At 42.5% G+C, this 144179-nt stretch overlaps 2 protein-coding genes across 4 annotated transcripts; one reads left to right on the top strand and one right to left on the bottom strand.

Annotated features, from left to right (window-relative positions):
* Nucleotides 1-25529: 25529 nt before the first annotated feature.
* On the bottom strand, nt 25530-108304 carry LOC119655802 (transformer-2 protein homolog beta). 3 transcript variants are annotated; one of them, XM_038061899.1, is made up of 9 exons: nt 108118-108301; nt 107892-107968; nt 73407-73529; nt 72944-73037; nt 72751-72879; nt 26111-26286; nt 26012-26053; nt 25826-25944; nt 25530-25773 (listed from the first exon to the last, which is right to left on the bottom strand). In XM_038061899.1, exons 1-9 carry the CDS (start codon nt 108130-108132, stop codon nt 25760-25762), a joined length of 789 nt encoding a protein of 262 aa, XP_037917827.1. In that variant the 5' UTR covers nt 108133-108301; the 3' UTR covers nt 25530-25759. The 3 variants fall into 3 exon arrangements, with proteins under 3 accessions (XP_037917827.1, XP_037917826.1, XP_037917828.1); XM_038061898.1 differs by lacking the exon at nt 25530-25773 and having other exon boundaries at nt 25780-25944; nt 108118-108304; XM_038061900.1 differs by lacking the exon at nt 25530-25773 and having other exon boundaries at nt 25780-25944; nt 72956-73037; nt 108118-108302.
* Nucleotides 108305-109662: 1358 nt separating this feature from the next.
* On the top strand, nt 109663-129696 carry LOC119654442 (26S proteasome non-ATPase regulatory subunit 11). Its single transcript, XM_038059842.1, has 3 exons — nt 109663-110613; nt 110672-110884; nt 129234-129696. Exons 1-3 carry the CDS (start codon nt 109792-109794, stop codon nt 129462-129464), a joined length of 1266 nt encoding a protein of 421 aa, XP_037915770.1. The 5' UTR covers nt 109663-109791; the 3' UTR covers nt 129465-129696.
* The last annotated feature ends 14483 nt before the right edge of the window (nt 129697-144179 follow it).

Raw genomic sequence — 144179 nt, 5'->3', positions numbered from 1 at the left:
CCCGGCTTTGGGAGCCTTCAAATCAAGGAATTCCTTTCACCAACGGGAGGAGAGGGGAGGAAGGGAGTGGTTGTTAGTTCAGGGAACCGCTGACCGTCCGATCCCTCCGCCGGTCGAGTTCAATCTTCTTCGCAATAAGAAGAGCCCGAACATAATACGCAATACGATTCCAGCTACCAGCGCTCTTTAGCATCTCTCTGACAATGTTGTCTGGCGAGAGCTTCCCTGTGTCTGCATAAAGCTGCTGAAGAAAGCCGTCCCACGTCCCGCAAAAGAAAAAGGTGTGTTCAGCGTCGTCCGCCACTCCATTGCCGAACACACAGTCAGGAGATCGCGCCTTCCCAATCCTGTGCAGGTAGGACTGAAAACCTCCATGCCCACTTAGAATTTGGGTAAGGAAGTAATCAATCTCACCGTGCGTTTTGTTCAACCACGGGTCTAATTTGCCGATAAGCCGCGCAGTCCACCTGCCCCTTGGCTCACTTTGCCAATTAAGTTGCCACTCGGTAAGGGTGCGATGACGTTCTTCACGGGCAACCACCTCTCTTAAATTTGTCGCCCTTATGGCGGTAGATAGCTTTGTGCTTCTTGTCAAAGAGGGCAACGGGGATCACTCCTGCAATCACCATCACAGCCGGTTCGGAGACGGTGCGATAAGCAGACGCAACCCGCAAAGCTCCTCGTCTCTCCACTTGAGCGAGGCGTTTACGATGCACCCCCTTGTCAAGGGCATCAGCCCATACCTCCGCACCATAGAGAAGAACGGACTGCGTTGCTCCCATGAGGAGACGTCTCCTAGTTTATATAGGGCCCCCGACATTCGCCATTAGCCGACTTATGGCCGCGACTCCTGCTGCAGCCCTGTCCGCGGCTGCTTTGATTTGCTCGAAGAAGCTCATCTTCGAGTCGAGCATTAAACCAAGGTATTTAATCGCTGGTTTTGACTCTATATTCAACTCACCGATCGATATGGGACGCAGAGTCGGGATTCTCCTTCTGGTCAGGATGACTACTTCGGTTTTTTCCAGCGCAAGGTTGAAACCGTGAGCAGTCATCCATCCGCTTACCCGTCGCATCAATATGCCAAGTCTGCTTTGCGCCTGTTCAACAATGCGTCCGGCAACAAGTGCCGCAACATCGTCTGCATAACCGACCAGGCGCGACTCTTCGGGCATATCGAGTCTCAGCAGACTATCGTAGGAAGCGTTCTAGAGGTCCGGCCCTAGGATGGATCCCTGCGCAACTCCCGACGTGGTTTCCATCTTCCTCTGGCGTCTCATAGAGCAGGGAGCGGTCTTTCAGATAATCCTTCAATATCCGCAAGAGATAGCTTGGCAGATAAAAGGGGTTCTCTAGTGTGCCTAGCATATCTGTCCATCTTACGGAATTAAAGGCATTTCTGACATCAAACGTTATGAGGAGCACTATCCGTCGAGATCGGCGGCTGTGTGCCTCGGCTCGATTAGCCACATCTACGACCTCCATAACAGCATCCACTGTAGATTTCCCTGTTCTAAACCCGAACTACCTTGCGAATAAGTCCCCGGCAGCACGGATCACTTCAACGAGTCTACCCCTGATGAGCTTCTCGAGCACTTTTCCGGCCGTGTCAAGCATACACAGCGGTCGGTATGCAGACGGGAGTTCCGGGTCTCCTTTACCCTTACTGATCAACGCGAGTCTGTCCACTTTCCAGCGACAAGGAAAAATGCCCTCCTTCAAGCACGCGTTGAAAACTTCAAGCAGCAATTCTGGCCGTTGGCAGAACACCAGTGTGTAAACTTCCGCCGGGATGCCATCAGGACCTGGCGCCTTCCTGTTTTTCATAGTGAGAACCACTTCTTCGAGCTCTCTCTTTGTGAAAAGGGGGCAATAGTCGACGCTTCCCGCGCTATTTACATCAACCCGTACAGAATGTCTGGGGAACAATGCCCGCACAATGCGGTCCATCTGGTCGGTGCTCAGTATGCAGGGCGATTTTCCGGGTGACAAGCTTATAGCCAAGTCCCCACGGGTACTCACTCACCTCGTTAACAAGTTTCTGCCAGCCGCGAGCTTTGCTGTTATTTATAGCGCTGCGAAGTCTCCTTTTTGCTGATCTATATTGTGCCTTTATGGCACATGCCTCCTCGTTGGCGTGCAAACGTTGTGCCAAACGGCGGAGCTTATGACACTCCGTAGGTCGGCAATTTCTGCCGTCCATCAGTCCATAAAAGACTTGTCGCGCCTGGGGCATCTCCGGGGGATGGAAGTCACACTTGCCGAGAAGTCTTCTCGGACTCGCCACCCGTCCACCGATGATGCCAGAGATACCGACGTTGGCGTGGATCCGGTCTTTAAAACTACGAGCCCGGTTCTCGCCGCCATTTCCAGAATCCGTTTCCCTCTGGAGTCTGACGGAGGCATGCCCCATTCAAGAGCCCTGGCATTAAAATCACCGCCAACCAGAATTCGTCCCTCCGTGCTCGAAACAGCGTCCTCCAGAGCATCAAGTCGGCGCCGAAAGTCCGGCGTCGTCTCATTCGTCGTCAGGTAAACGCTAAAAAAACGTTATCCCTAAACACCGGATCCAGACAAACCCGTTCCCCCGGCGTTCGGCAAGAACACGGGCCCTTGTTTTGGTATTGCTCGCTAATCAGCACTTGATCAGCATTTACTTCCGCGGCGAACTGTGCTAGCAACTGGTGGGCGGTTGCACTCCGGTGCATGATCCACTTCTACATTTTCGGAGGTTGCTACCCTGCCAGTGATGACTCATCTGGATAGCATCTTTTGAAGCACCAGCAAATTGCCCATTAGGAGATCTATCTGAGCCGACTGGTAAAACGTTGGATCAGCCATGCGAATATTTATTATATATTGGCCAGCTGATTGAGTCAAAAGGCCAGGATGCTATCGATCACAATAGCGTCCATCGACATTTTATGACCAGTGACAGCTTGATCTTATGTGACTTCACTGATGCTTACCCTTCCTCCATTGAGAATCGGAACCTAGGAAAGGCCGACAAAGGGCAACTTCTCCATTGAGCGTGTGGATGTGGACAATTGCTGTCGCTAGTAACACGTAATAGTCAGTCGGATAAGTCGCGTGGGCTGCAGTACCTGGACTCAGTTCTGGTTGGAGAGTTGATAAACAGAAACTTGCAGTCGAAACGATAGAACTGGGTGCAGGTGACTCTGAGAGCGTGGTTGTCGGAAAGCAATCGTGGAATAGCGTATAGTGCCTTTTAGCACACTCGGATCACTATTTCGTTGGCATGGCGCTTCGAGCACGAGTAACAACACCGCCCAGCATCCCCTCTCACAATCAGATGAGAGTGAATACTGAAGTCACTTACAACACAGCCCTCCGTAACACCTATAAGGGGGAAATGGATACCGCAATAGCCATAGCTCACAGATGTCCTGGACACGAAGCATCAATAAATGATCTTCACAACCACCTGAAGAGTGTTATCATTGATAAGACCATAAATATAATTGGCCCTAGCCGCAAGAAAAGTCGGAACGGCTGGTTTGACGATGAATATAAGCTAGCAACGGGACGGACGAATGCTGCATACCGAGTAATGTTGCATTCTCAAAAAACGCGGGCACGCGCAAAAACACAATTCCACATTATTCCGTGCACAAAAGCATACGTATATATGTGATGTAATATGTATTGTAAATTAAAGACCGTCGGGAAACCGGAAGCTCGGCGCTTCAGGTTTGGAAGGTGTTCTTTGCTTCTTGTGTGAGTATATTTGAGTGCAGAACTATTCCATTCGCATGTAGCCTGTAATGTATTATATGTATATGCATTTGGCATGTCAGACTACCCACTTTAGTGTGATATTGATATTGAGTACTTTGGGTTGCAGTAAATTTCCACGGTAGAGACAATTTTGAGCTACTGTACCTTTGTTAGTAATAGTACGATTTTGATCAAAATTGGGGATAACATGCTTCATACTATAGTCTATATTGCTGCAATTTTATAACCCTAAGCTAAATATAAGGGGGGTTGCTGGTCAATTTCCCCAAAAATATAGTAATATATTATTACTAACTTCATTTGAGCAGATATCGATACGGGGAGTATTTCTAGGCATTGACACTGTATAGAGACAGCTTCGTGATTTTTTCAGATTTTTCGGTTGGGTAGTTTCTGAGGATGGGTCCGTTAAAGAAATCATCACACCACACAGCACAGCACTGCCCGCGTTTCCAAGGAATATCAAAACTAATACTGGCATCGAAAAGTACTAATTGAGACCTTTCGTTTGATACCCAACATGACTATTGTTGGGTACTTGTAGTATAAGTTGCCATTTCAATAAGCGAATGTCAGCGAATTGCAACAACACGCGCCAACAACCCCATCAATAGGTCAGCAATATTAACCCGCGCTACCTGGTAAGCAGGCAACAACACGCGCCAACAACCCCATCAATAGGTCAGCAATATTAACACGCGCTACCTGATAAGCAGAATCCTACCGGATGCACCGGAACGTATTGCTGAAGCTGCAGTAATTACACAGGTGTAATTTATTATTAAGTAAATCATGTGAGTTAGTCGATAAGTAGATTTGATCAAATAAAGTTATAATTTTTAAACAAACCGTGCGTTTAAAAAGTTAACTGGCCGTCCGTATTTACGCCAAATACGAGGAATAGTGTTTTTTTAGGAAAACGAGGCCCTCGAGTAGCAGCAGCAAAAAGCAGTTAATTTTTAATTAACAGCGGTCCAGAACCAACAAACTACAGATCTACACCAAATAATCAGCAAGGATAAAAAGATGCAGATAACAGCAACAATATTATTAATGTAAGTCAGTTTTTGTAAAATATATTGTTTGTAAATCCAGGATTTGTCTAGCAAGTTTGCACTTGCCTATTTTATATTACATATTTTTGCTCATTGCTTAAACCCAGAGAAAACAGAAAAGATTCAGTGCATTAAGTGTCGTTCTCGTGAGAAAAAATTAAAAGTGAAGTATCCTTGTAAAAGGAATAATAACAAGTGCTTGTTAATCTAACAATTTTGTCTATTATTGCCTTGAGATAAAGAATAGTGAACAGTTTATTACTAGTGAATAGTTTTTTACTACTTGAGTTGATAGTTTCATAGTTATCGCAAAATAAAAACGCAACTTTGTTGGTGCATTGTGTAGCTCGTTTTATTGACGAGATAGTACCTTTATCATAACCATCGGATTTATTTTTTTAAAAGAGAATAGTAAAAAACCTGCAAACTGTTCAAAAGAACTTTTCTTGGTGACCGCCGTGAAAGAAAAATGGCGAACCGAAATATTATTCATCCACCTCGGACACAAATTGAAAATGAAAATGCCGACCCAATCGTTCCCTCCAAATGAGGCTAATGTAACAATTAGTTACGAACAATTAACACAATTAGTGTGAAGTTTGGTACTTCAAAACCTTGAATCCGAGGGTAGAAAGATCGTTAATTCAATCATAAATCCTCCCCCGGATACCAGTAATGAGCGTGATATACCAGTGAACGCCAATGCCGGCATTAACTTATCCGAAATGGATAAGATCCCTGACGTTGTAAAGAGCCTCAGGTATTTTTCTGGTAAACCTGGTGAATTTAGTTCATGGAAAAAGAGTGTATATCGCATTCTTAAAATTTACGAACACCTTAGGGGAACTCCAAAATATTATAGGATCCTTTCAGTGGTGCGAAATAAAATAGTCGGAGATGCAGACATCGCGTTGGAGTCATATAACACTCCTTTAAATTGGGAAAAAATAGCGAAGTGTCTGACATTACATTATGCGGACAAGAGAGATTTAGGTACACTTGAGTACCAAATGACAGCGATTTGCCAAGGCTGTTGAGCATTCGTGAACCAGTCAACTTGCCCCATGCATTAAACCTCTGCCACAAATTACAAAACGTTAACTACCGAACTAATCATGCTCATAATTCTCAAAATTATATGCGGAAGCATAATCATTAAAATTCGCGACCAGTGCCTCCAAAGAAAAATATGCATAAACCAAACCAGATTCTAAAAAAAGATTTCTACCCCACGTTACTTCATAACCCGCAGTTACCTCAACCACCAAGATTTGTAGGGCAAACCCAGCATCCGATCAACTTTCAGCAACAATTACAAACACCACATTTTTACGCACAACCCCATTACGGGCAACTGCCGCCAAAACCCTGTAGGTACGAACCTATGGAGGTTGATCATTCTATAAGAAGTCGCGCCATAAATTATCAGAACAGATCAGCTGTTGGTCGCCAATTTCCAGCTAAAAGAGAATCATCTCAATTACCCGACTTCAGAAATAAACAACAAAGAAACTTCTTTACCCAAAGTCATAATATAATACCTGAAATCCGCAACGAAACTATGTACCACAAAGCCATTAGGATCGACAACGACCTTCGTGAATACTTAGCACAGGACGACACCGAACCGTTTCCTCCTGAGCAAATGGCTCAAGAGTCATCTCCTACAGAACAACATGAACCTGAACAAGACATCCATTTTTTAGATTAAATAGCTCTTCGCTGCCATACATTGAATACGTAGCGAAGAGTGGAGATATTTTAAAATTCCTTGTTGACACCCAAAATATTAGATTGCATGCAATTTCCAACAAATATCGAAATATTCTCACAGAACCTGACGAGGAATTAAGTTATACTACGGTAGTGAAAGGAGAAATCCGTACCACGTCAAATGATCCGGTCTACTGCAAATCGTATCCGTATCCAATGTCCCTTAAAAAAGAGGTTGAAAAAGAAATTTCGAAACTCCTAGCTGATGGAATTATTAGACCATCAAGATCACCATACAATTCTCCAGTATGGATCGTCCCAAAAAAACAGGACGCCTCTGGTGAAAAAAAGTTCCGCCTAGTCATTGACTACAGGAAACTGAATTTTATTACCATACCCGACAAATATCCTATACCAGAAATCGATGAAGTTCTAGCAAATTTAGGGAAAAATCAGTTCTTTACGATTATCGACTTAAAAAGCGGTTTTCACCAAATCCCGCTGAAGGAAAAAGACATCGAGAAAACTGCTTTCTCGATTAATAACGGGAAATTTGAATTTCTACGTCTTCCATTCGGATTAAAAAATTCAACCGCTATTTTCCAAAGAGCTCTGGGCGATATTCTTAGAGTTTGGTGGTGTACTTTGTCATATCGACATAGATGATATCATGATCTTCGGTAGAAACGAAGACGAGCATTTTAGAAACCTAGAACTAGTTTTGCAAACCCTCGAAAAGGCAAATATGAAACTTCATCTCGACAAATGCGAATTTCTAAAAAAGGAAATTGAATTCTTAGGGTCCATTGTCAGCGTTGATGGTATTAAAACTAATCCAAAAAAAGTTGAAGCGATTGCAGCATTTCCTCCACCGAATACATTGAAAGACCGTCGTTCCTTTTTAGGCATGTCAGGATACTATCGACGATTTATCAAAGACTATGCTAAACTCGCGAAGCCCCTGACATCCCTTTTAAGAGGGGAAAATGGACGAGTGTCCAAAAATTGCTCTAAAAATAAACTTATCTCTCTCGACAGTAACGCAATAGCAGCTTTCAACAAATTCAAAAACTCTTATGTCAGAAGAAGTTGTGCTTTCTCATCCAAACTTTGAAAAAGAGTTTGAATTGACGACAGATGCATCTAATTATGCTATTGGCGCAGTCTTTTCCCAGGACAATAAACCAATCTCATTCTTATCAAGAACTCTTGATAAGACTGAAGAGAACTATGCTACAAATGAAAAAGAGATGCTTGCCATAATATGGTCGATAAAATCCCTCCGTAATTTTCTATATGGTTCACGAAAAGTAAAAATTTACACAGATCATCAACCTTTAATTATGCCTTAAGTAACAAAAATACCAACAGCAAACTGAAGCGTTGGAAATCAATATTAGAAGAATATAATTATGAATTACAATACAAACCCGGTAAGGCCAACATTGTTGCTGATTCCCTATCAAGGCCTCCAAGAACACCCGAAATCAATTCGTTGACACCCACCGAGCATAGCGATGAGAGCTCCTCACATAATCTAATTCCTTGTGTAGAGACCCCCGTTAATGCATTCAGAAACCAGCTTATTCTAAAGATTTGTGATGAAAATAGCTACCAAATCAGTAACCCATTCGACAAATACACAAGACATACAATTATACAACAAAATTTTACAGAACAGGACCTGATTAGCATTTTCAAAAGATACCTCAATCCCAACACCATAAATGTATTCCTTTACGATGAGCGGACCTCAGGACTTATACAAGAATTCTACCCAAGACACTTCAACGGTTTCAAAATTAGATCCACACACAAAATTGTAGAAGATATCCCTAATGAAATTGAGCAGGACGAAAAGATAATTAAAACACACCGTAGGACTCATCGTAACGCGGAGGAAAACCGTCTCCAACTATTACAAAACTTCTACTTCCCTAGGATGTCAGCGAAGATTAAAAGGTTGGTCAATCAATGCACAACCTGTAAAGAAAATAAATACGACCGCCACCCAAACAACCCCTTTATCAACGAAACTCCAATACCTAATTACCCAGGACACACAGTCCACATCGATATCTTTTCCACTGAAAAACATCTTATCTTGACAGCAATAGATAAAATCACCAAATTTCTCAAAGTTCAGACTTTACAGTCAAAATCAGCTCAAGATGTTAGGCAGCCTCTCAGAGACATCCTCTTCTCTTTTTGTATCCCCGAAAATGTTGTTATCGACAATGAAGGCGCTTTGAGGTCAATTTTACTAACCTCCATGATGGAGGATGAGCTGCAAATAAAAGTTTACAAAACACCTCCATATAAAAGTCAAGTGAATGGACAAATCCACATTCCACCTTAACCGAAATCATGCGGTGCTTAAAAAAGGAACATCCTTCGCTGTCTTTCCAAGAACTATTAGAGAGAGCGGTACACGAATACAATCTTACAATCCACTCCACCACAGGCAGAAAGCCAGCAGAATTATTCATGGGTCGAATACCTGGAGCTAGTCCAGAAGATCTTGAGAACATCCGCACAGAAACCATTAAGAAGCTTAAAGTAAAGCAAAAGAAAGACCTTGAGAATCACAATAAAAAACGACAACCCCTGAAAACTTATGAAGTAGGCGACGTTATTTACATAAAAATCAATAAAAGTTTAGGTTCTAAACTCACTCCTAGATATAAGCAAGAGGTCGTAAAAGAAAATAATTATACTACCGTTACTACAGAATCAGGAAAAGTTATTCACAAAAGTCATATAAAAAATTAACCTATTTTCCAGAACCATGATATACATAACGTCTTGCAAGGTACAAGTACTGGACTACACGAATTCGCAAATAATTACGACAAGAGAAGGATTCGCAAAAATCTCGACTGGCAACTTTAAAATCATACATGACATTGACCTAGAACAATACCAAAACGTTACTACAGACATATTCAGATCCTTGGAATACGACATACCAAGAAATAATTATTTATATCCATATCTCTCCCACAAACTAAAGCAAACACAGGAACTCCTAGAAAACCTAAAACCAAAAATAGCAAAACGATCCCTCGACTTTATTGGGTCAGCATGGAAATGGATTGCGGGGAATCCTGACCATGAAGACTTTTGAACCATTAACGACAAAATGAATAGTGTATTAAAAAATAACAACAACCAAGTAGTAATAAACAAGCCCTTAACTGACAGGCTGAATAATTTGACGAAAATATCAAACAAAATTGAAAAATTTGTGTAAACTAGTGAAAACTATAAATAGCTTGCAGTATAAATTAAAGTTGATCAAAGAAGAATTAGTTAGTATTAAATATGCTATCAGCTTTGCTAAAATTGGAGCAGTAAATACGTTGATGCTTTCACAAAAGGAAATAAAATAGCCACTCAAATCCTGGATAAAGAAAAACTTCCCTATGCAACGCCAGAAGAGGCAATAGAATTCTCAAATGTTAAAATTATAACAAATCACACTTCATTATTGTATATTGTTAATATCCCAATGATACAAGAAGAAACTTTGGAACAATTTCTGATAAAACCTGTAAAAACTGGAAATGCAATTGTAGAAATTCCACAAACAATATTAAAAAACATAAACAAAATCTATAGTGTATCGGGAAATTGCAAATCTTCTAACAACCTTTCAATTTGTGAACAGAGTATTTCATTGGACATAACTAATTCATCCTGTGTACCTAATATTTTACGAAGCTTAGATTCCATTTGTAATAAGATGAGCAGCCAGCACATACCAACCGTCGAACAAATCACTCCAGGTATGATCCTTGTGAACGATTTCAATGGGACAATCAACATTGAAGGCGCAGCTCAGAAGCTAAAGGGAACATTCGTAATCAAATTCAATAACGCAACAATCGAAGTCAATAGCCAAACATTCATCTCACGAGAAGTCACGAGCTTCGCTCTTCCTGCCATCAACCAACACCAAGGGAAAAGCAGTATCGAGAGCTATTATCCCTCGAAATGATGAAAGAGCTAAATATTAACAACACGAAACAGATCGAATTATTGCGGGCAGAAAAAGAAAATGAGAAATGGATCAGCTATGGACTCATAACCACATTATTTGTCATCCTGGTCATCATAGTCCTCTTAAAAATATGTTTTCAACCAAACATCATATACGAAATTAATGCCCCTGCAAAGGACGAGCAAACCACCACACATCGTTTGATTGAGATAAATCCGCCCTCATCAGTTAATATTTCACCAAACATATTCCAACATCTACAAAAACAACCCTTAAGAATCCAAATACCCCCCAATATTCCACAGTTGTAAACAGACGAGAACATCTGCATCTAAGAGGGGAAGAGTTACCATTTCAATAAGCGAATGTCAGCGAATTGCAACAACACGCGCCAACAACCCCATGGTAAGCAGAATCCTACCGGATGCACCGGAACGTATTGCTGAAGCTGCAGTAATTACACAGGTGTAATTTATTATTAAGTAAATCATGTGAGTTAGTCGATAAGTAGATTTGATCAAATAAAGTTATAATTTTTAAACAAACCGTGTGTTTAAAAAGTTAACTTATATAGCAAAAATCCTTAAGATAATTGCTGAAGCGCTTAGGCTGATAATACGCTTACCGATCCTTGAGATGGGTAAGTTGGCTTCTCAACAAACGAAAACAAGTGTGGTCTGTCTTATTATCGAGCTGACTAGCAGCCTTTATTCTTTTCAGTTTCGTTTATATACAATTTACCTATAATGCTACATCAACAAACTACTTAACAAACGCTGAATTGCATATTTTACAAAAATTCTTATTTGTAATGCGGTCGTCTCAATCTTGACCGTGACGAACTTCCGTCAGCGTTTTGTTCGCAGTTAATATGAGTCGATGTTCGTTGTATTGTTGATTTTGCCGTGGAATGGAAAATGTTTGGTGTTTTGTTTCTCGAACATACCGCCCACCAAGAACCGCTGGGTTCCTAGATACTTGTTTTGTTGGATCGTACCAATTTAGTTCTTTGGTTTGATATCATTGCTGCGGGTTGCAGAATGAATGGATGTTCTTTCTTATAAGTAGGAGGGTAACGATAGCTAGGCCTATTGGAACATTGAATGCGTGGGAGTGAAATTCGTTCCATGCCATGTTCTTGCTTAATCCTTGGTTTTTATATGCTTCTTGCACTATCATGGAGAATGACCCTGTTGCTTCAAGGAGAGTTGATCCATTGAGTTTCGCACTGTTCCGATTGCCACTGATGAGTTGATATTGGCCGCAAAAGGCTTAAAACATGCCTTCAGATTTGCTGATAAGTCTCTTTGTTCGGAAAGAAGAATTATCTCTTTCGTGGTTAGGGAACAATCTGAAGTCAATCGGATGATCCCTTCTTCCTTGAGGGCGATTTCGCTTCTTTGTCCGTTACACAGAGCGCACGCAACCATCGGTGACGGTGTTGCACATATCCAGGTGTTTGGGGTGTACAATTTTTTCAAAATTATAGAGTGCTTTTGAAATTGTTGCGTCGAACATTTTTTTCCTTCATAACTATTGTACACTTGACTGATGAGGCAATTCGGATGCATTTGTATATTGTAAAGTGCCCGTAATTGAATCATATAACTTGTCGTATTTAAGGCGAAGCTATTGTCAAGTTCTTCCCGGCTGATTTCGAAGTACAATTGTTCGTCACAATTTAGTCCAAGGATACCTTCATACCTCCACTTTCACTGTTCACTTCTTTTTAACACTCAAACTCTTTAGTTATTCATTACACTTAATTTACACTTACATTTACGTTACTGTACACTACTTAAACTTTCCCTACCTTTCGGGTTCGCTTTTTAAAAATCGGCTCCCTCTTATATTTCCTTATGCTTATTCTAGACCTACCTTAACCTACTTTCTTATTCTCATTTGCCGACTCACGATTACCTCAAAACATGATTAAGAGGTCAGTGCTGTTATGCAAACACTCAGCATTTTACAACACAATACTGACCGACAAGTATGTTCCGCATATTGTAATACAAAGCTTGCACTTTCTACCACAATATCGGTTACACACTTCTAGGTCGCGCCCAATGAGTCACCTCACAGATCGTTGTTGAGTCGTTGTGGAATTGCAGATGCCTGTATCGTGATTTTCTGCTGGTCTGTGTTGCTGCGTTGGGTTGATGATGAATCTGTAGCGATGGCGGTAGCAGCCTCATAGTGCGGTTCAATGTTGTAAATAATTCAGTTATTTATGAACATTCCCAAATGGACGCTTGGTTTGATACAATTCGCCACAAGCAATCGTACTTAGCCAATGCTTCATTCAAAAAATTCAAAGCCTGTTGGCATATGTTCAAAAGATGAACATGGATTTTATTTATACCATTTTATGAACTCATTGATTCGCTGTATGCACTCATTGAGATGTATGTTGAAATGCTGAAGTTGAATGGTGATTCGGTTATTTAACATTTGAGTTGCTTTTAGAATGACCTTCCCTTGATGTTTTACTGTGTTCAATAGGTTGATTTGGTACGACAAGATCATCTATCTCCCGATACACTTGATCGTTCACTCCAAAGACAGCAGTGAGTATTTTTCCCAGTATACCTCTCCTTTGTCGTGATCTCAGAAACTGAATTGGTCTTGATCGATGTTGAATGTTAGCATTCATGGTCACCAAATGCTGGTTAAGTCTCTCGCAACTTATATCATAGCTCATTTGCGAGGTTGTGTGAATATAGTAATATTAACACAACCTCGTCATGTTTTGAATTACATCTTAAATTTTTATGTTGTCTGTGTGAATTTCACTCCAAGTATATGGATGTTAAATTGGAATGTTCCCCTATTTATGTATTCTGAGAGCCTTGGCCTATTAGCGCACGGACTTTGATGAAGTCGCCGTTGATATTGCGCAGCTCAATTATTGCGGTTACCAATAGCACCGTCCACATGTGTTCTCAATTCACGAGGTTGCTCTTAGACTGGTCAGAATGGTTCAGGTTTGATTTTTTCAGACATATCCGTAGTCGTAGGATGCAGCAGACAATGGTGTTTCTTGCCGCAAATATTACACGCTGCCTTTGATGTGCGTTCGATGCGCACGCATGCAGTGGAAGTACAAGTTGCTTGCTTTAACGACCTCTCTCCGCTTGTCTATGGTGTAGCCTTGGAACGTTGGGCACTTGTATAGACTGTGGCCTGATTTACACAATGTGCACTTTTCGTATTCGTTATGAGTAACAGAAGGGATCCCCACTTTGCTGGTCTTCTTAGAGGAGGAGCACTTGTACACTTCTTCAATGATAACTTCAATGATATAGTACTGGGTTTCCAGGAATTCTAGGAACGCCTCTAATTTAGGTACGTCCGCTGTGGCGCCAATTTTCCGTTGCCATTCTGCTCTCGACTCTGAATCAAGCTTGCTCTGCAGAATGAGTGACAGATGAATGACCTCCAAAGCTTGGAAATTCGTGTATCAATCATTCTTTGGATGCCTTCGGCATTTACCACAGTTTACATGTTTCAAAAGTGGGCCAAAAGTGACTGGACAATAATGCGTTTGTTGACGTATCTCTTCGCCAAGAGATCCCAAGCTGCGAAATAGTTGGCATCCGACATATTAAGATGCTTAATTTGGTGAGACGCTTGTCCCTTTACTGATGCCCGAAGATACTGTAGCTTCTGCACCCCGGACAGTCTCCCGTTTTCGTGAAGAGAGATTTGAAGAGGTCTCTGAACGAAATTCAAGCTGAGCAAGTTCCATCGAACGTTGGAACCTTAGTCCGCTCTAGTCTGACCGCATCTGGTTCTACTGATTGTAAGGTTCCATCTGCTGAGTCGTTGGTGTCTCCCGCTCGCTTCCTGAACTTTGACAGCCTTTCTGCAAATTTGATGCTATACACTCCTCGGCTTCGTCGGATTCCGTCAGATACTTTTGCAAAAGTTCCCTGATTTGGCCCAAGTTCTGTTTGACTGAAAGATGGTTGTCTTCGCATGTCTTCCATTTTCGATGGAATACTTCCAATTTCTTTTGGAAGTAATGCTCGCTATGTCGAGTCTTAGCATCCTTCTTGAAATTCCGTATGACCTTGAGGAACTCCTTCAGATTGTGCTTCTGGAATACGGTGATGGTCACATCCATTCCGCGGCTGGTTGGCATCATGCTGCTCTCCCGGTAAACAAATGGTTGCAAAATGATGTGTTTGCTGAACCTACAAGCGCGTTGTTAGAGTTTGTTTGGATGTGTTGCAGAAGTTCCTGCTTCACGAAGTGCCGATATCACCTTCGAGATGGTTCCAATTGTCAATGAAGTAGTGTGTTGAAAATCCAAAGTCGGTTTTAGAACTTCTTTCGCAGTTGCAATGATCCACTTAATTGCGTCGACTCTAATACAGATGTTTGCAACGTAGCGTAAAAATATGTTGAATACTTGTAGCATATTGCAAAAATCCTTAAGACAATTGCTAAAGCGCTTTGACTGATAATACGCTTACCGATCCTTGAGATGGGTAAGTCTTATTATCGAGCTGACTAGCAAACTTTATTCTTTTCAGCTTCGTTTATATACAATTTACCTATAATGCTACCTCGACAAACTACTTTACAAAACTCCGCCATGCTATTAACATAGTATGCTGGGCCCAGGTAAAGGAGGGTTTGAGGCAACTATCCTCAGTAAAACAAAAATAAAATGCTGAGATCAGGGAAAGAGTTAAATAAGAGTATAGTTGGAGTTATTCTACTATGCTAAATCCTACTTGATCTCTCTTGGTGACAGGCCCCGCGACAGGTCGACCAAGAAAATGCATACAATGTCGTTACAAACATGATGATCGGATTGAGTCACAAGCCTCGGAGAAATGCTAGGGCGTCCACCTCAGTCGCAGGACGTGGCAGGACGGGCCCCGGTCCTGTCGAGAAATGGGCAAGGGCTCTTGACGCATGGACGGCGTCAAGACGTAAGCAAGTTAGTCCGAACAAAACGAACAAAACAAATACGTGTCTGCACGCTAAATGTTGGTACCCTAACTGGAAAAACCGAGGAACTCGCAAGAGCCCTTCGGAAAAGGCGCATTGATATCTGCGCTCTACAAGAAACCCGATGGTCTGGTGCCAAAAGCTGCGACATTGAACGCGAACGCGGTAAAAATAACTACAAACTTCTCTATTTTGGTAACCCACACACTCAATATGATGTTGGCATTGCCATCTCAGAGGGTTTCCGTGACGCCATTAAAGAAGTCAAACGATTTGATGATCGGCTGATGAAGCTTACAATTATATCAGCTGATCGCACTATTCACTTCTTCATCGCGTATGCACCGCAGACAGGTCGACCTGATGCCGAGAAAAATGCCTTCTGGCAACTTCTCGATGAAAAGACTTGTCATGTGCCTGCTGACGATTATAAAATCATTACCGGCGACCTTAATGGTCATGTGGGTGAAAAGGCAAACGGTAGCAGGTGCCATGGGGGAAAGGAGTTCGTAGCGCGCAATGAGGGTGGCGAGGGTATAATCGATTTTGTGGACACCCATGACCTTGTACTTATGAATACATGGTTCATCAAACGATTGTCTCATCTTCCTACATTTTATGTTAGGAATAGTAAAACGTAAATCGACTATATTCTCAAAAGACGCCAACATTTTACCACTAAAAATAAATTTTGTTTTGGGATGAGCTTGTCCACCATTAACTTGATGGCGGACTGCACATATTTGAGAAGCAACTTACTTCTGCTATTCAGTGCGCGGACTAATTTTTCGTGGGCGAGCGCCCAGTACTTTTAAAAATTTTAAATATTGGCTATACGGTTTCGATCGCAGGGCAGAGGCGATCTCATCAGACGCTGCCTCAGCGCCTCTACCCTGCGGAGCAGCGTGACCGAAAGCGGCAACAGGTGGGCAAACGAGCATTGAATCGATTCTAATCGGACTTTGTTACTCGCAAAGCCTTCAAAACAAACTTCGCGGAGAAACCTGAACTCGATTCCGACAAATTCGTTTGGAAAATTTTTTAATGATTGGATTATTTGAAGGCGACAAAATAAATTGAAATGAATAATAAATAGTTGTGATTTATTGGCAAACACCCGACCCGATACTCCCCCCCCCCCCCCCACCCATTTTTCAAGAAATCGTAAAATAGTAAAACTAATTCAAGAAGCTGTATATGTATCTGAAGTGATCGCACCACATTACATTCTTCTGGGTAGTTTACTGATCCTTTCCGGTGCATTCATTCGCGGATTTCATCGTCGTAGATGTTATTGGTTGTGATTTTCGACCCTAGATAGGAGAAATTATCAACGGTCTCAAAGTTGTAGTTTCTTCATTCTTCCCGTTTGACCAGTGGGGTTTGATGTTGATGGTTGGTTGGTTTTTGGTGCTGACGTTGCCACCATTTATTTTGTCTTGCCTCCAGTTATGTGCAGCTCAAGATCTCGCCCCAATGGCCACCTGCTCCATCTGGATGAAGGCAGTTTGTATGTCTCGGGTCGTTCTTCCCATGATGTCCCCCATGATGTCGATATCGTCAACATAGGCCAGTAGTTGGTTGGACGTAAAGAGCGCCGCACCCCTCGCATTTACCTCAACAGCATGGATCACTTTTTCCAGGGCCAGATTAAAGAGGACGCATGATAGGGTATCCCCTTGTCGTAGACCGTGGTTGATGTCGAATGGTCAGCCTAGTCGGTCTTATTAATTTCGTCGGTATACCGAATTCTCTCATGGCCGTGTGCAGTTTTACCCTGGCTTGGTTCAAAGTGATCCCGTCTGGAGAGGCCCACGTTTGTTTGTGGACCACTTTCCGCGCAAACCAGGTACTTCCAACAACTGACCTGTTAATTGAATAATCCGCAGGCCGTTATCATTTGTATTTTGATGTCAGTTATGGGAGCCAACGTATCCCCTGAATACGGGCTCCGTCCATACTTGGCTGTTAAAATCCCCAAGTATGGTTTTGATAGCATATCTGGGACAGACTGCGAGGGTTCCTTTTACTGCCTCGGAGAAGATATGAGGCTTATATTTCTAATTTGCCTCTCAAGCGTAGAGTGCATAGCCGTTCGCTTAAGTTTTCAACGCCGATAACGGCAGGTTTCATTTTTTCGCTGACTAAGAAACCTACTCCAAGCACATGGTTTACTGGATGGCCGCTATAATATATTGGTGTAGTGGCTCTTTCCCAGCAAACCGGTGCCTGTCCAACGCATTTCCTGCAACGTTGTTACATCAATCCTATATTGGAACAGGGTATCGGCTAGCTGTACAGATGGCACACGTTCTATGAAAAAGTGCGCAAATTGTTATTCTGTTGTCGTTGTAAATTCTATCCTGTTCGAGGCTCCTACTGTCACTTTGTTTTTCCGTGTAGGGTTGCCAGCTCTAGCCAACCCTCAACCTGGAGGACCAGTTGGTACAATTTCTCCCGTTTTTAGGTGCGGGAGACTCGCCTTCATCCTTCTCCGTCTGCAGCTTTTCGTTAAGAAAGAGCTCACAGCGGTCACCACGTGGAGGTGGAGATAGGGTTTGGTAGTAGAGCTGTTGATGTTGGGTCAGCAGGCGTTTCCCACGTTTCATGCTCCATCGTGGATACCAATCCACGTTTTGCCCTGGGACCTATACTACACTTGTATTGCAGCGAGTAGTTAAAAAAAGTGGAATTTCAGAGCTAAGTAGAAATGATAACCACACTAAGAAAACCGTTCTCTGGCCCGGATGTGAATATTTGTCCTGTAAACAAATTGGGATACCGGTAGCTGGGCGCTTGCTGTATAAACTTTTTGTGTTCATCTTATGTGAGAAGGGGTCAAGCAGTGTACTGCAGGATAGACTGATGCGGAACATAGCTCCCTGAGGCCAACCTATCTTTCTCTAAGGATGAGTTGTCTCTCCTCTGGGACGGTGTGTGCCTTTTCAGGGGCCAAGCCTCTCGTCTACCAAGACCGTTAGTGAGTGGTGATAGCCACACCCTGTACGAGGTGACCCTACTATTAACAAAACGCTACGGATCTAGACTGGGGAGTCGAAAAACACCTCCCCCAATCCAGGGTGTCATGCGAACCGTGCCCATTGGATAGTTTGCAGTCGGGGGTAACTGACTGTATTCGAACGGAGCCTCACTGATACCTGGTCGCCTCAGTGAGTAAGTTAGATCTTACCGTGCTACGAGGGGCTATGGCACGGCGGACCTCTTAACCCCCATACTCGTGGGAATCAAATGAGTACAAAACTGAAAAAAAAAACAAAAACCAAAAAAGCGGGGCCCCGTACCGCACCAAAACTGGTTAATCAGGCGGAGGCACGTCTCCGAATTACTGAAAGCCAGGTGACTACACCCAAGAAGGGAGAAATTGGGACGTCAAGCAGTGGATCCAAGGTGAGTATTGGTATACTGCGTGGACTACAGCCTAACGAACACCACTGCTCAAAGAGCAGGGACCAGCAAAAGCACGTCTGAGATAAATATAACAGACGTCAGGAAGGAGACAGGTCTCAGTGGTGCCGGGGTTAAATGGTACCTGCGCTATCTGAAGGAAGGCCTGAAACCAGAAGAGGCCCTTAAGAAGGCTCAGGACAGACCTAAGCCATCTCTACCGGAGCCGAGAAAGCGGGGAGCAGCAGAGATCAGCCCGCATGAAGGGAATGCTCCCAAAAAAACCAGACCTGAACCCACGGGAGGAGAAAACCCGGGCAGGTCAGGAGTGAAGGCAGGACCCAGGAAGCCCGGCATTAGCTATGCTAGTGCGGTCAAGGGCATTCGACTGGCCATACTGCCAAAAAGGTTTCCCGAGCAAATACTCACTCGGGAGGAACAGGAAATCATTGAAGAACTTGTCGTCAAGCAGATGATCAAGGGTTGGACGTCGAAACTGGTGTTCACCGGGATACGCTTTCGACCAGGCCTTATACTGGTGGACTGCGCGACGGAAGGTACCGCAGAATGGGTCAGAACCATAATTCCTAGATTGCCAGGCTGGGAAGGGGTGGAACTGTCAACATGTGCTGGAGATGATATACCAGGAGCCCACATGGTGACAGTTTTTCTCCCAAAGGCCACGGCAAGTAGTAACAGAAGACCTTATGAGACTCCTAATTGCTCAGAACGAAGATCTCCATACTCGACTATGGAGAGTCTTCAGAAGCAAGGTGGAGGGAAAGGGTAAACTCCTCACGATCAGGGTAGATGACCGATCCCTAGAGGCAATTAAACGTCGGAGTTTTCATATCAACTACCGATTTGGCAACATACCCGTGCATGTGCACAAGGAAAAGCCAAGGAAAGAGACCTCGGAGGAGGCATCGGGTGGAAAACTTACCGAGGTCCCTGAAGAAGTCGCGGAAGCCATAGAGGCGGAAAGAGCGGGATCAACCAGGGAAATAGACCTGCTGCCCAGTGAAGAGCAGAAGCTGGACGACCTAGACCTAGGACTGCTAGGGCTCGGGGTGGACAGCGACGCGCAGGAAAGCGCCATGTCGGAGGAGGAGGGTGACACTCCGACAGTGGAGAAGAGCTCCAAACAATAACGGAGCCAATGGCCAGCACTAGGATAGCCCAGATAAACCTCCACCATGCGAGAGCTGCATCTGCAGTGATTGCAAGGGCAAATTCTAAGGAGAACATTGGAATAGTGCTGGCTCAGGAGCCCTGGGTGTACCGGGGGCAGATTCGCGGTCTGCAAGGAGGAGACATGCAGGTAATTTGGGACTCCTCTTGTGAAAAACCAAGAGCTTGCATAATTCTCAAACGTAATCTAAAATACATATGTCTTTCAGAGTTCTTAACCGGGGACCTTGTGGCTATCCAAGTCTCATTGGAAGCCGGGAGGAGCACTCGAGAGGTAGTTGTAGCATCGGGATACTTCCCAGGAGACGAGAGCCGGGCTCCGCCGGAACAAGTCACAAAGCTGACGGAGTATTGCGAGGAGAGGGCGTTACCACTTCTTCGCTGCGATGCCAACGCCCACCACGAAGTGTGGGGAAGCAGTGACACTAATCGTAGAGGTGAGTACCTTCTCGAATTTATTCTTAGTAATAAGTTAGAAATATACAACGTAGGGAACACTCCAACATTTGTGACCAGCACCAGACAAGAGGTACTAGATATAACTCTAGGAAATACCCTAATGAACGGGATGGTCAGGAATTGGAGGGTGTCGGATGAACCCTCAATGTCTGATCACAGGATAATCAGATTCGACATTGAGGGTAACTCCGAAATAAAAAGAATCCCAAGAGAACGGATTGGGAATCCTACACAATGCACCTGAGCAACAACATTGCCCACCTTCAAGGGAGCGGTGACATCAGGAGCGAATTAGAATTAGAAACGGTGGTGGAAGACCTCAACACAATCGTCATTGACGCATATGAGGCCAGCTGTCCGGCCAAGACAGTCAAGTCATCAAGGGATGTACCATGGTGGAACAGGAACTTAACCAGAATGAGAACGGAGGTACGAAAACTCTTTAACCGGGCAAAACGAACCGGGGACTGGCGGAGGTATAAAAATGCACTGACTGCGTATAGCAACGCCATCAGAGAAGCGAAACGGAACAGCTTTAGGGAATTCTGTGAAGGGATTCAACAGATCACAGAAGCAACCAGGCTGTACAAGGCTGTAGCCAAAGACGGGGTAATATCCTCTGTCTGCTTGAAAAAGGAAGATGGGACATTCACCGAGAATGAGGAGGACAGAGTACACCTGCTTCTCAGAACTCATTTCCCGGGGTCTTACCCCTCGGCGGCAGGCGACAATAATCTTCCTGACACCCCAACAACGAATAAAAGGGGAAGGAAAGAGAGCTGGAAACTAGCAAAAGAGGTATGCTCAGAAGCTAGGCTAAGATGGGCAGTGGGAACCTTTCAACCAATGAAATCTCCCGGAGCAGATGGCATTTTCCCAGCACTTATCCAGAGAGGCCTAGGAATTATCTTAGAGTCTCTTCTGAGGGTGGTAAGGGGGAGCATAGCACTGGGTTACATACCAAGGGCATGGAGACGGGCAAAAGTGGTCTTTATTCCGAAGGCGGGTAAAAAGGATCCTTTTCACCCTAAATTTTTCAGACCAATTTGCCTAACATCGTTCGTACTCAAAACAGTGGAGAAGGTCATAGACAACTATATTAGAACTAACGTTCTAAAGCGTAATCCCTTACATCACTGTTAACACGCTTACCGGGCAGGAAGGTCAACTGAAAGTGCTCTGTATCAGCTGACAGAGGTACTACGGGACGCCATAGAAACAAAAGAAATTGCACTGTGCGCGTTTTTGGATATCGAAGGAGCATTCGACAACACATCGCACACAGAGATACAGGATGCCCTGAGCCGCAAAGGAGTGGGAAACACCCTGGCACTCTGGATGGGCAAAATGCTAGAAAGCAGACAAATAGAGGTGCAAACAGGTACAAATTCTATTATCATGAACACCACTCAAGACTGTCCACAGGGCGGAGTACTATCGCCGCTGATGTGGAGTATGGTAGTGGATGAACTCCTGGACGTGTTAACTAATACTGGAATACAAGTCCAGGGCTACGCGGATGACATGGTTCTAATCTGTAGGGGCAAATATGAAGATACCCTATGTGATAGAATCCAAACTGGATTAAGGGTTACTAGTGCCTGGTGCAGGAAGGTGGGACTTTGGATCAACCCAACCAAAACCACCATAGTACCATTCACTAGGAGGCGTAAGCTGGATCATCTGAAAGCCATAACATTACATGATATGGAGGTGAAACGAGAAACAGAGGTCAAATATTTGGGAATCACGCTAGACCAAAAATTACTCTGGAAGACACATGTCGGAAATACTTGTCGGAAAGCCACGAGGGCTCTGATGACTTGCAGATCCATAGCAGGAAAAAAATGGGGTTGCAGCCTGAAGATACTACTTTGGATATATACTGCAATAGTAAGACCAATGATTACCTATGGAGCGGTAATCTGGGCAGAAAGAACCCAACTCAGCACACAAGCCAGGGAATTACATAAGCTCCAAAGGCTGGCTTGCGTGTGTATCAGTGGGGCAATGAGGACATGCCCAACGGCATCCCTGGAGGTCCTTCTGGGATTAACCCCTCTCCATCTGCACATACAGATGCAGGCAAGGAGATCAATATTCAGGATGGCCGGTAGCATGAGTGAGGCGGAGTGCTGCCTAAATCGAAGGAAGATTGATATCCTTTCTAGGCGGTATCCCGAATTACTGATACCGAGAGACAACATGACAACGAGGTTTCACTTCGATAAGAAGTTTGAAACACGTTGGAGTAACAAGGCAAACTGGGAGAGCGTGGCTGCGACATACGGCTTAAACCAGCAACTGATTACTTGGTACACTGACGGATCCCTCACAGCAGAGGGAGCGGGTGCCGGTGTCATTGGTCCAAGGAAAATGTACTTTGAGCCAATGGGCAGGTACACTAGCATATTCCAGGCGGAAATTTACGTCATAGACAAATGTGCCTCCTTTAATCTGCAAAGGAACTACAGGGGGCAGAACATAGTTATTCTCATCGATAGCCAAGCAGCGATCAAGGCACTTAGGTCCAACCAGGTGAACTCTAAACTGGTATGGCAATGCCTTGAGAGACTGAATACACTCGGCTCGTCCAACAAGGTCTGGATACTTTGGGTTCCAGGCCATGCAGGGCTGGAAGGCAATGAGGCAGCGGACGAAATAGCCAAGAAGGGAGCAGGGACGCCTTTACACGGGCCAGAACCTTTCTGTGGAATCGGAAACGGTTTCATGGCTATGAATCTAAGAAACGAAGAGAAACGGTTGAGGGAACTATATTGGGCGGGCCTACCAGGGATGGAGCAGTCCAGGGTGCTTATTGGGGGATACGAACCCATGCGCACAAAGGATTGCTTAAACCTCACCAAAAAGAACCTCCGAATCATAGTGGGAATTCTCACTGGTCATTGTCGGCTGAACTACCACCTAGGGAAGCTAGGGATATCTACGGACACTGCCTGCAGGTTTTGTGAGGAGAAGGACGAAACCTCTATACACGTCCTGGGACAGTGTCCGGCACTTGTGCAAAGTAGGTCGATACATCTGGGAGAACACTTAATACCAGATGCAAAGCTGAAACTTCTGGAAGTAGGGAACATACTAAAGTTCCTAACGGTTACTGGCCTGCTTGAGATACTATGATCAACAGGTACACTATAACCAGTAAAAGGGGCACAATAGTTCTTCAAAGACGCGGTGCGACTTTCCCTTAACAGAATAATAATAATGTGAGAAACTCGCTATGCACAATTTTCCATTTGTACATAGCTAAGAACACAAACTATTCCATCATATTTTCCCAAAATCCATACATACACATATGTTCATACAAATCAACGATATCAACTGTGTTCATCCTAAATAAATAAACATTGTCTATTACCGCATGGCGATGCATATATATATATATGTGTGCGCAACTAAATTGATCTAACGCATCCTCACACAATTCCACATTATTCCGTGCACAAAAGTATAAGTATATATGTGATGTAATATGTATGTAAATTAAAGACCGTGTTTGTTGTGCGAGTATATTTGAGTGCAGAACTATTCCATTCGAACGTACCCTGTAATGTATGTATATGCATTTGGCATGTCATACTACCCACTTTAGTGTGATATTGATATTGAGTACTTTGGGTTGCAGTAAATTTACACGGTAAAGACAATTTTGAGCTACTGTAACTTTGTTAGTAATAGTACAATTTTGATCAAAATTGGGGATAACATGCTTCATACCATCATTTGTCAGGCATTGACACTGTATAGAGGCAGCTTCGTGATTTTTTTCAGATTTTTCGGTTGGATAGTTGCTGAGGATGGATTCGTTAAAGAAATCACCATTTTCGACCACTCGCACTCCCCGCGTTTCAAAGTAATGTCAATGCTAATACTGGCATCGAAAAATAGTAATCGAGACCTTTCATTTGATACCCAACATGACTATATTCGATGAAAAAAAAATGTTACACTCTCCTTTTGCATGTATGGGGACGAAAGATGTAACACAGTGCGTGTCTGGGCGTTCACATTTTTCACTTTTTTACCAAAATTCGTTCCTGAGAAAAATGCGTGTGACAGACGGACAGACATTAAGCCGATTTTAATAAGCTGTTGCAAACAAAACCTTAAGAAACCAAAAAAGGAAAACTAAACAGTGTAAAAAAAAATAACGTTAGAAGTAAAAGTTAAATATACAATTAACAATGAACAATCAATTAAGTAATGACAGATAAATAATGAAATTAAAATTGAATTAATTCAATAATTAATATACAAATACAGTTTATAGTGAAAAATTTAATTTCTTAAACTGATTTACTTATTAATGTAATGAAGATAATATACCGCATACCGCAACAACAACATCCCATATTTCTACATGATTTTGCCTATAAGAGCAAATCAAGCTTTTTTCACTAAATATAATTTTTAATAGGGGGCTGTGTGGGCAATTCCGGTGGGCGTGGTGCGATCAATTTGAAATATTGTCTTGTCCTTATATGTGGCATTACTATTTAATGTGGCAGGTTAAAACTCTGTAATTACATCCGTCTAATTCGTTCCAAAATTTTCGCAATTCCGACCACTGCGCAATGACAAAAATATAGTGTCTTATCTTTTTTACCCACCCAATATTTTAATTTTTTTAATTAACAACTTTAGTTAATTACCAGCAAAATGTAATGGGATGCCATCACCTTATTTTTTCCGGCACTGTATGTAAACACTTTTTTTTTTATTAATCGAACATATCCGGTTTGCACGGTTTTATAAGCGATACTTTTGTCTAACAGTGCTCTGTAGCATCCAACAGTTTAATAGTTGGTGTATATGCATATTGTACTATATACTAACTAATTTTAAACTCTTCTTTTCTTATGAAGAAACTGGAAATACAATGAATACGTATTCCCAGTATTTAATAATGAAATCCCCGTGGAAACAATTTGTTGACCAAACGTAATTCCATTCAATAGTTTGTTACCAATCCTTTTATTACAGACTTTGCAATTTTATTCATAAAAACATCATTATTTTCTAATAAAGACACTTCAGTTGATAAATTAAACCCTTTTTTTTAGTGGAGACAAAGGAAAACATCAAACAAACAAAAATAATATGTACAAAGCAAAAGATCGGATCTCCGAAAATTTCAAAGGGGAGCATTATTAAAAGAAGTCCGTTGTATTGAGCTTTTGCGTAATCAGCGGTCTCGACCTGAAAAAATGGCTACATTAAACGGCTGATTACATCTAGCTATTATATTTACGATCACGGGAACGTGAGCGACTATAGCTGTGGCGGTAATATCTCCTACTTCTATCGCGTTTGTAATATTGAGGTGATGATCTTTCTCTGTATTTGCCATATTTCTCTTTTCGATATTCCCTGAAACATACATATATGGACATATACTTGAAAAACATACTCAATTATCGAAATGTGGATAACATACTCATCGCGATATCGATCGTGGTATTCTCTTTCTTTATAAAGTCTGAAATAATAGTGTACTTTGAGTGAAAACGGCATGGAATTTAAGACAATTACTTACCTTGTAGGTTTTCCCATATATACCCCAGGAGTTGGAGTGTGTGCTCTTTGAGTTATTGAGTAATCCACCCGTATAAGCCGATCATCAACTTCCATTCCGCAGCATTGCTGTTTGGCAACTTTCGCATCATCTGCGCTCTCGAAATATACGAAACAAAATCCTCGGGATCTATTAGTCTATTTCACAAATTTAAAGAATCCTTAATTAGTTAAATATGGATAAATAATTAAATCTAACGAAATATAAGAGACAATTCCAAATGATATTTTAACACTATCGAAATGTATCATCAGTAACTCTATGCTGCACCCGGAGTTCAGCTACACATACAACGAAAGCTTTCGTTGTTTCAGTGCTCCTCAGGGCACCATAGGTTAACATTTCGCTAACAGAATAGGTTGCGCACTATATATAAAAGATATGGTAAAAGATTGGCCGCCAATAGACACTCGGTACTGAAGAAGGGAACAAGTTGTTCCCGAAATATCGATATTTGTCAAATAAAAACCACCACTAGCGATGGAGACGATGTTGCTTAATCTTTTCGCTAGACAAACTGCGAACACACATCTATAGAAAGATATAGTAGCTATATTTGTTAATTTTATTCAACTTACAAAAAGTCATTTTTCTGGAAAATTTTTTATATAATAATAATCATCCTTGAAGCAAAAAACCAATTTGGATCAGGCAGCTTGAAGTGTGTTAGAGCACTTCATTCAAGACCGACCCGGTACACTACAGTACACTGTAGGAAGCAATGTGTACCCTGATTGGACTTAGCTACTCATTCACAGCTCAGTCGACTGGTATTCGACACCCAGTCAAGATAGTAAATCCTTCTGCCATCAATGAGATTTTAACCGCGACCTTCTGCTACGACAGCCCAGTGCTCCAACCACTTGAGCCATCCGGGCACGGAAAATTCTTTGGTACGACATAAACCACGCACCGAAGTCGATTTACCCGATTTAGACGATCACAATTATTTTAAAGTGTTTCGGCTTTATAAACTTACTATGGTATAATTGGTCGGTATCTAAAATATCGGATTCGGTATTTGGATCGAAATTTTGCTTGTTTCAGGGCAAACTAACATTAATTTGATCCTTTTCATTGTTTGCTTCATGTTACTTAAAAGAGAATCTGAACTCAATAATAATGTATTGTAGTATATATGAAGATTGCATTCCTCCTTCGTAAACTTTCTTGCGTAATGTTCGAAGTAAAAATGAAAGTATTTATTTCTAGCTTCTGCTACCTCTTGTGACAATTGTCTTATGGGCAATAAGGCATTTTCAATTATAATCGAACCATTAAATTTTATTTTTTTTATTGGGTGCCATCTATATAGATCAACATGTTAATTATATCAATCGCCATGACACATATATGGAAATGTTGTACGTCTATTTTATGACTTCAGATGGTTTTCAATCTAGCCGCCTATCTATATTTTAAATCAAAATCTATTTTTGTTTTGGCTTGCAATTAATTGACATTTTTCGAAGAATATCGACTAACTATTCACTTTCTTTTCAAAATCTTTCCTGGATATTCAAGCAAATCATAGCTTCACTTTTTCTTTGCTAGTTCTTTTTCGCTCTAATTTTTTACTGATAACTTATACGCCCATTGCACAATGCTTTCAAAAACTCAATTCCTAGCTTTAAGTGCAAATAATCCAATTTCAATAGTCGCAGAACTATATTCCGCGCTTTAGTCAAATTAGTAAAGCCTTTAAATGTTGACCCGCACATAGGTATAGCAATGGCTTGTTGATTTCATATCGGTTGCAGCGTTGCATACCTTTCTACCGACCATCACCATCTTAAAAGCATGTTCAACGAGTCCGGTCACCGGAAGCTAGAGGCTTCAGGTATGAAAAGTTTTGTGTTTCCATATGTGAGGAACTTTCCACTTGTAAAGTAATTTAAAATTCAAGTGCGCACATTTTTCAATCACCACTTACACAAATAATTTGATTTGGAAAGAATTCTATCGACAATACACAGTTAATTTCATATGCTTCACACTAAAAGAGCAGTAAGTGTGAAGAAGTTCACCTAAGCCAAATACAAACAAGTCAGGAAACCGGAAGCTAGACGCTTTAGGTATGAAAGGTTTTGTATATTTCTTTTATAAAGCCATTTGAGTGTGCATTTGCCCCATTAGTACCTAGCATATAATATATGCATATATTATGTGAGAATATCCACTTTCGCGTGACACTGACATTTAAAGTCTAGAATTTGCAAAGAAGCGACAATTTTGACCTATTATAACTTTGTTAGCAATAGTGCGATTTCCACCAAATTTGTTATATTATGTATACATTGCCGTAAAATATCGTGATTCCAGGATGAACTTAAGGGAGTCAACTACTAAAATTTATAGTATTATATAAATTCAAATTTTCCGATTGGATAGTTCCTTGAGAATGGGAGAATGACAAAATACTAGTGAAATCTTCCCTTATGTTTTAGTCGTCACCTTGATTGCCGAGTGAAGTCTGTGGTAGTGCGTAGTAACCGGTTCTCGGTACGATTCCGTAAACGGAATTTTTGCCGGCTGAATTCGCATGTGATTGCAAAATACCTGTAAGTTTCTAAAGCTTTCTTTCTTGCTTGCTTTGGCTGCTTCCTGAGTGCATAAGAGAATTTGTTCCTTAGTAGGTGTGCCTCCTATTTTGTGTTTGCCTCTCTGTGCGCTTAGCGCAGGTGAAAGCTATATGGAAAGGGATATAACGGTACCCCCTGATAAGTTTTTGATAGGTGGGGACAACTCAGAAATGTCTGGTGCAGGCATGGATCTGTCGGATCCTGCACTTGGCGATATCGACAATTTCAACTGGTTGTAAGAAAAGAGAAGAGATCACTTGTAAATGCGCATGTGTCTTCGGCTCGTCGTCCTCAAAACAAAGTGCCCCAAAATGTGTACCTCCATGAGGGTAGCCAAAGCTTCTTTTCCTGTGGTTAACTCGGCTAAAACAATTTCAATCCCCATCAGCGGAGACACGCCTGCAAAGGCCCCGGAAATGAATTTTAACGATAAAAACACCAAATACAGACAATATTCGGTTTTAATTTATCGAATCCAAACAAATCAGGACAAAAGAGAGCGCATGGATATGTTAGACTTATACACACAAGCAGAAGCCTTGAACTACAGCAAAAATATTGTCAACATCAAACGTGAGAGTTTCTTGGGAGTGTCGACATTTTTCAAAACAGCGCAAATTGCTAACCGTTTTATAAGTGTCAAAGAACGCGGCGTTAAGCCATTCATAGCCGTTTAGTGCGACGTGTCTCTATGGCATCATTAAGGGTGTATCACTCAATTGGACGTAAGAGAGAATCATTCAAGCCTCAGAGACTAACGTAAAAGTCATCAAGTCTAGAGATTCATAAGAACTAACAGTGAAAACAAGAAGGTCAAAATACCCACGGATACTGCAATATTAACCTTCCTGGGAGAATTGCTGCCGGTGTCCATTATAATTGGGAAAACTTATTTCAAAGTTGATCCCTTTGAAATGAGGGAAAGACAGTGCAGAACTGTGGGCACCTAGTACATATTGCTAAGATGCGTAAAGCATGTAAAAGTAAATGCTTAAACTGTGGCTCGTCCGAAGATTGCAATGGTGCAGCCTGCACAAAAAATGTGTCTAACTCCAAACTACGAGAATTTTCTCAAGACCAAACAGGCAACTAGAAGATGGAAGGAGGGAATCAGGAGGGGAAAAAGAAACTTCTGGGAAGAAATGTTGAACCAGACCGACACCAAACAGTTCTGGCTAAAGATAAAAAATTCAAAAATTTTCAGGAAGAGTCCAGACAACTTACATGACGGGATAAAGAAAAGAAACAAACATTTCTCATAAAAATAGTAGGTAACTATGGCATTGCTCTGCGTACAGAAAAAAAAAACGACCACGACGTACTTAAACGAGATGTTGTTGAACATATCTGCAACCAAGAGTAAGGACAGAGTCATCAAAGCGGTGTCTTTTGACATTAGCAAAACGTAGGAAAGAGCGGATCTTCTCTTCGAAACTATAAGAGAGAAAAACGTGTCATCTGACATATACCCTTGGACCCTGCTTTTTCTGGAATACAGGGAGTTGAAGGTGGATGAATGGTCGTACTCGGTACTTTTCAATTTGTAGAAAACCTCGCTTCGCAGATGACTTTATCATCCTTGCTATGGGAACAGGAGATGATAGGCTACTAAAAAAACAGGTTGACCTTTTTGTGAATAAATGTAAATCCCTAGAACTCTCAGTGAACAGAGATAAGAGAGATAAGTCTTGCGTTATTTCTTTTAGGAAAAATAATGGCAAACCATGTAAAATTTTGGTACAGCAGTCCTCTCTAAAACAAATACCGGAGATAACGTTTCTGGGCAGGACAATTATGAAATCTCTATCCCTGAAAGATCACGTCAATAATACAATCATAAAGGCGAAACAGCCTTCGAGGGTAGTAAACTTTGCCACAGGTTTCTCGTGGGGATTAAGACCTGAGAGAGCCGTAAAACTGTTTAGGACCATTGTGACACCAGTGACTATGCTGCTGCCTCCACACTTTGAATGCCCCAATACCTCAACAACAGAATAGCCACAATTTTGGTGCCTCAGGTGAAAAGATGCTTAGGTTTAACTAAGTCTACACCGCATCATTTTCAGTAAGCTTTTAATAACTTCAAGACCTATAGAGAGGAAAGAAGACTGAGATACCTTCTGGTATGGAGTGGGTTAGGACAGGGAAGGAAAGGGAACAGAAACGGTTGGGTAGTTAAACTCCCAAATGTCCTATATGGAACTGATGCAGCAACATCGGCTGTGGTCTTCAGCTGTGCGGTGGTCTCTGACAACCCTTGAGTCAAAGCTGGCTGCAGGATGCAAGCAACCACGATCCTCTCTGCTGAATTGAATGGGATAAAAGATGCCCACGCAAATGGCAAAGGAAAGATAAAAAAGAAGATAGCAACAATAACAGTCCCAAACAAGTCGGGAAACCGGAAGCTGAACGCTTCAGGTACGAAAGGTTTTGTGTATTTCTTAGTACGTAGCAGGTGATATATGCATATATTATGTAAGAATATCCACTTTCGGATGATATTGACATTCATAGTCTTGAATTTGCGAAGAAGCGACAACTTTGACGTATTATAACTTTGTTAGTAATAGTACGATTTCCACCAAACTTGGTAAGATCATGCTCTATATTATACTCTATACTGTTGTGAAATTTCGTCGTGCTAGCATGAACTTAAGGGGGGTTTTGCAGTCAATTACTAAAAATTCTAGTAATATACTATTATTAACTTTATTTGTACAGATATTACTATGAAAGGTATTTCGGAGCCCAGGCACCATATAGTGGCAGCCTCCTGATTTTTTTCAGATTTTTCGGTTGGGTAGTTTCTGAGAATGGCCCCCTTAAAGGAATGATCACTTTCAACCCCCCGCACTCCCCACCTTTCTAACAAATGCCGAAACTAAGGCCAGCTTCGAAAAGTACTAACCGAGACCTTTAATTTGATACCCCACATGACTATATTTGATAAAAAAAAATTTACACCCCCCTTTTGCATGTATGGGGACCCCCCCTTAAATTCGCCGTAAAAGGATGTAACTCACTGTATGCGTGAGCGTTCACAGTTCCCACCTCTCCACCAAATTTAGTCTCAATCGCTACAACCATCTCCGAGAAAAATGCGTGTGACGGACAGACAGACAGACAGACAGACAGACAGACAGACAGACAGACAGACAGACAGACAGACAGACAGACAGACAGACAGACAGACAGACAGACAGACAGACAGACAGACAGACAGACAGACAGACAGACAGACAGACAGACAGACAGACAGACAGACAGACAGACAGACAGACAGACAGACAGACAGACAGACAGACAGACAGACAGACAGACAGACAGACAGACAGACAGACAGACAGACAGACAGACAGACAGACAGACAGACAGACAGACAGACAGACAGACAGACAGACAGACAGACAGACAGACAGACAGACAGACAGACAGACAGACAGACAGACAGACAGACAGACAGACAGACAGACAGACAGACAGACAGACAGACAGACAGACAGACAGACAGACAGACAGACAGACAGACAGACAGACAGACAGACAGACAGACAGACAGACAGACAGACAGACAGACAGACAGACAGACAGACAGACAGACAGACAGACAGACAGACAGACAGACAGACAGACAGACAGACAGACAGACAGACAGACAGACAGACAGACAGACAGACAGACAGACAGACAGACAGACAGACAGACAGACAGACAGACAGACAGACAGACAGACAGACAGACAGACAGACAGACAGACAGACAGACAGACAGACAGACAGACAGACAGACAGACAGACAGACAGACAGACAGACAATCGGTGCAATCGGTGGTAGACCTCACCTTCGTCAGTGATACCTTAATCAGAGACTTGGAGTGGCGTGTCAGCGAGGAGTACACACACAGCGATCATCAGGCTATCATCTTTCAAACCTCGCAAAGGAAGAATTTGAAGCCATTAACACGAATAACGATGAGCTGGGTAACTAAGAAATTCGACGTAGAAATGTTCAAGGAGGTACTTCTGGAAGATACATCGCTATCGGGAAGCGCACAAAACAAAGTTTCACAGGTCGTGGAAAAATTGCAGCGGGCATGCGATGCCGCTATGCCTCGACGTAGCACTTTCCGAAGACGAAATCCTAATTTTTGGTGGAATTCCGAAATTGAGGAATGCCGGAAAAAGTGTCTCAAAGCTAGGAGACGCTCCCAGCGCAGAAGAAACCGACCTGAGTTCGAGGAGCTACACGTGCAATATAAAGATGCGAGGAAAAAATTGCAAGTAGCTATCGCAAGGAGCAAATCCGAACATTTCAAGCGGATGTGTACTGAAGCTGATTCTGACCCATGGGGTGGCGCATATAGGTCAGTGATGTCATCACTAAAAGGCGAGTGCTCCCCACCGATTACTTGCCCAGAGTTGTTGCAGAATATAGTGGACACTCTATTCCCAGTGGATCTGAATGGTACAAGTTTGCCTGCAGTACAGTTAAATCCCGACGAAGTTCCGATAGTGGAAAATGAGGAGGTTCTAGACGCAGCAAAAAGATTGATTGAAAAAAAGACTCCAGGACCGGATGGAATCCCTAGCATTGCCCTGAAGGTAGCCGCCAGGACAGCACCAGGTATGTTTGCCCAAGTTTTCACGGCATGCCTTAGGGAAGGAGAATTCCCCGAGCAATGGAAGGTACAGAAGCTAATACTCATTCCGAAGGCAGGTAAACCATTGGGTGACCCCTCCTCATATAGGCCGATATGTCTGGTCAATACCATTGGCAAACTTTTTGAACGAGTAATATATAACAGACTGCTCGCTGTTGCGGAAAAGGAAGGAGGCCTTTCCGACAAACAACTCGGATTTCGTAAGGCAAAATCAACTGTCGACGCAATCAGCATGCTGACTGGCTTGGCTCAGGCTGCAATAGAAGAAGGAAAATGCTGTGCAGTAATAACCCTCGACGTAAAAAATGCGTTCAATAGTGCAAAATGGAATAAAATCATCGAGGCACTCGAAAAGATACAAGCCCCGAAGTACATTGTACGCATTGTGGTCGAGTTTCTCCTTGGGAGAAGACTTTACTGCGACTCGGACGATGGGCTAAAAATATTCCCGACAACTTGCGGAGTGCCACAGGGTTCTGTCCTGGGTCCCTTGCTGTGGCTAGTTATGTACGATGGAGTGTTGACGCTACGCCTACCGGACAACGTGACAACTATTGGCTTCGCCGATGATATCGGAATAACGGTGGTCGCAAAGCACCAAGACGAGATCGAGATCTATGCAAATGAAGCGATATGGGAGATCAATTCCTGGTTGAGAAATTCTGGCCTTTCACTTGCCGAGCATAAAACAGAAGTAGTTCTCATTAGCAAGAGAAGAAAGAACACAACTGTGAAAATCAAAGTTGGCGGAAAAACAATTTACTCCCAACCATCGCTCAAATACTTGGGAGTAATTATTGACAGAAGACTCAACTTCAAAAGACACATTGAGTACGCCGCAACTAAAGCGTCTTCCATCGCTACAACGATCTCGAGGATACTACCGAACATTGGTGGGCCAAGACAAAGTCGACGTCTTCTGCTCTCCAGGGTAGTCAGCTCCGTGCTACTCTACGCAGCTCCAGTTTGGGCAACTGCTCTGAATAACAAAGTGAACTGCCGAAAATTGGGAATGGCATATCGATTAAGTGCACTCCGGGTATGCAGTGCATATCGGACAACATCAGGAGAAGCGGCATATGTACTAGCAGGGATGCTCCCCATAGACATCTTGGCGAAGGAAAGTCGGCGACTCTACGACAAAACGTATGCAGCTGGAGAGTCTAGCGCATTTCGACGGCAGCTGGCACGGTGGGAATCTATCGAACGGTGGCAACAGCGATGGGACGAGTCCCAAACTGGTCGTTGGACATACCGCATCATTCCGGATATTCGGAGATGGTTTGAACGAAACCATGGGGAACTAAGCCACGAGTTAACACAATTCTTGAGTGGACATGGAGGTTATCGTGCCTATTTACATCGATTTGGTCACGACGAATCACCATGCTGCCCAAGATGTGGTAACGTGGCTGAGAATGCGGAGCATGTCATATTTGATTGCCCCAGGTTCACCGCGCACCGAGCAAGAATGGAAGCGGTCGCAGACAGGCGTCTAACACCCGAAAACATTGTGGAGTTTATGCTGGAGTCAACGGATGCCTGGAACCAGGTTGTAAGGGAACTGCAAGCTATTCACCAACAGCTTAGGCAGGAAGAACTACGACGAAAACAAGGAAGGGAGAGAACCATAATGAGCCGCAGTTAAAAGCTGATCCAGCCCCGCGATGCAATACTTGATAGGAGTTCCGTGGGGAGAGTGGAATGAGAAGGAGGTGGTTTTAGTGAGTAGAAGTCTCACATAACTGCGTGGCAGGAGCCAGCAGTAGGTTTTGAACCTTTCCACCTTCCAACGCCGAAAAAAAAAAAAAAAAAAAAAAAAAAAAAGACAGACAGACAGACAGACAGACAGACAGACAGACAGACAGACAGACAGACAGACAGACAGACAGACAGACAGACAGACAGACAGACAGACAGACAGACAGACAGACAGACAGACAGACAGACAGACAGACAGACAGACAGACAGACAGACAGACAGACAGACAGACAGACAGACAGACAGACAGACAGACAGACAGACAGACAGACAGACAGACAGACAGACAGACAGACAGACAGACAGACAGACAGACAGACAGACAGACAGACAGACAGACAGACAGACAGACAGACAGACAGACAGACAGACAGACAGACAGACAGACAGACAGACAGACAGACAGACAGACAGACAGACAGACAGACAGACAGACAGACAGACAGACAGACCTGTGAGGAGTGGCCAGATCTCCCATCAGGCGCGACCCCAGGTGGCGGATAGGGGCATACCTATTGATGTGTAAATATGTGTCCATGCACTTTTCTTTTCTGACTGTGCATGGGCTAGTGTTTGCTCATCTCTGGTGCGCGGACCAAAATGGCTATGGGAAGGATACCCAGAACATAAAACCACCATGGAAGACGAGAGAAGGAGTAAACTTACGGTGCAGGGGCTCGGAACCCCAGTACCGGCGGCTTTTGGGAGTGAGCAAGCGGGCTCCCGGTCGTCGATATCCCTCGACCGCAGTGCCTCGGTGGTGGACAACTTGGCCACCTTGGCATATAATGTTACAAGTAATTTGGATCTAGAGAAGGAAGTGTTCAAGCGAAGTACGACCTTACCGAGAACACCAGTAGCAAGAACAACCAAGGATGAACTGAAGATGGATCGTTGGACGACAAAAACTGTAACAACACCCACCGCATATGTTCAAGATGCGCGACAGCAAGAGGTGCTCCAGGAACAAGATAAGGATCCATTCAAAAGAAGCTCATCAACTTTGAGATCTCCACCAATGCCAAAGACGATGAAGGACAAAGTACAGGCAAGGTCAACAAACGCCAAAAGTGAAGGACCGTGTAAAAGGGGTAACCCTGCCGGGACTCATAGGGAACAGAGTCCTGATCTGGAGGAATTACCCTTCACCCAGCTTGGGGCAAAAATAGTTGAGCTGTCCGAGTTTATCAAGGACAAGCACAACGTGCACCAAGCCATAAAGAATATGGTGAGGGCTATTAGAGTGCTCTACAATAGATCACAGGAGGAAAAGAATAATAAGGACACGCCGAACCCCGCTGTGCCAACAGTATCACAAGCGACCCAAGTGACGCCTAACCGTACTACCATCCAATTCCAGCGAAATAAGCGAGTACGTGAAAAAGAGGGGGATCCTGTAAATAATCAGCAGGCGCCTAAGAGAAAAAAAGGAGGACAGGACATCCTGAAAACCAACACCAACAGGCCAGAAGGAGGAAACCGTACAGCGAATCTAGGAAACTCGACCAGCGTTGCGAAGCCCAAGACCAGCGAAAACGATGGATGGACTAAAGTTACCAACAAAAAAGCGGAACGAAAAGCAAAAGTGCGAACTCGTCCAGATGTAATTGTTATCTCCAGTAAGGGCAATCTGTCCTACGCGGAGATACTCAAAAAGGTCAAAGCGGATCCCGACCTGACAGATCTGAGCGGAAATGTAAACCGAATCCGGAGAACCCAGAAAGGGGATCTCATGTTCGAGCTGAAAAGATCCAGCGTGGGCAAAACTGATGACTTTCGCACTCAAGTGAAAAACTCACTTGGGGAGAATGCCGCAGTGCGTGCCCAAAAACATGAGATCTATATTCAGTGCAAGGATCTCGATGAGGTAACATCGAAAGAAGAAATTTGTACTGCTCTGAAGGAGCAATTCAAGTTGAAAGAACTCACCGAGGAGTCAGTTGTGGGCTTGCGAAAAGCCTATGGTGGTACTCAAACGGCCACAATACGAGTACCAGCGGAGGCGGCACAGATGTTGTTGGCTGCCGGAAGGGTTCGGATTGGATGGGTTGTTTGCCGTTTAAGGGAACAAATTTCACTGAAGAGGTGCTTTAAATGCCTTATGTTTGGGCACTTCGCGAAGGCATGCACCAGCAGCATTGATCGATCCGATCGATGCAGAAGGTGTGGGGAGAAAGGTCATATTGCCAGAGAGTGCAATAGGGACCCCAAATGCCTATTGTGCGAAGTAAAAGAGGGACAAGATAACCGGCATATTGCCGGAAGTGGTAAATGTCCGGAATTTAGGAAGGCGCTCACTGCAATGAGAAAATGAGGTTTATCCAAATAAACCTCAATCATTGCAGGGTCGCTCAGGATTTACTTGAGCAGGCCACGTTCGAATCTGAGATGGAAATCGCCATCATAAGCGAACCGTATAGACACCGTCACGGTGGCATATGGGTCAAAGATTCGACTGGGGGAGCGGCGATATGGGCTTGCGGTCGACAGGCCATACAATGTACTGCAAGTCAAGCAGGCAGTGGCTTCGTGTGGGCGAAAATAAGTGGTGTATATGTATACAGCTGCTACGCCCCGCCAAGTTTGACACTGTCTGAATTCGAGCAAATGCTTGATAATCTTGTTCTCGACGCGAGGGGACGTAGTCCAAAGGTGATTGCTGGTGATTTCAATGCTTGGGCCCTAGAGTGGGGTAGTAGGGAATCAAATGCTAGGGGGCGCAGTTTATTAGAAGCTTTTGCGCAGATGGACATGGTTCTGGCCAACGAAGGTGCTGTAAACACCTTCCAGAAAGGGGGGTCAGGCTCGGTTGTAGACCTGACCTTTGTCAGCCCTTCGCTGGCGCGTGGTATGTCCTGGTGCGTCAGTGAACGCTACACCCACAGCGATCACCAGGCAATCTTCTTTGAGACATGTGTCGAGCCACAGGCCAAAGAGCTATCATGCCCGAAACCGAGAAAGATTTCAGGCTGGTCTGCAAAATCTTTGGATGAGGAGACCTTCATAGAGGTGTGGTTAGATCAGCCTGATAAAGCAGGCACCTCTACGGAAAGAGCCGTCCATCTGGCTCAATGCATTGCCAAAGCGTGTGACGCGTCCATGCCTAGAAGGTGTTCATTCCCCAGTAGAAGACCAAACTACTGGTGGAATGATGAACTGACCGGCCTTCGATCAGCCTGCCACCGAGCCAGAAGAGTGGCTCAGAGGGCGGTAGGTAGAGTCGAACAGGGACAAAAGGAGCGCGCCTATAAGGCAGCCCGCAAAAACCTCAAGCTCGCCATCCAGCGAAGCAAGAGGGAGTGCTTTAAGGAGCTCTGCTCAGAAGCGAACATAAACCCGTGGGGGAATGCCTACAGAATCGTGATGGGACGATTCAGAGGCCGTTCATCTCCGCAGATCACGTGCCCCACCCTCTTGCTAAAAATCATCCAGGGGTTATTCCCCCAGCAAGAGGAGAGCACCGACACATTCCAACCACCTCTGAATGTGGCGGCAATTCCGCCAGTCACCAGAGACGAGCTGTTGGATATCTGCGGTAGAATAGGAGACAACAAAGCGCCGGGCCTGGACGGAGTACCGAATAAGGCCCTTAAGCTTGCCGTGAAATCCAGACCGGACATGTTCGCTGAGTTGTTCGAAGCGTGCATGTCCGAGGGGATATTTCCAATGGCATGGAAGCGGCAGAAGTTGGTACTTCTGCCTAAACCAGGTAAACCTCCAGGTGAACCGTCGTCATATCGTCCCGTATGTCTCCTGGACACGGTGGGGAAAATGCTAGAGCGGGTAATCTACAATAGATTACTCCCGGTTGTTGAGAGCCAAAGCGGCCTTTCGGATCGGCAGTATGGGTTCCGTAAAGCCAGATCAACCATTGATGCCATCAAATTGGTTACTGGCTTGGCCGAAGATGCAATTCACGGAAAGGGTAGTACCAGCAAATATTGCGTGGTAGTAACCCTGGATGTGAAAAATGCATTCAATTCGGCCAATTGGAATCTAATACGGAAATCTTTAGCGAAGGTTGGTATTCCCGCCTATCTCGCTGCTATCGTCGATAGTTATTTAACTGAAAGGAGGCTCTGGTATGACACCGATGACGGACCCCAGGAGTACGTTGTTTCCGCGGGTGTCCCGCAGGGCTCCGTATTGGGCCCACTACTGTGGAACATCATGTATAACGATGTATTTAATCTTCCCCTTCCGGGGGAAGCCACAGTGGTGGGTTACGCTGACGACATAGCGCTGGTTGTTGTCGCAAAGCATCTTGAAGATGCTGAGTTATACTCAAGTGAGGCAATCGGTGCTGTTAAAAGTTGGCTAAAGAGCTCTGGTCTGACACTTGCGGAGGAAAAAACGGAAGCGGTCCTCATCACTAAGCGCCGGAAGAGAGATTACGCCTGTATTAGAATCGGGAATCATATCGTCACTTCCAAGCCGACCATCAAATACTTGGGAGTGGTGATAGACAGGAAGCTTAGCTATAAGCAACATGTGCGGTATGTTTGCGACAAATCATCCACTGCAAGTATGGCCCTGGCAAGGATGATGCCGAACATTGGAGGGCCACGGCATACCTCTAGGTTGCTTATAGCCAGGGTGGTGACCTCGATCATGCTCTATGCGACCCCAGTTTGGAGGGAGGCGTTGTGGATGTCAGGGAACGCTACCAAACTGAGTTCAGTCTACAGGAGGACAGCCCTGAGGGTATGCTCTGCCTTCAGGACTGTCTCAGATGATGCAGCATTCGTCATCTCTGGAATGATGCCGATTGACATCTTGGCAGATGAGATGGCGAACATATACAATGCAAAGCCAACCTCTTCCTCATCGCGGACGAGGAAGACTGAAAGGGAGAGATCCATAAATAGATGGCAAGAGCGGTGGGAACGCTCGGGAAAGGGCCGGTGGACGCACAGGCTCATTCCTGCCATCAAGGAGTGGTTGGAGAGACGACACGGTGAGATTAATTATAATCTCACCCAGTTTCTCACGGGGCACGGAGGATATCTCCAATACCTTCACAGGTTTAAATTGGAGACCTCACCCGATTGTCCAAATTGCAATGGAGTCCCAGAGGACCCAGAGCATGTATTCTTCCACTGTCCGAGATTTGTGGAAGAAAGGAGGAATCTAGAGGAGACTCTAGGGGAGGTGCTGGTACCAGAAAATCTGGTGCCGAAAATGCTAGCACATCAAGAGAATTGGGATGCGGTAAACTCCATGATCGCATCTATTCAAAATAAACTGCGAAAAGCAGAGGAGAGGAGAAAAACGCGGTCACGTGCGCCGTGTATAGAAGAAAGGTGACAAAGCTAGAGTGAGCTGACTCCGCCCCGTGATGTAATACCTTATGGTGGTTCCGCGGGGCAGGGAGGGAGTCGGGGGTGGTTTTAGTGGGTAAAAATCCCACACGCTGGTGTGTCCAGACCAGTGTCTTTTTGAAGATTTCCACCTCCTCAACAAAAAAAAAAAAAAAAAAAAAAAAAGACAGACAGACAGACAGACAGACAGACAGACAGACAGACAGACAGACAGACAGACAGACAGACAGACAGACAGACAGACAGACAGACAGACAGACAGACAGGCAGACAGACAGACAGACAGACAGACAGACAGACAGACAGACAGACAGACAGTAAACCGATTTTAATAAGGTTTTGTGTTTACACAAAACCTTAAAAACCTGCATTCTTCATTGTCTGGGAAATAACTGACACAATAGCGAATTCTGGCTTTAAGAAGATAAAAATACTGTGGTGCTCAGCTAAAATTGAAATCATGTTGAACAAAATGGCGTACTTGGCAGCAAAGCCAGCCCTATCTGCGGAAGGACCATGGTTTCATTCTTTGCAGCTGAGGATATATTATGGGTGGTGCAGGATAACATCAAGAAGGACTGGCAAGATGAATCCCAGGCAATGTCGAGATTAAAAGACAAAAATTTCCCGGCATCTTTCTGGAACTGCAAAGCTTTCATCTCAACAAATAGAGTAGCAATTGTAAAAACTTTCAATAGAGTTTACTCAAACCATGTCTACAGCAAACCTTTCCTTCGGAAGATTGGCAAAATCAACAATAATTATTGTCTAAAGTGTGGCGTGCAGGAAGGAATGGACCGACTTATTTTTGAATGTAAGAGGCACCGTGTGACCAGGAACAAATTCACTTGGAAAGTCTTTCAACGCCCTAAAAGTTTTTCATATTTATTTTACCTTTCTTTTTGTGAGAAAATATGAATATCACAAACCACAAGGCATTTCCTACCCCAAAGCACCCTTCCTAGTGTTTTTCACCCATCCCATTAACTCTGCGTCTTATTATCGCAAAAACTAATAACAAAACATGAAGTCGCAAATAATACAAAATCTAGAACAAGTAATATACAACATAACTTAACCACAGTCATAACAAGTCGGGAAACCGGAAGCTGGGCGCTTCAGGTATGAAAGGTTTTGTTTGCTTCTTCTACGAGTATATTTGAGTGTAGAACTATCCCATTTGTGTGTAGCCCGTTATGGATATGCATTTGGCATGTCCGATTTAGTACTTCGGGTTGTAAATTTACACGGTAAAAACAACTTTGAGCTACTGTTATTTTGTTGCTAATAGTATGATTTTGATAATATGCTTCATATTATATTTTATACTACTGCCAGCTTTTATAACTCTGGGATAAACTTAAGGGGGGTTTTACTCAATTTTCCTAAAAATATGGCAATATACTATTATTAACTTAATTTGAGCAGATATCTATATGAAGATATTTTGAGACCTGGGCACCATATGGAGGCAGCTTCGTGATTTTTTTCAGATTTTTCGTTAGTTTCTGAGAATGGGTCCGTTAAAGAAATCATCACTTTCCACCCCGCCCACTCTCCGCCTTTCTAACAAATCTCAAAACTAAGACTTACTTCGAAAAGTACTAATCCAAGACCTTTTATTTGATATGAAAAAAAATTGTAAACCCCCCTTTTACATGTATGAGGACCCCTCTGAATCTCAACAAAGAAGGATGTCACTCACTGCATGTCTGGGCGTTCACAATTTCCACCTTCTCACCAAATTTCCTGTCAAAATGTATTGAAACATACTTGGGTTATCTAACTAGCAAGGATTCTGGCAACACAGGGGCCAGTGCCCAAAAACCGAGTGACAGCTGTCACACATAGGCCCCACGTACAATCATCGTGGGCCGTACCAGAGAACAGCTCTCTCTGTGTTAGCTGAGGTGACTCATTGGACGCGACCGGGAAGTGTATAACCGATATTGTGATGGAAAGTGAAGCTTTGTATTACAATATGCGGAACATACTTGTCGGTCAGTATTTGTGTTGTAGAATGCTGAGCGTTTGCATAACGGCACTGACCTCTTAAACATGTTTTGAGGTAATCGCGGGTCGGCAAATAAGAATAGGAAAGTAGGTTAAGAATAAGCATAAAGAAATGTTAGAGTTAGTCGATTTTTAAAAGCGAACCCGCAAGGTAGGAAAAGTGCAAGTAAAGTAAGTGAGAAGATATGTGTAATAAAGTTAATTAAGAAACGAAAATAAGAGTTTTGGTGATTACAAAAAGTGAATAGTGAAAGTGGAGGTCACGGCATTTGGCGCAGCCGGTATAAGTGTTTTCATGTTACTTATTTTAAATAAATTATATGTTAGAATAATTAAGTGAATCCTGCGTGGGGAAGTTAGTTTGCCGTTCAATTTATTGTGGCGATGAATTGTTCCACGCCGTGCCGTTGTGAAGTCCTGACGGTGGGACTAAATGGCTAACGTATTGACAAAAGAGGAACTTGCTCTTTTTCAATTGCTGCAAGTTGAGAAAGGTTTGTGGGACACTATTGTTCAGCTGAAAAAGGATTAGGCAGACACAATCCAAAGTCTTTTCCATTTTGCGGAGCAAATAGAAACTGAAATAAGGGCTCGGGGGGAGCAAGTAAATATAAAGAGTGATACTCTTAGTAAGGTGGAGGTTGTGGATACTCTACTATCTAGCCTCCTAGAAAGTGTACAGCATAGGGAGGAAGGATTGGAGGGGAAATTAGCACAAAGGGATAAAGACGTGGAACAGTTAAGCAAGATAGGGAGTGAACTAAAGTGGCAATTAAGGGAAGCAGAAGAGTGCAACGTAGAATTGGAAAAGCAACTAGACGGAAAAAGCGTAAATATTGAACAAGGTGTTCGCGGAAGTAAGGAATTGAATAAATACGAAAGGAGGAAGTGTCAGTGTCTTGAGTGGAATAGGAAGTGCTGGTATTACTTCATCGAAAACGCGCGCAAGTGAAGTACAGGCTAGGTCCAGAAGCGAAATTACCAAAATGGCGCCGGTAGGGAATGATATCTAGGATAGGGTCATGGATACGGTGATAAAGGAAAGATCACCCTTCCTCGTTTCGGAGCTATCTAAATTTTGATGAACTTAGAATTTGCAGGCAGCGTCCCGGAGAGGAACTGGAAGAATATGCGCAGCGGGTTAGCTTATTGGTAAAACGGACGCAGGATGCCATTAGCGTGAAGTATCCTGGAGGTGACGAAGGTCTTAAAAAAGAATTTGAGCGCGATTGTATCGATGCTTTTAAGGTAGGTGTGCTTTTAAAGGAGTAGTTTTAGATATAACCGAACAAATTAGGATTCGTAGACTGTTTGGGGAAGAAAAGAAAACTCTTGACAGATGCAAAGCTCGGCTGAAACTGGGTTCGGAATGGCACAATTGTGATTTTAATGTGATGGAGAACCAGGAGTCCCTCTTATATGATGAAATTTTGGGAGGGACTTCTTGCAGGGGCGCGCCATCATTGATTGAATTTCAGGAATTTTAGCGGTATCAAGGAAGGCTTGCGGACAGGTTAATATACACCGTGCAGTACGTGATTCTTCTCAGAGGATGGAGAAAGATACTGAGGAAACTGACGAGGACGAACTGGAGGGGAGAGTATTTCGGTCATTGTTGGGTGAATACTGTGAAAGGAATTTTGCGTCGGTACAAAGTGGCGAAATAAGGAATGAGGACGTTCGAGTAGGCTCGAAGCAGCTGCACGGTAGGAGTGCGGAAGCTGTGACGGAAGATACAGGAATAACAATGGAAGAGCTGCAGAGGGCGGGAAAAAACAGCAACAGCGTAGCGTCGGAGCTTGAAAACTGGGAAGGGTCCACACGAGGGGAAGCAGAGCTAGGGAATATTATTAGGGTAGGTCTTAGAGAGGGAAGAATCGTTGAGTTACCCGTAGAGTTTGAAAAGACCCGAATCTGTCTTCGTCAGGAAATAGTACCGAGCGTATTTATAAGTAATGCCGTAGTGAAACCTCGAAATAGGACGATTTTCGTTGGGCTCATCAACGTGAATGAGAAGGAAGTGAAGCTTAGGAACCTTATGCCTGAATTCGGGTATTTGTCTAACTATAAACTCTGGCGGTCGGAAGCACGGAGCCGACATCTGATTACCGATAGACTTAAGCAGTTAAAGGAGATACTGGAGTTACCGGACAATATTAATCAGGAAGAGAGGGATAGTATTACTCAGTTGCGCCTAGAATATGGGGATATATTCCTACTCCCCGGGGATAAGTTGCCGTGCACGGAAGTAAAGACTTTTTCGATACCCCTGTTGCCAGGCGCGGTGCCTGCAAAGCCACAGTATCGGATACCGCATATGTGTAGATTTCCGTGATCTTAACTCTAAAGTGGTACCTATGTCAAATCCATTGCCACGGATTGAGGATATCTTGGATGAACTTGGGAACTCAAGATATTTCTCTACCCTTGATTTGGCGCAAGGGTACTACCAAGTGCTTATCGATCAGGAGGATAGGTGTATAAGTGCATTCAGTTTCTTATACCAGCACCTGCAGTTTACGAGGGTACATTTGGTATTAAAACTGCTCCTGCATTTTTCTAGTCTTTGCTGAACCATGTTTTGTCAGGCTTACAGGGTATAAAATGCTTTGTATATCTGGATGATGTAGTCGTGTTTGCTAGAAACCTGGACGAGCACAACCGAAAATTGAGGGAGATATTTCAACGATTCCGTAAAGCCAGGCTGAGGTTGCAGCCAGTGAAGTGTCAGTTCCTGCGAAAGGAGGTAACTTACTTGGGGCACGTTTGCTCAGAGGATGCAATTAGACGCGATCCCAAACTAACATAGAAAGTCAGGGATTTACCGCGGCCGAAAACCCCCAAGCAGATAAAATCATTCCTTGGGTTGGCCAATTACTATAGAAGATTTGTACCCGGTTTTGCGAATATTGCGGCCCCTATTAATCGCCTCGTGAGGCAAAATGTGAAGTTCGAATCGGATGAAGGATGCGAGAAGGCTTTTGAGAGGTTGAAGAAAGAACTAGTCTCGTCGCCCGTCTTGGTGTATCCACAATTGTATAAGGAATTTACATTGGTGACAGATGCTAGTGGAGAAGCTCTGGGTGCGGTACTGGAACAGGAGGGACGGCCAGCGGGGTATGCGAGTCGTATGCTGAACCCAGCGGAGAGAAATTACTCAACTCCTGAGCGAGAACTTTTGGCATTAACATGGGCCACAAAAAATTTCCGTTGTTACCTTCTGGGGAGGCCATTTAAAATGTTCACGGATCACAAGCCGTTGAAGGGAATGTTAAAGGCTAGAGACATCACTAGCTGGATGCTTCGGCTTCAACAGAAGTTGTCTGAGTATGATTACGAACTGGTATATAGGCCGCGCTGTAAGATGGGGAATGCAGATGCTTTGAGTAGGGTGGTACAGCGAGAAGCCTCAGCAGAGCCGCGGTCTGATTGCTTAGTGGTAACGCGATCAAAAGGACAGGTCCAAATAGAAGGTGAAAGGCTCACTGATAAGGAGGAGTTGCGGCGACCTAAGTTCCGAGGAATTACGGCTAGTCCTTAGAGTATATCATGACTCACGGTTCGGAAGCCATTTTGGGGAAGCAAAACTTTCGCTAGAGTTAGAAGGTTTTTCAGGTGAAAGGGGATGAAAAAAGACGTCCATGAGGCCAAGTGTCTCAAATGCCTGAGACCCCGAGGGGTCACAAGTACATTCTGTCGATGGTGGACGACTTGACAAGGTTTGTAGATTTCGCAGCACTGCCTGATCAGTAAGCTAATACAGTGGCTAAGGCGTTGTTTAATGAAATAATTAGTCGCTATTCTTTATCACGGTCCATTGTGACGGGTCAAGCGGCAAATTTTACAGGTGAGGTTTTCAAGTGTAAGCTTTTGAAAGTGAGGAAGTTGCAAACGACGGCATATCATTCCCAGTCTAATGCTTTAGAAAGGCAACATTCTACCTTGGGGAACTATTTCAGATGTTTCGTGGATGATGCACCTGGAGATTAGGACGAATACTTCAGGACGGCGGGTCACGCCTACAATAACACGTCCCACTCTGGAATGGGGCTGTATTCGATGGAAACTCTTTTCGGGTTTGTGTCAGATATACCGAGTAGTCTCAAGAGATCCCATGAGCCGGTTTACAATGACCAATTGTATCATAAGCAGCTACGTAGGAAACTACAAGTTGCTTTCAAACATGCGAAAGAAAATTTGATAAACGCTAAGGCGATATCTAAGAGGGGGTACGATATGAGGATGAATTCTATTCAGGTACACATTGATGATAGTGTCCTAGCTCAGGAGCCCTGGGTGTACCGGGGGCAGATTCACGATCTGCAAGGAGGAAGCATGCAGGTAATTTGGGACTCCTCTTGTGAAAAACTAAGAGCTTGCATAATTCTTAAATGTAATTTAAAATACATATGTCTTTCAGAGTTCTTAATCGGGGACCTTGTGGCTATCCAAGTCTCATTGGAAGCCGGGAGGAGCACTCGAGAGGCAGTTGTGGCATCGGCATCCCAGGAGACGAAATCCGAGCTCCACCGGAACCAGGATGTACACGGCTGTAGCCAAAGACGGGGGAATATCCTCTGTCTGCTTGAAAAAGGAAGATGGGACATTTACCGAGAATGAGGAGGACAGGGTACACCTGCTTCTCAGAACTCATTTCCCGGGGTCCTACCCCTCGGCGGCAGGCGACAACAGTCTGCCTGGGAACCCAACAACGAATAAATAAAAGGGGAAGGAAGGAGAGCTGGAAACTAGCAAAAGAGGTATGCTCAGAAGCTAGGCTAAGATGGGCAGTGGGAACTTTTAAACCACTGAAATCTCCCGGAGTAGATGGCATTTTCCCAGCACTTATCCAGAGAGGCCAGAGGTAGAGTCTCTTCTGAGGGTGGTAAGGGGGGGAGCATAGTACTGGGTTACATACCAAGGGCATGGAGACGGGTAAAAGTGGTCTTTATTCCGAAAGCGGGTAAAAGGATCCTTTTCACCCTAAATCTTTCAGACCAATTTGCCTAACATCGTTCGTACTCAAAACAGTGGAGAAGGTCATAGACAACTATATTAGAACTAACGTTCTAAAAAGTAATGCCCTACATCACTGTCAACACGCTTACCGGCAGGAAGGTCAACTTAAACTGCTCTGTATCAGCTGACAGAGGTACTACGGGATGCCATAAAAACAAAAGAAATTGCACTGTGCGCGTTTTTGGATATCGAAGGAGCATTCGACAACACATTGCACACAGAGATACAGGATGCCCTGAGCTGCAGAGGAGTGGGAAACACCCTGGCACTGGGCAAAATGCTAGAAAGCAGGCAAATAGGGGTACCGACAGGTACACATTCTATTATCATGAATACCACTCAAGGCTGTCCACAGGGTGGAGTACAATCGCCGCTGATGTGGAGTATGGTAGTGGATTAACTCCTGGACATGTTAACAAATACTGGAATACAAGTCCAGGGTTACGCGGACGACATTGTTTTAATCTGTAGGGACAAATATGAAGATACCCTATGTGATAGAATCCAAACTGGACTAAGGGTTACTAGGAAGGTGGGACTTCGGATCAACCCAACCAAAACCACCATAGTACCATTCACTAGGAGGCGTAAGCTGGATCTCCTGAGAGCCATAACATTACATGGTATGGAGGTGAAACGAGAAACAGAGGTCAAATATTTGGGAATTACGCTAGACCAAACATTATTCTGGAAGACATGTCGGAAAGCCACGACGGCTCTGATGACTTGCAGATCCATAGCAGGAAAGAAATGTGGTTGCACCCGAAGATACTACTTTGGATATATATTGCAATAGTAAGGCCAATATGATTACCTATGGAGTTCCAGGCCATGTTGGGTTGGAAGGCAACGAGGCAGCGGACGAAATAGCCAAGAAGGGAGCAGGGACGCCTTTACACGGGCCAGAACCCTTCTGTGGAATCGGAAACGGTTTCATGGCTATGAATCTAAGACATGCAGAGGAACGCTTGAGGGAACTATAATGGGCGGGCCTACCAGGGTGCTTATTGGGGGATACGAACCCATGCGCACAAAGGATTGCTTAAACTTCACCAAAAAGAACGTCCGAATCATAGTGGGAATTCATACTGGTCATTGTCGGCTGAGCTATCACCTAGGGAAGCTAGGGATATCTACGGACACTGCCTGCAGGTTTTGTGAGGAGAAGGACGAAACCTCTATACACGTCCTGGGACAGTGTCCGGCACTTGTGCAAAGTAGGTCGAGACATCTAGGAGAACACTTAATACCAGATGCAAAGCTGAAAGATCTGGAAGTAGGGAACATACTAAAGTTCCTAACGGTTATAGGCCTGCTTGAGATACTATGATCAATAGGTACAATATAACCAGTAAAAGGGGCACAATAGTTCTTCAAAGACGCGGTGCGACTTTCCCTTAACAGAATAACAATAATAATAATACTGAAAGATATGGGAAGATTTAGTAGACTGGATTCTATCTTCCGTGTGAGAATTGTTAATGCCTAGAAGGTCAAATGAATAATGTGGTTTTCTTCACAAGGTGAACGGGTAGTTTTCTCAACTAGGCAAGCGAGCGGACCGGCGACGGGTGCTGTAATTGCGGTGAATAAGTATAATCGTTTCCCATTTGTATAAATCCTTCTTTAGGCGACCGAATTGACTTTCCTCCTCTCTTTGCATCAGCTGCTGCTATTCCCACCATTAGTGTAAGATTTGCAGTAGTTAGTAGTATAGATAAGTAGGGAAAAGAAAAGAAAAATATTGTATAATAGCCAGTGGTAGATAGTAGTGGGAAAGAACATGAAGGTTGTAAAATTAGGAATAACAACTGTTAGGAATAAGGCGACATGCATCTTGCTACTAGTTTCCTGGTGGTGGACATTGGTTTGCGGCGGAATGTTGCAAGTGAAACAGGTCGAGCCTACAGCAGCCGTGTTTGAGGTGATAGGGCGCTTGCATTTGTTCGCGTCCCGATGGTCTGTCTTGACGGAAATCCAGCTAGGGGATACAAGCAAATCGTGGGAAATGATGGCGAACATCTCTAGGAATGCAGACAGGTTATGTGCACAGCTGAATGGAATTGACGCGAGGTGTGCAGTTCTGGCAGCAGCCATACATCGCTGAATGAAGGGAAAAGCGAAAGGAGGCAGCTTCTCCACGTTATAACAGAAACCCCTCGGCGTGGAAGGCGATCTTTCTTTGATGTTATTGGGAGGCTTAGCAAGACTCTCTTTAGTACTATGGACTCCACAGATGTGAAGTGAATTAATGGAGTTGGCGGAGTTGGATGTCAAGGAGAATCGGACTTTCCATTTACTGGAGGAACAGGTGAGCGTAATGAAGTCCATTTACGAATTTTACAACGAGACGAGGAGGCAGGAAGCGAAAGAACAAAAGCGAATCGTGTTGCTCTATGCATATTTAGCAGCGGCTTTGAATTCGACAGCGAGTGAGGTGAACTTCGAGGAGCGACGGCGGGATGTAATCGAGCTCTTTTTATTAGCACAGTTGGAAATTCACTTTTTGCTGGACCGTCAACGAGTTCTAAGGGGGATCATTGAGAGCGCGAAATATGGAAGGCTACACCCAGGTGTGCTTCTTAATCAGGACCTCCTAGCAACAGCTACCAAATCGGGATCCTCTGAATGTGGAGTCTTTGAGCCTGGATCAATTGAAGAAAGTTCGAATGGTGCAAAGTGGTCGCGAGCTGCTGTTTCGACTTGATGTGCCATTGCTAGAGAAGCGATTGTTTCAACACTTCCAAGCGTATGCTATTTCGGCGGCTTTGGCTGAAGGGTTTCATTACTACCATTTGGAAGCCGACTATTTGGCGGTTAGTAGTGCTCTCCAACATTTCGCCCTGAGTGAAAAGGGAATTAGCGAATGTATCCCACATGTTTTGAGTTAATCGTGGGTCGGCAAATGAGAGAGGAAAGTAGGTTAAGGTAGATCTAGAATAAGCATAAAGAAATGTTAGTTATTCGATATTAAAAAACGAACCCGCCAGGTCGGTAAAGTGCAAGTAAAGTAAATGAGAAAATATGTGTAATAAAGTTAGTAAGAAAATAAAGAGTTTTGATGATTACAAAAAGTGGATAGTGAAAGTGGAGATCACGACATTAGCCTCCCGGGACGTCGTAGGACAGCTAAAATCTACAACAACAACAAGCACCCGACATAACTATATTTGGTGAAAAAAAATACACTCCCCTTTTGCATGTAGAATGATGTAACTCACTGTATGCGTGGGCGTTCACAATTCCCCCTTTTCCATCAAATATGGTGTCAATCCCTATAACCGTCTCCGTGAAGAATGCGTGTGACAGACAGCAAACCAATTTTAGTAACGTTTTGTTTTACACAAAACCTTAAAAAGAGCTGGGGAAAGTATAGTGGGTGGCCAAAATATTAGCGCCACCTTTGAAAAAATACATAATTTTATTACACAATTATTATTATACCAATTATTTATGTTGTCAAACAGTATTGAATAAACTTTAAAAATATACTTAAAATAATCCCATAACGTTAGAAATAAAATAAAAATTCCCATACATGCAAAAGGGGAATGTAATTTTTTTTCATCAAATGTAGTCATGTGGGGTATCAAATTAAAGATCTCGGTTAGTACTTTTCAAAGCCGGTGTTAGTTTCGATATTTTTTGGAAAGGTGGGGAGTGCGGAGGGTTGACAGTGATTAAAGGGGCCATTCTCAGAGACTACCAAGACGAAAAAAACTGAAAAAAATCAGGAGGCTGCCACTATATGGTACTTGGGCACCAAAATACCCTCCATATCGATATCTGTTCAAATAAAGTTAATAATAGTATATTACTATAATACTGATATCTGTTTTTTGTAATTGGCTGGAAACCCCTCCTCGTAGCATCCACGCAACAATATAAGATAGAGCATGATCTCACAAATTTTGGTGGAGATCGCACTATTACTAACGAAGTTATAGTACGTCAAAGTTGTTGCTTCTTTCAAAATTGAGGACTATGAGTGTACGTACTAAGAAATACACAAAACCTTTCGTACCTGAAGCTGGACGCACTATTACTAACACAGTTATAGTACGTCAAAGTTGTTGCTTCTTTCAAAATTGAAGATTGAAGAAATACACAAAACCTTTCGTACCTGAAGCGTCCACACACTTGTTTATTTAGATTCTAATTATAATAACTAAATAATACATATTTAATATGAAGTGAAGGCCGTTTTTCTTGGCTTGTTTTTTGAATTTTTTTGTGAAGAACTGGATACAAATGTGAATTTTTCACCATATCTCTATTCATATCTTGAGCATGCGTGGTAATTTTTCTAGCCCGATAGCATAGTTCATTATTGAAAAACAATTCATACTTTATGATGATCTCATTTCTGACATTAGGTGAAGCGGAGAAGAGTGAGTACCCAAAAAGTGAAACAGGTCTCGTACTCAGAACCCATCCAACCGAAATATCTGAAAAATCATAGTGATGCACCTATACAAAATCTTAGCCTCAAAATCATCCCATCCCGAAAGCTGATCAAATAAAATTAATTGTAGCATATTACTGTATTTTAGGAATTTACTTGAAACCTCAAGTTTATTGTAGATATACACACACAACTGGTTTCACAGTAATCGTGATGAAATCAACAAATTTATGGTACATCAAATTTGTACTTTTCATGAAAGAATTACCAATTACTACACACAAATTACGAATTGGAGACACCCTACATCACAAATCATTCCATTACATCACCAACTTCTGGAACTAATTTTTCATGTGCAGATTGGCTTGATGCATAAGGTGCCCGATCGGTTTAACCATTTTTCGAGAGATGTATTTTGATGGGCCATATGGAATTTTGATGGGAATTTTTTAATTGCATTTTTTTTGTTTTTTACTTCTTTGTAAATTGAATTCATAAAACATACAGTAACATCAAGTTTGATATGGATTATATTACTGTTAGCAAAGTTGTAGCGTCAAATTTGAATTTACTGCATTCTAAAACATCAGAAAATATCAGCAATACATTCTTCTTTTTCTTCAGCCTTTGTCCCGTTCACAAGCGGGGTCGGCTCGTCGTGATCGGCTTCGCCATTCGGCTCTATCGAATGCCTGATCTGGGTGCAATCTCGAGGCTTTCAAATCCCCATCCAGCGTATCAAGCCACCGTTGTTTAGGTCTGCCCTTTGGTCGTTTACCATCGACTTTGATGTTCAGACCAATCTTTGCAAGTGAATTCTCGTTTGCACGAATTGCGTGACCATACCATCGAAGACGCCTCTCTCGCAACTTTTCCACGATCGGTGCAACCCCATAACGATCGCGGATATCCTCATTTCGGATGTGATCTAAACGTGTGACGTCACTAGTCCAACGTAGCATCTTCGTCTCCATTACCGCGAGACGCCGTTCATTGTCTTTTATGGTCGGCCAACACTCAGAACCATAGAGAGCGACTGGACGGACAACATTGCGGTAAATTTTAGATTTGAGACGTTCGTTGATACGTCGATCACAAAGGACACCAGTTGTGGAACGCCACTTCATCCAGGTTGCGTTAATGCATGAAGCAATTTCATAACGCAGCTCTCCATTGGCTGATAGCGTTGACCCGAGGTATTTAAATCGCTCAGATCTGGGCAGATCACTGCCGCTGACAGTGATTGTGCCTGTTTCATGGGGATCGGTCGTCAAAAATTCAGTTTTGTTTAAATTCAATCTGAGACCGTGTTGCATGAGGCGATCATTCCATTTTTGAACAAGTTGCTCGAGATCATTTTTGCTATCAGATGCTAGGAAAACATCATCTGCATAAAGCAGTGTGTAGGGCGCTGGACGTTGGTTATCCCGTGTGACGGTGTCCATAACAAGGACAAAGAGGAGTGGTGAGAGGGCACTTCCTTGATGAACTCCAACAGAGACACGAAGCGGTTTTGATACACCCGCCATACTTCGAACTTTACTTTTCGGATCGTGGTAGAGCAATTGAACCCAGCGCACGAGTTCTTCTGGCACGAAGTGTTGTCGTAAAGCATACCAGATGAGTTCGTGTGGTACACGGTCAAACGCTTTCTCTAGATCCAGAAAGGCAATGTAAAGAGGGCGATGCTTCTCACGGTGTTTCTCCATGAGTAACCGCGCAGCGTGTATTGCGTCAGTAGTTCCGCAGTTCTTGACAAATCCGGCTTGATTCACGGTTATTTGAACGATTTCGCGAATACGGTTGTCAAGAATGCGTTCAAAAATCTTCATGGTATGGGGAAGTAACCGGATGGATCGGACGGTAATTTGAACATTCTGCTGGACTACCTTTCTTTTTAAGGTTTTGTGTGAAACAAAACCTTATTAGAATCGAGACGGTGTCTGTCTGTCTGTCTGTCACACCCGATTTATTCGGAAACGGCTGGACCGATTGTCACGAAAATTGGTGAGAGTATGTAATCTGGTGATCCCTTTACATGCAGTAAGTGGCGCCATCTTGTGTTAAGTTTAAGGGGGGGCTCCCCGTACATGTGAATGGAGGGTGCATATTTTTTTTTCACAGAATGTAGCCATGTAGGGTATCAAATGAAAGGTCTCAATTAGTACTTTTCGAATCTGGTTCAATATTTGATATTAGATGAAACATAGGGGAGTGAGGGTTCAAAATATGACCGACAAAAAGTGTAACAGGTCTCGTTCTCAGAACCTATCCAACCGAAAAATCTAAAAAAAATCACAGTGGTGCATCTCTACGAAATCTAGGCCTCAAAATATATCCGGTTCCGATATCTACACAAATAAAGTTAATAATAGTATATTTCCACATTTTAGAAATTTACCCGGCACCCCCCCCTTATGTTCATCCCAGAAGTACAAAATTTGGCATGCCTGTAACGAAGAATATAATGCACAGTTTGGTCAAGTTTGAAGAAAATCCAACTATTATTAACAAAGTTATAGGGGGTGAAACTTTACAATTTTTCGTGAATTTCGTGCACTCTACAACCTGCATGACGTCATCATGACATATCAATTCGTCAGTACCACAACGAAATAAGTTCTTATGAATTGGGTCGCAGAGAATTATTTTGTTTTAGTTTTTTAGTTATTTGTCAGCCAGACATGTGTGTATGTAGGTATATAATATATGCGTGCTAATGAACTTTGCGGGTAGTGCCTAATTCAAATAGATATAAGAAGTAAATCGGAAATATGAGTACGATCAATTTATATACGTGCATATATGTGTACAGTATTCGGTAATAGGCAGTTTGTTTGTTTAGGGTGAGCGTGATATCTATGGCTGCAATATGTACGTATGTCTCGTAGTTTGGAAAAATATGAAGGATTATGTTGGATTTGTAGCTATATACGGACAGAAAAATGTTCGTTGAAGTTTCTTCCATAAGATGAACACAAAACCTTTATACCCGAAGCGCGAGCTTCCGGTATTCCGACTTGTTCCATATTGGAACAGTGGTACTTTCTTGCCAGTCAGATGGTGTTCTTCCTTCCTGAATAACCCGGTTAAAGAATTCACTCAGCCACGGTGTTGGGTCCCAGCTCTTTGCTTTCCAGAGCTCAGATGCGATGTCGTCAGGTCCTGTTGCTTTCCCCGATTTCATTTGTTTTATTGCCTCCTCGACTTCAGTTGCGCTGACTGGTGGAACTGCTCCAAATGTCGGCAATGATTGTGGAAGTGGAGGATGAGCAAATTCTTCAGTTGAAATCTGCTCGAAGTATTCTCGCCATCTATCCGTCGCGGCTCGACGATCAGTAAGCAAAGTACCGTTCTTGTCATTAACACAACAGAAGTGTTCGATATCCTGTGCGTTCATCACGGCTTTTAGCAAGTCGGTACAGATCTCTCTCGCCATCCCGAGTGTCCAGTTTATCGTAAAGATTTTTGAAATGGTTCGCTCGGGTGACAGCGACCGCTTTCTTTTCTTCCCGGTTGGCATTCTTATAAATTTGCCAATTAGCAGGCGTTTTATCGTCGAGAAATTTGTGGTAGAGGCGTTTCTTTTCACGGACCTTCATTTCAACATCATCATTCCAAAGCCAAGTATCTCGGTTGATGTACCGCTTACCCGGCTTGGTGACCCCGAGGGTTGCAGAGACCGCTTTGTGGATCGTGTCTTTCATTTGGTTCCATGATTCTTCCACATTCGTAATGGTTGGCAATCGTATGAGTGAGACCGTTTCTTCGTTCTTCTCACCAAATCGCCACCATTTAATGCGCGGCGGGCCAGTGCGTTCCTCACGCCGTTTTATCGGTGGCTTAATTCGCAGGACAGCAATCAACGGCCGATGTTGAGGTGCGATGGTCTCATAGGGAACGACTTTGCAATCAATGACAGTGGTAAAATGTTGACGTCTTATGAGAATATAGTCGATTTGCGTTTTATTGTTCCCACTATAAAATGTGGGAAGATGAGACAATCGTTTGATGAACCATGTATTCATAAGTACAATGTCATGGGTGTCCGCAAAATCGATTATACGCTCGCCACCTTCATTGCGCGCTCCGAACCCCTTTCCCCAATGGCACCTGTTACCGTCTGCCTTTTCACCCAAATGACCATTAAGGTCGCCGGCAATGATTATGTAATCGTCAGCAGGCACGTGACAAGTCTTTTCATCGAGAAGTTGCCAGAAGGCATCTTTCTCGGCATCAGGTCGGCCTGTCTGTGGTGCATACGCGGTGAAGAAGTGAATAGTGCGATCAGCTGATATAATGGTGAGCTTCATCAGCCGATCATCAAATCGTTCGATTTCTTTAATGGCATCACGGAAACCCTCTAAGATGGCAATGCCAACACCATATTGAGTGTGTGGGTTACCAAAATACAGAAGTTTGTAGCCATTTTTACCGCGTTCGCGTTCAATGTCGCAGCTTTTGGAACCAGACCATCGGGTTTCTTGCAGAGCGCAGATGTCAATGCACCTTCTCCGAAGGGCTCTTGCGAGTTCCTCGGTCTTTCCAGTTAGGGTACCAACATTTAGCGTGCAGACACGTATTTATTTTGTTCGTTGTGTGCGGACTAACTTGCTTACGTCCTGACGCCGTCCATGCGTCAAGAACCCTTGCCCATTTCTCGACAGGACCGGGGCCCGTCCTGCCGCGTCGACTGAGGTGGACGCCCTAGCATTTCTCCGAGGCCTGTGACTTAATCCGATCATCATGTTTGTAACGACATTCTATGCATTTTCTTGGTCGACCTGTCGCGGGGCCTGTCAATAATCTGAAATACACTATTATCAAGGTCCTATACCGCACATGTTCTTTCTACCTGTAAACTATTGGAAAATTTCTTTAAAATGCTGAAGGAATCATTGTAATTTAATCAAATTTGGATATTATATTAGCCATATTTTGAACAGCTTTTGAGATTCTTTTGAATAAGCCAAAAATAACGAAATTACGCGACATTAGTCCGCTGAAATTCGTAACTAGAATTGTCCAGCGATTTTAATCTGAAACCAAAAAGTTTTTAATTTTACATTACTAATTTATTTTCTAAGAATATGAACCTCAATGCCGATGGAGATTATCAAAATTAAAGACTTTGCAGGTGTTCAAAAAAAAAAAAATACATATCAATTTTCACCAGTTTCAGTAACTATGCACCCTTAGGTGCGGGTTATAACCTTTGAGAAGAATGATTAGTAGATTTTTCAAGAGCTATAAAAGTTAAATTTGACCAAGTATTTCAATATGCTAACATCCCCAAGCAAAAAAACTTCCAAACATTTTTGAAATACAGTGGGCACAACAAATATAAACGCACTTGCAGAAGGGACTGCCGCCAAGTAATTTTAAATATGCTATTTACATAGCGCTACGAGCTTACGTAACGGCCTAAAGCGACTACTTCCTGGAAGATCCGGGTCTGATCTCTGTATCCAATAATCGCTCGATTTTAAGTTCTTAAAATCTTAAGGAATACAGACTTCGCTTTGAAATTTTTGCAGCGCATTCTGAGGTAGCTATCAATTTATGCAATAAAAAAAATCGGTTTTGCAAATCCGCTAATGTTGTTTCCCCTTAATGAGTGTTTTCGGGTAAATCTCTAAAACATGCCATTATTAACTTTATTTTAGTAGATAGTCGAATGGAATTTAATTTGAGGGCTATAGTGAGTTATAGAAGGACAAAATGTGTAAATGTTCTTCACTTTCTAGACTGTTTATGAATTGTCCCAAATCGAAAGATACATTTAAAATTTTTTTTTATGGTTTACGAAATATAAAAATCAAAAAGTGATACAAAAATTAATTTATTTAAGCAAAAAACAATCAGATTCTTTTTGTGCTATTAACACGGTTTTGGCGTATTACATGGAAAAAGAAAAAATCTATATTAATACTTTGTGTACGATCATTTTGATTTTTAAACACACTTCATTAATTATAAACTCGATTTTTCAGGATGGGTAGGTAGGTATCAGTGACGGCTCCGAGGAGCCCAATTAGCGCTGTGGTGCGCCGGGGCAGGGAGGCAGAATCCAGCCGGCTCGGATCTTCAGAGCCAGCCAGTAGCTTTCACAAAGGAGAGCAACTCTCCCACCCTGCAGCTAGAAATCTCTCTGAGGTCCCCAAAGAATGGTTTACTCTGTCCGTAAACCTAGCCTGACTCTAGCTAGAGCTAGAGGAAGTTCCTGAAGGTTTCCCCCCTTTTCCGCAGCTTTGGCAATGCGAATTGTAGAGAATGCCGAGTCTGGCGGAATGGTCCCCTATGGGCCAGTGCCTCGTGCAGACCGCTGTAATCGTGAATTCATTTACACGCGTCTGGCACAGGAGCACACATGACCGGCCTTTGTTATCGGGCCATCCCCCGCGGCTAAGTAGTGTGAGTAGATGCCGCCCTTGACAGCCGCCAGCGAGACGCCGACCGAACCCGCCGAAGGGCTGGGAAGAGCAGAGCGCCGCCTGGCTAGTCCGTCAAGCCACTCGTTCCCATCTATGTTACTATGTCCGAGAACCCAGAGGCGGGTGACTTTAAGAGTGCGGTCCAGACTGTTTAGTGCGTTTCTGCACTGCCTCACCAGCCTGGAGGGTGTCGTCCCTGAATACAAGGTCGTCATGGCCGCTTCGCTGTCGGTCAAAATGGCTATGTTCCGATTGGGGCTCGAATCATGCTCCTGCCATTGACAAACTTCCACTGTCGCCAGTACTTCCGTTTGAAATACACTGGCGAAAACTGGGAGACCATACGACTCGGATTCACTATGTGTATTTGAGAAAACCCCCGCGCCGACTGCACAGACCATCTTTGATCCATCGGTGAAGAATACTGCGTCATAACCTTGCAACACGCCGCCGGTCTTCCACTCTGCCCTGGTTGGAAAGTCCACAGCAACGTTTCTCGTGAAGTTCAGCTTACGTGTCGCATAGTCCGTGGGGAATGCCCAGATTACCCGATGTACTTCGTCTAGGGTGTTACTGTGGCCGTAGGACTTCGCTGCCCTGCATCCAGACTCACATAGTCTGATGGCACTGCACGTTGCAACGTATTTAATGTGGAGATCTAGGGGCGGAGATACAGGAGTACATTGAGAGCACCTGCCGGGCAGGACTGCAGAGCCCCAGAGTAGCGCCTGCACGGACCCCATTTCTTTGCAAAGCATTTCTTGTACATATAGAAGGTTATACAGGCCTTCTTAACCCTCAGTTCTATGTTCAACCCCCAATTTAGTTTTGGATCCAGGATTACACCCAGATATACTTTACATTGCAAAAGAAAAAAACAATCTTTGTTCACTCAACCGTGGTAGGTAGAATTCAGGTACTCTTATCTTGATGGTGAATAGCATCAGTTCCATTTTGGTTGGGTTTATGCCGAGCCCGCGTATTGCAACTCACAGCCACACCTTTCGCACCGCTTCTTCCATGATGTCGATCAAAATGAACGTAAACATCCATGACACTAATATCACCAAGTTGTCGGAATACGCCACCACCTTCACCCCGCTGATGTCCAATATTCGTAAAATTTGGTCCATTACTATTAACCAGAGCTCCCGGCAGATGGCACCACTCTGGGGCGAACCTCTGTTCACAGCTCTGGTCAAGTGGTTGCTTCCCAGATCCGACTGGATTATCCTGGTACTGATCAATGCGTAATCAATCAAATACTGATCAAGGCCTCCTTGATGGCGTTGGTACTAACGTTGTTGAAAGCTCGCTCTATATCCAAGAAGGCTGCTAGGGTATACTGCTTGTACTACAGTGACCGCTCAACCGTGCCAATTACCTCGCGGAGAGCGGTTTCTGCGAATTTTCCTTTGTGGTAAGCATGCTAGAGCTGGTGGTCAAAGGGTAGTATAGGTCCCAGGGAAAAACGTGGATTGGTACCCACGATGGAGCATAAAACCTGAGGAACGCCTGCTGAACCAACACCAATAGCTCTACTACTAAACCCTATCTCCATTTCCAAATGGTGACAGCTGTGAGCCCTTTCTTAACAAAAAGCTTCAGAAAGAGAAGGATGAATGGGAATCTCCTGCGCCTAAAAACGGGACAAATTGTACCAACTGGTCCTCCAGGTTGGGGGTTGGGTAGGACTGACAACCCTTCACGAAAAACAGCTTGTTACGAAGCCACAACGGAAGCCTCAGACTGGACGAAACGGAAGAATGCCGCATACCGAGTAATGTTGCATTCTCAAAGAACGCGGGCACGCACAGAGACTTATCACGAATTCCGTCGAGCGGAGAAGTGACTTCACAGACGGAAAAAGGAAGCCTGGGAGAACCAAAAGGTCTGTGAACTCGAAAAGTACAGGGAGTAACCGCACCAGGCGCGCAAGTTTTACCAACAAGTCAGCAGGTCTTACGCACCCCGATGTTCATCTTGCTGAGACAAAGAGGGAAATCTGATTTCCGACAGAATGGGCATATTGCAGCCACGAGTTGAGTACTTTGATGAACTACTGAACAACCAAAACACCGGCGAGTTGGAGGTCCCGCCAACTGAGGACGACGGAAAACTATTGCCACCACCAAAAATAGAAGAAACAGTCTCTGCAATTCATAAGTCGCCAGGAGCCGATGGAATTACAGCCGAATTGGTTAAATATAGAGGCGACCAATTACACCAAGTGGTTCATTAACTTGTGCTCAAAGTGTGGAACAACGAACCAATGCCTGACGACTGGCAAAAAGGCATTATCTGTCTCATACATAAAAAGGCAGATATATCATAGTGTAGCAATTATAGAGCTATCATGTTGCTAAGTACCATCTATAAGATATTCTCCGCTATCTTGCTAGGACGGATAGCCCCATAAGCACAGAAAACCATTGGCCCATACCAAAGAAACTTCACTCCAGGCACATCAGCAACAGATTAGATTTTCTCTCTGCGGCAAGCGATGTCAAAACTGTTGGAATATGGACATCAGTTGCACCGCCTTTTCATCGACTTTAAAGCCGCCTATGATAGACATAGCCAGAGTAAAACTGTACACGGCCTTGAGAGAATTCGGTATCCCGACGAAATTAATAAGACTGACCCTTACCAATGGATCACTTTCAAGACCGTTCGATATCAACAACGGTCTAAGACAAGGGGATGCCCTATCATGCGTCCTCTTTAACCTGGCCCTCGAAAAAGTGATCCGTGATGCTGAGGTAAATGCAAGAGGTACGATCCGCTTTAAATCCACCCCGCTACTGGCCTATGCTGACGATATCGACATAATGGGAAGAACGACCTGAGACGTACAAACTGCCTTCATCCAGATCGAGCAGGCGGCGATTTGGGCGAGATCTTGGGCTGCACATCAATAGAGGCAAGACAAAATATATGGTGGCAAGGTCAGCACCAAAAACCAACAACATCAAACCGCACTGGACAAACGGAAAGAATAAAGATAGGAGACTACAACTAGGACTAGGATAGAAAATCACAACCGATAACAGCTACGATGATGAACTCGGCGAACGATTGTTGGCAGCCAACAGAGCCAATTTCAGCTTACAAAAACTGTTTCGCTCGAAACGTCTCACCATAGGGTCAAAGCTCTTGCTGTACAAGGCAATGATCTTGCCAGTCCTCATGTATTCCTTGGATACTTGGGTTCATAGCAAGAAAAATTGCGAATTTTTGGCCGCGTTGGAGAAAAGAATCCTCCCAAGAATTTTTGGCCCCCTACATAAGGATGGACGTTTTCCTAGCCTATATAACGACGAAATCTATGAGCGATACCATCACCGTCAGGTTGTGGATAAAATCCGGCCAATAAGTTACGGTGGGCGGCTCACTTAATCCGTATAGATGAGGATAAAATAAAAATTATTTTATCATGGAGTAATTATTGAATTATAATATTTATGCAGCTGTTAAACTTTATTTTTAAATTATTTATTTTTAAAGACTGACTGCAGACTCCACTCCTTGGTTCCTTTTTCTTTTTAAACGTCATGTCATTTTTTTCATGGCACTCTGATCTCCACTCCTGTGGCGAGGTCTGAACCGAGTGGAGAGCGCGGTGTCGCTATCTGTCCGCTGGTATTCGCAACATTCGAAATAAATTTCGAATGCCGCGAATCCTGCCGCGCCACAAGCATGATCCAGCTTGGAAAGTCTATAAGAGCAATACCTATGGTAGAAAAAGAAGACGAGGCAGATCCTGCTTGAGAAGAAGCGATGGCGTAGGCCAGGACGCCAGGCCGATTTTAGGGATATCGAATTGGTGGACCCCGGCGTAAAACCGGGATGTCAGGAGTTCCTTATTAAGGCAGGCCTAGACCGGATGCTGGAGCTTAGAGAAAGGCGTTCTCTCCATAACCGTAATTCGCGCTAACCAAAATTCACTCGCCAAGATTGGTCTCAACATCGAAGTCAATGGTAAACGACCAAAAGCCGGCCGTAACAACGGTGGCTTGATACGCTGGATGGGTATTTGAAAGCCTCGCGATTGCATCTAGGATCAGGCATTTGACAGAACTAAATGCCGAAACCGATCGCGACGAGCCGACCCCGGTGGTGAACGAAACAAAGGCTGAAGAAAAAGAAAAAGACTGCCCTGTGTAGTGAGTGTCTCCCTTGGACACTAACTAATCGTTGCCACAAAATTTTAATTGAATTTTTTTTTTTTAAACTTACTCTTTGTTTCACTTTTGACTGTGAATAGAACCCGGAAAAAATGTACGAACGCAAATTTACATCACTTTACCACTGAAGAAATTGTTGCCATAAAATTGTGTAAACGGCTTATCAAAGTTTCGACCTAAGATCTTTTGCGTGATGTCAAGACTGTTAGAGGCAACTATGCTGAGGCAGTTCTGTTTCCAGGCTTTCTTACGGCGATCGTACAATACCAGATTAATGGCGAGAAAAAAAAAATTATAGCTTCTTCTGCTTATGATTCATTGTCCTCCACCAACGCAAGAACTAAGGTCTGGTAGCGTATGCAGAATTAAGTGATATTTGTTGGGGCAGTAACAAATACAATTCCAGAGGAGAGAAGCTATTTGATTTTATTACTTCAGCTGGTCTTACGACTTCAAAGTAGGGTGCCGAGAGCACCGAGAAGAAGAGAATTGATTGACCTAACAATCTGTACTTCAAAGTTGTCAGAGTCGATTACATCCTAGTGGGTGCTAGACGAATTCTCACTATTAGATCACCGATACCTGGAATTCAATTTGACTGCAGACGAACAATCTGTAATAAAAACACGAAACCCTAGGAAAACGGACTGAACATCAAATTCTTGGCAATAAAGTGAAGCTTCCCAGGCGACTAACGACTTCCTTGAGGCTTGAAAACTGAAATTTTTTAAATATTGGCTATACGGTTTCGATCGCAGGGCAGAGGCGATCTCATCGGACGCGGCCTCAGCGCCTCTACCCTGCGGAGCAGCGTGACCGAAAGCGGCAACAGGTGGCAATTGGCTCGTTTATATGCAATTCAAAATCCGCCAAAGGTATGAATTACAACGACCGAAATCGCATTTGTTTGAACCTACAACTGGTTAGAGCTAATAAACATGAATTTTGTTTTGGGATGAGCTTGTCCTTAGCCCACCATCTACTTGATGGCGGGCACATATATGTGCAGCCCGCCAACCGTCAACAGATAGGCGAGCCACTAAGACGGGTGAGTTTCGCTAACCGGATGTGGAACTCGGACGAATCTCCGCTAAACGGCTCCACACTACAGCGCCTCCATATGGTAAAAAAAATTTACCCCTCTCTTAAATTCGATGTAGAATAATGTAACTCACTGTATGCGTGAGAGGTTCACGTGTGATAGACAGACAGACAGTAAACCAATTTTAATAAGGTTTTGTTTTACGTTTTTTCATTTTCAGATTTTTTTTTTTCTGTGAAGAACTGGATAAAGATACAAATACGAATTTTCCACCATATATTTATTAATATCTTGAGTATGCGTAGTAATTTTTTCAGCTCGATAGCATAGTTCGTTATTGAAATACAAAGCAATTTATACATCCGTCTCCAGAAAAGGTGTTTTCCTGCTACCACGTTACAGGGCGCTGCGACGATTTTAACGAAAAAAAATAAACGGCATTTCAACATGCAGACTTAACTACAGTCTGCAAACTAGGATTATTAAAAAATATAAAAAGCTAAATTTTTGGCGGCGTTTTAAACTTTTTTTTGTGAATTTGTTTTTTTAAGGTTTACTTATGAATAAAAAACAAGTCAGGAAACCGGAAGCTGGGCGCTTCAGGTATGAAAGCTTTTGTTTGCTTCTTGTGTGAGTATATTTGAGTGTAGAACTATCCCTACGTACAAATTTACGTAGCCCGTTAAGAATAGCATATCAAATTTAGTACTTCGGGTTGTAAATTTACACGGTAAAGACAACTTTGAGCTACTGTAACTTTGTTACTAATCGTATGATTTTGACCAAATATGGAGATAATATGCTTCATGTTATATTTTATACTACTACCAACTTTTATAACTCTGAGATAAACTTAAGGGGGGTTTTACTCAATTTTCCCAAAAATATGGTAATATACTATTATTAACTTAATTTGAACAGATATCGATATGGAGAGTATTTTGAGGCCTGGGCACCATATAGAGCCAGCTTCATGATTTGTGAAATTATGCGGTGTTTCCAACGATTAATTATCTAAAATAATAAAAAACTTGTTTCTTTTTCGTTGGTGTGGATATTTATTCTTGCAAATACCGATATTTCGGGAAGCACTTGCCCCCTTCAAGTTCTTGTTAGCACTGATGAAGGGAACAACAAGTTCTTGTTAGCACTGATGAAGAGAACAACAAGTGGTTCCCGAAATACCCGAACAACAAGTGGTTCCCGAAATATGCAAGAATAAATATCCACACCAACGAAAAAGAAAGTTTATTATTTTAGATACGTGATATCTATCTAGCAATGCTGAGAAATATTTTTTAGCATATCTTGCTTTGGACCGCATGCCTACCTCTTGGCGGAAGTTAAAGTAGTATTCATACCGAACCCTGGGAAAGATGACTATTCTAATCCAAAGAACTCCAAACAGATCAGCTTAGCTTTATTCTTGCTGAAAGGTTTGGAGAGACTGGTTCAGTGTCACATTCGTGGGAAGGCACTTAGGTCACACCCACTTAATGAAACCCAACATGCTTCATTCTTTGGTTTCAAAGATAGAGGATGCAGCTTTGAAAGGTGACTACGCGATGGGAGTGGTTCGTGGACATTGAAATGGCGTTTGACTGTGGGCCTTTTCAAAAATTATGTGATGCTGCCAGAGCGCATGGCGTTGATATACTTTAAGTGGATATATGCTATGCTAATGCAGAGATTGCTGTGTGCTGAAATGGATATCGATCGTTACCTAACAGCAGAAACAACGAAAGGCTGCCCCAAGGAGGTATACTATCACTACTTCTGTGGAGTATGGTGATCGACTCACTACTATGCCAACTGCTAAATTTGCCACTAAACGCTCAAGCTTATGCTGGTGGCATGGCGGTACTTGCTGTCGATCGGCATCTTGGAACAACGTGCCGTTGATTTGATTTTTCCGGACACCCATGACCTTGTACTTATGAATACATGGTTCATCAAACGATTGTCTAATCTTCCTACATTTTATAGTGGGAACAGTAAGATGCAAATCGATTGTTTCCTCATAAGACGCCGACATTTGACCGTCACTGATTGCAAAGCCGTTCCCTATGAGGCCATCGCATCTCAACATCGGCCATTGATTGCCGTCCTGCGAATTAAGCCTCCCATAAAACATCGTGATGAACGTACTAGTCCGACGCGCATTAAATGGTGGCGATTTCGTGAGAAGAAACAGGAAATGATCTGACTTATGCAATTACCAACCATTACCAATGTGGAAGAATCGTGAAACCAAATGAAAGACACGATCCCCAAAGCGACCTCTGCAACCCTCGGGGTCACCAAGCCGGGTAAGCGGCACATCAACCGAGATACCTGATCTTGGAGTGACGATGTTGAAATGAAGGTCTGTGAAAAGAAACGCCTCTACCACAAATTTCTCGACGATAAAACGCTCGCCAAATTAGCAAAATTATAAAAATGCGAGCCGTAAGCAAAGAAAGCGATCGCTATCACCCGAGCGGACCATTACAAAAATCTTTACGATAAACTGTTTGAAAATCCGAAACAGACGCACACAGGATATCGACCACTTCTTTTGTGTTAATGACAGGAACGGCACTTTATTTATCAACCGGCTCGACGAATAGACACTGAGAATATTTCGAGCAGATTTTAACTGAAGAATTTGATCATCCTCTACTTCCGCAATCATTGCCGACATTTGGACCAGTTCCACGTGTCAGCGCAACTGAAGTCGAGGAAGCAATAAAACGAATGAAACAGGGAAAGCCACAGGACGACATTACATCTGAGCTCTGGAATGCGAAGAGCTGCGACCCAACACTGTGGCTCAGTGAATTCTTTAATGGGATTATTCAGGAAGGTAGAGCACCGTCTGACTGGCAAGAAAGTACCACTGTTCCAATATGGAAAAAGAAAGGTAGTCCAGCAGAATGTTCAAATTACCGTCCGATCCGGTTACTTCTCATACCATGAGATTTTTGAACGCATTCCTTATAACCGTATTCACGAAATCGTTGCAATAATTGTGAATCAAACCGAATTTGAAGCATCCCCCTCTTTACATGGCATTACTGGATCTAGAGTAAGCATTTGATCGTGTGCCACGCGATCTGATCTGATTTACCCTACGACAACACTTAGTGCCAGAAGAACTCGTGCGCTGGGTTTTAATTGCTTTACCACGATCCGAAAAGTAAAGTTCGAAATATGGCGGGTGTATCAAAACCGCTTCATATCTCTGTCGAAACTTGTCCAAAAATGGAATGATCGCCTTATGCAACACGATCTCAAATTGAATCTGAATAAAACTGAATATTTGATGACCGATCCCCATGAAACAGATATAATCACTGTCAGCGGCAGTGACCTGCCCAGAACTGAGCGATTTAAACATCACGAGTCAATGCTATCAGCCAATGGAGAACTGCGTTATGAAATTGCTTTACGCGTTAACGCAACCTGGATGAAGTGGCATTCTACAACTGGTGGTCTTTGTGATCAACGTATCAACGAACGTCCCGAATCTAAAATTTACCGCAATGTCGTCCATCCTGTCGCTCTCTATGGTTCTCAGTGTTGGCCGACTATAAAGGAAAATGAACGGCGTCTTGCGGTAATGGAGACGAAGCTGTTGCGTCGAATAGTGGCGTGGACGTTTTGATCACATCCGAAATAAGGATATCCGTGATCGATATGGGGTTGCACCGATAGTGGAAAAAACTACGAGAGAGACGTCTTCGATGGTATGGTCACGTAATTCGTGCTAACAAGAATTCACTTGACAAGATTTTTCTGACCATTGAAGTCGACGGTAAACGACCAAAAGGCAGACCGAAAAAACGGTGGCTTGATACCGTTGATGGGTATTTCAAAGCCTCGAGATTGTATCCAGATCAGGCATTTGATAGAGCCAAATGTCGAAACCGATCACGACGAGCCGACCCCGCTTGTGGACGGGACAAAGGCTGAAGAAAAAGAGAGATTACTTCAAACCTATCTGTATGTAACAGGGGCAGTACACCAACCTTCCATTTCCCCAGCTCGGAGAACTGTGACGATTGAGAGGAGGTCTTTGATATAATAATGGGATTCTTAGGGTGGAGAACTGGAGAATGTCTGACCAGAGATCCTTCTCAGATCACAGGTGGATTTTTTTCAGTGTAGATCTCGTCGCAGAGGTTTCCAAACACTTCAGAGACTGCAGAAGCATCGACTGGAGAAAGTTTGGTCAAGTATTTAAGAACAAACTTTCCGGTGCGCGAATTGGCAAGATTGACACGGCAGACGAACTGGAATCAAAGGTCGAGGCTCTGGAAAAGTCGCTTTAAAGTCTCGTACCCTACTAAGTACAGCAAGCAGACATTATCACCGTGGTGGAATGAAGAGCTCTCCAGCCTCAGAAAGCTGACCATGGAAATCTTCAACATCTGCTACAAGCATAAATCTTGGCAGCCATACAAGAACTGCCTGAAGATATACTAGTCAGCCATCAAGACCGCCAAGAGGCGACTATTGTCAGAATATGGAAAGCATCAGTAAATCCGCGAGGCTCAGCAAGATTCTGTCCAAGGAACATAAGAGCCCATCCTTTCTTAAAAAGTCGGAAGGCTCCTGGTGAAACCTTAGAGCTGCTTGTGCAAACCCACTTTGCTGCCAGTGAGACAGACTGTGAGTCAGAGCCTTGTTTGGAGGCTTTGCGGCCACCCCAGCTGTGCGAGACTATCAAATTGGTAATTACTGAGGATAAGATAGGCTGGGCTATAAATAGCTCCGCATACAAATCTCCGGGCCCAGATGGCATAATGCCAGTCGTGCTACAGAAGCAGCAGGAAAGGGTTGTGACCTCGCTTGTTGAAATTTACCGGAGCTGTATCTCTTTAGGATACGCCCAATCAGCCTCACCTCTTTCGTGCTAAAGACCCTCGAGCGCGTCGTCAATCAAAACGGAACTGATGCTATTCACCACCAAGCCAAGGATACCTGAATTTTGCCTACCACGGCTGAATGAACAAAGATTGATTCTTTCCTGCAATGTAAAGTATCTGGGTGTAGTCCTGGATCCAAAACTAAATTGGAGATTGAACATAGAACTGAGCGTTAAGAAGGCCCGTATAGCCTTCTATGCCTGCAAGAAATCCTTTGCAAAGAAATAGGGTATCCGGCCCAGGATGGTTCTCTGGATTTATACCGCTGTAGTGCGTCCAATCCTAACGTACGGCTCTATTGTATCGTGCCAAAAAAAACAATAGGATGAAGCTTAATAGGATTCAAAGAACCGCGTGTGCAGGCGCTACTGGGACTCTGCAGTCCTGGCCGCCAGATGCTATCAATGTACTCCTGCATCTCCTGCCCCTAGACGTCAGATTACGTGAGTCCGGATGCTGGGCAGCGAAGTCCTATGGCCACAGTAACATCTTAGACGAAGTACTTCCGGCAAAGTGGAAGACCGGCGGCGTGTTGCTAGGTTATGACTTAATATTTTTTACCGATGGATCAGAGACGGACGGTGGAGTCGGCGCGGGAGTTTTCTCGAATACACATAGTGTATCCGAGCCGTATGGTCTCACAGGGTTCGCCAGTGTATTCAAAGCGGAAGTACTGGCGATATTGGAAGTCTGGTGTGTGATCCAAGCCCCAAGCGTAACAAAACCATTCTGACCGATAGCCAAGCGGCCATCAAGGCCTTATTCTCAGCGATGACATCCTCCAGGCTGTGGAGAGACGCGTTGAACCGTCTAGACGGCACGCTCAAGGTCACCCTCCTCTGGGTTCCCGGGCATAGGAACATAGAGGGTGATGAGCGGGCTGACGGATTGGCCAGGCGGGGCTCTGCTGTTGGCAGCTCTTCGGTGAATATAGTCGCAGCTTTCCTGGCGGCTGTCGGGGGCGGAGTCTACTCGCACTACTTAGCAGCCGCGGGGCTTAGATGGCGAAGGCTTACCAGCTATGCCAAATGAAGGAGGATTTGGCCTGCTTATAACATAGCCCGATCACGAGAACTCCCGTGCCAGGTGCGTGCAAATGCATTCAAGGTTTCAGCGGTCTGTACGAGGCACTGGCCCATAGGAGACCATGTCGCCAGGCTTGGCATAGCCTACAATTCCCATTGCCGAAGCTGCGGAGAAGGAAAGAAAACCCTCACGCACTTTCTCTGCGGTTGCCCAGTTCTAACTAGTCCGGCTGCGGACACTGGTTAAACCAATCTGGCTCTGAAGATCTGAGCCGGCTGGACTCTGCCTCCCTGCTCTCATAACAGCAGTTACGGTCTTAGGAGTTTGTGAGATCAAAACGGCACATCACCGCGGTAATTGTTTGACGCAAGCACAGATGTTTGTCTGAAACGTATGAATGTGGAAACAGACAATTGTCTAATAGTGTCTTTTAGATCACCCTAAAGAACCAGACATTTGTCTGGAATAGACACAGACAATTGTCTAATAGTGTCTTTAATAAGCTAATACTGCCAATACACCAGGCAATATTCTGTCATGTTGGGCCGTTCCGAGGGGACGTTTGCCTCAAATGTAACAACTTTAGATCACCCTAAAGAATTTAATAACAAACCAAAAGCAACCAACATCTTTCATCTGTAGTAATTTGATTGTAAAGTTGTCCCTGCCCCACTCAATTGGATATTTAATTCACTCACTAACTGCATTTGTTGTAATTATTTTCACCTCCTTCTACTGTTACGAATCTTGAAATTGAATTGAATTACAAGAACATTATGCATAACACAGCCCCATCAGTAAACTTTTGTAAAACAATGGAAGAAAAAGGGCGTTAAATGAATATGAGAAATGCCATATTTCTGCGCTCCATTAAAGGGGCTTGTCTTCTGAAATTCCTCACTCGATATTTTCGCCTAAACCCAAAGCTAACGGTGCCCAAAAACCTTCTGGTCGCCCGCGAGTCCAAAGTTATGTTGAAAACCGGGGCTTCCTATACAGTTAAAAGATGTAGCTCCTGTTATAAATGCTTACGGTCGCCACTTTCAAGTGATATTGACATTCATAGTTTTGAATTTGCAGAGGAGCGGCAGCTTTGACTTAGTATAACTTTGTAAGTAATAGTGCGATTTTCATCAAATTTGACAGGATCATGCCCTATACTGTAGTCTACATAGCTGCGAAATTTTGTGATTCTAGGGTGAACTTAAGGGGGGTTTTCCTGTCAACTACTAAAAATTATAGTAATGTACTATTATTAACTTTATTTGAATAGATATTGTTATGGAGGGTATTTCGGAGCCTAGGAACCATACAGTGGCAGCCCCCTGATTTTTTCCATTTTGATGAAAAAAAATTTACACCCCCCTTTTGCATGTATGGGGACCCCCCCCTTAAATTCGCCGTAAAAGGATGTAACTCACTATATGCAGGAGCGTTCACAGTTCCCACCTTTCTACCAAATTTGGTGTCAATCGCTATAACCGTCTCCGAGAAAAATGCGTGTGACGGACAGACAGACAGACAGTAAACCGATTTTAATAAGGTTTTGTGTTTACACAAAACCTTAAAAAGGAAAATTGAAATGCCCCCATGGACCCCACCGTTCATATAAGTTTACTTTAAATGATAATGACGTTACACAAGTCTTAGGTTGCAAAGAAAATTACCTGAAATGTGAAAATTTCACCTTCTATACATTTGTTAATAATAGTTGGATTACCTTCAAATTTTTCAGAGTTATGTCCTATATTATGGCCTGATCTTAAATTTTGTACTTCTGGGATGAACTTAAGAGGACTTTCCCGTTAACATGGTAATATACTATTATTAACTTTATTTGATATCAGAACGAAATATATTTTGAGGCCTAGATTTCATACAGATGTATCACTGATTTTTTTCAAATTTTTCGATTGGATAGATTCTGAGAACGAAACCTGTATCACTTTCTTGGAGCGCGCATTTTGAGTCCTATATCCTCTATGCTTCACCCAATATTAGAAATAAGATAAGTTTCAAAAAGTACTATTCGAGCCCTTCTATTTGATACTCCACATTACCATATTCTGTGAAAAAAATTGCACCGCAGTTTCGCGTGTATGGGGAGCTCCCCTTCAAACAAAATGGGGCCTCTCGCTGCATGTAAAGGGGCACACAGACCACATATTCTTACCAAGTTTCGTGACAATCGGTTCAGCCGTTTCCGAGTAAATCGGATGTGACAAACTGACAGACATTGAATATAATAAGATTTTGTTTCACACAAAAACTTAAAAACAGTCCCAGTTATCCTTTCGGCGAGGAGATTAGTTCCACGCGACCTACGTACTGCGATGAGGATGCTTATCGTTGCGACTTAGGCTGAAAACAGAGGAGTGGTGAATAAAGCGGCGAAAAGGAAAAAAGGATGCTCACCGCTCAAAAATGCGCGGCCTATATGTCGTCCCTTGTTTATTTTCGACGCTTTGCTCGTCATTCCACTATGTCAACAGTCTTAGGCTATAGTCCAGCGAGAGGCTGGTCTAGCGGACCCCATTTTCAATTTTGACCTCAATTTAATAGCGTTTTGTCTCCGTAATATTGAAACGTCACGCTGTTGCGTAAAGGTATGCAGCAATCAAGAAGACTATACACAGGAGTTGAAACTGCCTAGGCAAGCCTTAAACTTTCACATGACAAAAAAGATGGCATCTGTGGCCGGGGCTTTTCAGTCAAGATCGGAGCTGTGTTCAGTGCATCTTTATTGTATTGGCTTCCATTTGTGCAATGGTGTTAGTGCACCTGGCTATGTTTTCTATAGACATTTTCCGACTTGGTGCCAAATCGTAGGAGGTGCCGATCCGAATAATATCGCAATGTCACTATCAATTTCCTATTGTGTTTATTTATGTATGTTGTTGCCTAACTACATGGATTCGCACACACAGATTTACTATAGAAACACGACACACAATACATTATAGAAGCACAGAACACACTGCGATCTTGACTTGGACTCAAACCGGAAGATTAATTCATGTATTTTATTCTAGGTAGAAACACATTTTTGGATGGAGACGTATCCAGTGCAATAAAATGCATCATCGTATTATGAGCCACCCAAAGGTGTTTCTCTCAGTCCATCCTCTGGTCACCGCTTCTGTTAACCAGTTAGGGGGTTAATCCCCTCCCCCCATTAAACAATTGAGGATGAAATAATATGAAAATTAAAATATATTGCAAATATTTCATACTTACTTTTGCATCTATAACCAGTTGAACACGTTCTATGGATCCAAACTTGGAGAATATTTGGTAAATTTTCTGTTCAGTTGTATTCACACACAAGCCAAAAACCCCAAGGCAACGACTTTGATGTGGATTCTCCTGTAATATTCTGCGTATTATTTTTTTCTACATTGGACATCTGTGAAAAGTAAGTGCCACTTACTCTTGTACCTACATGTCTTCTTCTCTCCGAAAGTGGACTACGCGAATATGATTTCCTATGGTAATAGCCCTTTTTATCTTGCGGGGAAAAAGACCTTATAATAATTCCAAAATAAAATCTATTATTCAAAAGAAATTATCGAATTACAAAGGCTATCAAAAAGTGTTTTCTTATCACTTTGATAGGGTGTTCGTATTTTCAGATTTCGACTTGCGCAACTTGAATTAAAATTATTTACAACTGTTTGGATTTACTGAATATGCGAGTGAATAAAGAAAGATCTTTTGCTCCAGTAACTTGCAAGTAAAACCATTCTTTAAATTTCATTTCAAATTTGGCCTAATTTCTTCAATGAAAACTGATACATGCAAGAAGAAATGTTGAGTTAAGGGCGAATTCAATACAGAGATCATAAATGAAAATATATATTTACAATTTTGCTATAAAAAATGATAAAACATACCTTGATCTACTATTAGAATATCTACTTCTTCGACGTAGTGACGGTGTCCGAGATCTGTTGCGACTTCGACCTCTCGAATATGCGTTGTGTGACCGCCTACGACGTGCTGGTGATGCACTTCTCCTAAGAAAAATGAAAAAGTCTTAATCAGAAAAATCTTTATTTTTTTTGAAAATATTTACAAAATATTATAGAAGATATGATTAGAAACATAATTGAGATATTATTCCAATCAAACTTTCCGCAATACTGCATATTACCATCAAAAATGAAACAAAATATGGTTTTTAGCAAAAACGGTACGGATTTATACTTGAATATGCATGCTCATTGGATAGTTTGCAGTCGGATGCAATTGACTGTATCGGAGCCTCATTGACACCCGGTCCGCTCAGTAAGTCTGGAGTGCTTAAGTGTAAGCACATTTCCACAACACTGATAAGTAGGAAATAACACTTAAAAAGGGAGAAGTCGACAAATCAGGTAGCGGAGGAAGGTTCAACATTGGCCTGCAGCATGAACCAAAGGATACCTACGCAATCTGGAAGATAACCTGGATCCAAAAACGTCCTCAAAATTCACTGGAAACATAAGCCTTCGATAGCAGAACCGGAGGAGAAGATGCAACAAAGATTAACAGGTTGCTAACACTTCTCGGTTGCAATGAATCTACCCTATACAATAGGTTAGACGTATACAATGTAGGAAGTTACACTAACACTCTTTACTAGCACCAGACAAGAGAGATACTTGGGAATACTCTTATGAATAGAGAATTCCTGTGGGGAATAACCAAATCTCCCATCACCACCACCTTCGTGCGGATCAAGGAACGCTCAGCGAATACGATATGGGCATGCACATATACGCATCAGAAGATGTGCGCGCATGTGCACGCTCATGCGCAGGCCAGGTAGATGGGAGCAAATCTAGAACCCAAAAGTCACAACAAATATTGAGAACGAGGAAGTTTTTTTAAGGTACATGCGTTACATTCAAAATGGGGATGTATGTTTGAAAAACCTGGAAGAAATCCTAAAGTTGCCACTACATATTGTCTAGACCTCAAAATATCTGTTTCAACAACCCAGGATACCGAAAACTAGACGCTTCAAGTATAAATTAATGTACTATTATTAACTTTATTTGAACAGGTATCAGTATGGAGGGTATTTTGAAGCCTAGGCACCATACAATGGCAGCCTCTTAACTTTTTTCAAATTGTTCGGCTAAGTAGCTTCTGAGAATGGGTCCGTTGAAGAAATGATTACTTTCAACCCCCCGCACTCCCCACCTTTCCAACAAATGTCAAAGCTAGGGCCGGCTTCGAAAATCACCAACCGAGACCTTTAATTTAATACCCCACATGACTATATTTGATGAAAAAAAATGTACACCCCCCTTTTGCATGTATGGGGACCCCTCCTTAAATTCGACGTAAAAGGATGTAACTCACTATATGCGTGAGCGTTTACAGTTCCCACTTTTTACCAAATTTGGTGTCAATCGCTACAACCCCGTTTCCGAGAAAAATGCGTGTGACGGACAAACAGACAGTAAACCGATTTTAATAAAATGGAGGCAGCTGACTGATATGAAATCAAATCCTCATAAAAGGATAGTATGTGATTTTTTTTATCCGGTTTTTTTTGTTTTATTGCTGGTAGAATCCTTAATTGAAGCTAGAAAAATATCATTTTCTACCACAAAAAAATTCAACCATTCTTCTAAACTTAATCAAAAACCCAAGGGATCAAAATGGAAACAATCTCTTTATTTAGTATTTATTTTCTTTATTTTAGATGACTGATAACGAAATGTGATGTAAAAATGTTTATTGTGTAAGAAAATGTAAAGTAAGCAAGTGTGAAACACTTAAAGAATTCATGCAAAATGGCACTCTACTCTAGTTTCCCAAAAATATGGTAATATACTATTGTTAACTTAATTTGAACAGATATCGATATGGAGAGTATTTTGAGGCCTGGGCACCATTTGGAGCCAGCTTCATGATTTTTTTTAGATTTTTCGGTTGGGTAGTTCCTGAGAATGGGTCCGTTAAAGAAATCATTACTTTCCACCCCTACCACTCCTCTCGTTTTCCACAAATCTCAAAACTAAGACCGGCTTCCAAAAGTACTAATTAAGACCTTTCATTTGATACCCCACATGACTATATTTGGTGAAAAAAAATGTTACACCCCCCTTTCACATGTATGGGGACCCCCCCTAAATCTCAACGTAGGATATCACTCACTGCATGTCTGGGGGTCTACAGGTCCCGCCTTCTCACCAAATTTCGTGTCAATCGGTATAGCCGTTTCTGAGAATAGTGCCTGTGACTGCCTGTCTGACAGACATTAAACCGATTTTAATTCTATAAATTTGTTGTTTCAAACTTATCAGGAATATGCCCTATATGATCCCTTATATAAATGCCAAATTGTGTATTTTTCGGATGACCTTAAGGAGGGTTGTCCTCGGCTAAATTTTATATTTTATATCTTAATACGCAATTGTTAACTTTATTTGAAAAGATATCGGAACGAGATGTATTTTGAGGCCTAGATTTATAGATGCAGCATTGTCAATTTTTTCTCAGATTATTCGGTTGGATAAATCCGGGAACGAACCTGTTTCGCTTTATGAAGCTCACGTTTTGCGCCTTACTCCCCAATATTTTACTCAGAATAAAAAGACCAATTTGGAAAAGTACTAATTGAGCTTTTCATTTAACACCCCATGTGACCATATTCTATAGAAAAAAAATTACACCTCCCTTTCGCATGTATGGGGAGCCCTAGCCCTTAAACTCGACACAAAATGGTGCCACTTGTTATATGTAAAGGGATTCATAGACCACCACTTCTCACCAAATTTCATGACAATAGGTTCAGCCATTTTTGAGTGACAGACAGACATTGAATCGATTTTAATACGGTCATTAAATCCCCATTGGTCTGACCTCTTGGATGGTGTGGTTTGGGGGAGTAACAATTTTTTTTTGTTTTTTTTTTTCGCGCAAATTTTGAGATTTTTATTAGTGACGACACAGTTAAAATATATTTATTAAAATCAATGGTACCGTTAAGGTGTGGCATTCGAAAAATATTGTGTAAAATTTTCATGAAGAAATATTAAACAAGTCGGGAAACGCTTCAGGTATAAAAGGTTTTTTGTATTCCTTTTATAAATACATTTGAGTGTGCATTTGTCTCATTACTACGTAGTAGGTTATATATCCACATTAGCATGATACATTAGCATGATAGCCTTGAATTTGCAAAGAAGTGACAAATTTGACGTATTATAACTAAAGTAAAAGTACGATTTCCACCAAACTGGTAAGACCATACTCCATGTTATAGCCTAAATTACCGTAAATTTCGTGTTGCTAGGATGGACTTAAGGGGGGTTTTGCAGTCAGTTACTAAAAATTATAGTAAAATACTATTATTAACTTTATTTGAAAAGATATGGAGGATATTTCGGAGCCTAGGCACCATATAGTGGCAGCCTCTTGATTTTTTTCAGATTTTTTGTAGTTTCTGAATGGGTTCGTTAAAGAGATGATCATTTTCGACCCCCCGCATTACCCACCTTTCTAACAAATGTCAAAACTAAGACCGGCTTCGGAATTGCATTTGATATGAAATGACTATATTTGGTGCAAAAAAAATTTACACCCTCCTTTTGCATGTATGGGCACTCCGCTTAAATTCAACGGAAAAAGAAATAACTCACTGTATGCGCGAGCGTTTGCAGTTCCCCCTTTCCAACATTTAAATAAGGTTTTGTTCCACACAAAACATTAAAGATGAGGCAGTGGCAAGAATTATTCGAAAGCGCCTCGGAAAAAGTAGAATTGCGGTGCCCCTTATAACTCGTTGCTGGATAACCCGAAATCAAAAAATCTGTCTTTTATTAGATGATCGCTTTCCCTAGATTACGCTGGGAGAGTTTTTCGAAATTTCAATTTTCCATTTTTTGGGAACGTTTTGAAATGGAAAACGCGATTCTTGCGAGAAAAAATCGGCTGCTATATCTATTATTGCAAAATAAAAAATATTAACAAATTTCAATAAAAACCTCCACTATTATCTCGTAAATTATGTACGGTAATAAGGATCGATACAATAATTTCCGAGTTATGAGAGGCACCGACTTTGAAGGTGTGAGTTGTGGGAAGAAAGCTTTGAAGTTTTGAAAACTAAAAAAATGGAATAAAACGTTCATAAACAAGTGTTATCGGCTTAGCTCGAACTGAATCATCAATGCTAGGTCCATAAAGAATGTTGGTAGCATCCATGTCTCAAGCATCTTTCCGCTCTTGTCTACGACGAATTCCTCCTTCCTCAGTCTGTTTTTCCACTCCCGGTACCGCTCGGCTTATCACGAATTCATGGGTGCTTGATCCATGGCTGATTCTCATGCCTTGCGTGAAGTTTAGTAAAGTAAAACAACGTTCATTGAAGATACAGGCTGCCACAAAAGCTGAATTCTCAACGATAACAGAACTTCCACCCAAGAGCTTTGGTGAGATTTTCCAAATAAGTTGGTTCGAACTCCCATTGCTGTTCTGCTCAAGGGCTCCGACACATCGCTTCAGAAAAGCATATTTGCTAAGATCTTAAACGATAGGCTTAATGGCATCCAAAACATCCTCGATAAGAGTTCTGTACGTGTGTTTGAACGAATTCAATGCATTGACAACTGCAGCTTTTTGCCATTCGAACCACGAGTCCGCACTGAGTCATATATGAGGCGTGGCTGCTCAAAGTGCTGTATCTTCCTTAATTTTGCTTGGTTTCATCTCAAATTTCCACTTAATTTACTTGAAACGTTCTCCATTCAGAAAATCTTCTCCACATATTTCCGTTCAATGTTGCTATTATGGGGGATAGCAACATCAATGATATACGCGGAGCGAACCGTCTTGTCAACTAACAGTACGTCAGGCTTGTTGTGTGCAGTATGGCGATCAGTCAGAACTTGCCGGTCCCAATACATGCTGTAAGCAGAACTATCAAGTACTGCTTGCGGCTCATATCGGTAAACCGGACATATTCCCGTGATCAGCCCATGCTTGTATGCAAGGTTTTGACGGATAACCTTACATAAAGCATTATGCCTGGTGATGTATTGCACCGGTGCTATAACAGTACAGCCAGAAATGAGATGGTCCAACGTCTCTAACGCCGAACCACACATTCTGCACTGGTCGTTCTCCACCCGTTCTTTTATGATGAGCTTTTTATAAGCTCGGGTGGCGACCACGCCATCCTGAATGGCACACATGAACCCCTCCGTCTCAGCAAAGAGCTCCCCAGCATACACATCTGTTCGACAGATGCAAATCGACGAATGGCTGTTTACCGTGCATTGCCTTCGACTTCCATTCATCGATCCGCTCTTGGTCCGACTTCACCCCACTCAGAGGATTGAAAGATCGATCGAAGAGTTAAGTGGAGTCAGCCCAAAGACTGCCTTACAGACAGCCGCATGCAAGGGACTCGCCTGCTCTTTGCTGTAAAAATAAGCGCGCAGCGAGTCGACTTGGCGATGATGTTGTGCCGCCACGTCAACCACGCCCCTACCTCCGATGTCACGAGGCAGGTTCATCCACTCACGGCAGACTTTGGATGATGCATTCGGAGTTTGGACATAGTTGTCCGTATCCAATATTATATATATTATATTATATTCCGAATGCATAAGCCAGTGAAGGAATAGCGATACACTCTTTTTATTCTTCCCCGAGAGATGCGCTTTCAGCACCAACTTTACACGTCGCAGGAATTCGGACAGCAGAGCTTCCTTCAGATCAATCCAAACTCCATCCGAATATCACGGCTGAACATGTCTATTATTCGCAACAGACTTCTAAGATGGTTGTCACCTGTGTGGAGTTGCCTAACCGCCTAACCGCGGAAAAATTCTTAAGCCAAATCGGGAAGACTTTAGGGCAGGAAGCCGACATAAGAGCTAGCAGGCCGGAGATTACTATAATCTGCAAAGATATAGATGAAATCACGACGAAGGAGGAGGTTCGCGAAGCGTTGGAGAAACAGTTCGATCTTGCCGGACTACAAGAGTCAGCGGTGAAAACGCTAAGGAAAGCCTATGGGGGAACACAAACCGCCATCATCAGCCTACCAGTGGAGAACGCACTCAAACTGTTAGCAGCAGGGGGAGTGAGAATAGGCTGGGTTATGTGTCGCCTTAGGGAACAAGTGGCGTTAAAACGGTGCTTTAGATGCCTTGGCTTTGGTCACATTGCGAAGTCATGCACTAACCCAAATGACAGGTCAAAGCAATGCAGGAGATGCGGAGTGGAAGGCCACATCAGCAAGGACTGCAGAGCTGACCCAAATTGTCTACTGTGCAAAGGAAAGGAGGGTGTGGACCATCGGCACATTGCAGGCAGCAGCAGGTGCCCGGAATACAGGAGAGCCCTTAGCACAAATCGCAGATGAGGTTGATACAAATCAACCTCAACCACTGCGAGGCGGCGCAGGATCTACTCGCGCAAACCATCCGCGAGAAAAACATCGATGTGGCCATACTAAGTGAACCATACCGAAACCGCGGTGGTAGCGTTTGGGTCAAAGACCAAACGGGCCAAGCAGCGCTGTGGACTTGTGGAGAACAAGCCTTCCAGGAAATAATGGAGCACCCGGAGGAGGGCTTCATCAGAGCGAAGGTGAAGGGCATCCACATCTATAGCTGCTGTGCTCCACCCAGCGCTACACTCGTCGAGTATGAGCAGATGCTTGCTGCTCTTGTTTTGGATGCAAGAGGACGTTGGCCGATCATAATAGGAGGCGATTTCAATGCGTGGGCTCTTGAATGGGGCAGCCGGATAACTAATGTCATGGGACGTGTTCCCCTCGAAGCATTCGCGGAGCTGGACGTGGTACTGGCGAATGTTGGGTCTTCGTACACTTTCCGGGGAAGGGGCCTGGGGTCTATAGTGGACCTGACATACGTGAGTGCCACTTTAGCCAGTAGAATCGCTTGGCATGTCAGTGAGGACTATACTCACAGCGACCACCAGGCAATCTGCATAGAGATCAAGGGCGGATCGAGCTCGAAAAAGAGTTTTCGCAAAATGCCGTTCGAGGGGGACACGTTTTCCGCGGTGCTCAAATCCGACATATCCCTGAATGGTACGGCTGGAGAGAAAGCCACCCAGATCACTCGATGGGTGACGGAACCATGCGATGCTACTATCCCCAGAAGGCGATTGCTCCCCAGTAGGCAACCCAACTACTGGTGGAACAATGAAATCGCAAGTTTGCGAGCCGCATGTTTTCGGGCAAGGAGGCTTTGCCAGAGACTCAGGGGAAAACCCGGTGGCGACGGTCGAGAGGAGGCACACAAGCAATTGCGTGGCCGCCTAAAGGAAGCCATTCGGAGGAGCAAAAAGAACTGCTTCAAACAGCTGTGCGACCATGCCGACATAAACCCTTGGGGCGAGGCTTACAGAGTGGTGATGAAAAGGCTGCGGAAATCACCCCAGGTGACCTGTCCGCGCCTCCTGAAACAGATTGTTACCACTCTCGAAAATAGGGGAAGGCAAGTTTTTGTCCAGCCAAATGACGGTATAATACCGCCTGTAACTGTGGAGGAGCTGCGGGAAATATGTGGTAGGGTCGGTGACAACAAGGCCCCAGGTTTGGATGGCATCTCCAACCGAGCTTTGAAACTGGCAGTGAAGACTAGGCCCGACCTTTTCGCCAACACCTTCGAGGCGTGCCTAAAAGAAGGAATATTCCCTGCCCAGTGGAAAAAGCAAAAGTTGGTGTTGCTTCCGAAGCCTGACAAGCAACCTGGAAACCCAGCGTCGTATCGTCCTATCTGCCTGTTGGATACAATGGGGAAGATGATGGAGAGAGTCATCTACAACAGACTTCTGAACATCGTCGAAGTCAACAATGGTTTGTCGGAACGCCAGTTTGGTTTCCGACGCGCCCACTCTACGGTGGACGCAATTGGCATGGTGGTAAACCTGGCAAAAGGTGCACTGATTTCTGGCGGCTGCTGTGCCGTGGTGGCGTTGGATGTCAAAAACGCATTCAACTCGGCCAACTGGAATAGAATTAAAGGGGCGTTGGCTGACATAGGTGTCCCCGGATACTTAGCGAATTTGGTGGAAAACTACTTCTCAGAGAGGACTCTCTGGTACGGGACGGATGAGGGCCCCAAAGAGTACATTGTCACAGCCGGGGTACCACAGGGATCGGTGCTTGGTCCCCTGTTGTGGAATATCATGTATAATGGGGTGCTTGCTCTTCCCGTCCCAGAGGGGACTACGATTGTCGGCTTTGCTGATGACCTGGCTGTGATTGTTGCAGCAAAACACCCAGAAGATGTGGAGGTTTACGCAACGGAAACAGTGAGAGCGGTAAAGTCCTGGCTAGAAAAGGCCGGGCTGACCTTGGCGGACGCGAAAACGGAAGCGGTCTTGATAACGAAACGCAGGAAAAATAATACTGTAAAAGTGGATGTCGGTGGACATACGGTCGTATCAAAGCCGGCTATCAAATACCTGGGGGTAATAATTGACACCAAATTGAGTTTTAGGGAGCACCTAGAGTATGCATGCCAAAAGGCAGCCAGTGCCACCACGGCATTTGCAAAAATGTTGCCAAATATTGGTGGGCCGAAACATTGCCGGAGGTTGGTGCTAGCCGGAGTGGTGCGCTCCATCCTGCTCTACGCGTCGCCTGTGTGGGCAGAGGCACTTGCAAACTCTCAGAGACGGAAGCAGGTGAACTCGGTTTACCGGCGGATGGCTTTGAGGGTTTGCAGTGCTTTTAGAACCACATCAGATGAGGCAGTATTGGTGGTGGCAGGCATGATCCCGGTTGACATTCTGGCCAAAGAAATGAGTGTCCTGTACAATGCAAGACATATGGAGGGGCATGCACAGCGTAGAAATGCGGCAAGGTCAGAGTCGCCTGATCTCTGGCAACGCAGATGGGACGAGTCTGCGAAAGGTCGGTGGACGCACAGGCTCATTCCCAACATTAGGGTGTGGCTTGAGCGAAAACATGGGGATACCAACTACCACATTACCCAGTTCCTCACGGGACACGGTGGTTGCTACAGGCAGTATCTGCACCGCTTTGGGTTGGATGACTTTCCGGCATGTGATATTTCACTGCCCACGATTTGCGATGGAGAGAAGGAGCTTAAACCAGGTGCTGGGCAGGAGCGTGACCTCGGAGAGCTTGGTTACTGAGATGCTGGAGTCCGAGGAGAAGTGGCTTGCGGTTAGCTCCGCAATCATCCAAATGCAGGAGGAGTTGCTGAAAGAACAAAGAAGGAGGAAAGCTGCAAATAGGAGAAGGATGAGTGCCTAAGGGCAAACCTACCCCGCGAAGTAATACCTCAATGGTGGTCCCGCGGGGCTGGGGCTGGAGAGACGGGGGGTGGTTTTTAGTGGGTGTGAATCCCATACGCGCCCGCTGTTGTTCCGCCGTTCGGGCGGTTGTCAGTACCAGCATACAGCTTGATGTCATCTAGGTACATCAAGTGTGTCAGTTCGCACTTATTGCAAAACCATGCCCTCTAGCATCATTCAGTAGCAGTAGGCTCTGAGGTATTAGCACCCTCAGATGCACGCATCGATAAGGTGGTAAGCCACCCTTCCATGACTGTCGCCAAAAACTTTATTAGTTTCGGATCAATGCGATACAGATGTAGGATGTCGATTAGCCAGGTATGCGGAACGCTATCAAAAGCCTTGGCATAATCGATATAGCAACTTAAGAGGTTTCTTTGGCCTCTAGTTGCTTGTCCTACAGCTACCGAGTCGATAATGAGTTGCTCTTTGCAACCCTTTGACCCAACTCGGCAGCCCTTCTGCTCCTCGGACAGAATGTTGTTGGTCTCAAGGTGCGCATTGATCCTTCCACTAATAATGGACTTGATGAATTTGTAGAGGGTTGGTAAGCAAGTGATCGGTCTTGTGTCTGCGGGGTCCTGCACCGTATCCTTCTTAGGGATAAGGTAGGTAATCCCCGCAGTGAGGAAAGGTGGAAATTCCTCCGGCCGACTCATGACCTCATTTATACTGCGTGCCAACCGACTGTGTATGCTGGTAAATTTCTTATACCAGAAATTCTGCACCCGATCCAGACCTGGGCCCCTACAGTTTTTCGAGCTGTTAATGGCTCGTCGAACTTCCTCTTCGGTAACATCCACAAAATTCATGCCAGGCGTATTGGCATGGCGAGTGCCTTCGGCGGTGATCCACTCAGCATGCTGGGCAGGTAATCCCCAAAGTCCACCCCAATACTCTTTCGCTTCCGTCACCGAAAACTGTATTGTCTGGGCGCTCTGTTGGGATTCGTTGAGAGATCTGAAAAAGCTCCGCTGGTTCCTCGCATATGTTGCATTCTAGACACGGCTGGAATAACTTTCACCATACCGTCGTAACCGACTGCATATGACAGAAAGTTTCTGTTTTAGTGTGTCCAGAATTTCAACAACGGGTGTCTCACAGGGGATGGCATAGTTTCGGTAAACCCTCTGCACTTTATTTCTCACCCGTCGGCTGGCATTGCCGGTGCTGATATGAATCAGTCTAGCAATGTCCTGCCTTAGTGAGTCCCACCGACGTTCCAGACAAATTTTCCATGATGGATCCCTTTTGTCACTCAAACCAATAACACGAAAGCGAATCTTCTCACCGTGCAATCTGACAGCCGCAACTGCACCACAATACACAAGTGATTGTAGTTGCTGCAGCGACATATCAGCACACAGTCGAGATGCAATCTCATCATTGATTTGAGATAGAATTCCCGGAGTTGCTGGAGATGCATAGAGCCTGGGAATACCTGGTCTATGCAAAGGATCCATTTCCGAGAATTCTATACACGCTCTTTGGAATTCGTCCCGAACCTCAGCGGAAACCTCAGCTGGACGGTGGAGAAAAGTGCTCGGCGAGTACTGAAACTGTTACCTGCAGTGCGGCGTGGTTTTGTTGATGCGGCCGCCTCTGCCCCCATCGACTCTCGGTCACCAGTTTCCCCCCAGATGACCTCAAGTCGAACACGTTCCCTGATGGCCGGGATTGTGTCGCTGCGAGTAATAAAGCGGTACTCGCTGCACAGTCACGTGCACGAATTGCGGGAAACGCTCAATGAATCTCTGGTGCAACAAGGGGCGGTAAGATGTATCCGCCCCCGCCGTTATTTCGTAGTAGGAGCGGATGAGGAAGAGGTTCATTTCTTCAGTCCATTTCATCCGCTTCCTACGCGAACCTGCTGAAGTGGTCGCCACAGATTGTGGCGAAACAGCTGCAGCAGGCGGAGCTGTGCTCCTGGTCGTCGTGGCGCCTAGACATCGAACCGCCCCACGACTAGCGATTTCGACGCCGTGCTGTCCATTACGAGAGCCCGACCCAGTCACCAAGTCAGACGACTCCCGCCGGTTATCCGTACCGGACCTTAAATTTCTCCTTCTTCTCATTTTTTGGTGGTGCATTTTATCCCTAGCTGCCAGGTGTGTAGATAGCTTCCTTAGTGAGTAATCTGCAAGACTGCAAAGTTCCTGCACTTTCCTCACCTACCCCCTGAGACGCTGCGGTGGCGTACAGCCATTCAGACTGAAGCTATCCATCCCTCCTCCTTTCACAACCGGGCTTATTATTATTATACTTTTCTAACTGAGAAGTCCGTCGATCTGCCAGTCTGGCACACCAAATTTAATTCAAAACGGTTGGAGCTGTTGTCACGAAATTGGGTGAGAACGTGTGGTCTGTGATGAGTGAGATGACTTCATGTAATTTATCAAAAAAAAAAGGGCTCAATTAGTAGTTTTCAGAACTAAATTTCCATATCAGCTGGAAGATAACGAAACGAGGAGCCAACACGTAGGCAATATAAAGTGGAACAGGTCTTGTTCTCAGAACCAAACCAACCGAAAAATAGTAGTGTTTCGATGATTACCTCAACATCAGCGCTAAATTTTTCTCCAGCGAGCATTTTCTTGAAGTCCGAGGACAAGAAGCCCAATTCATGTAATTTTACCATCGTTTTCATCATATCTCGATCACTTTGCGGTTTTTGTTTACTTTTTTGATGTTTTCGTTGAAAACAGCCCCTTTGGGGGCGTCCACTGCGTTCATCGTCCTTGGTGCTCATTTCGCCTCATTTAAACTTAGTAAACAACTTCTTAACGGTTGATTTTCCACATTCAAAGTTCAAATAATGTTTATCAAGCCAAGCCAGCATTTTTTTTCGCCAAAAACCAATGCTTTATTAACACACGAAATTCCTTTTTAACCAAAGAAATCGGGATACCGGAAGCTGGGCACTTCGGGTATAAAGGTCTTGTATTCATCTTATGTGAAAAACTCTCTATGCACAATTTTCTATTCGTTCATACCTGAGAATACAAAATATTTCATCATATTTTACTAAACTATATACTGCATTCATCCTGAATAAACATCATTTATTACCGCATGAAAATGCATACATAATATATATGCGGGCATGTAATTTGATATAACGCCCCTTCATGCATTTCCACTTTACTCCGTGCACAAAATCATACATATATATGTTATGTACGTAAATAAAAAAGGGCTTGTAACCAGGTAAACATATGTCTATTATATTGGCTACTAACCGGAAGCTAAAAAAAAGCCGAAAGAGCAAATTAGAACGTCCCCATAGTCCCCACCGTTCATATAATTTTACTTCATATGATGATAACATCATACACATCGTAAGGTGCAATAAATTTAACTGAAATGCGGAACTTTGTTAGTTAGATTGAGTTCAGACTTCCCAGAATTGTGTGAACTTAAGGGGGGTTTTTTCTGGTAAATTTCTAAAGCATGCTAATATACTATTATTAACCTTATTTGAGCAGATATCGGAACGTGATGTATTTTGAGGCGTTTAAGATACCCCACTGTGATTTTATTCAGATTTTTCGGTTGTATAGGTTCTGAGAACAAGACCTAGTTTCCATATCAACGCATCACTGTGATTTTTTTTTCGGTTGGATTTCCCATATGTTTCACCCAATATCAGAAATAAGATCACTTTCTAAAAGTACTAACAGAGTTCTTTCATTTGATACCCCACATGACCATATTCTGTGAAAAAAATACACCCGCTTTCCATGTATTGGGAGCCCCCCTGCAAACGCAACACAAAATAGTGCTGCTCGCTGTCCGTAAAGCGACACACATGTTCTCACCAAATTTCGTGACAATCCATTCAGCCGTTTCCGAATAAATCAAGTGTGACAGACAGACATTGAACCAATTTTAATAAGGTTTTGTTTCACAACCAAAACACGTCGTAGTAAATAATTTCCAAGATAGTAACGTATAACTTGTTGTATACAATGGAGAGAAAATTAATGAAAACCAAGTCGGAGTACCGAAAGCTAGTGCTTCGGGTATAACGGTTTTATGTTCTTGTCTTATGTGAGGAACTTTCTACTTACATTTTTCCATTCGTATATGGCTAAAAACCCAAAATATTCCTTCAAATATTTTTTTCACATTACAAGAAATACGTACATATTACAGACGTAGATATGATTTTGCTTCGTGCATAAAAGTTTACATATGTTCATATAGAGTACGTATATTGAATACCGCTTGTTCAATGTACAGATATATCTATTCGAATTAGGCACTACCCCTTCATTTACATATCACATAAACACATACATACACATATGTTTGTCTAGTATAATCGATGTTGGTATATAAATGATTAAAAAACTAAAAAAAAATGTTTCCACGACCTAATATTCACGTGAGCTCATTTTGTTGTGATATTGACGAATTGATATGTTATGATAACGTTATACACATGCAAATTCACATAAAATGTAAAAATTCCACCTTCTACAACTTTGTTAATAATAGTTGGGTTTCCTTCAAACTTTCCAAAGTTATGCCTTATGTCATCCCTTTGTACTTCTAGCATGAACTTATGTGGGGTGTTCGGCTAAATTTATAAAATTTGCTAGTATACTATAATTAACTTTATTTGTGCAGATATCGGAACAGGATGTATTTTGAGGCCTAGATACATTACTGTTTTTTTTTCAGATTCAGGTTCTGAGAACGAGACCTATTACACTTTTTGAGGGTCATATTTTGAGTCGTCACTACCATACATTTCACTTGATATCAAATATGGGACGAGTTTCGACAAGTATTAACTGAGCCCTTTCATTTGATACCCCACATGGCCACATTCTGCAAACAAGTCGGGAAACCGGAAGCTGGACGCTTCAGATATGAAAGGTTGTGTATTTCCCTTGTAAAGACATTTGAGTGTGAATTTGTCCCATTAGTACCTCACATGTAATATATGCATATATTATATGAGAATATCCACTTTCGGGTGATATTGACATTCAAAATCTTGAAATCCAAAGAAGTGACAATTTTAACCTATTATAACTTTGTTAGTAATAGTGAAATTTCTACCAAATTTGGTAGGATCAAGCTCTATAGTATAGCCTACATTACTGCAAATCGTGGTGCTAGGAAGAACTTAAGGAGGGTTCTGCCGCAAATTACTGAAAATTATAATAATATATATTATTAACTTTATTTGAAGGGATATCGGTATGGAAATTTACACCCCCCTTTTGCATGTATGGGGAACCTTCCTCTTAAATTCGACGTAACAGGATGTAACTTACTGTATGCGTGAGCGTTCACAGTTCCCACCTTTCCACCAAATTTGGTGTCAATCGCTGCAACAGTCTCCGAGAAAAATGCGTGTGACGGACAGACAGATAGACAGTAAACCGAGTTTTGTTTGCTTCTTCTGTGAATATATTTATGATAAGTGTAGAACTATTCCATTTGTATCATATATAGCCCATTATGTATTTGCATTTAGCATGTGTGACTACCCACTTCAATGTGATATTGATATTTAGTTGCAGTAAATTTAGAGGGGAGAATAAACTTGAAGGTACTGTTATTTTGTTAGTAATAGTATGATTTTGATCAAACTTGGGGATAATATGCTTCATATTATATTTTATATTACTACCAACTTTTATAACGTTGGGATAAACTTAAGGGGGGTTTTATTCAATTTCCCCAAAATATAAAACCAAGATGGACGAATTGAGGAGTAAAGTTACGGTGCAGGGGCTCGGAACCCTAGTACCGGCGGCTTTTGGGAGTGAGCAAGCGGGCTTCCGGCCGTCGATATCCCTCGACCGCAGTGCCTCGGTGATGGACAACTTGGCCATCGTTCCATCTAATACTATAAGTGTTTTAGGTTTGGAGAAGGAGGTGTTCAAACGAAGCACAACTTTGCCAAGAACACCAATTGCAAAGGCGAAGAATGATGGGCTGAAAGGAGATAGCTGGCCAAAAAAGGCGATTTCGACACCCACCGCATTTGATCAAGAGATACTCCAGCGGCAGCAAATAGATCCATTCAGGAGAAGCTCATAAATTTTAGGCTCGCCTCCAATAACAAAGCCGATAAAAGAGAAAGTCTATTGAAGCTCAGTAATTGAAAAAGGCGAAGGAGTCAGCAAAAGGAGTAATCTGGCCAAGACTCACCGAGACCAGAGCCCTGACCCTGAAGAACTACCTTTTATGCAGCTTGGGACTAAAATAGTTGAGCTGTCCGAATTCATCAAGGACAAGCGCAATGTGCCCCAAGCTATTGAGAACATGGTGAGAGCCATCAGGGTGCTTTACAGTAGGTCCCAGGAAGCTTAAGGAAAAGCCGAACATCCCAGCCCCAACAGTGTCACAGGCGACCCAAGTGACACCAAAGCACAAGGTCATCGATATTCGATCAAGTAAACGAGTGCGAGACAAAGAAGGCGAAGCTTCGGGGAATCAACAGGCACCAAAAAGGAAAAAAGGAGTCTCGATCAGTCCAACAAACAGAGCTAAAAGTTCAGAAGGGCCCAAAGTGCCCAAAGTAGGATCGTCGGCTAGCGAACCGAAACCGAAAGAAAATAAGAGCGGTGGTTGGACTAAGGTCGTGAACAAGAAAAGACACAAGAAGCCAAAAATGCGAATTCGCCCGGAGGCAATTGTAATCTCCAGCAGAGGACATCTAACGTATGCGGAGATACTGAAGAAGGTGAAATCTGACCCCGACCTAAAAGACATAGGCGGAAATGTCAGCAAAATCCGGAGGTGACATGTCCTGGCAAGTTAGCGAGGACTTCACGTACAGCGACCACCAGGCAATCACCTTTGAACTAAGGACGGAGCCACAAGGCAGGATACCCGCACCCCGGAAGCCGAAATCCAAAACACCAGGATGGTCTGCAAAAGCGTTGGATGAGCAAACATTCATGGAAGTGTGGCTAGACCTCCCTAGCATAACAGGCACCTCCACGGATAGAACTCTCCAAGTTACACAAAGCATCTCTAAGCATGTGACGCGTCGATACCTACGAGATGCTCATTCTCGACTATAATGACCCAATTATTGGTGGAATAGTGAACTTGCCAGCCTTTGATCGATTTGCCACAGAGCCAGACGAACGGCTCTGAGGGCAATAGGTACGATCGATCAAGGGCAAAAGGAACATGCCTATAGGGAAACTCGCAAGAACCTCAAGCTCGCCATCCAGTGGAGTAAGAGGGAATTTTTTTAATTTTTTTTTTTAATTATATCAAATTGCAAGTTGCATCCTGTCGCCGATATTATTTCTTCTTGTTATCGGTGACGTTCTTCATGCTGCCTTGCACATACAGTGAGTGAGCTATCTTGCCCATAAAAATGCTCTTTTTAAGGTTTTGTGTGAAACAAAACCTTATTAGAATCGAGACGGTGTCTGTCTGTCTGTCTGTCACACCCGATTTATTCGGAAACGGCTAGACCGATTGTCACGAAAATTGGTGAGAGTATGTATTCTGGTGTTCCCTTTAGATGCAGTAAGTGGCGGCATCTTGTGTTAAGTTTAAGGGGGGCTCCCCATACATGTGAATGGAGGGTGCAAATTTTTTTTTCACAGGATGTAGCCATGTCGGGTATCAAATGAAAGGTATCAATTAGTACTTTTCGAAACTGGTTCAATATTTGATGTTGGGTGAAACATAGGGGAGTGAGGGCTCAAAATATCACCCCCAAAAAGTGTAACAGGTCTCGTTCTCAGAACCTATCCTATCCAAATCTGAAAAAAATCAGTGGTGCATCCCCACGAAATTTAGGCCTCAAAATACATCCGGTTCCGATATCTGCACAAATAAAGTTAATAATAGTATATTTCCACATTTTAGAAATTTACCCGGCACCCCCTTATGTTCATCCCAGAAGTACAAAATGCATGGCATGCATGTAATGAAGAACATAATGCACAGTTTGGTCAAGTTTGAAGAAAATCCAACTATTATTAACAAAGTTATTCGCATTTTTTTCTGAATTTCATGCACTCTACAACCTGCATGACGTCATCATCACATATCAATTCGTCCATACCACACCGAAATGAGTTCTTATGAATTGGGTCGCAGAGAATTATTTTGTTTTAGTTTTTTAGTTATCTGTCAACCAGACATGTGTGTATGAAGGTATATAATCTATTTGTGCTAATGAACTTTGCGGGTAGTGCCTAATTCAAATAGATATAAGAAGTAAATCGGAAATATGGGTACGACCAATTTATATACGTGCACGTATGCGTACGGTATTCGGAAATAGGCAGTTTGTTTGTTTAGGGTGAGCGTAATATCTATGGCTGTAATATGTACGTATGTCTCGTAGTTTGGAAAAATATGAAGGATTATGTTGGATTTGTAGCTATATACGGATAGAAAAATGTTCGTTGAAGTTTCTTACATAAGATGAACACAAAACCTTTACACCCGAAGCGCGAGCTTCCCGTATTCTTTCGAGTGCTGCACAGGTCGTCAGCCACGTCCCGAAGAGGCGTCATAAGATCTGGCAAATCTTTCGATGGTCCTGTGAAGGACATCAACAGTCGTCTTCTCATCCACAATGATGAACAATTGAAGAGGTGGAAAGAACACTTCACCAGGGTCCTTAACCGTATTACATTCGGTGAGGATCCTCCCCTCTTGGATAATATGGCTAATCACCGTAAAATGCGGATACGGACTGCTTCTCCAAACAGAAGACAATTTATTTCAGCAATCAATGCACTCAAACGGAGTAAAGCCGCTGGGATTTATGGTCTCCCCGCACAGTTATTTATCGCTGCACTTGCAGAATTCAATGGACGATGACATCTTTCCTCAAACACCTCGACTATAGTAATGACATCTACTCGCTCTCTCACCCTGCCATAGATATCGGCCAAATGTCTCTGATTTGGAAAGAGAAGCAAGTAGAGTTGGACTAAAGATAAACACCAACAAAACCAAAGTTCTCAGTCTGATGGATCATCGTGCTCTCGTTATTTGCATCGAAAACGTCGATCGGTTTGTATATCTAGGAAGCGTGGTTTCGGCCGACCTAGATGTTGCTCGACGCATTAACAGCGCTAGATCCGCTTTCACTTCCTTGTTTAAAATCTGGAAATGCAGTTATCTCAACAATAAGATCAATTGTTATGTGCTAGTCTTCTTTCTGTGTTGCTATATGGGAGCAGCGCATAAATAGTGGAATCCACTGTTACTCAAAAACTCCAAGCTTCAACGATTGCCGTGAAACCTGCTAGTATCATGCAATATGTAATCAACTATGTTACTGCAAAATTGTGTATATCTACAATAAGCTTGAGGAGGGCTTTCACGTAGATTTCTAAAATATAGTAATATGCTACTATTTTGTTTGATCAGATATCGGAATGGTACGTATTTTGAAACCTAGATTTTGTACAAGTGTATCACTGCGATTTTTTTCATATATTTTCGTTGGATAGGAGCTGAGAATGAGACTTGTTTCACTTATTGGAGCACACATTTTAGTCCTTTTTTAGTTGGGCTTCATCCAATGTCAGAAATAAAATCATTTTCGACAAGTATCAATTAAGCCCTTTCATTTGATACCCCACAAGACCATATTCTATAAAAAAAAATGTTGCCCCTCCTTTCGATATATGGGGAGGCCCCCTTCAAAGCCAACACAAAATGATGCCACTTGTTTCACGTGTCGCAGTTCACAGACCACAAATTCTCACCAAATTTGGTGGCAATATATCCAGACATTTCGAAGTAAATCTCGTGTTACAGACAGACACTGAACTGATTTTAGTAAGATGTTGTGCCATACAAAACCTTAAACAAGTCGGGAAACCGGAAGCTTGACGCTTCAGGTATAAAAGGTTTTATGTTTCCCTATGTGAGGAGCATAACGTAGTTCTCCATTGGTTACTGCCATTGCCAGAACTCAGCGATTTAAAAATCTCGAGTCAATGCTATCAGCCAATGGAGAACTGCGTAATGAAATTTTTTCACGCATTAATGCAACCTGGATGGAATAGCATTCCCCAACTGATGTTCCTTGTGATCGACGTATCAGCGCACGTCCGAAATCTAAAATTTACTGCAATGTCGTCCGTCTGCCACTCTCCATAGTTCTGAGTGTTGACCGACTATAAAGGACAATGAACGGCGTCTTGCGGTAATGGGTACGAAGATGTTGCATTGCACTGGTGGCGTGACACGTTTCGATTACGTCTGAAATGAGAATATCCGCGATCGATATGGGTTTGCATCAATCGTGGAAAAACTGCGAGAGAGGCGTTTTCGATGGTGTGGTCACGTAATTCACGCTAACGAGAATTCAACAACCAGTATTGATCAGAACATCGAAAGCAATGGTAAGCAACCACAAACCCGGCCAAAACAATGGTGGCTTGATACGCTGGATGGAGATTTAAAGGTATCGCGATTACATCCTGATCAGGCATTTGATAAAATAAAATGAAACCGATCATCACGAGCCACCCTGCTTGTGAACTGAAGGCTGAAGAAAAAGAAAAAGATGTGAGGAGCGACGAGTGCACGACAGCTCCGAGTAATATAGCTAAAAATTCCATTGCCCTCTATTTTCTAGAAAGCGATTTAAATAAATCATTTGTTGGAAAGCCCTGTGTTGATAATGGTCAACCTCATACGTTTCACGCTCTCAGTTTAATATTATTAGCGAATGAAAACAATTTAACCAACATCAAATATAAAAAAGAGCTAGGGAGAATTAGATTCTTCTTGAATGGAATTTTAATATTTCACTCGAATTTCAATTATTCTCGTTAATTATGACGTCAGCATCTTATTTGTATGGCTTAGAATGCTGTTAATTAGCACGAAATTGATAAGTTTGAATTGCTATAACTTTGGCGTTAATTGCCAGATTTCCACGAAATTTAGCGCGTATATTCGAAATATTGTCCCCTATGCTGGTGCAAAATTCGGAAGTCCTAGAATGAATTTAAGGGGGGTTTTTCAGTAAATTTCTAAAAAGTAGTAATATACTATTAGTAAGTTTATTTGAACAGATATCGAAATGGGACATATTTTGAGGCCTAGATTTCATCTAGGCGCACCACCCTGATTTTTTTCGGTTTTTTAGGTTGGGTAGTTTCCGAAAATGAGTCCTGTCTCACTTCAAGTGCGTACATTTTGACTCCTTACTCACGCACTTTGCAATTTATGCCAAAACTAATGTCAGTTTCGGAAAGTACAAATCGAGACCTTTCATTTGATACCCTACACAACTATATCCGGTGTAAAAAATTTTTGAATCCCCCCTTTGCATGTATGGGGAGTCCCCTTTTAAACTCCACCTAAATTTATGCCACTCACTGTATGCGTGGGATTTCATAGTTCCCATCTGTCCACCAAATTTCGTTCGGATCCGTTTAGCTGTTTTGGAGAAAAATGAGTGTGACAGACAGACAGACAGACATTGAATCGATTTTAATAAGGTTTTGTTTTACACAAAACCTTAAAAAGATCCCATAAGGATATAAGATAATAGATAGAAACTTATTTCCACATGCAAAGAACGGGGAATCATCGTTTTTGCGAATGAGCATTACTTTACTTCGATGTTATCTTTGCTTGGCATAATTAAAATTTGTACATCATACAGAAAAACAAGTTTTCAGCACTCGACAGTCTCTTCGGCCGCTGTGCTTCCCGATACGGACATGCACCCGAAATCTTTTTTTAGCCCAAAGCCAGCGAAGAGGGCTAATGGTAGGGGATACTATATTACAACACCACTTTTGTAATGCGATGATGATCGGTAATGCGGAAATGCATTGATGCTTCGTAATGGGGAATTGTTAGGTGATGTTATATTACAACATCACTTTTGTAATGCGATGGTGGTTTGTAAGGCGGTAATGTTAAGTGATGCGATAATGTTGTATTGTTTGGATCGCGTTCGGTTATGGTAATATATCATAATATCAGACTTTAAGGTGATATCAGTTTTGTAATATTACATATACGACAAAGTAAGCATCGTCTTCAACGCATCAGCAAAACGATTTAACACACGAAATTTTAATCAGTTGACGCTAATTGGTGAACAACTTCAGTAGCCGCTACTTCATATTTTGTTACGATGGAGGAAGCATAAGTACGTTTTCAAGGGAGACATCGCGCGAATGCATCTTCAGATACTAGATGGCGAACGTGAACAAGACTTTCTTCGTGTGCTGTGGAAAAAGTCTTCGAATCAACCAATTCAGCAATTCAAATTAACAACGGTCGTATAAAGTACAGCTTCCGCACCTTATTTGGCTATACGAACGATTCGGCAAATTACTCGAGACGACAAAGACAAATCCCCATATGGAGCACGGATTTTAACAGATGTATAATAGAGCAGAAACTTGCGGTATGCTCCAATCGCATCCGTAGGTATCAAAAAAGCTTTCAGCGAAGGACAGACAACACCTTGTTCTTCCAGAACCAACGGGGATTCTACAAAAATCTCACCAACTCAAGTCGGGAAAGCAACCTCGATCTGGATCAGGCAGAAGACTTCTGGAGAAGTGTTTGGAGCGAATCCAGCCGTTGCAATTTAGAAGCAGCGTGGCTCCCACACCTTATGCGTTCATGCGAGGCCCTCCCCGAAGTGACCATGCCTGACGTAGCTGAAATCGACGTTGAAGCAGCCCTTGACAAGGCAGGTAACTGGAAGGCGCCAGGAGTTGACAAGATTCACAACTTCTGGCTGAAGCGGTTCAAGAGCACTCACAGGATATTGGCAAATCAATTTAGTCAGATGATTGCCGATCCTGATTTAGTTCCACCATTTTTCACCAAGGGGATAACTTTCCTCACCCCCAAAGGAACAGGGTGTCTCTTGCCCTTCAAAATGTCGACCAATTACTTGTCTTCCTATCATCTACAAGGTTTTCACTTCAGTTCTGTGCGCGAACATCTCAAAACATCTTGATGTTCATAAATTGATAGCTGAGGAGCAAAAAGGATGCGCAAAAGGCTCCCGAGGCTGTAAAGAACAGCTTATAATCGATACGGTAGCTGTAAAGCAGGCTGTCCATCAGAAACGAAATATCTCGACAGCCTACATCGATTATAAATCAGCCTTTGACTCCATATCATATTCGTGGTTACTACAAGTGTTACGCTTGTATAAAATCAACCCGAATGTCGTTCTTCTTCTGAGGACATTAATGAAGAATTGGAGCACGAAGCTATCGGTATCCTTACAAACATCAGGAGAGATAACAATCAGGCGTGGCATTTTCCAAGGCGACTCTCTAAGCCCACTGTGGTTTTGTTTGGCTTTGAATCCGCTATCCCATCTTTTGCATGAAAACAAATACGGGTTCCAAGTCAAGCATGGCATATTGTCGAAATGTACATTAAGTCATTTAGTGTACATTGACGACATCAAACTGTATGCCAAAGACGAGAACCAACTTCGCTCCTTGCTGGACATCATCATCCAGTTCAGCAGGGATATCGGTATGCAGTTGGGTTTGGAAAAATGTCGCATAAAAACGATTGTTCGGGGAAAACACACCGACAACGAAGGATACAGCCAAAATAACATCCGAATTGAGGGTATGGATTCGGACGACGTCTACAAATACATCGGCATATTGCAAGCAAAAACACCTGCTGTGGCAATAATTAAATCTAAGTTGCTGGGGGAATTTGAACGGCGTCTGAATCTTGTCCTTAAAACTGAGCTGTACGGGAAAAATAAGATCATGGCAATCAATACCTTCGCCATTCCCGTCCTTCTATACACTTCCGATGTGATACAGTGGAGTAATACCGATTTAGAATCTGTCAATAGACGGGTAAGGGTAGTTCTTGCAAACAACAACATGCACAATAGAGCTGCCGAAAAATTGAGGATCACTATCCCACGTCATCAGGAAGGAAGGGGGATACTTGATTTAAAAACGTTGCATTACAATCAAGTGCATTCTCTTCGTGAGTTTTTCTATGAGAAACAATCCTCTAGCCAAATACATCAGGCTACCGTCATGGCAGATAATAAATTATCTCCTTTGAACTTGAGAAGCAGAGAATGGGATCCCATGTCGAATGTTACTTCAGTCCAACAGAAGATCCACATGTGGAAAGAGAAACCCATTCAAGGAGGTCATATAAAAAATTTGTTGTTGTCAGGCATTGACATCGAAGCCTCCAACAAATGGTTGACAAACGGTGTACTGTTCTATGAGACCGAAGCATTCCTAACTTCAATTCAGGATGCTTCGCTCCCAACAAAAAATTATAAACGGTACATTCTTCACGACTCCTCAATCACCAACTCCAGTTGTAGGTTATGCAACTGCGAAGAGGAGACCATCCAGCACATAACATCTGCGTACAGGATGTTGAGCGGTACCGAGTACACCAATCGTCATAACTCCGTCTGCAAGATTCTCCATCAAAACCTTGCGTTGAAGTATAACTTAGTGGCAACCTACCATCCTTACTATAAGTATACTCCGCAGAGAAACTTGGAAAATGATCGGGTCAAACTACTGTGGGATCACACTATTGCCACCGACCGCAGTGTTAATCATAACAGACCCGATCTAGTTCTGCTTCTGAAGGAAGAACTAGCGTGCTTTATAATTGATGTAGCCGTACCGTAGGACCGGAACACTGTTGAAAAACAGCACGAAAAAATCCGGAACTACTGCCCCTTGGCAGACGATATGAAGCAGACTTGGAGACTACAAAAGATCCAAGTAGTCCCAGTGATAATTTCAGCGACGGGATTAGTCCCGCAGAACTTACGTAAAGCGCTGAAAACGCTCGATCTTAGGGCTGGACTATACATGGAGATGCAAAAAGCGGTTATCCTTGCAACCTGTGCTATAGTCCGAAGAGTCCTGTCCGGTAACAATCTGACCTGATGGGTTTCAGTCTTGATCCGCACTGTCTTCGATATAAGATCCATGTCTCTGTAGTGTAGAACCACCGCGTCATTGGCAGAAGTGTTTGCGACAATCGGGATGTAGCAATATATTTTCGCATGGTCGCACACACTTTGCGTTAAAACGCATCATCGCTGTGATGCGGGCCTTTGGATGTTGCCTTCAGCCCATCCTTAAGTTGGTCGCCCCTCGGTCCGGTTGAGCGGGAAGAGGGTCCGTGGGCTTTTTTAACTATATATAATCGCCATACCGCACACAACAAGCCTGACGTACTGTTAGTTGACAAGACGGGTCGCTCCGCGTATATTATTGATGTTGCTATCCCCCATAATAGCAACATTGAACGGAAATACGTGGAGAAGAAGGTGAACTATGAGCCATTGGCTCGGGAAATCAAAGAAATTTGGCGTCTCCAGCGGGTGGTTGTAGTTCCCATAATATTGTCAGCTACAGGTATTGTACCTAAATCCCTGACGGCCCTTGATGTCCTGTGACTTTCGCACAGTCTGGTTCAAACCATGCAGAAGCACACCATTCTGCATACGTGCTCGATGTTGCGGGGAGTACTCGACGGATTCTCCCACTGACCTACCACCGGCCACCACCACCAGCGCCCCTTTAGTTTTTAAGTAGGTAGGATCGTCCGAGCCTAAATGCTTGGCACTTAGTGCTAGTATTAGGTAAAATTCGGCATCTGCCGAGATTGTGATAACTCGGAAATATAATGTTAATGACATACTGTCTGGAAAGGATACGAAAAAAAGAAGTTCAGGGGCCGATCAATCAGCTACAGCAATTGCTCCATGGAAGTGAATTCAAATCAGCTAAAATGTTTGATCCTGTCGGATTACATTTACCTAACGCAATGAGCATTAAAATAATATTCCAATTATTGACGTATCAGCGAACGTCTCAAATCTAAAATTTACCGCAACGTCGTCCGTCTACCGCTCTCTATAGTTCCGGGTGTTGGTGGACTATAAAAGACAATGAACGGCGTCTTGCGGTAATGGAGAAGATGGAGAGATTACATTCGAAATGAGGATATCCGCGATCGTTATGGGGATCGTGGAGAAACTCCGAGGAAGGTGCCTTCGATGGTATGGTTACGTAATTCGCGTTAACGAGAATTCACTTACTAATGTTGGTCTGAACATCGAAGTCAATGGTGAGCGACCAAAAGGTCGGCCGAAGCAACGGTGGTTTGATACGCTGGATGGGCTTTTAGCCTCGCGATTACATCCAGACCAGGCATTTGAAAAAATAAAATGGCGAAAACAATCACGACGAACCGACCCCGCTTGTGAACGGGACAAAGGCTGAAGAAAAAGATGTGAGGAGCGACAAGTGCATGACAGCTCCGTGTCACATAGCTAAAAACTCCATTACCTTCTATTTTTTAGAAAATGATTTAAATAAACCATTTGACGTCATCATACGCTTCACACTCTAAGTTTAATATTATTATGATAGCAAATGCGACAGATACAAAAATGGGCTGGGAGAAGTAGATTGTTCAGGAATAGAATTTTAATATTTTATTCGAATGTCAATTATTCTCGTTAATTATGACGTCAGCATCTTACGATGTGGATGCTTGTTTAGGATGCGGTAAATTCGCACGAAATTGATAGGTTTAAACTGCTATAACTTTGACACTAATAGTCGGATTTCCATAAAGCTTGGCATATGTATGTACGCGACTGTCCTCTATGCTGGTGCAATTTAGTATTCCTAGGATGAACTTAAGAGAGGTCTTCCAATCAATTTCTAAAAGTTGGCAATATACTATTAGTAAGTTTATTTGAGCAGAAATCGGAATGAGGCATCTTTCGAGGCTAAAATTTCACAGAAGTGTTTTCCAAAAAATCTTAAAAAAGGCTAGGTGGAAGTAGACTCTTCATAAATGGGACTCTAATATTTCACCCGAATGTCAATTATTCTCGTTAATTGTGACGTCAGCATCTTATTTGCATGGCTTTAGAAGCAGTAAATTCGCGCGAAATTGCTAAGTTTGAATTTCGATAACTCTGGCGTTAATGGCCAGATTTTCATGAAATTTTACATGTGTATGCGAAATATGATCCTCTATGCTGGTGCTGATAGTCATAGGATGAATTTACTTTTAGTAAGTTTAATTGAACAGATATTGTGTCCCCTTCCGATATCTGAGGCCTAGATTTCATCTAAGCGCACCACCCTGATTTTTTTCGGATTTTTGGGTTGGGTAGTTTCCGAAAATGAGTCATGTCTAATTTTAAGTGCGGTGAAAATTTTGCCCCCCTTTTAACTCCACCTAAATTTATGTCACTCACTGTATGCGTGGGATTTCATAGTTCCTATCCACCAAATTTCGTTCGAATCGGTTTAGCCGTTTCGGAGAAAAGTGTGACAGGCAGGCAGACAGTGAATCGATTTTAATAAGGTTTTGTTTTACAGAAAACCTTAAAATGATCGAGTTTATGGAAATTACAACGCATAATCGCGTACGCTATACGATTCTCTCGAAACACATGAAGAATAAAGGATTATCGGAAAAGTGGCTTTCTATCGACCTTTGAAATCAATGAAACATTGATTCCCCTAGTGAAGGCAACACAGAAAGAACACTTCAAGGAGGAGCTACCGGAAGAAGACGAACTTAAGAAGGTTAATTGACTGAAGCAATTAACTCCATTCCTTTATATAAATGTTGTTCTGCGAGTTAGTGAAAGATTGCAAACATCGAACCCGCCATATGAAAGGATACATCCGATAATTTTACCTTTTAAAAGCCCTCCGTCGTTAGCAAGGTTCATCTACAAACTTTACACGGCGGAAACACATTGACGTTCGAGAGCATTAGGCAGTGATTTTGGATATCATTGACAAAAGGCCGAAAAGTCCGGTCCGGTAACAGCCTGACCTAGTGGGCTTCAGTCTAGTTTATTGTAATTTTTGCTCTATGTATAGCCCTTAGATCGAGCGTTTTCAGCGCTTTATGTAAATTTAGCGGGACTAATCCCGTCACTGAGAGTACGACTGGGACTACTTCGATCTCTTGTAGTCTTTAAATCCGCCAAGGGGTCCGTAGTTCCGGATTTTTTCTTGTTGTTTTTTAATAGTGTTCCGGTCCAACGCATCGATTTTGAAGCACGCTCTTCCTTGAGAAGCAGAACTAGATCGGGTCTATTGTGATTAATAATGTGGTCAATTGCACAGTAGTTTGGCCCGATCATTTTCCAAGATTCTCTGCGGAGTATACTTATAGTAAGGATGGTAGATTGTCACTAAGTTATACTTCAGATCCAGGCATCGTTCAAATTCCTCCAGCAACTTAGATTGTATTATTACCACCGGAGGTGTTGTTGTTTGCAATATGCCGATGTATTTCTCGCCACCGTCCGTATCCTTACCCTCAAGTTGAATGTTGTTATGGCTGTGTACTGTTACTTGTTTGGTAAAATAACACACCACAATTCATATCAATCCCTTCACATTTAATATCCACCAGTTTCAAGTTAATTCTTTTACATTTAATTAAGAACATTAAAATTAATCTTATAAATTTTTATAACAATCAATCCAATTTCTAAAAACATCAATATTAATATTTCCAATTCAAAAAATTATCAAATTGAAATGCAATTTTTTTCTCCTTGTCACCGCAGACTAATCCTCCCTGGTTGCTCTACCGACCTCGTGGCTGTCAACCCGCTACCAACAGGTAGGCGAACCACTTAGGCGGGTGAGTTTCGCTTCGTGGTGAGTTACGCTACTCTGGTGGCGCCTTCACAGCTCCATCCTTCGTTGTCAGTGCGTTTTCGCGAATAATTGTTTTTATGCAACATTTCTCCAATTATAACTGCATGCTGATATCCCTGCGGAACTGGATGGTGGTGTCCAGCAAAGGGGCGAAGTTGGTTTTCGTTTTTGGCATACAATTTGATGTCGTCAATATAGATTAAATGATTTAATGTACTTTTCGACAATATGCAATCTGACTGGCAAGAAAGCACCACTGTTCCAATATGGAAAAAGAAAGGTAGTCCAGCAGAATGTTCAAATTACCGTCCGATCCGGTTATTTTCCCATACCATGAAGATTTTTCAACGCATTCTTGACAATCGTATTCACGAAATCGTTGAAATAACCGTGAATTAAGCCGGATTTGCCAAGAACTGCAGAACTACTGACGCATGGAAAAACACCGTGAGAACCATCGCCCTCTTTACATTGCATTTCTGGTTCTAGAGAAAGCGTTTGACCGTGCACCACACGCACTCATCTGGTATGCTTTACGACAACACTTCGTGCCAGAAGAACTCGTGCGCTGGGTTCAATTGCTCTACCATGATCCGAAAAGTAAAGTTTGAAGTATGGCGGGTGTGTCAAAACCGCTTCGTGTCTCTGTTGGTGTTCATCAAGGAAGCGCCCTCTAACAAACAAAGACTCCTCTTTGTTCTTGTTATGGACACCGTCACACGGGATATCCAACGTCTAGCGCCCTACACACTGCTTTCTGCAGATGATGTTTTCCTAGCATCTGATAGCAAAAATGATCTCGAGCAATTTGTCTAAAAATGGAATGATCGCCTCATGAAACACGGTCTCAGATTGAATTTAAACAAAACTGAATTTTTGACGACCGATCCCCATGAAACAGGCACAATCACTGTCAGCGGCAGTGATCTGCCCAGAACTGAGCGATTGAAATACCTCGGGTCAACGCTATCAGCCAATGGAGAACTGCGTTATGAAATTGCTTCACGCGTTAACGCAAGCTGGAGGAAGTGGCGTTCCACAACTGGTGTTCTTTCTGATCGACGTATCAACGAACGTCTCAAATCTAAAATTTACTGCAATGTCGTCCGTCCAGTCGCTCTCTATGGTTCTGAGTGTTGGCCGACTATAAAAGACAATGAACGGCGTCTTGCGGTAATGGAGACGAAGATGCTACGTTGGACTAATGGCGCCACACGTTTAGATCACATCCGAAATGAGGATATCCGCGATCGTAGACCAAGTTATGGATCTCTGTAATCTCACTAGCCAAACGATCAGGCAAAATTGGGTCAACGGCAGCAATGATGTTGATAGTTGAAGAAGTAAACTTTACTTTTGGAATTTTTGGACCTAGCGTCTGGGGCAATCTCAGCATATTCTCTAAATGCGACCATGCGGTCAAAACCTCATTATGAATAGGGTCGACATCCCCAGTTACTAAACTTTTCCTGATTACTGGGTTCATGGAATGCCTTATAGGTGGAGTATTCGAGTTGCTCCTTTGTTCAGTCGCAAACGCGACCAAACCGCATTCCGATAATAGAGGCGTAATAGACGTGCTTTTGATTGTATATATGTAGCAGTAAAGAGTTATTTGAATTAAACAGTCGATAATAATCTGTGTGGTATATTCGAATCGGAATTTCACCTTCGACTTCCACAAGCTGTTTAAACCGGGCTACATTCGTATTGTATGTAAGATTCAATTTTGTTCACTGTCATTATACACCCGGCACTGAAGAAGGAAATAAGTTGTTTCCGAAATATCGATATAAGCTATACACCATATATATGTATAATACGTAAGTCTCTGGATTTGGAATATTGGTACACTTGTGCGCATTTCAATTGACAATTTTGGGTTTGCTACGGATGCACTCATAGATATTTTTGTGTACCACAAGGTAGCATCATTTTGTTCTATTGCTCGATGTCACCTGGATTGCATCTTATTAGTTTCGGCCAATGCGCCCCGACCGTCATCTAGTGAAAAGCGAAGCGAATTGCTACTCAAATGAAAGCGTCCCGCCAGTAGATGGTGTGTGATGTAAGTTCACTTATCTTGAAGTACAATGAATTCTTTTGGAATACAAAATTTTGACCTTCTATAACTTCACAGAATTGTGTCTTATATTGTTACTTATACTGATATCAAATTCCGTACTTCTGGAAATAATTAATTAAATGTACATAGGTACACTACTACAATTTTTTTAGATTATTCGGTTAAATAGGTTTTGAGAACACTTATAACCCTTATAAGTACCTTTTCTTATCTATTTAAATATATGTTTCTTTTAAAGAATTAACGAAGAGAACTGAATTGCATTAGATAGTGCTAGTCGGTTGCAAGACGTGCAGGTAGATGATTCTCTCCGATTTTCTAATAAAGAGTTCAAATATAAAATTATTTTTTCTCTAGTGATCCCGTTCACAAACGAGGTCGTTTCGTCGTGATCGGTTTCGCCATTTGGCTCTATCGAATGCCTGATCTGGATGCAATCTCGAGGCTTTTAAATCCCCATGCAGCATATCAAGGCACCGTTGTTTCGGTCTGCCTTTTGGTCGCTTACCATCGACTTCGATGTTCCCATAGTATGGGAAGAAACCGGATTGGACGGTAATTTGAAAATTCTGCTGGACTACTTTTCTTTTTCCATATTGGAACTGTGGTACTTTCTTATCAGTCAGATGGTCTTCTTCCTTCCTTCCTGAATAACCCGAAATCACTGAACCACATTGTTGGGTCCCAGCTCTTCACTTTCCAGAACTGCGATGTCTGCGATGTCGTCAGGTCTTGTGGCTTACCTCGATTTCACTCGTTTTATCGTCTCCTCGACTTCAGTTGCGCTGACTGGTGGAACTGGTCCAAATTTCGGCAATGATTGTGGAAGTGGAGTTCAGTTGACATCTGCTCGAAGTATTCTCGCCATCTATCAATTGCGGCTCGACGGTTGGTAAGCAAGTACCATTCTTGTCATTAACGCAACAGAACTGCTTCCCAGTTTGCATTCTTATAAATTTTCCAATTGGCCAGCGTTTTATCGTTGGAAAATTTGTGGTAGAGGGTTTCTTTTCACGGACCTTCATTTTAACATCTTCATTCTAAAGCCAAGTATCTCGGTTGTTGTACCGCTTACCCGGCTTGGTGACCCCGAGGGTTGCCGAGGCCGCCTTGTGGATCGTGTCTTTCATTTGGTTCCACGATTCTTTCACATTCATAATGGTCGGTAATCATGTGAGTGAGATCATTTCTTCTTTGTCCTCATGAAATCGCCACCATTTAATGCGCCGGGAACCAGTGCGTTCCTCACGCTGTTTTATCAGTGGCTTAATTCGCAGGACGGCAATCAACTGCCGATGTTGAGGTGCGAAGGTCTCGTAGGGAATGGCTTTGCAATCAGCGACAACAGTAAAATGTTGGCGTCTTGTCGATTTGTGTTTTACTGTTCCCACTATAAAATGTAGGAAGATGAGACAAGCGTTTGATGAATCATGTATTCATACGTACAAGGTCATGGATGTCTGCAAAATCGATTATGCGCTCACCACCCTCACTGTGCACTCCAAACCCCTTTCCCCCATGGCACCTGTTACCGTTTGCCCTTTCACCCACATGACCATTAAGGTCGCCGGCAATGATGATATAGTCGTCAGCAGGCACATGACAAGCCTTTTCATCGAAAAGTTGCCAGAAGGCATCTTTCTCGGCATCAGGTCTACCTATCTGTGGTGCGTACGCGGTGAAGAAGTGAATAGTGCGATCAGCTGATATAATGGCGAGCTTCATCAGCCGATCATCAAATCGTTCGACTTCTTTAATGGGATCATGGAAACCCTCTGAGATGGCAATGCCAACACCATATTGAGTGTGTGGGCTACCAAAATAGAGAAGTTTATACCCATTTTTACTGCGTTCGCGTTCAATATCGCAGGTTTTGGCACCAGATCATCGGGTTTCTTGCAGAGCGCAGAAGGGGCTCTTGCGAGTTCGTCTTTCCAGTTAGGATACCGATATTAAGCGTGCAGACACTATTTGTTTTGTTCGGACTAACTTGCTTACATCCTGACGCCGTCCGTGCGTCAAGAACCCTTGCCCATTTCTCGGGGCCGGTCCTGCCGCGTGGACTGAGGTGGGTACCCTAGCATTTCTCCAAGGCTTGTGACTCAATCCGATCATCTTGTTTGTAACGACATTGTATGCATTTTCTTGGTCGGCTATTGTATCTAATCCACTAAATTGCACGAAGCAGAAACAACATCGTAGTGAGTTCATATGATTCCTTGATTATAATAACGATTTCATGGTTATTCGATTGCAATCGTAATCGTGACCTGTGACTATGATTGGAATCGTGTAATCACAAAATCACGCTCATTTCTGATTATAATTGCAATGATAATCATGATTATAATTTTGCCAACTCTGCTCAGCATCATAATAAACAAAAGCAAAGCTATCTGCTTTCGGGAGCTAATGGCAGCAATCGTAGAGATGGATGGAGATGCGCGAAGACCCGGTAAAAAGCCGATCACCAAAAAACTACGGAGAAAGCCCTGCCCGACAGATACCGTTCGGTAGCAAACGTTACCCACTTTTTATTATGAAAGAGCTGGAAGAGGTAGTCCTCTTTATGAAAAATAAGGAGGCGACAGGACTCGACGGTATTCCGGACATTTTTCTTTGTCACTGAAAACCCTGCGCCGATCACTGTATGCTTGACACAACCAGGAAAATGCTCAGAAAGCGCATGATGTGTAGACCGCTGCGAGAGACTTATCGCCAAGACAGTTCCCTTTTAGAGCAAAGAGATTCGCTTTAGGTGTGGTGGCGGTTGCGAATGCTGTATACCTGGATGTGGTGCACAGCCGTTGGTCTCGATGAAAAGTGTTTCTCTAAAGACTTGATGTCAAAAATTCATGAATGCCCGAAAGTAAAACCATCGTGAATTGAACCTCGACTCAAAGACAAACATTTCCGAACAAATCAAAGCAGCAATGGACAAGGCGGAATTTCGATCTTAAGTCGGCTTATACGAAATCTTGGAAGCACATCTCTCTCCCCTCCCTTTTGTGAAGGAAATTGCCTAAAGGGAAATAAAATATAAGAAAATAATCCGAAGCAGAAAACGAATTTGTAAGCTCAGAAATTAAAATCATTTATTCTAATTTCAAAGTGGCACATGCAAATGTTCTAATTTTCAAACTTTTCTCATTTCCGCGATTCCTAATTTTCAAGCGGCTACTGTAGTTGAAATAATGCCGGAACACATCATGAAAAGCCTCGAAAGCTTGATCGACAGAAAGCAGATGGGTCTAGATCTCTATTTTAAAGAAGAAACCAACGACTATAGTCAGAGCGACAAAATGACCTAAAACACTCGAAGGAAAATTCTTTCAACGACATTACTTTCATTCATTTGATTTCTGCGCTTCAGCCATTTACTTTTTTCTAAATTAGCTAAAATGAGAATGTACAGTGGGTTATCTGCTAACCGAGAAAGTTAAATGAGGCTGTTAACCCACTTTGCTACGGGGCTACCATCTTAGCTTACAGAGTATCAGGATAGCAAAGCGGGTCTTAGAAAAATTTGAGTGATTTAGTCAGTGTAAAAATTGTTTTTACCTATCTACCTCCATTTAAGCGCAATTTTCTCCAATTCCGCACATACCAGTAATTTTTCCTTTCCTCCAGTAAGAGCGTCTTACGTTGGCATATAAGACCATATATTATCAATGTTTGAACTTCTGAGGGATACTTTTACTCGGCTTCAACATGGATATCGACTACAAAACAATCAGGGCGCTCCTAGTGATGTTTTGAGGTGGTGGATTATATTCATCAACAACGGCGCAACACCGGGTATCCGGTCTATGCCTTCTTTAATAGGAACTGCAGATAGCCCGGTTTTGCGCCGAGATTAACCAATTCGATATTCCCAAAAGCTGCCTGGCGTCCTGGCTTACACTTTCGTTTCACCTCAGGCAGAGTCTGCCTCGTCTTGGATTACATTATCCAGTCTTAGCTTGGATGTCGTGATTGTAATGAGCTACTGATAAGAATACTTGTTATGATGAGGGCACCAAGTGTGTAAACTGTTCCAAATATAATAATTGATCAATAGGATGGCGTTCAGGTGTGCGAAATCGCACTCCGGTCCCACAATCGTGCGAGAACAAAAACACACTTCGGCAGATTGTAAAGAGGTTCACATCATTCTTGATGTTTTGGTACATTTGCAGTTGTTCCCTGCCAAGTCAAATTTATTTTTCACGTCTTAACTGACGTATGAATCCACATTATTTGAAAGTGCATATATGTAAAAATCAGCGCCAGAAATTCACCCATAATTTTTTTTCATTTAGAACCAAATCACTAACGATAATTACCTTTTTCTATCCAAAGATCTCCTAAGTTTAACTGATGATGGCGATCGGCTCCTGCTAATACTCCTTGATCTGGAAGACTGTGGAAAGCTGAGTTAGTGTGATTTCTGTCTATGAACAACAAATAAAATCTAACATGTAGAGCTATAGCATTTTCGATGTTTAGCATCTACACTAACAGTTTGAGCGATATAAACTCTACGACCCGATATTTTTTTAGACAACTCACCTCTCGTCGATTCATGTCGCTACTAAACTATGATTACCGCCCAGGTTGACCAAATATTCATAAAGTTTCGAGGTTCCGACAAGAATACCATACGCACAACCTCGTCTCGAAATTGGACCACCACAACCTCCTCTAATATGACCGATACTGATGAAAACAAAACACTATCAATTGTCAGAGCCAACAACATAACCAGCACAGGCCGATTATTTTCATGAATTACAGTTCAGTGCGCCATATACTTTAAAAAATATTGACACTTGCAGCGTGTAATACCTATAGCGGACATGAAACAGTTTTTCGGTGAAAGAATGATCGATCGATACTACTCAAAAGTAAACCGTGTGAGGTTGCAAATATATTGCCGGAGTGGTAATATATTCACATTGGCCATCGTTAGCGCGAATACATAATCTCAATCGTTTCATAAAGCTCTCAACGGGACGCATACTACTAGGAATTCAATTTTTTTAAATGTACAGGCGGTGGCTTCCAAAATCAATCATATTCCGTTATATAACAGATTAAAATATGCTGACTGATACTTAAGTGGGAAACAAATTTAAGATGAATGCGTGATGCGCACGAAACAAGCTTCTATTCGCCCACAGTTTCCATGTAAACCCGAAATTTCGGGTCGGCAAAGTTTGCTCTACGTCGGCAGGGTTCATTGTAATGACAGATTGCGCCATTTGCAATTTGGCGGCGCTTTTTGCTTTTGGCAGTTACTTTTGAATGTGATTAATTTAAATGAATTCGTTTTGAAAACTGCGGAAGGCACTATTTGCATTGCAAGTGCTAATTATTAAGTCGGAGGTATATGCATGCAATTCATTACATGTACCAGCCCACAGCATAGCCCATATGTCGATACCGATAGATGTTGAAGGTCAATGATGTGTACGGATAAGCTTCCCCAATACATTCACAGTTCCAGTCCATTAAGTGTGGGTACTGCCTATTAGATACACTGTGACGTGAAGTGGCAACGAGCAATCATCCGAGTCGCATTGCGCATCGGACTTGTTAGCTGTATTCCGTGTGGCACCTGCGAACCTCGTTCTGTTTGTTAGTGAACGGGTTATGTGCGCAACGGTCAAAATGGAATTTTGAGGAGGTAATTATTTAGGAAACGCATCTATAGAGACTTTTTATGTCATATAATGTAATGTAATTTAATGTTACGACTACCTCAACAATCCCGTCCTTCGGGTATCGACGTTTGACATTTCGTTTCAATGTTTTGAGCTAATGATCTCCTGACGAACATTGGTCATCGCGAACGAAGTGCAAGCAAGAACTGACGTTTATGAATAACGCTCGCGGTTTGCCCCAAACCTCAAACGGTACGCTTTGAAAGGCTCGCGAGTGGCGTGAACTCCAAACGGCACTCAGCTGTTGTATGTTGCTTGATATAAGACCGTGTAATGAACTTCCTTTGACAGGTCTCTCACTGTGCACGCACGCATTCATTCCATTGTGGTTTTTCTATTCTACAATTGCAGTCGAAGTCATTAAGTGAGATTTGTGTGCAGGGATTGGCTAACCTGCGGGAATGACTAGCGGTTGTTCAGTGATACATTAAATCCAACACGAATTTGTGACATAAGGTTGATTAGAGTACGACGGCAAGATTTTAGAGTGAATTTTCTGGTGAAAGTTAAGATAGGAAGAATGGCTGGCGCGCTAATATTTGAACGAGCTCAAGCGGTGTCCCTAGTTAATCGCGAAGAGGGGATTTCTCTTCTCAACAAGATTGTAAGAGGCCAAGAAGTGGCGGAAAACGATGAAGAACTTATCCGAGTAAAGGAGCAGGGAATTTTGCAGCTTGGTGAACTGTATAAGCAAGAAGGGAAAGCTAAGGAACTCGCTGATTTAATCAAAGTAACACGCCCCTTTCTTAGCCTCATTAGCAAAGCAAAGGCGGCGAAGTTGGTTCGGTCGCTAGTTGACTTATTTTTAGATTTGGAAGCTGGCACCGGCATTGAGGTGCAACTGTGCAAAGAATGTATCGAATGGGCAAAACAAGAAAAGCGCACATTTTTAAGGCAATCTTTGGAAGCTCGGCTTGTAGCTTTATATTTCGACACGGGGATGTATTCTGACGCCTTGCAACTTGGTTCGCAATTGCTAAAAGAATTAAAAAAGTTGGACGATAAAAATCTGCTAGTAGAAGTGCAACTGCTAGAGAGTAAAACATACCATGCCTTGAGCAATCTACCGAAAGCCAGGGCTGCGTTGACATCAGCCCGAACGACTGCAAATGCTATTTACTGTCCACCTAAAATGCAGGGAGCGCTTGATTTACAGTCTGGAATTCTGCATGCAGCCGATGAAAGAGATTTCAAGACTGCGTTTTCATATTTTTACGAGGCATTTGAAGGTTTCGACAGCGTGGAAAGTAGTAAAGCGTTGACAGCACTCAAGTATATGCTTCTGTGTAAGGTGATGCTTAGTCAAGCGGAGGATGTAAATCAAATTGTTAGCGGGAAATTGGTGAGTGATTAAGAAGTAAATTAATGCAAATGTTATCCAAGAATTGTACTCTTTGCAGGCGATAACATACTCCGGAAGAGATATCGATGCTATGAAGGCTATCGCACAAGCATCACATAAACGATCTTTGGCTGACTTCCAAGAAGCGCTCAAAGAATACCACAAAGAACTAGAGGAAGACGTCATCGTAAAAGCTCATTTAGGAACATTGTATGACACAATGCTGGAGCAGAATTTATGCAGAATCATCGAGCCTTACTCACGAGTGCAGGTATATTCAAAAGTTCTCCCTGAACTCTCGCTATCTGCATCTCATTTACTTTACAATCATTTTTTTAATTCTCTTGTTATTGGGGAAGAAAGGAAAGATTTCGTACGATATTAGATTCTTAGACCGTTTGGTAAGTTCGTTTCTTTGTGGCCTATCCCACATTCCATCCAGTTTCAACTTTCGATGCTATAAGCCTATAGCGGGACAACCCAAAGCCAGGGTGAAACATCGGGTTTCGAGCATCGAATAACAAAATCGATAGGTTGGCGCTCCGCCATCTCAACTACTGCATCGGAACTTTGACCTAGTTCAAGTATGTTATATATGTCTCTTGGTCACTCTTTTCAAGATCGCTGACGAATGGGTGTCCCAAGAGCACTTGGTGCAAAACAGTAGAGATGGAGTGTGAGGGTCTCGGGAGATCAAGAGACCAAGAGGTGAATGACAGCCATTTCAATACGGGATAGAAAAGTACATTGAGACATTCAATATATATTGACGACATCGAATGGTGCGCCAAAGAAAATCAACATTTAGTCCAGGAGGAATATCGACATGCAATTTGGTTTAAAAAAAAGGGGGAAAACGGTGGTAAAATCATTATTTGCTGCTTCTTCTGCCTCCCTATCAGTGCAATAAAAAAATTGTTTTTTGTCACGACTCATGTTACTCTGCACTTCCTGGGGTTTGTTGCGGTACCGAAGCTCAAGCACACACTTTCGCCCCAATTCGCGGCGAAGATAAGGAGTCTTCAGTTCTCTACGCTCGTCGATTCATTTAAAAGTTTTGGATGCTAGCCAAATCTTTTAACGCCCCTTCGGGACGTGGGCAACAACTTGTGCCAAGGAAAAGTTTACTTTTCATGACAGCTCATCAATATTCTCCCACGTCGTGTTAAAAATATCTGCTGTCCCTTTGGTAGTTTTGCCACAGCGGAATGACAGCCGGGTCACGCAAGCGTACCGTTTTGTTTGTAAAAGAAAACCTTACCAAAATTGGTTCATTGGCTGTCTCTCTGTCACATGCACTTTTCTCAGAAATGGCTAAACGGATTGACACGAAATTCGGCGAGAAGTAGGGAACTGTGAACGCCCAAACGTCCAGTAACCTACATCTATCTACGCTGATTTTAAGGACAGTCATACGTGCAAAAGTCGGGTGTAGTTTTTTTTCATCAAATATAGTCATGTTGTGGACCAAATGAAAGGTCCCGTATAGCATTTTTCGAGCCCGGAAAGGCAGGGAGTGCGGGGGTCGAAAGTGATAATTTCTTTAAAGGACCCATTCTCAGAAACTACCTAACCGAAAAATCTGAAAAAAATCATGAAGTTCTACACAGTGTCCAAGTTGCAAAATACTCCCTATATCGATGCCTAGTCAAACTAAGTTAAAAATAGTTATATTATTACGTTCTTGGGGAAATTGACTAGGGACTCTCCTTAAGTTTACCGCAGAGTGCAGTGATGTAGACTATAGAATGAAGCATGGTATTTCCAATTTTTATCAAAATCGTACTATTACTAATAAAGTTACAGTAACTCAAAGTTTTCTTTGCTGCGTAAATTTACTGCAACCCAAATTCCTGGTGATCAATATCACATTAAAGTGAGTAGTTTGTTATGCGCGTATATGCAATATAAAAATCACTGTTTTGTGACATTATAATTTTGTTATCCGCGTATATGCGATATAAAACCATGCAATATAAAAATCACTGTTTTATTATATTGTAGTTTATTTTATCTGATTATAATGTCTCCACGAGACGAAAACTAGACAGAAAAAGCGTAATTATAATCAAGCGACTTATATTTATAGTCAGGTGGATAAGATGCTAGGTTGCAATTTGTAGTCGAATGTTTTGAGAAACAATGTTTTGATGGTGTACATTTGTTTGTTGTCTTAGAAGATAGATTTGTTATGGGAACTGAGTTGTGAGAACGAAATTTTCTCACAGTGGCATGGCAGCTGACATCTTCCCCCTTATAAAGGAAGTTAGTCCTCGAACTTTTACAAGTGTCTGCTCCTTATGCCTCTAGTATTTTCGTTGCTAGATTCTAAGGATATGGGAACAATAGGCTCCATTCTAATATCTTCATCGCTTCTATTGTACGCCACGACATTTTTATCTATTTTATTCAGTTTTCGGATTCTATTTTTTCGATTGAAACAAATTCTGAATGTGGTAATGGACAAATTACCGTTTGCACATTTATATATGAAAATGCTATAGCGATCAGGACTACTATACCGATGATAGAGGATGTAATTGAATTTCTACGTATGATTTTAGGAATTGGTTGGACTGCTTTGTCCCACAAATTGGCTTGTTCGACTAATTCTAGTGTTAAATCTTTAATTTCGTGAACATTATCTGTAGAGAGTTTCCTGATCTTATTTTCACTTTGTTTGATATCCTTTATATTGGAAATGGTACAACAATCTTCTAATTCTATCTCTTTTAGTAAAACCTTAAAATGCTATTTTTTCTGGCAGATAATCATGCGTTACACTATGTATTGAACAATCGTTTGTAAAACTAAGCATATTTGTTCCAATAATTTTTATCTCTTTGTTTTTATTGCATTTACATTCTACGTGTGTTTCCACTGTATTTACAGTGGGTAATTGTAAGTTATTAATTTTGTGCATGATATCCAAATCTACGTCTATTTTTCTAAATTCACATTCTTTATCAAATTTTTTTCAAAAATAGATCTATTACGCAACTTTTGATCTAAATACTTTTTAATGGCAATGGTTTGCATATTTTAACTTTTCCAATTTCTTTGCAATCTGATTCGTCTATTGTAATGTAAAATTCTCTGTCTTTACTTATAATAAGGTATTTCTTAAGATTATCTATTGTGATAAAAACGTTAGTTCTTATATAAGAGAACAACAGTTTCGTATAATTCAAAGTGTGGGCGAGTGACCTTATCAATTGATATTACTACGAAAATTTTCTTCGGTTTTAAATATGCCGAAAGTTGCAAATCTTTAGTTATAACTTTATAGTTGCCAATCAAAGGACTTATTGCTAAGTCGTTCTTCTCTTTGACGTTATTAAGTTCTTCAACTAATTGTTCTGGTTCGAGGATAAAAGGATGTAAAATACCGGCCTGAATGAAGCGTAGACTATCTCTAAGTATTTCTATTTGCAAATCTAAAACTTCAATTTTATGGTAAAGTTTGGAAGTTTGCCTTCATAGTAAACTTACAAGTTAAGTTGTTGTTCGTGCTCATTACTCACGTTGTTAAAAAGTTTAATTTCCTCTATAATTTCGTTAATTTTTAGACGAATCGAGTTTTGCTCGGTGTTTATTATTGTAGATTGCTTGTTTATTTCTTTCATCAAATATGTGTTTTTCATCATACCTTTGCTGATGTTGAACTCATTTTGCTCGATACTATGAATAGCATTCTGGATTTGATCGAAGTCGTCAGAATCCATACTACCAAAAAGGAATTTTAGAGAACCACCAACCCAATTCGCTATTCCCCTACGTAATCTAATATTTGGAGTTAGGTCTAATAAACCGTATACTGTATTTATGTTACGACCCAGCCGTTTCACCTGAAGTTCTCCGTTTAACTTCAAGTTTTTACAAGCGACTATTTTACTAGTACATAATTCGTATTAAGCAAAACCTTTAAATTACTCAATTGCATTTCAAATTCACTTAACTCTATAACCTTAATCAGTTTTAATTGCTGGTCAGAAATATAATTGAAGAAGGTTCTGGTGTAGTTGATAGGTTTAACCGTTACAACCCCTTGGATTAAAGTTCCGAGTCCTGCGAGGGAGATGAACCAGACAATGTACCTGAAAAATAGAGTTTGGCGTCGCATTTATTGAATCAATTCTTAGATCTATTATCAATTTTTATTGAGTTTTGAGTGGAATCTAAAATTTTAAAAGGGCCAAACCACTTTTCAGCTGTGCCTGAGTTTTTTGACGGATAAGTACCTGCTCCCCGATCTCGAAGTTATATTCGAATCTTCGCTTATCTAGTTTTTCGTCATACCGTTCCTTTTGCTTTTCTTTAATTTTCCAGTTGAATTGTTTAGCACGCTCTCTCATGTCTTTCATTATTTGCAATATTTTGCTCAGAATATTACCTTGTCCTTGTTGATCAGAAGGAACTCGTATGTTCTCAATGGGTAGAGTCTTTCTCCCAAAAAGTAGTTCTTCTGTTGATTTGTTAGTCCCTTGACTTATACACTGATTGAAACAAAGGCTTGCCATCCCAAGTATTTCTTTATGGTCTAGGTCTGTCTCCTTCACGACGCTCCTTAAATATTCTTTCAGCCTTCCATGCGATCGTTCTGCACCACCATTCGACTGTGAATGCATTGTACTGATGAGGATTTGTTTTATACCCTATCTCTTACAAAGTTCTGTTATAGATTTTCCGGTTAAAACGTTACTATTGTCTGCCAGGATTTCCTTTGGTATCCCAAAATATCCTATCCATTCATTGATGATAGCTAGGCTAATATAATTACTAGTTTCCTTTCTGACATAAATATATTTGAGGTATTTGGTTAAATTATCTTGCATGGTTAGTGCTTTATAATCTTTGCTTTTCCATTTGAAACCTATGACATCCATTGCAACTCTGTCAAATGGTTGTGCCTTAAGTTTTTCTATTACCATTGGGGTTTTTAAGTCGCGCCTTATATTTTTTTTATGTGGACATACGTCACAGTTACGGACGTAATTCCGAATGGCTTTCCGCATTCCTTTCCATCTATAACTTCTTCGTAAAAAGTCTTCAAGGCACCTCTATGTCCTCCAATAACCCCATCATGGAATTCTTTTATTAATCGCATTTGCTCTTCTTATTGTCGACGTAAACTATTTCGGGATCGAGATCCGGACAATTTTGTTCATCATCGATGTCATCATTTTTTTTGGATTTCTGTTGACTTCAGGAAGAAGCTCTGGAGGGTTCTCATCATCTCTATAGGTCCTTGGTCCTATGTCGATTTCAGGTGTAAGTTTTGGAGGCATTTCATTGTCTTCATTCCCCTCCCGTTGAGAGAAATCGTCTTCGATTTCATCAATTTCTGTTAGCTGAATTTCTTTGATAGTACTGTTTTTAAAGATTCTAATGATTTTGTCATTTTCTTTACATATTAAATCACCGTATTTGTTAATCGTAATATCATCTATTAGTTTTCTATGCTTGTATCTTAATAGCTGTTCAGACAGATCGTTTGAATGTTCGCCATCCATCTCCTTGTAATTTCCATTTGTTGTGTGTACTATTGCGTTGACTGAGATATTTCGGCTTAATTCGTCCGCAACTTTATTATCTTTCCTTGCTTTATACTCGATTTTATATTGATACTCATCTAATTTCAAACGCCAACGAACGAGTCAGCTACCAGGATCCTTCACGTTTAAAAGCCACATAAAAGGTCTATGGTCCGTACGGATAGTAAATTCCTGTCCAAATAGGTATGGTCGACCTTGTTTCATAGTTTGGATACATAAGAGTAACATTTTCCTTCAGTATTTTCTTAATTTCCTGAAATGCTGATTGACATTTATCGGTCCATTCATATTCAATATTGTTTTTGAGTAATCTAGTAACTGGCTCCATTATCCGCGCATAATTTTTAATAAAACGTCTGTAGTATCCAGTTAGCCCCAGGAAAGATTTGACTTCCTTCTGACTGGTTGGTATTTTCAAATTTTCAATGGCCTCTAGCTTTTTGGGGTCCATATTAACTCCATTTTCAGAGATTATCTGTCGAAAGTACGCACTTATCAGGTTGAAATCTTTGTTTATTTTGAGTCTATTAAACACTTCCCGAAGTGTTGTGTTATGATCCTGTAAAGAATCACCATAAATGACAATATCATCCAAATAAACGAAACATTTAGATCCCTGCAACCCTGCCAAGACTGAATTCATCATTCGTTGGAAACGTGCGGGCGCGTTTTTAAGCCCAAAAGGCATTGTAGTATATTCATAATGTCCGTACGGCGTGCTAAAACCTGTTTTGCACTGATCCTCTTTTTTGACCGGGATCTGGTGAAACCCGCTTGTTAAGTCTAGGGTTGAAAAATATTTAGTACGAACTGGTCTAGTATCTCAGAGATATTAGGCAGTGGGTAATTGCCTGTTATCGTTACCTCATTCAACTTTCGGTAATCGATAACCATTCTCCGCGTCTGCTTTTTTTGGTACAATCCATAAGGGAGAGTTCCAAGGGCTGTAACTTTCCTTTATGGTTTTATTTTTAATTAAATCATCTATCTGCGCTTTGACCTCTTGTTCGTGGATCTTTGGGAATCGATAAATTTTTGTACGTATAGACTTTGTGCCTGGAATTGTATCTATTGTGTGCTCTGCAGCCTTTGTGAGCTGGTCTGGGTCAATTTCATTAAAGAAACAAGCATACTCTCTAAGGATCTCCCATATACTTTCCTTTTCTTCTGAATTCATGTGGTCATCACGGATTTTCACCTTTATTTCCTTTACATTCATTTCCTCTTGCCTTATATTGCAGATAATCAGGTGATCAGTATTAAGTTTCGTTTCGTTATTATCTTTATTTAATATCAGGATTGGCATCTCGCAATTGTTGTCAACTTCCACTAACATGTCAGCTACACTAAGGTTCCCTTCTTGTAAGCCTGAGACAAGCAAGTTCTCGCCTGGCTGAGCGTTAACATGTGTTCCAGCACGCGGTTTTGCTGAAAAGGTACGACGTGTTAACCTGAGTATACTTTTTCCAAGTTTCAAGGTATAATTCTCTAAATCGAGTAAAGCTTTGTGCTCTACTAAGAATGGAGCTCCAAGTATACCATCGAATTTATCAAAAAGACGATTGGTCGCTACCTGGAAAGGTATTCGAAACTCATTGCTTCCGTAACTCAATGAAACAACTGTAGAACCGAAAGTTGCCATCTACCGCGTTAATACATTTGTAATTTGTAAACTCACTTTTGTCTACTTGGTGTTCGAAAACGAATTTCGCAGCTATACATTTGAGGAACTTCCTGTGTCTATCAGCAATTTTAAGAATTTCCCTTCAAAATTGAGGAAGAGATACGGACTTTCCTCAATATCCAATGAATTCAAACGATATTCGTTATTTTGAGACTGAGATGGCATGCAGTTATTTCCGCCATTCTCCTTCCTGTTAAAAGTTTTCTGATGACCACTTTTATTTTCACTATCGTGGTAATTTTTCCGGATATTGTCGGGGTTTTTATTATTATCGAATTTTTTGTGTTCAAATTTTTTATTTCTACAGTCACGCTGAAAATGCCCAATTTTACCACAATTGTAACACTTTTTACCGGTTTGAATTTTATAAATCCGCGGTACATTTCTATCCGTAAAGTCCTTTTTCACTGAAGGCTTGACCAACCCCAATCTTTGTTCCTCCTCTTGAGCAAGCCGACTAGCTTCTTCAAGCGTCTTCGGTTTCTGGGTTATTGCGTACATTGTTAGCTCCTGTTTCAACCCATTAATGAAAACAGTGAGCTTCCGCAAGGAATGCATTTCTCCCCTCTTTTGGAACTATCTGAGCGCGATGTTAATATTCTGCGGTGCAGACCCAGTAAACGTTGGTGGTATTACACTACTGTTTCACTGTTGTACTGTTTGAAACTAAATAATTCTCGTTGCAAATCCAACATTGAATGCGATTCTGCGTAAACGTGTTTCAGTTTCGCTTTGAGAGCATCCCAATTACCGAATTCTTCATTTAAAATTATTTTTTGCGCATTGCTACGCAACTGTGTGCAAATATATTTGAAGAGTAAAGTTTACAGTTTCTGTGCTACTTGTAGCCATTTCTGAAGAAGAATTCTGATCTAGCATAAGTTCCTCTAAAACCGGAACTCGGATTCACAGGTAATCGTATCACTCAATTCAGAGTCGGAGTCGGAATTGTCAGCAAATTGATCTTTACGTTTTTCTTCCGATTGTTTAAATACAAAATTTCGAAACAAATCAAAAGTAACGTATTTTCTGCCAAGTTTTATTAATAGTCTCACGATACTTGTCTTCAAATATTTCGTCAACACTTATTTTGTTTTTAACTTTCCGCGTTTTACGCGATATTTCATATCACTTCTAGGATTTTTCACAAAATACTATATCAGATGGGTATACTATACACATCACTTTAACCTATTTACTTAGTCTAGGATATGTTTTTGGGCTAAGGGCTTTTCCGTTTTTTTTATATGTATGTAAATATATCAAACATAGTGAAGAAAATTATTCGAATTGGCTTACAATCGGATTGTTATCAGGAACATTCTGCTTACAGGATTCTGCAAAAAGGTTGACTGCAATTCTGCTGCGTAACCACAAAGTGAGTAGCGTTGGTTTTGATTGATGCTCCACTGATGGGTAGCTTCCGCTTCACACGGAGTAAAGATGACGCTACCTGTTGACTACCCTCGCTAAAGGAAGACAACTTTTACAAATTAAATTTCCACCATTGGGCAGATCTGCTTCCCACAGACTAAAGATGCACTGCCGGATGGCTTCCCTCGTTTTCTAGAGGACAACTTTCTCCAGATTTTCCACGATCTATCACTTTTTTTTTTATTTGTTGGGAGCCTAGTTCGCTCCAAAGATAGTCACGGGTGAAGTTTATCACAATTTCACTTGGGAAAACTCGCGACTATCCCACCACTGCCACCAGTTAATCTTGTTATACGCGTATATGCAATATAAAAATCACTGTTTTGTGATTTTGTTATCCGCGTACATGCAATATAAAAATCACTGTTTTATTATATAGTAGTTTATTTTATCTGATTATAATGTCTCCACGAGACGAGAACTAGACAGAAAAAGCGTAATTATAATCAAGCGACTTATATTTATAGTCAGGTGGATAAGATGCTAGGTTGCAATTTGTAGCCGAATGTTTTGAGAAACAATCAATGTTTTGATGGTGTACATTTGTTTGTTGTCTTAGAAGATAGATTTGTTATGGGAACTGAGTTGTGAGAACGAAATTTTCTCACAGTGGCATTGCACCTGACAAGTTTGGCATGTTAAATATTACACCCATTACCCGTACTAGCCCGTAATGTACATGTATATTTGGCTTGTCAGTCTACTCACATCAGTGTGATATTGTTATTGCATATTTTGGGTTGATGTAAATTTACACGGAAAAGACAACTTTAAGCTATTGTAATTTCATCAGTAATTGTACGATTTTGATCCAACTTGGGAATAACATGCTTCATGCTATATTCTATATCACTAGGAATTTTTATGATTAAAATAAACTTAACACTTTACCGACCGGTCTCCCAGCAGCAGATTCTTCATGGCACTGCCTCTCCTTTGGTTTAGACAGCTTTGTATGGTCAGACAAAATTTCTATTATATGATAATTAGAGTCAACTGAATATCTATTTTCATAATGTTAATACTAAAAAAGACAGTAATATACTATTATTCAATTTATTTAAGTAGACGTCGGTATGGAGAGTATTTTAAAGCCTGGACACCATATAGAGGCAGCTTCTTAATTTTCAGATTTTTCGGTTGACTAGTTTCTGAGAATGGTTCCGTTAAAAACAAAGATCACTTTTCAAGCTCCCGCACTCCCCGCCTTTTGAACCAATGACAAAGTGCTAATCGAGGTCTTCGCTTTGATACTGTTGATAATTTCTCCTATCTAGGGTTGAAAATCACAACCGATAACAGCTATGACGATGAAACCCGCGCACGATTGTTGACTGCCAACTGAACCTATTTCAGCTTACAAAAACTGTTTCGCTCGAAACGTCTCAACATAGGGTTAAAGATCTGACTGTACAAAACAATAATCTTGTCAATTCTCATGTATTATACGGCGAATTAGGTTCTTACCAAGAAAAATTGCAGACTCCTGACGGCGTTTACGAGAAGAAACCTGCGAAGAATTTTTGGCTCCATACATAAGGATCGACGATTCCGTAGTCTACATAATGATGCCAGTGCGATTTGATGTTTTTGGTACTGACGTTGCCACCATGTACTTTGTCTTGCTTCATTAATGTGCAGCCCAAGATCTTGCGCCGCCTCGATCTGGATCAAGGTAGACTGTACATCTCAGGCTGTTCTTTCCATAATGTCAATATCGTCAACTTAGGCCAGTAGTTGGATAGACTTGAAGCGGGTGGTGCCTCTCGCATTTATGTCTGCATCGCGAATAATTTTCTCCAGAGCCAGATTGAACAAGACACATGATAGGGCATCTCCTTCTCTTAGACCGTTGTTGATGGTGAATGGTCTTGAAAGTGGTCCTGCTGCTTTTATCTGGCCTCGCCTATTAGTCAGGGTCAGCTTATCCAATCCTAACAACTCCGTTGCGATACCGCATTTTCTCATGGCCGCGTACAGTTTTAATCTGGCTATGCTGCCATAGGTGGCCTTAAAGTTGGCGAAAAGATGATGGCTATAATCCAACAGTTTTTCCATCGCTCGCCGCAGAGAAAAAATCGGATCTGTTATTGATTTACCTGGAGTGAAGCCTCTCTGGCATGGGCCGCTGGTGTTTTGGGCGTATGGGTCTCTCCAACCTAGCAAGATAGCGGAGAATATCTTATAGATATTACTCAGCAACGTGGAACTTCTATAATTGCTGCACAGCATGGTATCTCTTTTTTAAGGTTTTGTGTGAACACAAAACCTTATTAAAATCGGTCTACTGTCTGTCTGTTTGTCCGTCACACGCATTTTTCTCGGATACGGCTGTAGCGATTAATACCAAACTTGGCAGAAAGGTGGGAACTGTGAACTACCAAACCGAAAAATCTATATGATGCCCAGGCCTTAAAATACTCTCCATATCGATATCTGTTCAAATTAAGTTAATAATAGTATATTACCACATTTTTGGGAAAATTGAGTTTATCTGAGAGTTATAAAAGTTGGTAGTAGTATAAAACATAATATGAAGCATATTATCTCCAAATTTGATCAAAATCATACTATTAGTAACAAAGTTACAGTAGCTCAAAGTTGTCTTTACCGCGTAAATTTACAACCCGAAGTACTAAGTCTGACATGCTAAATGCATATTCTTAACGGGCTACGTACATTTGTACGTAGGGATAGTTCTACACTCAAATATACTCACACAAGAAGCAAACAAAGCCTTTCATACCTGAAGCGCCCAGCTTCCGGTTTCCCGACTTGTTTATATTTGATGTTGGTTAAATTCTTGGCATTTGCTAATAATATTAAACTCAGAGTGTGAAGCGTATGAGGTTGACTATTATCAATACAGCGCTTTCCATCAAATGATTTATTTAAATCGATTTCTAGAAAATAGAGGGCAGCTATGTGACACGGAGCTTTCGCGCTATAGTCGCTCCTCACATCTTTTTCTTCAACCTTCAATTCACAAGCGGGGTCGGCTCGTCGTGGTCGGTTTCGTCATTTTATTTTATCAAATGCCTGATCAGGATGTAATCGCGAGACCTTCAAATCCCCATCCAGTGTATCAAGTCACCATTCTTTTGGCCGGCTTTTTGATTGCTTACCGTTGACTTCGATGTTTTGATCAATACTGGTTATTGAATTCTCGTTAGCGTGAATTACGTGACCACACCATTGAAAACGCCTCTCTCGCAGTTCTTCCACGATCGGTGCAAACCCATATCGATCGCGAATATTCTCATTTCAGAGGTGATCAAAAGGTGTCACGCCACCAGTGCAATGCAACATCTTCGTCCCCCTGTGTAAACACAAAACCTTATTAAAATCGGTTTACTGGCTGTCTGTCTATCCGTCACACGCATTTTTCTCGGAGACGGTTATAGCGATTGATACCAAATTTGGCAGAGAGGTGGGGACTGTGAACGCTAACACATACAGTGAGTTACATCCTTTACGTTGAATTTAAGGGGGGATCCCCATACATGCAAAAAAGGGGTGTATATTTTTTTTTCATCAAATATAGTCATGTGGGGTATCAAATTAAAGGTCTCGGTTAGTACTTTTCGAAGCCGGTCTTAGGTTTGACATTTGTTGGAAAGGTGGGGAGTGTGGGGGGTTAAAATTGATCATTTCTTTACGGAGGCCATTCTCAGTAACTACCAAACCGAAAAATCTGAAAAAACCAGGAGGCTGCCACTATATGGTGCCTGGGCTCCGGAATACCTTCCATAACGATATCTGTTCAAATAAAGTTAATAATTGTACATTATTATGGTTTTTTGTAATTGGCTGGAAACCCCCCTTAAATTCATCCTAGCACCACGAAATTTTGCAGTGACGTAGGCTATAATGTACAGCAGGATCATACCATGGTGGAAATCGCACTATTACTAACAAAGTTATAATATGTCAAAGGTTTTGCTTTTGAAAATTGAAGACTATGAATATCAATATCACCCGAAAGTGGATACTCTCACATAATATATGAATATATTACGTGCTACGTACTAAGAAATACACAAGACCTTTCGTACCTGAAGCCTCCAGCTTCCGGTTTTCCGACTTGTTTATATATGGAACAGACAAAGCCTCTTTGCCAGTCATCAGACATTGATTCGCTGTCCCACACCTTGAGCATCAGTTGATGAACCGCTTGGTGTAGTTGGCCGCCTCCATATTCAACCAATTCGGCTGTAATTCCATCGGCTCCTGACAACCAGGTTCCCATATATGTGAATGGAGGGTGCCTAATTTTTTTTTCATAAAATGTGGTCATGTGGGTTATCAAATGAAAGGGCTCAATTAGTAATTTTCGAAATTGGCTCTATATTTGATTTCGGGGGAAACATAGCAGAGTGGGGGCTCAAAATATAACCATCAAAAAGTGTAACAGGTGTCGTTCTCGGAACCTATCCAACCGAACAATCTGAAAAAAAATCACAGTGGTGCATCTCTACGAAATCTAAGCCTCAAAATACATCCGGTTTCGATATCTTTACAAATAAAGTAAATAATAGTATATTTCGACATTTTAGAAATTTACCCGGGGACCCCCCTTATGTCCATCCCAGAAATACAAAATTTGGCATGGATATAAGGAATTATGTACAATTTGGTCGAGTTTGAAGAAAATCCAACTATTATTAACAAAGTTATAGGGGGTAAAACTTTGCCATTTTTTGTGAATTTCGGGCATTCTACAATGTGTATGATGTCATCATCACATATCAATAGCACAATATTATTATTTTGTTTTAGTTTTTTAGTCATTTGTATATGAATATCAATTACTCCAAACAGACATGTGTGTATGTAGGTGTATAGTGTATGCGTGCTAATGAAGTTTGCGGGTAGAATCTAATTCAGATAGATATATTTGTACATTAAATCAACCGTATTAAATGTACGTACTATATATGTACTTATGTATGCTTTCAATGCGATCAATTTATGTACGTGAATGTGTATATATAGTATTGGGAAGTAGGCAGTTTGTTTGTTTAGAGTGAGTATAATATCTATGGCTGTAATATGTACGTATGGCTTGTAGTTTTGGAAAATATGAAGGAATATGTTAGATTTGTAGCTATATACGGATAGAAAAATGTGCGTTGAAATTTCTTACATAAGATGAACGCAAAACCTTTATACTCGAAACGCAAGCTTCCGGTATTCCGACTTGTTCTAAATTTGCCACGCTGTTACATCAGCCTTATATTGGGACAGAGGATGGGTTAGCAGCTAAACAGCACTCGGTTTGTGCAGGGAGCGTACGTTCCATGAGAAAATGTGCAAATCGTTATTCCGTTGTCAGGTTCGTCATTCTAAAATCCTGAGACTCCTTTCGCGGCTTCGCAACTTCGGTTTTCCGTGTAGGGTTGCCAGCCCTACTCAATCGCCAACCAGACCAGCTGGTCTGATTTGTCCTGATTTCAGGCGCGGGAGACTCGCCTTCATCCTTCTCCGTCTGAAGTTTTTCATTGAGAAAAAAACTAGCGATCACCACTTGAAGGTAGAAAAAGGTGTTTAGTAGTAAAGCTGTTGGTTGGTTCAGCGGGCATTTCCCAGGTTTTATGCTCCATCGTGGGAACGAATCCACTTTTCGCTGTTACCTATACTACCCTCTGAACGCTTTCCGCGGTTTTACAATCTTCAAATTATTTTTTTCTTTTTTCGTAGAAATTCAAATATATTTATTAAATTCTTGAGGAATAACATTAGTTTGTACATAATTATACAAATTTACAAATACTCTTATTCCCTACAATTGTAAATAAGTGATTATAAAATTTTACCTTATCTTCTCTTTTCTTGCATATGAAATTATCCTTAACTACTTCATCTGGATTACATAACCTTTTCTTTGATAAAATTAGCCTTAATAGCTACAATTGAATTACACAATCTTCTCTTTTCCTTGCAAAATTTTCTTGATTACTTTTTTCCTTCTTAAAGTTTCATCAAACCATCATTGTGAAACGCGCCCATTTCTTTCCCGATATGATGATAGCACGCGCTCATTCTCATTCCTTTCCTCCTATCCTCTGGAGAGCACAATAGCAATAGTGACAACAATAAGATCGATTACTATAATTCCTCCAAACAAGGCGCACCCGTGAAGAATATACTTCTGGTAGCTTCTTTTCAACCGAAAATTTTTTTCCGATTTCGGTTGATGAAACCGTACTGCTGAGTCCAATTTATCGCGCTTCGGAGTAACTCCCTTATGTCGAAGGTAGGTAAGTCTAGAGTGCAATAAGAGAAGTTTACAAAGGTAACGGGATATTGCAGCTCCAACTGAGAATTGTTACAAATAGATTAGAAATAGGAATACACAAATAGGTTTTACTTGTCGTTTAAACACAACACCTTACTGGGGCTTCATACGGACCACATAGGATTCATTCCCCCAACGTCTCAGAAAGCATCAATCCTGCGCATTCTTGCTCTTTTATGATCTCCTGCACACCAGCGGGCCCGGTGCAAATAATGTTAGACTCGAAAAATCGAGGTAAAATCTCGATAGCATCCCCTTAAAAAAATTTGGCCTTCTTGTAAAAGATAGGGGAATGAAAGGCTAATGCTTACAAGATCATTTTTCTTCCAGGCTGTCCCTGGATAAACTTCAAAAATATTTTCGGGGCTCTCTAACGCTGGTAAGATGGGCCCTGTAGTCTTACATATTCCGATAACTCCTCTATCGGTCGAAGCTACTGTGCTGCTACTGTGCCTCGTCGATATCCACTATTCTAGTGTCCAACATTGGATCAATAGACCACGAATCAGACTCAGAGGGAAGGAGAATCAACCGTAGCATTAGAGCTAAATAAGTCAGCAGTTCTCCCCGCGTTTGCACAGCAGATCGTATTCCCGCAATCCCCACGGCGCTGCTCTACTTCCAGAAAGAGCAAAACCAGTTGATGTACAGCACGGTGAACGTTATCCCTGCTCACGGTTTAAGTCTAACCTGCCTCACAATCCCAGCGGTATCAGGCAAGGTGATTCGTCCACATTTACCGCTTTTGCAGGTATTCACTTTCAAATTTTGACCGAAATTGAGCTCGCAGCTCCTGGAGTTATAGCCACCGTTTCGACGTTGGCAAATGCTTCTTGAGGCCTTTGCCCATTAGCAATATCCAAAGCCGCGCTGGATCAAGACGTGTGCAGAAAACACGTGCACTGTTGTCTACGAGCGGATACAAGAGTCTGCTATTTAGGATGAACTACCGTGGGCCAACTGCTGCATGGAACTCTTCGTAAGTGAGGTTTACCACAGAAGGCATTTTCTTCACGTAGCGCTTAAAACCGCCTCCACCAACCCTCCATAATTACTAGCTCTCGGGAGTTGTAACTCCAAACGAAAAACTGTGGCGTCAAGTTTCTTCACGCAGCCCCTCGGCTGACCTCGCCTACTTGTGGATCTCCGGAAAAAGCCAGATATGAACACGTGGCAAGATCGATACAGATTTCGGACTGCTAAGCCTTGGTTGACATGGATACAAATATTACTACATATACCTTCATAGATTTGAATTCCGGAGAGGCGCACTTTTTATTTGGAAGGGTCCGCAATAGGTCGGTCCCTACGTTCTTGAAAATGAATTTATTGTCGATCTCTTTCTTGCTACCAAGCCAGGCAACAGACACTTTCGAATCTAAATACACTCTAAACTTCAGTGGAATATCCCCCATACTCCTATTCACGTCCTGATATAATCCCATTAACACTAGCGCCAGCTTGGGTATGGTACAGCCCCGGGACTCCTCATTCCTCCTGGTCAATAGGGTAACGTGACTTGTAGCCTTTATAAAATTTAACGAGACTAGATCACAGCAGCATTTTCGAACTCCCGACGCATCGTTGAACACGCCTAATTGAGTAATGTTCTTGCTGTATCCGCTCGACCTTGATTGAGATATGCCAAGGAAGAAAATATATTTGCGGATTGACCTTGTTCCGGATCCGGAGTTTTAACATGCCAATCGAGTCCTTCCTGCCACAGCCCCCGAATGTTCACTCGCAATTTCATAACAATTGGGGGTAGCCATCCAATGGGACCGTACAAGGATGCGGCAATACTTAATGCTTTACTCTGTGTCGGTGCCATGTCTAGCCTTTATGCTACATTGAAAGCGGTCTTCGCGAGGATTGTAATGCAAACTGTGAATTTTTAGGACGCTCTCAGTCATAGAACATGTGTACACTCAAACAACTATTACATCATAAAATAGCACTATAAACTACGTTCAAAATTGCATTGTCATCAGAACATTGAAAAATATATAAGAAAGTGTAGAAACACATTTTTCAAAAGCAATAATATCAGCAACTAAACAGATATTTATTATGAAAAAATATCATGTTCTTGAAATGAAATGAAAAATGTGAGTGGCTCTAGTAATTTGACCACCCTCTGTAATTTCACTTTATATGATGATGACGCCATATACGTTTTAAATAATAACTTTAATTAAAATGCAACATTTGGCCTCCTATATCTTTGTTAATAATGGTTAGATTGTGTTCAAACTTCAGAATGATGTCCTATATTATCGCCTGTACTGATGCCATCTGTGGAAATATCGGAACAAGATGTATTTTGAGGTTGGATAGGGTTCTGAGAACGAGGTCTGTATCACTTTTTGGAGCACACACTTTGAGCCCTATTTCGTCTATGTTCCACCCAATATCAGAAATAATATCATTTTAAAAATGTACGAATCAGGCTGGAGAGTACCTGAGTGAAGTCTCTTCCTCCTTTCGTTTTTTCCCCAACCGTTTAGCGTTCGGTGTCGTCAGCGGGAGGCGCGGTTGTTTCTGCTTTTCTCGCATTTTCTGTTACTCTCCATGTTCGCCTTTAGTACGAAATTCTGTCCAGAAGCTTCTCCAGCTCCATCTGCCCCTTTTTCACGCTTCGCTGACGTTTTTTTGGAGGGACGTCGCAGACCGGATGCGCTTCACAGTTGTCGCGCATTTCTAGATAAGCTTTTCCTCTTCAGCTTCCCCCAGAGTAGCAGCCCACAGCGCTCCCTCGGCTTATATTCGATACCATCTGGTTAGTTGCAGCAATTTCCACTGTGCCTCTCCCCGCAACAGCACTGCGTTGTGCGGTCTGGGTTGCCGTTTCGGTCGCAGGTGCTGCATCACTTTGCAGTCTTCTTCTCTATCTGCGTATCCCGATTGAGACATTGGCTCCATTGTATTATACAGAAATTATGCATTATCTCATTAATTTTTGCTGTTCCCTATGACAAAATACACATAATTTTGTCATGCATAGGGCATCCCAATAAAATAACTAATAAATGAATATACTTACCAAGTAGTAGCATTCAAATCTCAACACATAACTAATAGCAACCTAAATAATTTCAAAATCGCTGTTGAAGACGTGTGCATACAGACTATTATTATACCACAAAATCATTGTGCGCTTTATAAACTACAATTAAAAATGCAGTGGTGCTTATGAAAAATATATAAGAAAATTTAATAGAAATACATATCATATAATGATGGCAACCATTTAAGATAAAACATCTGTGTGATTTTAATTATTTGCCCAGTTCTGTACAAGTGGGTGAATATAATAGCGGGAAAGGCACAAATACGGTTGCGGATACCGGGGAAGGGGAAACCATGTTTTCTATTGTTCCAAATTGGAAGAAAGTGAAATGGCCCTATTGGAAAAATAAGCAATATATTATATTGGATTGATATCCCTCGAGAAGGGGGTAGCACTATAACCCCCTCAACAATCGCCATTAAATTAAATGCATGAGAAACTGAGATGTCGGAATTTGTTCCTATTTCCGTTTATCTCCGAAAGATAGAGTAGGTTCTAGGAAAACTGGATTTTGACGAGATTTTATAAACTTTGCTTTAGATATATATCTTTTCTAACATTTTTTTTTTTATTTCACAGGTTTCTCACGTTGCCGAATCGATAAAACTGCCTATGCCACAAATAGAAAAAAAATTATCTCAAATGATCCTCGATAAGAAGTTTAGCGGAATTCTCGATCAAGGCGAGGGCGTCCTCATCGTTTTCGAAGAATCTCCCGCCGATAAAACGTACGAGCGAGTTTTGGAGACAATCCAAAGCATGGGAAAAGTAGTAGACACGCTATATCAGAAAGCTAAAAAACTTTCATAGGTTTCCCTCTACCTGGATGATTTCTCTTTTTGTCGTATATCAATCACGATAAATAAGTTCTTACAAATTATGAGTTCTTCAAAATTAAATTAAATTCAAAATTAATAAAAAGGACTGAAAAATTCAACAATTCTTCAACTGAACAACAGAACGTATTTGATTCTTTAACTGAACTCATATATGAATAATCCAATTTTGTAAAATAAACTGCAATGGCATAATAGCTGCTGAATTATTGATTTTGCTTTTTGACGAACCGTACAGGAAGCTATAATGTGCTAGATCGTATTCAATGAATCTCATTGTCAGTGCCTATCATGATATTGGGTATGAAAATAGCTTTAAACTGTATTAGGTTTTGTTTGGGAGTATCAAAATATGGCACAGGTCATCCCAAGTCGAGCCTAGTATTTTACTAGGCGCGCTTATTCCTTTGGGAATGACGATCTCCTGTCCCTCGCTGCTGAGTTTAGATGATAGCTGTGGAAAAAATTGTTCACTCTAACACCGGGGAGTGCTTCGTTCTTGACGAAGGAAACTTAACTTTTATTTACGTGCTAACAAAGCTCGATAATTTAATTAACCTACTCTTAATACTACTCACTCTGCAACTCCTCTGCTACTCACTGTGCAACTCCTCTGCTACTCACTGTGCAACTCCTCTGCTACTCCAACTACTAACTCACTCCTCTGCAACTCAATTACTCTCCAGCTACTAACTCACGCGATCAATAAAAAACTCCAATGATTTTCGCCTCGTTGCAACTTAAGTAGCCTTAGTCGCCAAGACCACTTGCAGCAATCCGGAACTTAAACAATTGTCCAGGTCAAGTATTGTTTGTTGCTTCTTAATACTGCAACAGTCAGCCGACGGGCGATGTCGTCAGAATATGCTCATGTGTACTATGGTGCTGGTGACGACATTTGATATTTTTGATATTTTTTTATATTTTTGATATTGACATTTGATAGCAAGCCGGAACACGGAATCGCTTGCAAGGTTGTACATTAGCACATGGACAATTTGAGCATTCTGCGACGTACGCTGACCTTGCAGCAATCACTGCCGGTGATTGCTGACGATGTTGACGCGGACTTAGGCGACACTTGGGGGAAATGGCTCAAACATTCTCCCACTCGAGAAAACCTTCCTGCTGAGTCGTAGGATTTTGATGCCTGTTATAGACACTACTGTTGATCTGCTACCCTTAGTTGTAGAACCCTTGGTAAGAATCTTCTTGTGCCAGATGAGTAAGTCGTGTGGTCTTCGAACTTATTTCCTCTTCTTTTTCTTCAGCCTTTGTCCCGTTCACAAGCGGGATCGGCTCTTCGTGATCGGCTTCGCCATTTGGCTCTATCGAATGCCTGGTCTGGGTGCAAACTCGAGGCTTTCAAATCCCCATCTAGCGTGTCAAGCCACCGTTGTTTAGGTCTGCCTTTTGGCCGTTTACCATCGACTTCGATGTTCAGACCAATCTTCGCAAGTGAATTCTCGTTTGCACGAATGGCGTGGCCATACCATCGAAGACGCCTCTCTCGCAACTTTTCCACGATCGGTGCAACCCCATAACAATCGCGGATATCCTCATTTCGGATGTGATCAAAACGTGTCACCCCTCTAGTCCAACGTAGCATGTTCGTCTCCATTACCGCAAGACGCCGTTCATTGTCTTTTATAGTCGGCCAACACTCAGAACCATAGAGAGCGACTGGACGGACGACATCAAAAATTCAGTCTTGTTTAAATTCAATCTGAAACCGTGTTTCATGAGCCGATCATTCCATTTTTGAACAAGTTGCTCGAGACCATTTTTGCTATCAGATGCTAGGAAAACATCATCTGCATAAAGCAGTGTGTAGGGCGCTGGACGTTGGATATCCAACGCGCACGCGCCCTACACGCGCAGCGTGTATTGTGTCAGTAGTTCCACAATTCTTGACAAATCCGGCTTGATTCATGGTTATTTGAACGATTTCGCGAATACGGTTGTCAAGAATGCGTTGAAAAATCTCCATGGTATGGGAAAGTAACCGGATTGGACGGTAATTTGAACATTCTGCTGGACTACCTTTCTTTTTCCATATTGGAACAGTGGTACTTTCTTGCCAGTCAGATGGTGTTCTTCCTTCCTGAATAGCCCGATTAAAGAATTCACTGAGCCACAGTGTTGGGTCCCAGCTCTTCGCGTTGCAGAGCTCAGATGCAATGTCGTCAGGTCCTGTTGCTTTCCCCGATTTCATTTGTTTTATTGCCTCCTCGACTTCAGTTGCGCTGATTGGTGGAATTGCTTCAAATGTTGGCAATGATTGTGGAAGTGGAGGATGAGCAAATTCTTCAGTTGAAATCTGTTCGTATTCTCGCCATCTATCCGTCGCGGCTCGAGGATTAGTAAGCAAAGTACCGTTCTTGTCATTAAAGCAACAGAAGTGTTCGATATCCTGAGTGCGTTCATTACGACTTTTAGCAAGTCGATACAGATCTCTCTCGCCATCCCGAGTGTCGAGTTTATAGTAAAGATTTTTGAAATGATTCGCTCGGGTGACAGCGACCGCTTTCTTTGTTTCCCGGTTGACATTCTTATAAATTTGCCAATTAGCAGGCGTTTTATCGTCGAGAAATTTGTACTAGAGGCGTTTCTTTTCACGGACCTTCATTTCAACATCATCATTCCAAAGCCAAGTATCTGGGTTGATGTACCGCTTACGCGACTTGGTGTCCCCGAGGGTTGCAGAGACCGCTTTGTGGATCGTGTCTTTCATTTGGTTTCACGATTCTTCCACATTGGTAATGGTCGGCAATCGTATGAGTAAGATCGTTTCTTCTTTCTTCTCACCAAATCGCCACCATTTAATGCGCGGTGGGCCAGTGCGTTCCTCACGCTGTTTTATCGGTGGCTTAATTGGCAGGGCGGCAATCAATAGTCGATGTTGAGGTGCGATGGTCTCATAAGGAACGACTTTGCAATCAGTGACAGTGGTAAAATGTTGGCGTCTTATGAGAATATAGTCGATTTGCGTTTTACTGTTTCCACTATAAAATGTAGGAAGATGAGACAATCATTTGATGAACCATGTATTCATAAGTACAAAGTCATGAGTGTCCGCAAAATCGATTATACGCTCGCCACCCTCATTGCGCGCTCCATACCCCTTTCCCCCATGGCACCTATTACCGTCTGCCTTTTCACCCACATGACCAATAAGTTCGCCGGCAATGATTATATAGTCGTTAGCAGGCACGTGACAAGTCTTTTCATCGAAAAATTGCCAGAAAGGATCTTTCTCGGCATCAGGTGCACCTGTCTGTGATGCGTGCGCGGTGAAGAAGTAAGTAGTGCGATCACCTGGTATGATAGTGAGCTTCATCAACGGATCATCAAATAATTCGATTTCTTTAATGGCATCACGGAAATCCTCTGAGTGGCAATGCCAACACCATATTGAATGTATGGGTTACCAAAATAGAGAAGTTTGTAGCCATTGTTACCGCGTTTGCGTTCAATGTCGCAGCTTTTGGCACCAGACCATCGGGTTTCTTGCAGAGCGCAGATATCAATGCGCCTTTTCCGAAGGGCTCTTGCGAGTTCCTCGGCCTTTCCAGTTAGGGTACCAACATTTAGCGTGCAGACACGTATTTGTTTTGTTCGTTGTGTTCGGACTAACTTGCTTACGTCCTGACGCCGTCCATGCGTCAAGAAACCTTGCCCATTTCTCGATAGGACCGGGGTACATAATACAAAATTATTTCTTGTGGAATTATACCCAATAATGTTAACAAGCTTACAAAAATCTTTTCACGATGCTTATCAATTACCGTTATGAATGGATCCTTTCAAAATTCTCTTTTTTTTTTAAATTACTTTGCGAAATAATAATTCTAATTTTCTGTTCATTAGTAACTTCCTTACAATTTTTTAGATGGAAGCTAAGCCCCCCAATCGACCTCATTTCGTCCATCTTCCACTTTTGTTAGTTTAGTAAACAAGCAAATATTACTGAGTTTTCATTAGTTACCCGACAACAATATTAAATCAAATAATATAATCATGCATTTAATGAAATCAAATGAAAAACAATAAGGATCATGAATCTTAGGCCGTAACATGGGATATATTTACATTGCCGTGGAAGCTAATTCATGAACCTTAATTCGTGACATGGAATATATTCACATTGCCGTGAAAACTAGATACTCACTGCAACTACTATATTTACAAAAAATGATTTGAAGATTTGTACAAATTGAGATACAGTGCCCCATCTTTTATATTTTCTCATACGGTTGAAGTGGCGATTCCTTCGCCCCTGGTTTGCTCCCCTGACTCCCGCCAACTCCCTGGCCTTCTATCTTCCAAGGATAAGTGACCCACGAAACTAGGTTCTTCTTCCGGATTTCTACCTCGTCTTCTAATTACCCAAACCAAACCACCGATAATGATTGCGGTTAACAACAAACCTCCTCCAATTAATCCGTGTGGGATGTATTGCTGAAAATCTGATCCCGATACAACTGTTGCTTCTAATTCTAATTCCTGCCGCAAGTTACCAATATCCCTATCTAACCAAATGTTTGGGGCCACTCTCAACTTATCTATTTGGTGAAATCGAGGAGCAACTGCCTCAAATTTTGCTGTCCAATTCAATACTACGGTATGAGGGGCCCCTGTGATATTGAACATGGCCATGTGTGCAGTGAGCCAAGTCTATCAAGGACACTGTAAACCGAAGCTCTAAAGAAGTTTCACTACAGGTTATTGGAATTTCCTTCACCTGACCCTTAAACACTGCCCCAAGTTGCGGTTTTAAACGGGCCACAAAAGTGAATCCGGGTAGAATTTCCATTGCATCATCCTCAAAGAAAAATTTGTCATTCTTCCCTGGCCCCATGAATAAACCGTCCCCAGATCCCACGTAAGGTTCTGATGATCGGGGGTAGTAATTACTGCTACGTGGACAAACCGTTCTTTGTAAGCCAGAGGGATTAGAAATTCGATAATGACTAAATCGTCTTTTACCCATGCTGAGGGAGGATGAATGTCGAAGATGCTCTCCGGATGATCCAAATCCGGTAAGATCATCCCTGGAACCTCCTTATTTATTCGCTTTACATATTCCATAAGCTCTCGTATTGGTCTCAGTTTACTCAACTGCTGATGCTTGGTCCATATCCCTGCTATCAGGGAGGTAGCTCCGTTGAGTATTCTGATATTTCTTGTTGTAGCATAGCTACTTCCTGTCGCTCAACAACAGCATTAATCTGCCCCTCAACCTGATAGTACTCGAGATCCGTGATATTAAGCATTAAGGAGGCGATTTTAGCTTGCTGATGCTGCAAGATCTCTATCTCATTACCGATTACAGCATCTCGATAACCCATGTATACTATTGCCCTCATAGCGAACATAGCTGACAAATACTTAACCCCTAGTTTCACAGCCTCCTTTACCATAAACAGGACCACGCTTGGGGCTCGCTTAGCTCGATTGGGTTTATAAGCGGCAATCAGGTTCTGGTTTACACCCTTAGCCTGTTGCTCGTTAGCGATTATCAGAGTCCCGTAATGTTCCTGGATGTCCTGCTTGACTTGTCTGGCATAAATTTCCTTAAATTTTTCCATTTGATGCGCTATGACCTCCACCATGTACTTTAACTCGAACACCTTAACTTGAAATGAATACTCCTTGACTCTAACACCGGCTCTACCGATGAGGAGGCCAAACTGCCGGGCAGAAAGAACAACCGTAGAACCAAGGCAGCTCGAGTCAGAAATCCACCTTTAAACTTTACGGCTCCACGGGTTCTAGACGCAGGACCGTCAATTGCTGCTTCGCTCCCCGGATTAGGCCTGCCGTCTGCCAAAAAAACCGGTTGCGGCTTACCACCCTCCGGTAGTAATGGGACAAACTGATTCACTGCACGGTTCACGTTATCCCGTTCAGATGTTTTTAATCTCACTTGCCTCACCACGCCGTTGGGATCCGGAAACGTCTCAACGACCCGTTCCGCCTTCCAATTCAGGGGACTATGATACTTTTCCTTTATTAGAACCAAATCCCCTCATCAAGCTGGCGCCCTGGATTTGTCCATCTTTATCGTTTCTGTAAATGGCCCAAGTAATCTTTTTCAAACTTTACCTAAAACCGATGCTGTAATTCCTGGACTTGTAGCCACCGCCTTTTTGTAGGAAGATCTTTCCTGACACCTCTCCCCATCGGAAGATTTAATAAACCCCGCTGGATTAAAAAATGTGCAGGTATCAGCACCTGCAAATCGTGACTATTATCTGACAACGGGTATAACGGTCTACTGTTAAGGATGGCTTCCCAAGTACATACATCATCATCATCATCAACGGCGCAACAACCGGTATCCGGTGTAGGCCTGCCTTAATAAGGAACTCCAGACATCCCGGTTTTGCGCCGAGGTCCACCAATTCGATATCTCTAAAAGCTGTCTGGCGTCCTGACCCACGCCATCGCTCCATCTTAGGCAGGGTCTGCCTCGTCTTCTTTTTCTACCATAGATATTGCCCTTATAGACTTTCCGGGTGGGGTCATCCTCATCTATACGGATTAAGTGACCCGCCCACCGTAACCTATTGAGCCGGATTTTATCCACAACCGGACGGTCATGGTATCGCTCATAGATTTCGTCATTGTGTAAGCTACGGAATCGTCCATCCTCATGTAGGGGGCCAAAAATTCTTCGGAGGATTCTTCTCTCGAACGCGGCCAAGAGTTCGCAATTTTTCTTGCTAAGAACCCAAGTTTCCGAGGAATACATGAGGACTGGCAAGATCATAGTCTTGTACAGTAAGAGCTTTGACCCTATGGTGAGACGTTTCGAGCGGAACAGTCTTTGTAAACTGAAATAGGCTCTGTTGGCTGACAACAACCGTGCGCGGATTTCATCATCGTAGTTGTTATCGGTTGTGATTTTCGACCCTAGATAGGAAAAATTGTCAACGGTCTCAAAGTTGTATTGTCCTATCCTTATTCTTGTTCGTGTTTGATCAGTGCGGTTTGATGTTGTTGGTTGATTCGTCTTCGGTGCTGACGTTGCCACCATATATTTTGTCTTGCCTTCATTGATGTGCAGCCCAAGATCTCGCGCCGCCTGCTTGATCTGGATGAAGGCAGTTTGTACATCTCGGGTGGTTCTTCCCATGATGTCGATATCGTCAGCATAGGCCAGTAGTTGGGTGGACTTAAAGAGGATCGTACCTCTTGCATTTACCTCGGCATCGCGGATCACTTTCTCGAGGGCCAGGTTAAAGAGGACGCATGATAGCGCATCCCCTTGTCGTAGACCGTTGTTGATGTCGAATGGTCTTGAGAGTGATCCTGCTGCTTTTATCTGGCCTCGCACATTGGTCAGGGTCAACCTAGTCAGTCTTATTAATTTCGTCGGGATACCGAATTCTCTCATGGCCGTGTACAGTTTTACCCTGGCTATGCTATCATAGGCGGCTTTAAAGTCGATGAACAGATGGTGTAACTGTTGTCCATATTCCAACAGTTTTTCCATCGCTTGCCGCAGAGAGAAAATCTGATCTGTTACTGATTTGCCTGGAGTGAAGCCTCTTTGGTATGGGCCAATGATGTTCTGGGCGTATGGGGCTATCCGGGCTAGCAAGATAGTGGAGAATATCTTATAGATGGTACTCAGCAACGTGATACCTCTATAATTGCTGAACTGTGTGATATCCCCCTTTTTATGTATGAGACAGATAATGCCTCGTTGCCAATCGTCAGGCATTGATTCGCTGTCCCATACCTTGAGCACAAGTTGATGAACCACTTGGTGTAACTGGTCGTCTCCATATTTAACCAATTCGGCTGTAATTCCATCGGCTCCTGGCGACTTATGATTTTTTAGCCGATGAATTACACGGACCGTTTCTCCCAAACTTGGTGGTGGCAGTATTTGTCCGTCGTCTTCAGTTGGCGGACCTCCAACTCGCCGATGTTCTGGTTGTTCAGTAGCTCATCAAAGTACTCAACCCATCGCTCTAATATGCCCATTCTGTCGGAAATCAGATTTCCCTCTTTGTCTCGACAGGATGAGCATCGAGGTGTATAATGCTTCATCCTGCTGATTTGTTCGTAAAACTTGCGCGCCTGGTGCGGTCGCTCCCTGTATTTTTCGTTGGTTTGTTGTTTGATTGTTGGTTCTCCCAGGCTTCCTTTTTCCGTCTGTGAAGTCGCTTCTCTGCTCGACGGAGTTCGTGATAAGTCTCTGCGCGTGCCCGCGTTCTTTGAGAATGCAACATTACTCGGTATGCGGCATTCTTCCGTTCCGTTGCTAGCTTACATTCATCGTCAAACCAGCCGTTCCGACTCCTTTTGCGGCTGGGGCCAAGTATGTTTGTGGCCGTATCCATGATAACGTTCTTCAGGTGATTGTGAAGATCATTTGCTGATGCTTCATCTCCAGGTCCTCTGTTGACCGCCGTTATTGCGGCATCCATTTCCCTCTTATAGGTGTCGCGGAGGGTTGTATTGTGGATGGCTTCAGTGTTCACTCTCACCTGATTGTCAGAGGGGAGTCTAGGTGGTATTTTTATGCGAGCTTGGAGCACCATGCCAACGAGATAGTGATCCGAGTCTATATTGGCCCCCCTATATGTTCTGACATTCATCAAGGCTGAGAGGTGGCGGCGTTCGATCAACACGTGGTCAATTTGGTTGAAAGTGGTCCCGTCTGGAGAGGCCCACGTATGTTTGTGGACCGCTTTCCGCGCAAACCAAGTACTTCCAACAACCATTTCGTGTGACCCTGCTAATTGAATAGTCCGCAGTCCGTTATCATTTGTTTTTTCGTGTAAGCTATGGGAGCCAACGTATCGCCTGAATACGGGCTCCTTCCCTACTTGGCTGTTAAAATCCCCAAGTATGATTGTGATATCATATCTGGGACAGGCTTCGAGGGTACGTTCTACTGCCTCGTAGAAGGTATCCTTCTCCGACTCTGCAGTCTCCTCTGCAGGGGCGTGAACGTTGATGAGGCTTATATTTCTAAACTTGCCTCGCAAGCGCAGAGTGCATAGCCGTTCGCTTATGTTTTCAAAGCCGATAACAGCAGGTTTCATTTTTTGGCTGACTAAGAAATCTACACCGAGCACATGGTTTACTGGATGACCGCTATAATATATGGTGTAGTGGCTCTTCTCCAGGAAACCGGTCCCTGTCCATCGCATCTCTTGCAACGCTGTTATATCAGCCCTATATTGGGACAGGGTATCGGCTAGCTGCTCATCAGCTTCATCTCTGTACAGGGAGCGCACGTTCCATGAGAAAATGCGCAAATCGTTATTCCGTGTTCTTTGCCGGGTCCGTCGTTTTAAAATCCGTCCTGTCCGAGGCTCCTGTTGTGGCTTCGTAACAAGTTGTTTTCCGTGTAGGGTTGTCAGCCCTACCCAACCCTCAACCTGGAGGACCAGTTGGTACAATTTGTCCCGTTTTTAGGCGGGGGAGACTCACCTTCATCCTTCTCCGTCTGCAGCTTTTCGTTACGATAGAACGCCCAACGGTCACCACGTGGAGGTGGAGATAGGGTTTGGTAGTAGAGCTGTTGGTGTTGGTTCAGCAGGCATTTCCCAGGTTTTATGCTTCATCGTTTGTACCAATCCACGTTTCGCCCTGGGACCTATACTACCCTTTGACCATCAAGTACATACAGCGGTATGAAAATCCTCATATGGCAGATTAACAACTGCTGGCATCCTTCTCACAAAACGCTTGAAGCTTCCCACTGCAGCTTCAAACAGCCTTCCGAAATGGCTTGCCCTTGGCGGATTGTGGTCCCAAACTATCCGCTGTTGTGCTAAACTTTTCCCGACTTCGGCAGAAACCTGCTGCCAAGCATCTATCAATACTTTAGCTGCTCCGACCAAGTTCGTGCCATTATCTGACCGAACCGACCTCGGCTGCCCGCTTCGACTCACAAATCTACGGAAGGAGGCAACGTAGGCATTGGTGCTAAGGTCGGAACAAATCTCAAGATGGAGAGCCTTGGTTGCCATACACACAAATACAACCACGTATACTTTAATTGTTTTTGAATTTCGCAACGGGCCACTTTTGATTTGAAATGGGCCACAAATATCAGTCCCAACGTTTTCGAACACAAATTCGGCTGCTGTCCGTTCTACTGGGAGATCTGCCATCCTGGGGGTAACTGTTAGACCTTTCATACGAATGCATTTGGTACACGCCCTTATCCATTTCTTAACTCTTTGTTGTAGGGCAGGTATATAATAAATTTCTCGAATTATAGTCATGGTGATTCCAATCCTACAATGATCATTGCCCTCATGAAGCTGTCTAATGAGGAGATCCACCAAATGACATTTTCCTAAAATGATGGGGTGCCGCTGCTCAAATGGTAATGGAGCGTTGCTCAACCGTCCTCCCACCCTGAGAAGACCACTTCCTTCCTCCAAGAAGGGGTTGAGTGTACTTAGCCAATGATGTTTTTCCACGGGTAGCCCGTGCGTCAACCTCTTAATTTGCTTTCCAAATAGCTCCATTTCCTGCCATTTAGTCGCCGCGACTTCAGCTTGGTGTCTCTCTTTCCGAAAGGAAGCCTGACTTCCTGTTTCTCCACCTCAGGCAACACGCAACGGTGTTGATCAATCTACTCTACGACGAGAACCAGGAACTACAATCGATAAAGCCCACCGACTCCCCATGATCTAAAGCGATGCAACTTATTGTTGAATTTTTTATCACAAAAGGAGTGATGGGTAGATCCCCTTGCAAAAAAGGAGGACCTTCAAACCATAATTCATGGTTGACAAATTTCCGGGGGTGCATTCCTCTTGATGCTCAATCAGCCGGGTTCAACTTTGACTGTACATGATGAATTTCGGAAGGAGAGAAAACCTTTCGAATTGATGCGGATCTACGCTTCACAGCCTTATTTTCAATTTCCTTCTGACTCCGGATCCAAGCGAGGGCTACCTCTCAGAATCAGTGTGGGCTGAGCACTTTAGTGGAATTGCCCCTAAGCTTCTTTTGACATCCTTTAATAAATCGGCTAATAATACCACGCTTTCCAGTTCGTGCTGGAATGGTACAAAGCCCTTCGGTTTGGCAACCCGGGCCTTCAGGGGAGTAACTCGCCCCCTTGATGCAATAAGATGGATGACATACCCACGATGTGTCTTGACTCTGCTATAAATAACGGCAGGGTATCTATCACTGGAGGCATCACTGAAACCAACTAACTCTGTTACGTGGCTATCATTACCGTACTCAGTCCACCTAGGGATTTGGACCTGATTCAAATCCCCTAATGAATAAAACAGTTTTGCTATCTGTTCTTGGGCAACTCCTGAAATCTCTTCATCCCAGCCATACCCTTCTTGCCACAACCTCTGAATTTCGAGCTTCATAATAACGGGCAATAGCCAACCAATGGGATCAAACAGAGATGCACTCACACTTAGGATTTTTCGTTTAGTGAACATAGTTATTTTTCTCACCTTGATACTATACTGACAACAATCCTTTTGATGATTGTAGTGCAACCTCAGGATCTTTAAATCACTCTCGGCCTTTTGCAACTCTACAAAGGAATCAATTTGCCGCGATCTATCTATGCTTTCCAACACTTCCCTATGGTTGCTGGCCCATTTCATTAGGGACATCTTCCCTTTCTACAATGTTACCGAAATTTTTTGAATCATATCCTTGGCAGCACCACTGCTTGTTGCCCCATACAACAAGTCATCCATATGGATTCTATATAGAAGGCGTTTTTTACTATCCATTTCGTCTCCTCATCGGGCGCGTTATCCTCGGCAACCTGATGAAATGTCCTGATCGCCTGCCAAGGAATACAATCAATCCCATAGGTCACTGCTTTCAGAAAATACTCCTGAATAGGTTCCTCCGGGTTAGATCTCCATAAGATTCTCAGTCATAACTGATCCTCTGGTCTTAGCAAAATGTGGCGATACATTTTAGTAATATCACTGGAGAAAACAAACTCACATTTCTGGCTACGGGTAACAATGTCACAAATATGGGTTTGCAACTTTGGCACAGGAAGAATTTGATTTGATTTGATTAAGACTAATGCCATTAGATGTCGGACTGGAAGCGTAAAAAATATTCCTGAGCTTTGATGGGGTGGCATCCTTGCGAATCACACTCAGGTATGGTATGTAATAAACGTCTCCACTAGTATCACCTCGGAGCGCAGTAGAGACCTCTTCCATATGGCCTAAGTCCCGATATTCTGACATGAACTCGTCCGATTTTGTTTTGAGTTCGGCGTGCCTTAACCACCGTTTCTCCTGGCCGAGAAAATACTGAACTGCCTTGCTAAACGAGTTTCCCAACTGAATATCCTCCTGACGCTACGGGGTTGGTACAATATACCAACCGCCCTCAGCTCGATAGTGCTGTGATTGGAATAGATGTTCACCTCGCTCCTCATCCAATTCAACCCTCTAATTTTTGTCAATTGGCATGTCCCAAAAAGACCTTAGGCTTTGTTCAAGTTCCTCCAAGGAGACATATGAGGCCACAACATTAGAAGAAGGCAGTGCTGCAAAACCAGATACTACCCAACCAAGTCGAATATTTTGAGCTAAAAATCCTACTACAACTTCCACTCCTTCCAAAAATAATTGAGGAAGGACATTTGAACCTAGAAGAACCGGAACATGCGAGGCGCGATCCGTAACCGGATCGGCCAGCCTCCTCCCTAGGAACAAAGAGCTGATTCCTCTAGGTGGACGAGGAAGACCCCTTTGGTAATTCGCCTGACTACCAGCGCCTTCGTCTCCACGTTTAAACTGGATACTTCTACATTGGTTCTCTTCTAAGTTAGTCGCAGTCTTTGAACTAACTCTTCAGTGATATAGCTGCTCTGGCCACCTTGATCCACCAAGCACCGCACTAAAATTATACTTCCATCCTTTACCTTTATCTTTATTACAGCTGTGGGCAAGATAGTTTCGGAATGGGCAAGTTTTGTAGAGTTTGCCGCGTGATGAGAAATACTCCCTTGCATGCAAGTTTTGTCGTCGAACGGTTGTGGGAGTAAAAAAAAGTATTCAAAGAATATTTTTCTTTAATCTAGTTAACTTTATTCAAGTTTTAAATAATTGACAATTAACTTTGTTCAAAATTTTTCGCTAGTAATACTCATACCAATTTTAGAAAGACGACTGGGGGGCAATCTATGTAACAAGTTTGTGGCGCGGCAGGATTCGCAGCATTTGAAATTTATTTCGAATGTTGTGAATACGAACGAATAGATGGCGCGGATCTATCCACTTTGCGGAGCTCGCCACGGGAGTGGAGGACCGGCGAGAAAAGTGTGCCATGAGTTAGGGGCAGAAGAGAAACACATGAAGCGAGTCTCACTTCTGCCTCTAACGAGCATACGGTGACACGAAGTAAAGAAAGTTAAACATCTAAAAACTTTAACAAATGTAAAATATAAGTTCTACGGTTATTGAAATTAGAATCAGAAAGTTAAACATCTAAAAACTTTAACAAATGTAAAATATAAGTTCTACGGTTATTGAATTTAGACTGTCTGTACTTCACTGCAGGATTCTAATTTTTGAAAGCGTTTTGCATCTGGCACAGAAGTTATCAGTTAAAAAGTACGGAGAAAATAGAACTGATTAAGAAACAGAGAGCAAACAAACTAAAATGAATATCCAGGGAAGATTACAAAAAGAAAGCTAAAAGTTCACTTTTATCCATTTTGAAATTGCACATTTTGTAATCTAATACTTAAAGAATTTCCGCAAATGCAAAACTGTAACGTAGCATCTGGCAGATTTCCGTTGTTGGAATTTTCTCATGAAATTTCAGCAACGTTTGCATTTACCGTCCGGATAGCTGAGTAGTTAGAGCGCAAGGCTGTCGTACGGAAGGTCGCGGTTCAAATCTCACTAGTGGCAGTGGAATTTGTATCGTGATTTGACGTCGGATACCAGTCGACTCAGCTGTGAATGAGTACCTGAGTCAAATCAGGGTAATAATCTCGGGCGAGCGCAATGCTGACCACATTGCCTCCTAGTGTGTACCGTTACGGTCTTGAATCAAGTGCTCTAACAAACTTCAAGGCCCTGATCCAATATGGATTATTGTGCCAACGATTATTATTATTATATTTGCATTTACTTGTGATAGAATATTCTTTATTTGTTCGGAATTTGGAATATTATACATAACTTGCATGACCCGCCCGATTGGCCTTTGCCGGGATGCAATACTGTTTCATGCTGTCCATGACAGACCTCGCATTTCAAAGATATTCCGTACCTTTTTTGTACTTGTGGGAGGCACAGAAGACACATATCCCATAATACCGGTGCAGATCCCCTTTGTCCTTGCTGTTTATTAACCGTGGACATTTTAACATACAACAGATGATCTTCCATACAAATGTAGCATGGAAACCGCTTTATTTTCCCCCTTGTGCCTTTGCGGCAAGGGAAATTTCCTTGTGCGGTTTTTCGACCACCTAAGGGTCTCTGCCTTCTTAGGAACGGGATGTTCTTCTGGGTGAACCTTCGCGAGGCCGCCCAACCCATCCCAACTGGGAGACATAACTATGTATCTATTTTCAAGAAATAGATCAATATCATCCTTGCTGCCTTCTTGGATATAGAGGGAGCGTTGGTACGTCAGTACCCATCTCGTCAGTACCAACGCCATCAAGCTATGCCGACGACTTGGTGAT

This window comes from Hermetia illucens, chromosome 4, assembly GCF_905115235.1.
Source record: "Hermetia illucens chromosome 4, iHerIll2.2.curated.20191125, whole genome shotgun sequence".
NCBI classification, from domain to species: Eukaryota; Metazoa; Arthropoda; class Insecta; order Diptera; family Stratiomyidae; genus Hermetia; species Hermetia illucens.
Note: the sequence above shows the minus strand (reverse complement) of the source record. Positions and strands in the feature narration are given on the sequence as shown.

Bases quoted from the DNA above. Each gene is read 5' to 3' on its own strand.
- LOC119654442 (XM_038059842.1), top strand. From the start codon at position 109,792: ATGGCTGGCGCGCTAATATTTGAACGAGCTCAAGCGGTGTCCCTAGTT. The intron at 110,614-110,671 runs GTGAGTGATTAA...TACTCTTTGCAG, and splicing joins AAATTGTTAGCGGGAAATTG to GCGATAACATACTCCGGAAG. The intron at 110,885-129,233 runs GTATATTCAAAA...TTTATTTCACAG, and splicing joins AGCCTTACTCACGAGTGCAG to GTTTCTCACGTTGCCGAATC.
- LOC119655802 (XM_038061898.1), bottom strand. The intron at 73,530-107,891 runs GTAATTATCGTT...CATTTTTCTTAG, and splicing joins AGATCTTTGGATAGAAAAAG to GAGAAGTGCATCACCAGCAC. The intron at 72,880-72,943 runs GTAAGTGGCACT...AGAATATTACAG, and splicing joins GAAGACATGTAGGTACAAGA to GAGAATCCACATCAAAGTCG.